The sequence below is a fragment of the Phlebotomus papatasi genome, chromosome 1 (genome assembly GCF_024763615.1).
Source record: "Phlebotomus papatasi isolate M1 chromosome 1, Ppap_2.1, whole genome shotgun sequence".
In the NCBI taxonomy this organism is placed as follows: Eukaryota; Metazoa; Arthropoda; class Insecta; order Diptera; family Psychodidae; genus Phlebotomus; species Phlebotomus papatasi.
Window position 1 is genome coordinate 36,787,772 of NC_077222.1, and position 144,179 is coordinate 36,931,950.

A 144,179-nucleotide genomic window follows, 5' to 3' on the forward strand; every position below is an offset into this window, starting at 1 on the left:
GGATAATGCATAATTATGCTGAATTCACATGTCTACCAGAAAAGTGCTGAAATGAGATAGTGGCGAGATTGAAGAAAGAAAAAAAAAGCCTAGCGATTTAATGTGGAGTCTGGGTAGTGTCGCGTGCCGGCTTACCATATAGCTAAAGAATACTTCTGCGAGACTTTAGTTATACGCAAGAAGTTGAGATGGAAAATAAATCTATTCTCACGTGTTATTTCTTTAAATGCAGGCGATTTTACTCAAAAATTCTCCCCACATGAATTATTCATAGCATTTAGACACGGTCTTTTTTGGGGGAGCTTTTATGGGTGCTTTTTATGTACTATTCAGTGATCTTTTCTTGTGCGTTCTCAGTAATATTAACGCGCGAGAGATCGCAAGATCATTCTCTGTAGAGTTTTCCTGAAATGCACAAAAACCAACCGAAAAACCTGTACTTGTTGATTGAGTTATTCAATAGAGTTCAAGACGTGAAAAATTAGTCTCCACTCATAAGGTGTCTGTTTAACAATTAATATTAATCTCTGTTTATCTTGAACGTTTTCATATCTTATCTCCTGCTGTTGGATAAAAAACCAACTCTTGCACGTCAATAAAAACTAGTGTTAAGCCTGATTCGGCTAATGGAAATTGTGATTCTTTTACTGAAACTCCAAATTAAGAATAAGTGACCTAATAAATAAAAACAACATTTTTAAAATATTATTTTTGTTAAGCAAAATCAGAGAGATCGAGGCTTATATTCACGAATACCTGAGGAACGACCCTCATACTCCACTAGAGTGCCTTGGCGCTTATCATGTACTGAGTGACTCGCCGTGCAATGAGCCAATGTCTCGCCTCGAGGTGCACGCTATGCTCATGTGGGACATACCGTTATAGTATAAACTCTATGGGTATGCCACAGCAGAGGGATTTTACGTTGCGTGGCTTATCGTCTAAAATTTTCTCTAAACCCGAAGCGATAGCATACTCAATCTAACTATTAAGGTTTTCAATTATAAAAAGAATCAATAACCAAAACAATAGAACTTTTCTATATCGTAAACTTCGCTTACGATTTTCAATATAGGTTCTATTTGAATAGATTCGGTTACGAAAGCTAAAATTGGAACATTAAATACGAAAACTACAATAATTTTATAAAATAGCGTAAAATATGAATAATTACAATTTACAACCATCATAAAATCTTTAAAATAATCGTTAACTCAATATAAACAATTAATTCGATTACAAAAATATACCACTATGAAAGTTCTAAACGGACATGCTTTACACATTTTTTGATTAATTTTTAATCATTGATTACTTGGTTTAGGCCAGCATACACTTAATACAATCAATCCCATCAGAAAACTAAGCAAAATAAGGACAGCATATTTCATACGTATGGTACGTTTAAAATATTTTCAATATATTATAAATCAAAGTTACATCTTTTTTGATTAATATTTGCCACATTTTTTCAATGTGGAAAAAAAAAATACTTCAAGAATATTTAATATTGTAGAGCTATAATTTAAAAAAATATCAAGACTTGCTTGATGGGTCCCGGTCAAAAGCCCGAATTCGTAAAACTTCCTCCCCTACTCCCACGATTGCATCCACACTTACTGTAGGCAAAGGGAAATTTTCTGTCTTTCGGGAAATTATTAAAAGTATTATCCTCCGTATAATTTCGTTGCTTTCAGGATTTTTACCTTTTGGAAATTCAGCTTTGGATAATTTCACTCTTTCACGATTTTAGTTACCGCCGATCAAGATATAATCTTAAAATTTAAGGATAGTTTTTAAACAGAAACTTAGGGATACGTAAGATGATAATACTGTGCCCTATTCCAACTAATTTGAAGTCCAGAAAGTAATCGGTCTCACTTTTGATGAAGTGCTATGTTTGATAATTCTATACGCCTTTCCCTCCCAAACTATACGTTTGTGTATTGATGCCTTCGAAACGAAGGAATTGAAACAACTTTGAAGGAATCACTTCATAGAACTGTTTATCTGGATCATTGAAGTGATATTAGACAAGAATAATTTGAATTGATCTCTGGACAAACTTTATTCTACTATTGATAATGACCAATCTCAAGATTTTACAGGTTCGTCCTGCTCCAATCAGGGGTGCTCAAAGCACGAATCCTGTGGATATGAGCTCGATCAAGATGACTTAAGAGCAGTATTTGTAATTTTTGAGAAATCACTGATAGTTATAAAAATAACTTGCACATTTATCTTCCTCAGATTGCTGGTCAAAAATTGCGTGCCTTCGTATCATTTGACACAGTGACTAAGAAACCTCTTCTTCCATTCTCCTTCATTGGAATATTCATCCAGTGTGTATTCCAGTGGAAACATTCACAGACTAACCAACGTCACTGATCGCCACTTTGTGAATAAATTCGCTTATTTTAGCCCAATACAAAAATGTGTATAATGGTGAAAAAAATCCACCACACTAACAGACGCATGTTAAAAATGGGGGAGACTCACTGAGACCCAAAATCTCTGGTTAGAGCTTCAGTAAGATCCTCACCACCAATCTCTCGTCCACTATATAAACGTGATCACTTTGTGATCTTCTCACATTGTTTGGTGATCGCTCGTCGTATTCGCATCTCTCATCAATTCTTCCCTCACTGGAAACATCTATTTTTTCGTGCTTTTTGAGTGGTGTTTAGTGACTCTTTTGATCAGTGCTACTTGTGAAGTGTCTCCAAATTGGGATATCACAATTTTCGGATTAATCCTGTGTCCCACGAACGGAATTGTTAAAGTAAGAATCATTCTGGGATTTATTCATCATCAAGCATTCTATCATGAAGGACTTTCGTCTGTGCTGTGAACAAATAAATCATTTAAGAAATATCCTTCTAAAGGAATAAAATTCAAATTCCAAGATTAAAAAAAAAATGAAGTTGCCTAAATTTGTGAATCTCTATAAAGTCACAAAGCTTTTGTTTATTCTTATCTCAATTGAAGACTCAATAAATGAAATTAAATAATGAAGTTGAGGTGTTATTGCAACAAAAACCAAGTTGAAGTGGCGCGAAATTGGTATTAGCAACAATGAGTATAAATGAGATTTTGAGTGCTTCACCGAATACTTTTGCAATTGGCTGAAGAGGTGGACAAAAAGGCGATCCTCCAGCAGAAATAAAAAAAAATAACAATAATATTTATTTTACTTTAAATATTGTTTCGAGTGTGTAATTTGCATCTGAAATAGCCACAATAATTGACACGCAGCGTGAGTTGCAGGAATGATTGAGAGAAACAATTTTTGGTGTCAAAATAGACACTAGGCGAGAAAAGATCTGGCACAAATCGTCTTCAATAGTTGATCATCAAAGAATAAATATTAAAATTAAATTACATTTGAGTCTCTCGTGAGTCTCGACACCTCAATTACTGTGAGTTATTTTATTAAACTTCTTTACTGAAGAGTCATAGAGAGGTATAAAAATAAAATGCAAATTTTTCGTGGTGTAGGAATAACATCAAAATATTCAGTGTCTGGTTTCTTTCCGCTGGACGAAAGATATTAAAATTTTCACTTTCATCGGTACACGGGGTCAAGTTATAGAAAATTACTCATATTCAAGTCATTAAGTAATAAGCCCAGTTTATGTTTTGTACTTGTTTTCTTGTACCTTATTTTGGAAGGGACATAAACAAATTATGATTCATGCAAAGGTACATTAAACTGAAAACTCGTTAATTGGAGCTTTATTTTTGGGAAAAAAATCAGATGCCCTGAGTTGGAAATTCGGAAGAAATTTGTTAAAACTAATTCAAAATCTCACCACGCCTTTTTCTTATCATTTTTTTTTTATTAACCGGAAAGCTATGCTTGGAAAAATACCTTATGATCCACTCGTGCAATCAATAAAATTATATTCTGATTTTCAAAATCACTAAAGGCAATCTAAAAAAGAAATCTCATTAAATCTTTTTAATATATCTTTTTTGTATATCTTAAATGTTCCATTCCGAAAGTTACTTAATTTGGAAAGAAAGATGATTCAATAAAATTTATAACATTTAATTTATATATCGAGACGTTTTTTTTATGATTTAAAGAAAAAACGTAATTATATAAGGTGATGTGAATAAATGTGCAAAGATCTTGTCCAGATGTTTGTTTAACAAATTGACAATTTAGAACTTTAATAATGCCCCAGAATCAAATAACAAAAATTCTGATCACAATTTGTAGAAATTTTATTAATTTACTAATTTTACTTTGTTTCTCTCAATAATTTTTTTTTAACTCAAAGAAACTGCAAATTTTCAGTTTCAGTGGTAGAATTTGAGTTTGTTAATTATATGATGCAATAAGAAATAATCTAATTTAGTAAATTTGCTTAAAATTTAACAATCCTAATTTTCTAAATAAAAATTTTCCATGTCGTTCGCATTGATAATGTCGTTAAACAGTATTATCTAGTAAATTTAAATATTTAATGACAATTTTAATTAAAGTTTCATTTTCTAATAATAATTATGAAATATTTTCCACTCATTCTTTTCTCTGATTTAATGGTGCTTTGAATGCACTAAATGTACTGAAGTATTTTACGGACTAAAAGGTTTATGAAGATGAAATGTATGTGTCAAATATTGCCATTGACGATATGCAAAGTTTTATTCACAAAAAATTAAAACATATTTCTAGAACTTTGAATGGATTTTTTATAGATATTTTTCTTAATGCTATAGGATTCATAAGTTAGAATCGTATATATAGGTAAAACTCCGTGAAATACCATTAAAGTCGAGATAATAAAAAATTAGTGTTATAACGAATTTTGATGAATAGGGGGAAGTGGGGCAGCTTTGAAAATGGGATTTTTCACCTATTTTGTGCACAAACACATTGAAAAGCTAAATTACATTATGGTATGCCTTAGTTGCATTTAAACATAGGAGAAAAATCCCAATTTCAAAACTGTTCCACTTTCAAAGGTTCCTCATTTCACCCTATACAAAAATTATGACCGAAAAAATAAGAAAATAAATGGACAAGACTTCCAAACAGATATATATTAGAATATAGTACGAATCGTCTTAGGTTCTTAATTAACAAAAGTTGTTTGAAAGTTTTACATTTACCCTGGAATTTACATACTTTTTTAATAATATTTTAAATTACCATGACTTGAAACATTAGAGTCGTACTGTATTTCGACGATTTCGACAGTACAAAATATAAAACTAATAAGTCGCGAATGGCCAACTTCACATGTTGAAACTCTTATAACTTTAGCAATAATTAACTTTCCGGTATAATATTCACAGGACCGGTGGTAGAGGGTGCCAAGGAGTACCCGAAATGCGAGAAAAAAGATTTTTGCAACAAATCGACTTATTCGACTTATATTCTGGACAAGTCGATTTATTATACTTTAACTTCTAATTTAGAATTTTCAGAAGCCCTGCGCTTAAATTAAGCAAACCCAATTTTCACTTAACTGAAATATTCTATTGGTTAAGAACTCAGCATAAATTCTATAAATTAATTTTATTTTTTCAATCCTTGTTATACCGGATTTCAAGATTTAAAAAACTTTTCGAAAATATTTCACAACAATGTTTTGTTAAATTATTAAGAAGGCAGAACATAGTACAATTTTTCTTTAAAATATTAGTAATTCCAAGAAATTCACCACACTTGTTTAAGAAATGGAAAAAATATAAATTAGGGATGCAACATTTTACAAGTTTCACATTTTCCACTAATTGTTAAACCTTGCATTGAAAACATCTTATAACCCCATTATTTATAATCTTTGTAAATAACTTTTGGTGCGAGATTCGCGGTTTTCTCGTAATCAAATGTGGTTAAATAAGATTAAATAAATATTTAATAAATTGGTGCTTTTTGGATCAAATTTAATCTACTTTTAATTACGTACAAAAAGTCAAAAAATCTCAATATTTCATATTGGTATTGTATTTACAAATGAGAAGTAAGAAATTAAAATATTAATCTGTAAATATCCTGAATGTCAATAATATATAATAGACCAGTAAAAGTATAGATTTTTCAGAGCTCGAAATTTCATATTTAATTTCTTATTCCTCATTTACTTTTTGCTAATTTCATTTGCTATAAATTAAATTTAAGCTTTAAACTGTATAACATCAACACGCAAAAATTAATGCGAATATTTTGTAAAATACTTACATTGAATCCGAAGATTTAACTTCAAAAACAGAAATCTTTAAATTTTTTGCAGGAAATAAGTCGCATTCAATACCAAGAGAAGTGAATCTATTTATTCTGTAATCTCAATTATTTTTTTTTTAATTTTACGAGATTCACAACAAAAAATTTAACCACACTAAACTTATCATTATCTTCGCAAATTAACGCAAATTTTCGATATTATTATTAGACAAATTCGTATATCTTAAACTTACCTATCACAGTTTTTAATGATATCATATGATTAATATAAGAAAAAAAGAAATACGTGTAAATTATAATAAAAGACTGAACAAATTTGTAGATAAGCTGCATGGGAAAGTACGGGAAAGTGGGGTACCTTAGAATTGAGGGACCTTTATAATAGGGTTCTTCTCTCCTATTCTGAAATTGAACTAAATTTTACCATGACATAATTTGTTTCCATAAACCAATTGTGGAGATTAAACTACATTATGATAAGGTTATCTTCAATTTAAAAATACGAAAAAAACCTTATTTTAAAAGATACCCCATTTACCCCTAAGAGTGTTACACGAAGATGATTTTTTTCAAGACTAATTTCCTAAACAAATATGGTCTATATTCAAACAAACTAAGTCAGTTATTTTCCCATGGGTATTGGGAATCTAAAAAGCGAAATTCTTAAAAAAAAAAATTATTGTCCCAAAAATGAGAATTTTTGAAAGCAAATCATACGTTAAACTAACCGACCCCTCCAGTTTATTACAATTTTCTGTGATTTTCGTCTCTTTATTATTAATTGTTTTCATCCAGTATCTCAGCATATGAAAATTGATAAAAGAATATAAATTTGCAAAATTTTAAAAAATTATAATTTTTTGTGATAATAAAAAATTGACAGTCACTGCAGGGTAGGATGGTATAGTTCAGGCAGCAGAAGATTATTTTAAGACGCAATTTTAACTAAGCTCAGCTAATTTGTCTGTTTGAGTTTTGAAACTAGTACGGCATAATTCCAATCTATAAATATATTATCCCAAAATTTTATAATTTTCGAAAGTCATGTATGTCCGAGACTAGCCCACCCTGGCTTAAGCGAGAAAATCAAATGTAGATTATAAATAAAAAATCTCAGCTAAAAGTGATTTATTTTTCAATCTCATAAAATTCATTGCAATTTCTCGTTCTTTTGAGGTATTGCAAATGTTTTTAAGGTTCAGATCCGAAGTCTGCATAATCCTCTCAGATCTGTAAAAGTTATTACATGAACGATATGAGTCACAAGCTTGAATTTTTCAATGAGGAGGGTTTGTGAGGACCTTAATGTCATTGATTGTAGAATACATTGTGAAATAAGCCATTCACAGTTTTTTTTTCCAACCACACTCAATCGATTGTGAGAGATCAATATTTATAGCTGCTGGGTAGAATATATGTGATTGCCCTTTTTTGATGCAACTCAACCGCATGATATTAAAATTCAGCTAATAAATTCATGTGGTTTGTGATGAAAGGATGTGACAAACTGTAGCACTCATTTGCATCCATAAAATGTTCACGCAACTCTCGGTTTTTTTTTACATAATTATACCTGTAGATGATCTCGCACAGGTGATCTTCTCAAATTCTCTGATGAAAAAGATCACACACTTTGGATTAAGAAGTTGTAGATAAAAAAAAACCTGATTGACTAATGTGATTTTGATTTCACAGATGCATCCGTCTTTTACGGCCTTGGTTGGCCTGCTAATATTAAGCTGTGTGGTGATTAGAGCCGATGACGTAATTACGCGGATAAATGGCCTACCCGAAGCTGGTGACCTTAGGCCTGATCTTCCCAATGATACACCCTTCTGGTGGATGAACAACCGATCACCCTTCAAGCGTGAGAGCGGAGGATGTACCAATGGTTGTGCTCCCACAACCAACGAACTCACATTCTCTTCCAATCCGTTCCTCGGTGGACGTGTTGGTGCTCCAGCTGGATTCTCAGTACAGAGTGTCAATCCTTCCTTCCCAGGAAGCCCTACTGGATCCCACAATGGATACCTTCCACCCAATCCTCAGCCTCCACGAACTGTTCCATGCCTGGGATCAGGACAGGTCTGTGTGGCCCGCCATGCCTGTGCCAGTGGATATATTCTTGCCCAAGATGTTGCCACACTCGGTCGTAGCCAGGTAATTCAATGTTGGCTGTTGTCATGAGACTTCCTAAAGGCAAATATTCGTCAGAAAAAAATCCCCATATCGCGAAATAGATGATTAGAGATGAGTTGGTGAATTTTTGTGGCATCAGGTCACAATTTCCATAATTTTATGTCACCTCACAATACTGAACATTTATCTTTGAATTTTGAATGTCAATGAGTATATAGATGAAGAGGCATTTGAATTGAAAATTTGTGTTTGGTAGATCATCACTGAGATTTTTTTTCTCTCACTTTTCGCGTCTTTTTTGGGCTGTGATGTCATGGTCATATCTCAAATTGTTGATCACTTTCATTATCACACAGCATAGTTTAATGTGTGTACATAAAGATGGTTTAAAAGAGAGAGAAAATATTTGAGATGGGTAATAAGGAAATGTAAGCAATTTTTCTAAACTACATTTTCATATGATTGCGATATTTCGTAAGATAGAAGGGGAAGGGTCTTAAATAGACCAGGATGAATATTATATTCATCATTTAACCTAGAACTTGAATGTTAAATACCCTAAAATTGATACAAAGAACAATTTTTTGTAAGTATATCTTCTGTCACTGGAATATTTTTTTGTAATATTACAAAATTTAGAATCTCAACCGTTTCACACCTGTTTGATGCTAATATAAAAGCATTTATAATTTAATTAAAGTAAGACCAGTTTTTTGGTTTTTGTTACAAACTTTGAAACCACCTGACAAGCCTTCTTTAAAGCACAAACCGGAGATCAAAATTACAATGAATATTTTTAAATATTTCGTTAAGTTCATTTATTCAGTATGGCGAAATATACAGGAAAATAAGCGTTTGAAAAATTCAAAGTTAGATAATGTTTTAATGATTAGAAATTTATAAGGTTAATTCTTAAAGTTTTCATACATTCCTGTTATTCGGTTGAAAGGGATGAGATGACTATTATCAGTAAAGTGACGTAATTAGGGTCCTTTTGCGACTTAATTCAATTCAAAATTTAATTTTAAACTTTAAACCTTCTATAAATATTTAGAAAAAGAAATAACCATTATCGTTCAATATAGATTAGCGATTCGATCAGTAAAAAACTAAATGGTGAGGAAAAAATCGACATTATCGATCAAGTACTCAATACTGATACAGAAAACATTTTGGATCAGTAAATCAAGATTGGTCAGTAAAAAAATCAAATTTTGTCAGTAAGGAACTCAAAAATGATCATATAAATCCCTCTAAATTAAACGGATTAAGCCAAAATTTATAATTCCCACTTTATACTAACTAAAAATCAGTTTTTCTGACTATTTATACTAAAATACTGCTTGCAGAAGTAATAATTATTTAAAAAAGAATCAGCTTAATCCTTATACCATAGACATACTTACGATTTAAACCGAGGGACGGCTTAAGGTAATTATTATCAAAATAATGATTTAACTAAATTCCAATCAGTTTCCCACTAATTCGTTTCTCTGTAATCTAATCTAATGTAATGTAATCAAATCAACATATTGATTTTAATTACGCTAAGTCTTATCTCGGCTTAAGTCCTAAACGTGTTAAGGGCATTACTTAGGTAGCCAAAATGGTTTATTACTTTTTAATTTTATCTCTGATGAGAATATAATTTTACGAATTTTCAATTTTTCCGACCTTATAATAAATTTTATTTTTACTTATCATTTCCACAAATAGAGTAGGGGAGACTGGGGCAAAAAGTCACAAAACGGATATTTTATTTTTTTACAAGCTACTCGAGCGCTTTAAAAATTTCTAATTAGCGCAGTTTTATAGCAAATATACCGCTTTACAACTTTGTGAAAGTAATTTTCCTCTATTTTGTAGGGAAATACGTTTATCAAGCCAATTTCTAAAAGGTAATTTTGTGACTATTCTCAAAAATTCTGGAGCAAATAGTACCAGACATTGGGTATTATCATATTTTGATTCGCTTCATTACAGGCTTTTGAAAAAATACCTAGAGGACATATTTTCATAGAAAATTTATTCATCTACACCTTCGTAAAACACCGTTTTCTCTGCGAGAAAAGTGAGAAAACGAGAAAAGCGCTTTTCAAGCCATTTTAGAAAAAAAAACACACGAAATACTGCTAAGCGTTTAACCAAAGCAAACAACAAGCGGCGAGACATGATAATGACGTTTCTTTTCGCCGTGACACATCAGAAATTGCTTCACTTTTTTGTTACTTTTTGCTCTATACCTTTTGTTACTTTTTACCCCAAGTGGTCATTTTTAATAAATAGATTTCTGGAGAAAAGAACCTTTGTGAAATTCTAAAATAGATAGCGGATTCGTAAAGAATCCAAATTATTTAGAAAATATTCACCAGTGCATCAATTTTGGAAAATAAGTAGGCAATAATTGTTATCTTCTGCAAGGAAAATATTTCAAAAATAGGACTAAAAATTTCGATTATTTTTATTATCTAAATTCCTTGTTCGAATTCTAAGAAACTTACGACATTGAAGAAGGTCTATGGAGGCTATCTATAGAAAAAAATTTGAGCCGCTATCTTTTTTACCTTGGAAGATATTTAATTTTGAATTTTTAGATTTGTGACTTTTTGCCCCAGTCTCCCCTATTCAATTTTCCTTTTGAGGTTTTATCATTTTTTAGGTAAAAAAATCCATTGTGTTTTTTTTCTAAAACTTACAAGAAAATTCTCACGGTCATTACCGAACGTCCTAATTCAATTTCTGAATCTCAATTAAAATTAATTTTTACGATCATATCAAAAAACAAAAAAAAAAAAATGGAATGATAAAATAAATAGAATACTTTCGTATTAACTTTCTAGCCTAATGTCTCAGAACGTATTACAAATCCTCCAGATCCGAAATTCGCAAAAATGTGTAAATTTGATAAAACCGTTAGAACTCTGACAACACCAATAATGGCTTAACTTTCATTGTAATTATATTCTAAATTTTGATCAATTATACCCCACAGTCCCCTATTCTGTCTTAAGTCATTTAACGTGCGATTGCTGATCGTAAATATGAATTTTTAATGAAGATGTTTTTGACGATTTTCAGTCATAATTCGCCCAATTAAATCTATTTGTGTCTTTTCTAATGTCACCCAAACAGTATGCGTAAACAATTAATTACAGATACACATGGTTAGACAAAGAACTATTATAAGGAATATTGGGGTAATTTGAATATTCCCACTGAACCATTTTCATGGCTCGTTTAAATTAGATAATTTGAATTCAAAGACCCAGAAAAACTAATCCGTCTCCTTGTATAACATTGTCTTGATGATCATAATCGTAGAATATCGTATAAAATACGGATTAACGGCAACAATTGCGAGGAAGTCTACCGACGCTTCTTCCTTCGGTGCCTCTTCTATTGAACTCCTTCGCAAAAATCTTCAATGTTTGTTCAAAAAATTTCTTTTGTGGAAAAGTAACAATAACAATATAAGTACCGATTGTTTCATCGATTGCAAATTCCAACGTGTTACCTAATTGAATAAGAAATCTCTCATGTGTTGGCCATAAATATCTTATGTATGGTTTTGTAATATTATAATTAGGATCTAGACCTTGGTGAGATTGTGTTTAGTAGTGAAAAATCATTGTTGTTTTGATGTATTTGTTGGAACAAAGAAGAAGAAAATTTCTACAGTTTTCCCGAGAGATATATAATTCTTTTAGCAGATCAATAAACTACCAAGTAGGGGGTGGTTTAATTTGAAGATTTTACTTAAAATTGGGCGGAGTGTAAAATTTTTCAGAGTACAGAAATGAAAATAAAGAGTTTAAACAAGTTCATTGAGCTCCATGGAGAAAAATACAATCATGATGAATTGACGAAAGGAGTTAAGAGAGAAGGCAAAAAAAAATATTAAGCCGTAAGATGCAAAAAAAAAATGATGATAAATTGTATGACTTGGATGCGATCGAAAACTCGCCAACGCGTCATAACACTGCCTATTTTATGCAACTCTTGCACTTTTTGTCCGTGATTATGTAATTTGAATCTCCCCGTTATAGCGAGAGCCTCTTTTTTTTTTCAACGTTTAATTATTTGGCTGTGAGGAAATTTCAATTAAGTTTCTTCCCCTGCGCTTTTTATTGCCTTGGTTTTTTCCTCAACTCCACATTGACCGTAAGCAATGTTAACCCATTGCAGAAAATTCCACTCTGATAAAAACCTCATTTTAATTGACATTCAACCAGATCACGATCTTACGCAATGTTCATGGGTGAAATTTGACGAGGAGATTTAATGTTTTGGGCGTTGATATAGGGGTTCGTCTCTTGATCTGGCATTGAAATCTTTCGTTTTTGCCTCGATTTCTCGCGATTTTCGAGCTAGTTTCAGCAATTTAATTATCTTTATGCATATCTTCTATTTCCCAATGTAGGAGTGCAACGTAGAAACTGAAGTTTGCTGTGCAGTCCGCGTGCCAACAACAACACCACGGCCTACAACAACACGACTTCCGCCACCACCTCCACCAACTCCAGTTCCCTGCCTCGAGAGGAATTACTTCTGTGTGGCTCCACAGGCCTGTCGCAATGGTGTCATCGTCTCCCAGATGAATACTCTTCAGCCGGTGAGTGATTCTCTTGCACTGATTCCTTTCGCAATCATCTTTTTTTCACAACATTTTCCCTTGGAGGACTTCTCGAGTGTATTTTTCTCACATTGGCATTTCGAGTGCACAAAATTCCATCTACAACACGATGTTTGCCTCTTTTTTTTGTCTCATCTATATTTTCAACTTGACTCAGTGGGCAAAAAGAGAGACACCACCAAGGCCTAGGTCAGAGGAACGCTGAAAAGCTCTCTGCATCGCACATTTTAAGCCCAGACACTTTTATTAATGCCACGGTGAGATTGAGCGATGATGGAGTGAATTATGCTCAAATGTTTGTGCACGGATTATTTTCATACGCTCGTGTGAAAATGCGCTTAAAAAGAAGGTGGAGAGTCGATGATGTCACGTTGAGACCATTACTATTGCCTAATGATCATCAATTTACGAGCTGACCATTGGGATTATCGAAAAAAAAATGTGATGTCACACAGTTGGAAATTTTCGACTGGTATTTACCTAAATAAAATGGACCATTCTTTTCTCTCACTCTTACATAATTTATTAAGGATTCCTTTCTCACCGGAGACTCAATAAAACAGCAGTCATACAGAGATTCAGTAATCTTTCGGATTATCGGTAATATAAAATCTTACACTGAGACAAACGAGTGTTTGAGAATCAGAAAATATTCGAATATTCCAATTTCCAGACGATACTAGTTTGAGCCAGCTCGGTTTTTTGCTCAAGCTCGACTAAATGATAATTAACATGATCAAGTGATTCCCAAATCTACCGGTTTAAGTTTCTGGATTTCTTGCTCGAGTGGGTCGTTTATATTGGATGATGATGGCACATGTTAGCATTATCCGACTTTTGCTTTGATGCTTTTTAATTGGTTTCAACAATTTTTCTTTCAAATCTGCTACAATTCATGTGCTTAAACCTGATTGTTTTCGATTAAATAAACAAGCTTATATTGTAATACTGGATAGAAAGGTTTGCTTTAATTCAATAATCTTAACTTAACAAATCATACCAAATATTGGTTGAATCCCTTCTTTTCAGAATGCAAACTAGCATATTTCTCTAATTACACAGAAAAAGTCTGACATCGTGTCGATTTTGATAATATTTTCCTTTATTTTATTTCCTGATTGAAATTGTGGATTACAAAATCTTTTCTTAGTCAGTTACACTATATAAATAAATAGGTTTTGTACTGGTATAATTTAAATAATTTGTATTCAATTATCGTTAAGACACAAGTTTGATAGCGTATATCCGCGCTTCCTTGATGGATTTTCTTCTTTTAATAATAATCAACAATTCATTTGAAAGAAACTATTTCAAAAAAAAAAAAATCAAAATTCTGTCTTCAATATTTTTAGTACATTATTTTAATGGATCAAATAGTTTGTTTTGATAATTTTTAACTTTTTTTTAAAAAGTATTCCATAAATCGATATAGACCAAAGAAAGTTATAACTTATAAATTTTTAATTCCATTGAGAGATAGTCTTGCTGATTTAAATTGTCTCTGATGATTTTATATTATGTTTATCTAAATTTTTGATCATTTCAATTAAACTTAATAAAATTTGTGTTAATAAAAAGTAAACAAATTCTTTCAAGAATCATAATTCAGAGTGTCGTTATTTGGCATCATAAATCCAAATAAAAAATTGTAGATAGGGGGAAGTGGGGCACCTTTGTATTAGAGCAGCTTTGAAATTGAATTTATTTTCCTATTTTTTAAATGCAACTGGACCTTATCTTGATATAACTTAGATCCACAAACGAATTGCAATACTACATTATATCATGATAAGGCTTAATTTCATTTAAAAATAAGAGAAAAATTTTAAGGCTGCCCCAATTAAAAGGTACCCCACTTCCCCCTAAAGGAATATTAATTTTTATTTTAACTATAAGCGTTATAGAATCAACGAACTCTAATTTTCTTTGTGCACAAATATCAATGCTGGGCAATATAGGTCTTTTTTTCAACACATAATAAAATTATACTGCTAAATTGATTTACAGATCGTTTCTTTGGTCATCAACACACTTTCTCTGACGATTGAATATTGAAATCCTATTAAATTTTGCAACGTAAGAAAAGGACAATGAGCAAAAAACAACACTCATAGATTTTTCAACAATCGCTTCTACAGACCATTTCGAATGAAATGATGTAAGAAAGTGATCATCATCTCTGTCTATGCTAGTACATAGTGCCCCTTTTGTCGAATGCTAAGCATAGATAAAGATGTGAGATACATTTAATGATCACTTCGTGGAATTGATTGAATAATTTGAAGAGAAAGAAAAGGTTTTGTGGATTTTTTTTAACAGACACTTGTGAAGAATGGAATGGCATTTATTCTTGTCTAACAGACATTCATTATTTTTGCGGAAAAAAAAACGACATGATCATATTGGGCCAGAAAATGGGGAAGAAGATCAAAGGAAACGCTAAGATCAATTGAAAGTGAAATGTGCGATCGTTTCTTGTGCAATCGCATACTTTGGCCTGTGACTAAAGGCAACAATAACTAATTGATGAATAAGGCTTCAATAAAAATCATCGACACAAACTAATAAAGCATAAATGTCAATGCTTTTAATTCTCCTATGTCTTTGAACATCAATGCAAGTTTTAGCTATTTTCAAAAGCATTCCTATTGATATTCTCCTGGCGCCGACAGCCAGCAAGATATCAGCAAGTTTTTGAGAAGAAATCCTGAGATGTTTGCAAGAGAGATAGTGAAAAAAACCATAGAGATAGAATTGATGGAGTGGCAGTTGCCATACTTTTCATTCCGCAAATTTCAAAAGAAAACTGACATTTTTTTTAAAAGTTTGTTTAGAGACGATTAGGAAATGTATCTTTCATATTTTCTACAAAAACACGTTGTTTGAAGTAATAACAGTCCCACTAGACTATTCAGTGTGGAAATTACCAATCCATGTCTCAAAACTCATTGAAACAGGGAAAAAAGCGATGGTAAAACAAGCTTTGCAGACGCGGGATCATTTTGATCATCAGACAGCGAAATTGTGAAAGAAGTGGTTGTATTGGAAATTTCATTATTTCACTCAAGTTATATATAAAATTCCTTTAAAATTTTATTATGCACAGTTTAGTATTTCAGGCGAATAACATGATGTCTACAATATTGAATTTTCACTGACCTCATCGATTGACAAGGAATTGAGATTTTGTTTAGTGATCTCTCAGAGAGAACATAAGAATTTTATTGCGTAGTTTTTGCTATTACATCAAACAAGGAAAATTAATTTCTGCTCATCAATCTTGTACAACGAATGGGAAAGAGATAGAGAGACATTCCATATGTTTCTGAATATAGTATTTTGCTTGTGCAATATCCATGCGGCCATAGCCTTAGTTATAAATGCACGTAAATGACAAATTTGTTTATTTTATAATCATTAAAGCACAATTATATGTTTTAAATGTCGCATAAATATTTCACCCGCACTGAGCGGCAAATCATTGAAAATTGCGCTCTTTTGGTAAATTAATGAAAATTGGCGTGAAGAAGAAGCTGAAAAAAGAATGATCTTTCTGTACACAACTGTCCATGGTTTATTGACAAACGCGATTGGTCTTCTGACAAGACAACAATCTCCCCACGCTGATTTTCGCACTCATCCAAAGCGCCCAAAAGCAACATTCAATTTCCATATAAAACCACATGCAGACGATAGCGGTTATTTATTGTCGCATAATTTATAGGAAAAAAAGTTCCAGCAGCTAGACACTTAAAGTTTCCATTGGACCGGGAGGGAAATTCTACACAAATTGCTGGCAGAAATTATATAAACAAACATAAATATGTTGGTACATAATGAAATAGTGATCAAGTTGAGTTTCTAAATTACCTGAAGTCAAGTCTATAAAATATCAATTAAGAAACTCTATGTCTAACCACATTGACATGTATCATCCCGATCATCAAGATAATTTCATTCATAAATTGCTGTCTCACAAGCTTCTACTTCTTTGCAAAATCCCATAAATAGGACATAATGTCAATAGATCAATGGAGATTTTCCGAAGGTCAGATATTTTAAATCCAATTTCACGGCATTTAACTGATTATTGCTGCATGCAGCACCGTTGAGTGAAAAAGACAAAAACCTTAACCGAAATTTTGATGTGTTTTTATCTCAACATGTTCATCAAACAATAGTGAACTTTAGAGAAAAATTTTGAAGATCATGATCACGTGTAAGATCACAATGTAAACCTTGTCGAATTGTTGATGTCTCTATTTGGGAATCCATTTGGAATTTTCTACCAGTTAACTTGATAAATTTTCACAAAACTTTCAGAATTGAAAAATCTTACATAATGTACGAAATTTATTTTGCAAATATTTGAAGATTGGCAGCCTTTTTTTTTAAATGAAATCTTCTTCCTCGTTGGAGAGTTGCAAAGCATCTCATTCAATTCATTCACAACAGGTGTTAAGTTCCGATCCGATAAGATTAAATATTTGGCAAAGATAAATATTTTGTCACATGCTTTGTAGCTTTGGTTACTTAAGTACAATGAGCCCATAATTAACTACAATTTCTTACATATTTTGTTAAATTATTTTTTTTTAAAATTGGTATGCGAATGAAGATTTTTCATGTAAAAATAGTTTGTTTCATTTGTACCAACTCAATGTTTATTTGACATATTCAACAAAAAATATTCAAAACAAATATTTCAAATTATAAAAATAATTTTATTATTTAGTTAATGCGATAATGATTTTTCGACAGGAAATTAGAAGATTAAGCAGTAGTAGCAAAATTCAATTTCGTTAGTAAATCAAATATAATTTGACGGTAGTACGGACGGGCTTCAGACCTAAGACTTAGCCATCTGGCTTAACTCCTCTAATTCCTAATCAGGCACGACTTTTTAGAAAATTGTTGTTTAGGATTGGATTATAAGGGCAAATGATTCATTAGATTTTGAAAAATCAATAAAATTGCTCGTTATTTAGATTTTTGAAACCTTCGGGAACTGGGCTAAACCTCAAGTCTGAAGCCGGCATAGGGGAGACCGGGGTAAAATTAGCCACCAAATAAAATTTTTCATTGCGTATAATTTTTACAAAAAATATTTGTATGAGGCTGATAAATATTTCAATGAATAGTAAGGGAAGTATATGTATATTTAGAATAAAAAGTGATTTCCTCAATATTCCTTCGAAGGCAAACAATAAAATACCACTATCTAATACTATACGTGACTAATTCTGCCCCGGTCTCCCCTGCTAAATTAAAATGTGATTTTAAATCCGTTTGAATTAAGTCGAAAAGTCAATGATATGTGGTTTATAACTTTACCATTTTGCTTTTTAACAGAATATTTCATGGGTTCATATTTAAATATTTTATTTCTTTTTGTCCAAATATGTTTCTCTATTTTGGCATAAAAATTTATTATTCCCATTATTGAAGTTTTCTTAATCTAAAGACCATTTTTGGCAAAACTTTGCTTCAAATTTTAAAGCTTTTTTTCTTGGTGTATACCTATAAATTTAAAAAAATATATTTAGCCTTTCTGAACGAATTTTTAAGATTGTAAATCCAGTAATAAGGACCCTCAGTCTATGCCAATAATATATTCAACAATATATTTTATTCATGATTGACATAATAAAATTGGGCAACCTATAAACTCAAAAAATAACGCATGAAAAAAATAATCCCAATGTATGTATGCTTTATGCTTAATTGTGAAGTTTTTCTAACAAATCAATCAATTATATTTCTCAATATCGTATTTTCTTCATCATCCATTGAACTTAAATGTCAGACAATTGCCCCTTACAATGAATAATCAATGTGATCACTTTAAAATGCTAACGATCCTAACGATCTTATTCTATCATTTATTGATCATCCAATGTACAAAGCACTGAAGACATTCTGATTTTATTACTACAAATGGTGTTTTTTTTGTAGTACCTAAGCTTATCTAAACTGTTTCCTAATAGGCGTTTTTTGCCTGTGAACCTAAAAATTTAATCATGAGAAATATTCCATCAAATAAGATTTATTGGATTTTAATTAAGTATTGTAGGAAGTTTTTAAAATGTTTTTCTGTCACTTGAATGGTCTTGGTTACTGAAAAAAAGTTTATGATGTCGACATAAAACTGAAAAATTTGCTCTTTTTTTTGTAGAGTCGAGAGCAAACCCGATATAAATACAAAAAAGTCTTTTGCCTTGAGTTTTTAAGATGAGTATTTATGATCGAACGAGATCCTCATTTTATTCAATAAAAATTGCCACAATATCCGCATATTCTTCTTCTATTTTATTATTTATTTACCTATACTCAGTATCAAATTAATTCAAATTAAAGTTAATTGGATTCAATGGTGGATGTATGTGTACTGTAAACAATCAAGGCGGTGAGCTTTCCGCGAAATGCTAAGCATTCCATTGATGAAACGGAACGATATTTTTAGTGTTTTACCTGTAGAAGACATCAATTAGATGTCAATTGCTAATTAATTTTCAAGATTGTCTCACACTACGTGTTAATTAAGTTGGTCAGTGCGGTGAATTTATCGTTATTGACTAAAAGAGAGTATTGAGTCAATGCCGCTGAGTTTTTCCACTGACGATCATCACGATGTAATTTCTTATTCACGATCAGTAGCCAAATGATCGTAATCAGGCATCTGGTCTATGGAATAATGCCCTTTTTATCATTGTGTCTCCTGACAAAGTCACAAAATCTACACACTCATCTTTGGCTATTTATGTCCATTATTTGGCGCCAAAGACCGTGTGTATAATGTAAAGGTTAGAAGGAATTTTGCAATGAATCAATGATCACCACATGATCTTGCTGAAATTGATATCCCACTGTCAAATGATGTGTAAGAAAATTTTTACGTGTGATACTGACCTACGAACCCGGATCTAAATTCATTTTCACTGGACTATTTGTTTGCCAATCCTCTCGGTCTTTCACAGAAACTCACATAACCATTTTTCGTTGCCATTCTAACACATTTGTGATTTATAAATAAAATTCATGTCTCTATTTGCATTAACTATTTGCAGTCTCTCCAGCTTCTTTTTCCATTCGTTTGACAAATAATTTTTCGTCTGAGCTGTCGCTTTTTTCTAACTGGTGATTAGTATGGAAGATATTTTTAATACTAAATGCTCTGTCATCAGGATTTTTTTTATGCCATGCAATCTCCTCTCTGTGTAAATTTCTTCATCGGATAAAGTGGTTTCTTTTATAGAAATAAGCAAAACAGCTTATGGGATATAAAATTAAATTGATATTTATCATCTCTGTCATTGACATTATCCCGCAGAATAAATGGCCAGGAAGATCAAAGAGAAAATAGCATTTGAAAAAAAAAGGTGATCGTGTGATCTTGTGAACCTATATCAAATTTCTATTGCGTATAAATTACAATCAAAAATGAATATCCTTGCGAAAAACAAATCAACTTTTCCTCCCATAAGATAAGATTTCATCGTGTTTAATGATTTAGAGAGAAAATATGCGAAGAAGCGACTTTTGCCAATTGCGTAAGAGATTCCATTTAATAATTGATTAGATCCACTTAAAAATCGCACATTCTTCACACATTCATAAACAGCCAGTAGTTTGTTGACATAAACAGTCGATGATGTATTTTTTTCGCCCTCCACTTTGTACCCATCTTGAGATAATATCAATATTTTCATATTTAACTACAAAATGATCATCACTTTTGCTAAGTTTTTTTTTCACAGACATTAATTTAAGTCCATCTTCTTTGTTTTTGCTTCTTCATATTAATGGGAAAATGATTCGTGGAAGTACTTGAGGGAGTTTTTTATTAGAAGTGAATTTGATCTTCTATCAGCATTTAAAGATATTAGACGATCTTGAGTATCCAATTTCATGGTAGTTTCAGTACTTCATTATAATGTTGCCATTTTTTTCAAATGGCTTTTTTATCCTTTGTTTAAAATAATAGTTATTGATGAAGGTATTATAAGAAAATTGCTCAATTTTCCTTTCATTGGCAAACAATTAGGGCTGTTGTTTGATTTTAATTTTCAATAGAGGGAAGTGGGGCAGCTTTGAAATTAGGCTTTTTTCTTCCATTTTTAAGTGGAACTGGACCTTACCATGATATAATTTAGCTCGACTAATCAATTGCAAAGGTTAGAAATTTTAGTTCATAAAAAAAGTATCAAAGAAAATAACAAATTTCGCAATAAGGTAAAGTGCCCTCGAGTCGACCGGTTCCTCGAGTCGACCGGTGGTCAATATTTTAATGTGTTAGTGATGAATTTCTATAAAATTGTCGCTGATTCGTATTTATTTATGGAATAATTGACCTATTAATGTTAGGTCATACGCCAAATATTAGTGCAAATATAAATAAATTGAATAAATAACCCTATCGGTGGAATTGAGGAACCGGTCAACTTCATGGCACTTTACCTTAATTCCAGTAATAAGAAGAAATTACAATATTTTAAGATTTTTTTAAGTCACTCAATGTATCAAGTGGTAGAGTAAGTACCCACTGTATGATGCAAGTTCATCGGATTCGAATCCCCTTTAGGTCATCAGGAATTTTTCTGGCGTTAAAGTTGTTCGAATTTCGAATCGCTTCCAGATAGCTTCACTGTATTAGGTGAGATTCTTAACAATCTCACCTACTATAATCCTAACAAAATTTCATGTCGTCCGATCGACCTCAAATTTGGCCAAAATGTGTTTCAGCACTTCCTGATCACGAATATATATGTGGCTAATTTACGTTCCCGGCCGGCCGGCCGGCCGGCCGGCCGCTCTTTGGAGCTTAATAGCTCCTAAACTAAAAAAGATATCGACTTGCGGTTTTCGGCAAAGGTTATATATCGGGTGAAAATTGCAACTTGGTGCATAGACCCCCCACCCCCCACCCCTCCTTCCGCCATTTTGAAGACCCCCCTTTTTTTGTTTTCTCAATAGCTCCGTGCCTATGGCATTCAGCGGACTCAAATTTTAGTATGTTATAGCTGGGCCTTAGAGCTTTCCATCAATACCAAACTTAAGGTCCCCCGACCCCCCTGACCCGAGCTATAAGGGTCCAAAAAAAATTTCTTAAAATGGCCATAACTCCGGTTCTAATTGTCAGAATTTAAAAAGTGAGGGCTTTTTGGAAAGCTCTCGTGAAATTCCACTTCCCCTTCTAACATCGCAAGTTCATAAAACCACCGCTAGGGGCGCTTTTTTTAAAAAGAAAATTTTTAAATCTTAAAAGTTAAATAACTCAAAAATTCCATTGTGCATCGGGCTGAAAATTTAGTATGTTGTAGCCGTTGATTATACCTATCAAACAAAAAAAACCTTAAGTCGATCCATAACCCCTGACCCGAGCTATAAGGGGTCAAAGTTCGAACATTGACCGGCCTCTATCTCCGGTTCTAATTAACATAGCGACCTAAATTTTACCTTTTTGGTTTCGTCTCGATGAGCACTTTCAGATGGAAGTTCAAAAAGTCACCACAGGTGGCGCTGTGATAGCGTCAAAATTCGTCGAAATTCAAAGTCACTTTTCTCAAAAACGGCATTGTGCAAGTTAATGAAATTTTAGTATGTTGTAGTCCAGTCTAGGACGTTTCCAAAATGGTGCGTATGCGCGCTGTGGTTTCAATAGAACCGGAGATATGAGGGGTCAAAGTTCACAAAATTCAAAAAATCATATCTCCGGTTCTATGTGACCGATTTTGATGAATGAGGGCTTAAACGAAAGATCTCACCAAATGCTACAACTTTCTAGAATATTTGAACTTCGTGGGACCAACACCAGGGGCGCCACAGTCGAAAAACCAATTTCAATATCACATAACCTCAATTATCTCGACTGTCGCTGAACCGATTTTGATGATTACTTCAACATAATTGTAGAGCACATTTGTCTCTACATTTCGTCCATACATCATTTTCCACTCAGACTACGCTATCACTCCGATTTTGCCGTTTAAGTGTGAAAAAATTGATTTTTCCCATAATAACGCTTTGAAATCACTCAGATGCCAATTTGACTGCCTCTACTCCACCAAGACACTTAAAATAGGGGTTTAAATGGAAAGTCCCGCAAAATACAACAATTCTTTGATTTAGTTGAAGTTCAACAAATGAACACTTGGGGCACTCTGGATGAAAAAACGAGTTAAGAAACAAAAAACCTCGCTTATCTTGGCTTCTGAGTAATCGATGAGTTCAAGTTCTACGGCAAAATTATAGAGAACATTCTGGTCTACATTTCACCCATATAACACTTTTCTGTCAGTTCATCCAAATCCTTGACATTTTGGTTCAAATACAAAACTTGTATAATTTCACGAATTTGGTTCAAGATAACTGAATGGCGTCTCCCTACTTCAGCATCAAATCGAATTTGCATGCACTCCGAGTTAGCTCACGTTAAGAATCTCACCTACATAAGCCGGTTAGGATTATCTGTCCCTTTGATTCTATGGAGCATGGGACTGATAATCTCATCCCGTATAAAGGAAAATAATAATTCATGTCTTGAAATCCCCTTGCGGGAAGGCTTAGTTCCTACATGGAATGTTGTGCTAGCATTATTATTATTATTTTTATTAAGGTCCAGTTTCATTTAAAAATAAGAGAAAAAAAATATAAAGCTGCCCCAATTCAAAGGTGCCCCACTTCCCCCTATGGGTCACTAGCAATATGGAAGACAGCCCGTGAAATTCATATCTGCTCACTTCATGAACTTCAAAAGAAAAATTAGTATACCTAAATTTCATGGGGTGTTATGGTGTTATCTTTCCCAAATATAAGATCCATTACAAATTACAAGACCTATTATTATTTTATATTTAAAAAAAAAATCCCATATTAAATACAAAAGAAGATGTTTCGTGCAGTTCAAAACTGAAGGTGTTGGTGGTGCATTTTGCACGCGATTAAAATATTCACACGCTATAGGCAAAAAAAATTGCTCAATACTTGTACAATTCCAAATTTGTTTCAAGAGTCACCGACTCGTTTTCCAGTGTCATTAGGCTTGCTGGTAATTTACTGGCCAAGAAGCCAGATGTGGGCCATTGGTTCATTAAAACTTCCAATGCTTCTGCCTTCCGTTCACGCTGTAAAGGTTATCAAATTGCAAATATTTGTTGTGGGTTTATGGGCTTTTTGGAAAATTGCTGCATTAGAGATGGATAATGATGCAGACAGATACACTCAAGCCACCTTTCATGAACATTCGAAAGTTGATCATTGATTGGTGGATTGCCTGAATTAACTGGTATTTTGTTCATATAGGTTCGTCAATGCTATGCTCCTGAAGTATGCTGCCAATTTGTCCAGGAACCAAGTGAGACGGTCACAAGGCCAAGTGTTACCTACCCTCAGGTGCCTACCAATGAAATCTCCGATTCAACTGTTCTCACAGATGAGGGTTATGTTATTAAGGTACCGGACAACCAGTACCTGCCCCAGAGGGAACCATCTCCGGATTCTCAGAACCCAATTGTAGTCCCATTCCCAACAACCACCTACCGTCCAGTCCCTAGCCCTACAACTCCCCAATACATCCCACCGTCACCATCAACCCTGAGGCCATACGTCCCTCCAGCTGTTTCCAGCACAACCCAGAGACCCGTTGTCATTCCATCAAGTACACCCCAGTACCTGCCTCCTTACAAGGGTGATCAGTATATTCCTCCAGTTGATAGGGAGGGTGAGCCTTCTAACCCACAGTCTAACAATATCCTGCCACCTCAGCCTAGTCGACCAACAAGACCACCCCCACAGCGTGGTGAGAACCAATTGGCCGAACCAATTGTTCCTGTTGGATGCCCTGCTGCCATGAACTGCACAGAATATCAGTACTGCGATGTCAAGGGTGTCATCTCCACCACTCCTGTAGTCTTGACCAAGGACCAGGAACTTTTCAGGGTTCCCTTGACCGATTGTGTTGACCGCAAGAGAGGCTTCCAGGGCAAGTGCTGCCGTGATCCAAACTACGTTGACCCTTGGCCAGTAGGTCAATTGGGACAGTACAATCCTCAGATCCTCAACGCCGCTTTCGACGATGGTGCCTACCGCCCTGAGAAATACCGCACAAATGAGAACACCGTTATCCGTGGCTCCTCACAGCTTAGCCGACCAATTGCATCCGGCGCCAGTGTCAATCGCCAAGTACTCACGAGTCAGCAAACGCAACAGATCAGCAACAATGTCTACGTTGACAGATTCCCAGTCGCATCGGGAGCATGTGGCACGAGAAACTTGGTGAGTACCACTTCTTCATCATTTTCACTTTCAATCTTTGCACAGTCGCGGATGGACTGCTGCATCAAAGTCACGATCTCACCTCTTGTAGTATCGTGAAATTTCAACTGTATCTTCACCTTCAATTTTTCATCACATTGAAAATATTTCCGATTTGCAGAACACTCAGCCACGTGGTGCTGGACCTCTGGACACCGGCTTCGGTGAATTCCCATGGCAAGCAATGGTCCTTCTGGAGACCAACCGATCCCTACTCTGTGGTGGTGCCATCATCGAGAGAGACGTTGTTGTGACTGCTGCTCATTGTGTTTCTGGGTGAGTTAACTTAAACCATTATGAATATTTAACAGCAATTCAGTTGATTGACCGATTTAAATTTATGCAATGTGTATGATAATTTCTTCTTGAAATTAAGTCATTTTTGTAAGTTTCCAAATTAAATGCGTTAATTTTAAAATTACCGCTAATTAACTGAATTTCATGAGTACTTTTGCTTTCATACGTGACTTTTTTCACTTCCACGGTATTTATGGTTAATTTTTTGTGAAAAGTTATCCAATTCATTTAAAAGCACTTTGAATTTTCAAAATTTCAATTGCTTATACGAGCACGAGTGAATTATAAAATATCGTATTATCAATAATGATGTAAAGAGTGTAAATCCTTTTCCTGGATAGTATAGATATATTAAGACATATATTTATTCGTCTTTTTCTTAAGTAAATAATTAAATAGATCAAATATATATAAGCAAATGAAGTAAGAAAAAAAGAATTTGGTTTCGACAAAATTATTATTAGAAAAGATGATTCTAAATGATTTCGAATGATTAGGGACTGAAAATTCTTTGTAATTCTGACTTAAGTTTAAAAAAATCATTTACATTTTCTCAATGCACAATTTTCTGAATACATTATTTAGAAATTATGAATAGAACACGTTTTCTTTAAACACGAAAAACTTTTTGAGAAATGAAATATCTATTGCTGTGTCTAAAGATATTTGCGAAATTTATCAGTATTTGAAGACTTTTTCCCAAATTACTAAATTGTTTAAATATTGGGATAAATTACGGGTACTAAACCGGAAATAGAATGCCTAGTAACGGCAATGGAATGTCTTAATATATAATATTAACAAATAAATAAAATATAAATATTTTATAACGTTGATATTGGAATGTACTAATGAATTCAACTTAAAATATTTAAAAATACTGAATTTTACCTGTAATACTTACATAGCTCCAGAAGATATGCACTATTTTAGTATTTGATCAGAATAGAAGTGGAAAAAACCGGATAATTCTAATTGGACAAAATAAGCGAAATATTATTAATAAATATCAGCACTTTTTAGCTTTTTACTTACCGAAATTAATTTATTAATTAATTTATTTCTCAAAAAAAATAAGTCAAAATCATTAAAGCAATAATAGAAAAAATGAGGTGTTCGAAGCTAGAGTGTATAGCCGGTTTCAGACTGGAGGCTTAGCCCAGTTCCCGAAGGCCTCAAAAATCTAAATAACAAGGAATTTTATTGATTTTTCAAAATCTAATGAACCATTTGCCATTAATATCCAATCCTTAACAACAATTTCCTAAAATATCGTGCCTGATAAAAAATAAAGGACTTTAGCCAGGTGGCTAAGCCTTAGGTCTGAAGCCCGTATATGCGAAGCCTAAAAGCCTTCCCCTATTTTGGTCAGTATCTTGCTAAAAAAAATAAATTTTTAATAAGTAGAATGAAATCTTAAATTTTGAATTATTAAAATCAATGAAATATTTTAATCATAGGAAAAATGAAATTTAAAAGTTATTAACCATAGTGGTGATTTATTTACGATTTACTTTAAAAATATTCTTAATTAATTTTGAGTGTTTTACTGACCAAAATGATCATTTACTTATCAAAACCAAAACCGTTTAGCAAAAAAAATATACTAATTCTTACAGTTCATTGGGAAAATAATGAAGACAATGAAAAATTGTAACTAAATAAGGGTAGGGGAGACCGGGGCAAAAAGTCACAAATCGAAAATTTTAAAATTCAATATCTTCCAAGATAAATAAAATAGCGGCTTCAAATTTTTTCCATAGATAGCCTCTATAGGTCTTCTTTAATGTCGTAAGTTTGTTAGAATTTGAACAAGGAATTTAGAAAATAAAAAAATATCGAAATTTTCAGCTCTATTTTTGAAATATTTTCCGTGCAGAAGATTGATATCAATTATTAGCTACTTATATTAAATTTGAAGTACTGATGAATATTTCCCAAATTATCTGGATATTCTTTGAATACGAATTCGCTATCGATTATAGAATTTTACAAAGATTCTTTTCTCCAGAAATCCTTTTATTAAAAACGACCACTTGGGGTAAAAAGTAACAAAAGCTATGGAGCAAAAAGTACCAAAAACCGAAACAATTTCTGATGTCCCGCGGTGAAAAAAAACGTCAATGCTATGTGTTCGCCGCTTGTTGTTTGCATTGGTCAAACGATTTGCAGTCTTTGGTGTGTTTTTTTGTAAAATAGCTTAAAATGCGCTTTTCGCGCTCAGATAGAGAAAACGGTGTTTTACAAAGGTGTGGAAGAATAAATTTCCTATGAAAATATGTAATCTATGTATTTTACTTATATTTACGGAATCCCGTATTAAAGCGAATCAAAATGTGATAATATCTTATGCCTGATACTATTTGCCCCAGCTTTTCTGAGGATGATCACAAAATTACCTTTTAGAAAACGGCTCGATAAATATATTTCCTTACTAAATAGAAGAAAATGGCTTTCACAAAGTTGTAGAGCGGTAAATTTCCTATAAAACTGTGCTAATTAGAAATTTTGGAGGTGCTCGGGTAGCTTGTAAAAAAAATAAAATATCCGTTTTGTGATTTTTGCCCCAGTCTCCCCTAATCTTTTCTATAAAAATTTGTAAATGCCTCTTTCTAATTTTATACCATTCAAGCCATTCAAAGCTTTCGAGCACAAAAGGATTGCGTATTGCAAATTTATAAATATTTACTTTAAATGGTATCAAGCAGCGGAATGACATTTCCTATGTTTTTCATATGTTTCTGTTTATTACCTGTTTTCTGTCATTGTAGAATGAATTAGCAAAAAATATTAATACAAAATAATAGCCAATTTAATAACGAAGAGGCAACCGAAAACCCCAAATTGGCAACCTACGTAGTTTTGAAGATATCTCGTGAAATGTGTACGAAAACAGGAAAACATTTACACTAAAACTGGTCGCATTTTTTAGAGCTAATGCCACCTCCCTGGTATCATGCTATTAAATGTAATTTTAAAAATTCTATATCCTAAAAACTCTTTATCCTTCCAAAGAATTAAGATGGTCTGAAGATTATAGATAACCATTAAAAAATTCAATTTGCTTCGGTAGCCCTGTTCAGTATTGTTTTTTAAAATTATCAAACAATGTTCTTTGTGGTTTTAGGCTCAATCCTCGTGATGTGATGATCAAGGCTGGTGAATGGCGTCTTGGTGTTGATGAGGAACCCAAAACCTTCCAGATTGTTCGAGTGAAAGCCGTCACTTTCCATCCTGCCTACAATCCAACGAATCTCAACTCGGACGTGGCTCTCCTGCATCTGGAAGAGAAGCTGCGCTACGACACCCATATCGGACCCATCTGCGTTGATGATGAATACGTGACAAGTGCATCCACAACTGACTGCCTGACCACCGGATGGGGCAAAGAAGTCCTGAGAAGTGAGTCTATTGGTACCTTTATCCCCTTTCTACGGGTTCTAAATCAAATTGATTTCTTTTGCAGTCAACATCCAAAATGCTCTGATGCACTCCGTTCCGGTTCAAGTTCTTCCCGATGGTGATTGCCAGGCAGCTCTCTCTGGATACGGATTCAACTCTCAGACAGGAGTGTGTGCTCGTCCACGAGCTGACTCATGTGAGACAGATGTTGGTAGTGCTCTGGCCTGTTCCAATGGCAAAGGAAGCTACGTTCTCCGTGGTATCTATTCCACTGAAACCGAATGTGCCAGTTCTAACCAGGTTGTCTCATTCGCCCGTGTGGATACTCAGTGGCTGAGACAGGCCCTGACCTCTCCACAACCCCAACCCACTCATCAGACTGTCCAAACTGTCCACTATGACTCACAACCAAATAATCCTCAACAAGTGATAACGCAGGGTCCAGCGTACTTGCCACCACATCGAAAATAATTTCAAATGAAAAATCAAACATTTATGTAATTAATTGAAATTTTCCATTCCAAAATCTCTCTATACTGTCCCCTCCTGCCCATTCTGTATAATTTTAAGGAGCTACCTTTAGAGAGTCTTAGGTAACTATCTCTTCAATTTTTAATTTTACCAACAGAGATTACACAAGTACACGAAAAAGAACTACATTTTTACACACACACAAATATTACATAGAAAAAAATACTCAAAAAAAGAAGAAATCATTACACTCTTAATACTCTCTTCTGTGGAGATTTGTATCAAGATATTTTTTTTTGTTACTTTATATACTCTTTTGCGAGGAAAAAAGCAAGAGAAAACTCCCTTTTTTGGATGACTCTCCTCAAGATTTTACATTCACAGCGAATAAGAAAATAATTAGATAAAATCCCTTTAATATTGCAATGTGAAAAAAAGTTTTTGAGGATTGATGGTGAAAATTGAAAAGTATTTCCTGAATTTCAAATGTTTATTAGAATTAAGACTTATTATTTAATTTCTTCTTAAATACTATTTAAAGTAATAAAGTAAATACAAATATTATAAGTTTTTTTTTATCTCTCTATGGTTTTTTTAGTGAAAAATCGTAAAAATGTCCTTAAGTCTTCAAATTCTTCTCTTTTTTCTCATAATTCCAAGTCTTAACATCTAAAAGCCGCCTCTGAACATTTTTCTGCTCTCACTTCATCATGCAGCATATGCTCCATGCTTTTTCGCGCCATTATCAATGAAACACAGAAGAAACATTCGCGAGTGAAACACGGTTTTTGAAGTGGAAAGTGTAATGAAATTTGGCGTGAAAACAGCGTTATCTTATTACAAATATTTATATATATTTGCTTTGCGCAGGCCTATTTCTGGTATGTGCCGATAAATGATCCACAATTGGGACAATAGTGATTGGCATTCTTGCACGAATCCATGCAGTATGGCAGGCAAACGCATGGCCAACATCTGAAATTAAAAGAAAAAAATTAGAATTACTGGCTGCACGCAAATATTATCAGTAGACGATTAAAAACAAAAGAACAATAATAATGTAAAACAAATTGCAGTTGGAAAAAACTTACAAGAAAACACAGAGCAAAATAGCAATCACGTGTGTTCTAGTGGTCGATTCAGTTCTCACGTTCGTCATAACGCTGAGGCGACAGGAAGGGCAGACGATTCCGGTGGAGCTGGGACCTACAGCTGGTGCTATAGAAAAAAAAAAACAGACGTACATGAGAACAATGAGTCACATCGCGAGTCATCTTTATATTCTTATTGAGCCTGGCAATGCATGGAAACCTTCAACCGTCACTCTATTTGAATATTAATAGTCAAATTGCAAATTTTAGCAATTGAACTCAATTGTGAATAGCTAACGAAAAAATCTTATGCAGACATTCCTGAATTGTATATCAATAATTCACTCATCTCTTTATTTTGTTTATTTAAACTTCTCTACTTTTCCGAACACATGCTGAGTAAGAAATCAACAAACATTATTGCTCAGAAATGGTTTTAGAATCATGAACGATAAATTGGAGGTATTAACATGAGGAACTAACACTTGCTGACTGAATTCCTATTGTAAAGAAAAAATAATGCGATACAGCAATCTCGTTTACAGGAATATAAAAGAGCAAAATTCCTCACTCCTCTAAATCTTATTTAAATATAGATAATTTTACTTGTTTTTGTTTGCCTTTTTTTATTCAAAAAAGATATGAAAGTTTTCTATCATCATATTATTAATAACTCTTTTAATTTCATTTTTAAACTAATTGAAACAACATTTATACAGTGTTAAAACCTTTTAAAAATTGCAATGAGTACGTTTACATGCGCTGCTCAGATTTAAAATAAACTTGTCGCAATATCTAAACAAATCTGACTCGTTCAGTCGGCTTAGAATGAGAGCCATCTGTGTAGGGGAAAGTGGGGCAGTTCATCTCTGAATTTCAAGTTAGATTTTAAGGAGATTTTTATGTAAAAAAAGGAGTTGGAAAGCATCCCAGGCTTTGCGAAATTCTCGAACACCTGACTTAAATGCTATATACGTCAAAAACGCTTTCGGATCATTCAGCATTTACCGGTCCTCAAACGATTTAAACCGATTCAAAAGTCACTCAAATGATCCCCAAAATAGTTTTAGGAGTAATAAAATTGATTTTTGCACAAAAATTACTTTGAACCGGGTTATAATTGATAATAGAATCGAATGATCGGTTTGGTTATTCGATTTGAACCTCTTTATAAATCACTCAAAGCATTTCCCAAAGTATCTTAAGATTAATATATTTGAATTTCGGATAAAAATTAGCTATCGGTTATGAACCGATTCATTATTAATTCAGAATCGATTGGAAACGCTTCAGTTTTATCTAAAAAGCCAAGATCTTTTCAATGAGCCTACACATGATAGCATTTCATTAAGAAATATGCTTAGAGCTTTTTTAGCATTTCACCTTGAAAACCCGTTATTAGGAATGATTCACTGGTATTTTTATATCAGGACGAAATGTCCACCTCGACGATCTCTAAAATATATCCTAAACTGAAAAAAAATCTTAAATGAAATTTCCCTTATCATTTGCAGGTACAAATGTCAATTTTTTCCTTAAAGGGGCAATTTTTGATAAAATTGCTTCTAGTGTGTAGATGCCATTAATTAAATAAGCCAAACATGCAAAAATTGTAACTCTCCAACTGCCCATTGTCAGCTGCCCTACTCTGCCCTCAATAAAAAAAAATCATCAAAAACATACAAATTCTAAGATTTATGTAACTATATTTTTGGATTCAGTTCAATATCTCTACCAGTGGCAATGCGATAGCTTATCTCGTTCTCACATTTCCTTTCTGTCATTCATTTTTCCAAAATTCTGTGTATTACAATAAAAAATTAAAGTTTTGTTACTGGTTGTCTTTCTCGCTTATGGCCAAGTTTGATTTAATCATATCTAAACTACCTGGATATAAATGGGTCAATGAATATGGAAAGCCAATTACTAAAACAATTGAAATTTTTTGTATTCGAATCTCTGAAACATTTTTTGAGTGAGTCATACAAGTATATAACGTACTTGTATGATGGTGATTTGATTGATATTGTTGATTAATAATCATCATCGTTAGCGGTTATGGCAATTTAATTTGAAACTAAAATATGCATTCAAATAATAATGCACAGCCCCTATAAGTCTTATCAATCATATGATTTTTGAGTAGATTATCTTCAGATTCCAAAACTTTCTCAATGATCTACATACATGGAGGAACTAGGCCTTCCCACAAAGGGATTTCTAGATATGCATTATTATTTTTTCTTGTACGGTTCGGTGAAGCTCACTGGATGCAATTCGAACACCTTTAACCCCAGAAAAATTCCTGGTGACCTAAAGGGGATTCGAACCCGGGACACTTGCATCATAGAGCGAGTGCTCTACCACTTGACCCAATGAGTGGCCAAAAGTGGCAGAATATAGAAGTTCTTTTTCATCCTACCTTACCTATAACGTATTATGACTTATAGCCCATTAATGACCGCAGACTAGAATATAGAAGTTCATTTACAGAAAAAAAGACTCAGTACATCTGCAAGTCAATGTTGAACTGAAAGGATGCTTTGAAGAAAATGGAATAGCAAAGAAATTTTGTTTTTTTACAAAATTTCTTTGCTTTTTTTTAAGGTAGCGCGCTTTCCCCTATATTGAAATAGTAAGAGTCTATTAGTTTAGTTGTACTAATTTTTATTAGTTTGGTTAAGGTAGATTAAAAAAAGTCAGGACAGTGTGGAAGAAAGATTAACAGCAGCAAGGTAGGTACAGCACTGTTACATGAGGTTTTTACGATGATCGACTCATTTGACGGTTCTTGGAAACCCGAGATTGTAAGATATTATTTGTAAAACTCAGTTTCTGCAGTAAAACTTGTAGAAATAGATTGTCGTAATCTTTCGCTGTATAGACAGCTGTATAGAACATTCACACAAAATTGTGAAACAAAGAATAATATTAAGGCATCAAAGGATTCTCGAAAGAACATCCATTGTAAATTGAAGTACATGAAGAAACCTTTATAAGGTCTCTACAACTTTAAATCTTAATGGAAATGGGATCTACTATGGAAGGCAAATTAAAACTTTGGAAAATTGATTTTAACTAAATTGGCATTAAGAATATTTTTGCAACGGTATGCATCCTAATGAAAAATAGGGTAATTCATAGGTCAACACTAGAAATACGACAACAAAAATGCTATCTTGGGGCAATCATCTTATTGATGAACCCCTAATTAAAAAAAAAAAAATGCTATCTAAATATTTGAAATATTTTCTTTAACTTAATATCACATTTGTTCATTAAAATTTTAATGTAATTCTTATTATTTATCGGTATTGAGCATTGAAATTTGAGATTTATGTGTTTAAAGTACAAAATATTTAGAATTTGATATATTTTTGATAAAAACTTCGTAAACTTGGCCCGCAAAAATAGACTTAAAAAGGCTTAGCATAAATGTTTTTAAACTAAAAAGTAACTAGAATCGCATTATTTTTAGAATATGATGTAATCATTCAACTTAAGTTTAGCTTTTTATAAAAGAAAAACATATAAAAATTCTAAATACTAAGAGAAATCACACATTTTAATGCTCAGAATGATCATTTAGGGCAGAATCATATTGACAATAAAATGCTCGTCGTAGCCTCACCGTATTTCGTTAATTTACGTATTTTCATTGCAATTCTTATGCAAATTTTCCATTACCGTATTACCTTATCTCATATTCGGTGACACTAGGTGAAAATAATATAAGAAAATTGAAGAAATAAAATGAAAACGCGATAAACGGTGAGTAAAAAAACTGTACGAATAATTTCTCTTACAGTTTTTTTCTGCTCACCGTTTATCGAATTTTCGTTTTATTTCTTCAATTTTGTTATATTATTTTTACCTAGTGCCACCGAGTATGAGATAAGGTAATACGGTAATGGAAAATTTGCGTAAGAATTGCAATCAAAATGCGTAAATTAACGAAATACGGTGAGAAATTTACTGTCAATGTGATTCTGCCCTTAGACGAAAATACATTTGAATTCTATTAGAATTTTATTGAGCAAATGTATGGCAATACCGATAGATGAGTCTTAAAAGAAGTGTGAGAATTTAGAATATATTTATAATCTTAACAGTTTGCATACTAAAAGACTTTAAAAAAAAAGTCATTGATTTATCGATTAGCAACTCAGATTCTGTCTCCCTTGACATAATTATTATTTCAAAAATCCAAGACAAGAAATTACTAAATTGCTTGACCCACAATGTTAGAAGTTATCAAACGTTATCTAACTTTTCTGTATATTCTCAATTCCTCTGCTTTTATTTTGATTTTTTTTAAGGCATATAAGCTATGCTGTTACATTAGTTAAATAAATAGAAGAATACAAAATACAATGCGCAATTCACGCTAAAATTATGATCGTCATAAATTCCTCACTGCAAAATATGCATAATGCAAATAGATAGCGACTTTTTAAGAAGCCTGATGGCATTCGTGCTATAGTTTAAACATAGGGGATAGATGAGAATTTTCGCACACTTTAATACATCTGTAAATAATGTACTGAAGCTATGTTTTAGTTTATTTTGCATATAGAAAGAATAGTTTTACAGCACAATATTCTTGTCTGAAATACCCCACTATCCCCTAAGATTACAATCAAGTGTGGGCAGATTGTTCACTATTTGTCTCGATCTTGTTCAATTAGTAGAACTGCTTTATTTAATTGTATTACTCATCTTCCTCAGTCTTATTTACACCTTTATAGATGAACGAACATGTTAAAGAAAAAAGTCCCCTCAAAGTCAAAAAAAACTCATGGAATTGTCGCATATCTAGTCATTTTAGGGATTTTTTTATATTCCCCGTGTAAATAATTAGCTAATTCTGTTCGAGGTGAAACAGATAAAATCAACTGATAAGATATTAAAACCAGGCGCCCGTTTGAAGTAACTTTTTTTTAGTGAATATTCGAAGAGAAATGTTCATTTCAATGCCACACCTTGCGTTTCAATTGTTCAAATTGACTGCTCATGAGTTGCTTTTAAATTGTATGCCACCTGATTAAAGATCTTTAATATTACTTACATGTAACAATAACAGTTTGAGTGTTCATCTCGATAGTGGAGTGGCAAAACAAGTTCACAAAAAATATGTCACAATCACTAAAAATAGCTCAGAAACTCCAATAAACTCCAATTAAATTTTATAGTTGATCACTGTGAAGAATTTTTGGTTTCACTTGTTAACTCTAGCACGGTCTGTTGCGGAATGAAGCAGTTGTTCGCTCGTGAATCAATTTTTGTCCACAGAGTATCGTGCTTTCTTATCAGCTGGGGGTTCTAAGAATACAAAAAGTATGACGTCACCTACCGCGATCTCGCAAAAAATTATTTTATCTAAAGAGTACTTCAGTATTTCTTGTATATGCTCGACTGAAGAGAGATTGCAAATGACTCACTGGCGTCTCTTGGAATTGGGGATTTTCTTTCACAAATACAACATTGTGCATGTATTGTATTTTCTAAGCATTGAATGGAATAGAAAAGTATTTAATTGTATAGGATTAGTTGAGAATGAATTATAGAGAGCAATTTTTCGAGTGAATTAAAAAAAACGCCACCATTTATACAATGTCACACAAGAAGCATATGCTCTATGCCTCAACTGCAATCTAACACGCGACATTAGAATTTTCCTAGAGTTTTTCCCTGATTCGTGTTATATACAAAGCTTTTTCGAAAAGAGAAGACGTTTGTTTAAAGAATTATAAACAAGGAAAAAATTTTCCCAAGTTTAACAATTACTAAAAAAGCGTAGGGGAGACTGGGGCAAAATTTGTCAAAACGAAAATTTCAATAATCACTATTTTCTAAAATAAAAGAGACTGAGGCTTGAAATTTTTTATTATAGATAGCCGTCATGAACCTTCTTAAACTAACAAAGTTTCAAGGAATTCAAAGAAGGATTATGTAAAATAAGATAAGATTTTGCCAGGGGTCAGTTCTCCATTTCGGATATTCCGATGCATCCAGGCCACCAATTGGGCCCCTTATGCTTCCCCACTCCTATTCTATCTTATCCCCCGATACGGGTAGCCGCTCTATATCGCAGCTCTGTGTGGACAATCAGTGCCGTTACTATATCACAGCATCCCTTCTCGGTGTGTGTTTGGGATCAGTGACAGTGAATACTTGTATCGACTGAAGTACCACTTTCATGTCGAAACTCGTTCTCGTACCAGCCTCTATTGTTTTTAGGCGGTTCACTTTTTTGCCAATATGCACCATTGACATTACTATTCATTCATTCGCTGGACGAATTCAAAGCCGATATGGCATGAGAAATCTTTTTCTGCTGCTGCTCAGCTTTGAACCCCAGACCTCGCAGTCATAGAGCTACTACTCTATCCACTGACCCACTCGAGGCCCATTATTTATTTATTTTTTATTATGTAAAATAAAAAATCATGAAATTTTGAGCCCTATTTTTTAAATATTTGGCTTACAGAAAATATCAATACTGAGCTTTTTAATGACTGCCTCGAGCAGGGTGTCTATCCCGACTGTCTTAAAATTGCCGTTGTTGTGCCAATATTCAAGAAAGGCGTTAAATCTGAAGCTGGAAACTACCGCCCAATATCACTTCTTCCTATTTTCTCGAAGATTTTTGAGAAGTTAATTCAGGACCGTTTAGTCGGCTTCTTGACTGGTCAATGTTTTTTTAGCGACTCTCAGTTTGGGTTCCGGCAGGGATGCTGCACTGAGGATGCTATTGACAGGGTTGTGGGGGTAATTCATGCGGGAATAAACGAGGGCTTGCGTGTGGCGGCTGTGTTTCTCGATCTGACGAAAGCCTTCGACACAGTCAACCACGCGGTTCTTATCCAAAAACTTGAGACGGCTGGTATCAGGGGGGTTCCGCTTCAGCTTACTAAATTCGATGACATTGAGTATCAAATCACGGGCAATCCGTTTTCTTCATGGAAGTAACGATGACAATCCTAATCCTGGAATTATGAGTCATTCGCCCCTGTGTGGTGGTGTCAACTGTAGCGCTTCTTGTGTCAATATTCCCTATGTTAATGAATATAAGTATCTGGGGGTTGTTGTTGATTATAGGTTGGATTGGAAATCACATGTTCGGTGTCTGTCAGACACTCTTAGGCCTCTAGTGAGCTGTGCCTACAGAATTGGGCATCTTTGCCCACTTATTGTCATGCGCAGCATGTATTTCGCTTGTGTTGAATCTCGTCTGAGATATGGGCTATCTGCTTGGGGATCTTCCGGTCGGCTTGCACTGGCACCTGCTGTGAGGGCGCAGAGGTTTATGCTGCGAGCGATCCTTCATAAAAAAAAGCATGACTCCCTTTGGAGGGATTTTTATCTGCTTAGCATGTTTCCTTTGGCCTATCTATATAAATATAAGACACTGCGGACTTTTTTCATGAGGGGTGGGTATTTGTCTTCACAAAGAAGTCATGGTGATAGAAATGGCCTACAGGTATCTGTGCCTCGTCCTAGATGCGAACTCTTTAGAAGAAGTCTGTCCTACATGGCTCCCACTCTCTTTAACGCCCTTCCAATTTCCCTTAGACTGCCACACCTGACGTTGGGTACATTTTCGGAGGAATTATGTGCTCATCTTTGGAGCAATTATTTCTCCGAAAGACGCGACTGATGTCCAATTTTGATTGCTTTTATTTGTTGTCGATGGGGTTCGGGACACCTTGTATTATTGCGAGTGTGCCTGAGTGCGGTGTAGTATATCACATTCTTTTGGGTTTTTCTTGGAGACATCTGCTAAAGTAATTACTTGCTAGAGTGCCTTTCTGGCTCTCTTCTGTCCGGGGTCTCTTTTGGGCCTTCAGCCTTTTCTCTCCCCAAACTTGTAAAGAGCGGGCTTGAACGGTGTATCTGGATTATAAAAATTGATATTGGTCTCCGACTCCACCGTAGCTTTGGATCGTCCGATGTGCTTTGGTGTCTTGATCTCCTTCTTGCCACCTAACTTTTGTTATTTTTAAAAATTTCTTTTTTCTCTCAACTTTTAACTTATTGTTCTTCGAACCAACACGGCAACATCACGTGCTAGCTCCCTAGCCACGTTGTCGAATTTCCCATGTGTCATATCTGGCAGCTTCCCCCCTTCCCACACATCCTGGTGAGTACTGCTTGTCAGTCTGCAGAGAAAAGATCGTTTAACACGACAAAAGACTACACAGCCTGAGAAAAAGCATTTCCGCCGTTTGGCTTTGGAGGCTGGTCATCAACGCTAAGACGGCGGCGGACGCTTGGTATGGGGGGCTAATGTAAAGGCACATGTTGGTAATAAAAATACAATACAATACAATGATTAGCTCAATTTAAGCACATTTCTCGTTAAGATAGAGAAAATTTATCTTCGACAAAGTTGTAGAGGAATAAATTTCCTATAAAAATATGTCTATTTGATATTTTTAACGTTTGCGAAAGTAAAACGTCACAGTCACAAATTATCCGAAGACTGACAAAATTTGCCCCAGCAATTTTGAGAATCTCCACAAAATCGACTTTTAGAAAATGATTCGAAAATAACATTTCTTTCGAGATTGAGGAAAATAGTCTTCTGTAATGTTGTAGAGCAGTAAATTTCCTATAAGAATATGCTCATTATAAAACGTTTAAGTTTTCTCAGAGCTCGTGAAAGAATTATATATGCGTTTTGACAAGTTTTGTCCCAGTCTCCCCTATTTAAAGGAGACTCTGTCAAGGCCCTTATACTTTTTATTCATGTGTATCACATGCTCCCTCCACTCTCCATTCCGGTAGTCCTCATACAAAATGAAAGCATTTTACGTTATAACTCATTAATGAAATGAAGTAGAAAGCTGAATTTTGGTGTGAAAACAAGGCTTAAGCAAGTCTCTCTAAGTATATATATAAACCCCACCTTCCCACCTCTCCTTCTAGTAGTTTCCATACAAAATGAGGATTGTGTAGAAAAAACTCTTCAATATAGACATAAATTTCTCCAGTGTGTAGAGACCATCAAGGCCGAAGTAGACTCAAACTGATCCTCGAAAATCTTTATCTTATAAAATTTTTAAGTAAAAATTAAGCCGAAACTGTCATTCACTGAGAACTTAGGATAATTTATTAAAGGTCCTTAGCATCATTTTTTTTTTACTTAATCTTTTACTACCAAATTGGGGAATCAGTGGCGCAATAGACAAGACCGTCGGCTCCAGGGCGGATGAGATCTCTGATTAAACTCTCACAGTTGTGAGTTCGAGTCTCGCTCTGTGCAAAGATCTGAATGTATGATTTAGACAATTTTCACATGTAAAAATAACGTAATATAATGCACCGCTTGCGCCCAACAATCCGGGAGCATGAAAGAAGCATTCACATCACGGTATGGAGCTCCGGGGCAGTCTACAATGGACTTCTCAGATTCTTACAACACAGGATCGACAACAGTATAACATAATATGATTACATTGTAACAAAAAAAAATATGCCGATACGATTAACCCATTCAGTCAATGTACCAGAAATACTTGAGATAGAATGTTCGTATTTTGGGATTAGTTTCCTAAAGATTAATAGATGAATTTTTTGAAAAGAAAAAATTTTTATCCATTATGGGGGCGCGGGGAGCCGCCCTCAAGCATCTTAACTCTCTTAACGCTCTCAAGCGTCTTAACGGTCACTGAATTTAAATTCTGTACATTAATTCTTTACAAACTCTATTGATTTTGATAGAGTAACTATCCAAGAAAACGCATTGGCAACCAGAATTCAAATCAGGAAAGAGGATGAAGGCCAATTTTAACAAATTCGACGGGATGTCGAATTTTCCGTCCGCCATTTTGAGCAAAATTTTTGCATGACTTCACACGAAGCGAGAAAAGAACAACAAAATGTATTCCCATCTCTGTCGGGCTATTTTTTCTAAGTAATTGAAGGACTAAAGTAACTAAAAATCTATTCCCGACATAAATTCGAATATTAATTTCCCTGGAATAAATCATCTAAAATCACTAAATTTGCGTATGATGTATAATACCATGGTAAGGAATGGGTTAATAATAATAACTACCAAATTTTACAGGCTAAATAATTTCGATTATCAGCCTGAGACTATTTGGGCTCTAACCGGAAACGAATCGATAAATCACCTTTAATTAATATATGCCTTTCAAAAATGGGTGCACTCAATGGGCCATGTGGTAGAGCACTCGCTCTATGATGCAAATGAGCTTCACTGCACTTGATTCCATAGGGCAAAGGACTGACAACCCCATATCTGTATAAGAAAAAATAATAAATGATGTTCCAAGAGGGAAAGTCTAAGCTCCTCTCTGGAACGTTGCCCCGTCATTATTAATTTTATTATTATTATTAAACTGCGTGAATTCTAAAATCAATAAGGCAGTCCTTATGACGACTTTATTTCAGTAGTTTTTTAAAACAAATATCTGACCATCCTAGAAATCCCAAGAACTGTCTAATTGATGGTCTACTGAAAAACTTTCGAAAGTTAGGACAGAGTTACATTGACAGTAAAATGCTCACCGTCACCCCCAAAGCCTTACCTTTCATTGCAATTCTTATGTAAATTCTCAGTTATTGTATTATCTCATCATATACTCTAAACCACTATATATAAAAGTATATAAGAAAATTAAAGAAATAAAGCGAAAATTCGATAAACGGTGAGTAAAGAAAATGTATGATTAATTTCTCGTAGGGAAGACCGGGGTAGAATTAGCTAGCAAATGAAGCCTTTTCCTTGAGCATAATTTGTGAAAAAAATGATAAGATTAGTCTAATGTTTTTATGTTTCATAAGTAGCATTAGTATATCGGCTGTATAAAACCGCATAGTTCAAGGCTCTAAAATCCTTGACTTTTTCTAGAGAGAATAATGAAAAAAGTATGACACATTGGCTACAAGTACCCCGGCCTGGGAAGTTATAGCCACTTTTGGGGTACTGATTGCCACAAGTTTTCCTGACGAAATTTTTAATTGGAGATACCAAATCTTGTTTCACTTGATACACTGAAGCCTACTAATGCTAAATATGTCACTTAAACCTAAATGAAAGGGCTTTAGACGACTTTTATATAAATATCACATCCAAATGGCAATATTGCTAGGAATATTAATAGTACTTTTTCATCTAACAATGTATTACTGAAAAATCATTTATAGTTTTAGACCGGAAATGAAAGAGCGGCTACATCTGCCCCGTGGGCTGTTCCAGTGTTTATTATCTTATATAAAAAAAAAATTAGATAATTATTGTCCAAGTTAAAAATATCTCTCAATTAACTTTATTAAACCAGAAATAAAGTAAAACTATGATATCATGACTAACAACTGAGAAAACCAAATGCTGGGCCTAAAACTGTAACATCAAAATTACAATTTTATACCCATTTTATAAAAATGCTTCTAAAGTGTAGGATGACAAGATCAGACTTATAAATATTTCAGAGAGAGATGTGTTCCCACTTTTATAATAAAAATACTTTGCTTAATGTACATTTTATGGGAAACGAGAAAAATCCATTGTCTAATTCTACCCCGGTGTCCCCTACAGCTTTTTTTTGCTCATCGTTTGTCGTATTCTCGTTTTATTTCCTCAATTTTCTTATATTATTTTTATCTAGTGCCTCTGAATATAAGATAAGATAATACGGAAATTGAAAATTTGCGAAACAATTGCAATGAAAATGCTTAAATTAATGAAATACTATGAGCACTGAGCACTTTACTTTCAATGTGATTCTGCCCTTATTTTTTCCTTTTTTCTCTAATATTTTTTACTGTTTAAAAAACTCTCACGAGAGAGCAGTATAGGAGATTAAGGCAAAACTCCTCACAATAGATATTTTGATTCACTTTCTAATAGTAGATTTAGCGGCAATTCTCAAAACTTCTGGTGTATATTTTGTCACATGGGTCAAATGTGAGATAATTTGTAACGTTTTTTGCTCTTGAAAATGCAAAAAAATGTCAAACTTACATATTATTTTTAAAAGAAATTGATTTTTTCTACAACTTAATCGAAAATTAATTTTTCTCTATCTTGACGAGACAGTCAACTTATTTATTTTATTTATTAGGTGAGATTCTTAACAATCTCACCTACTATAATCCTAACAAAATTTCATGTCCTCCGATCGCGCTCAAACTTGGCCAAAATGTGTTTCGCCACTTCCTGATCACGAATATATGGGGGGCTAAGTTACGTTCCCGGCCGGCCGGCCGGCCGTCCGGCCGCTCTTTGGAGCTTAATAGCTCCTAAACTAAAAAAGATATCGACTTACGGTTTTCGGCAAAGGTTAAATATCGTATGAAAATTGCAACATGGTGCATTGACCCCCCACCCCTCCTTCCGCCATTTTGAAGACCACCCTTTTTTTGTTTTCTCAATAGCTCCGGCCCTATGGCATCGAGCGGGCTCAAATTTTAGTATGTTATAGCTGGGCCTTAGAGCTTTCCATCAGTACCAAACTTAAGGTCCCCCGACCCCCCTGACCCGAGCTATAAGGGTCCAAAAAAATTGTCTTAAAGTTGCCATAACTCCGGTTCTAATTGTCAGAATTTAAAAAATGAGGGCTTTTTGGAAAGCTCTCGTGAAATGCCACTTCCTCTTCTAACATCGCAAGTTCATAAAACCACCGCTAGGCGCGCTATTATTAAAAAGAAAATTTTTAAATCTTAAAAGTTAAATAACTCAAAAATTCCTTATGCAATCGGGCTGAAATTTTAGTATGTTGTAGCCGTTGATTATACCTATCAAACAAAAAAAGCCTTAAGTCGATCCATAACCCCTGACCCGAGCTATAAGGGGTCAAAGTTCGAACATTGACCGGCCTCTATCTCCGGTTCTAATTAACATATCGATATAAATTTTACCTTTTTGGTTTCGTCTCGATGAGCACTTTCAGAAGGAAGTTCAAAAAGTCACTACAGGTGGCGCTGTGATAGCGTCAAAATTCATCGAAATTCAAACTCACTTTTCTCAAAAACGGCATTGTGCAAGTTAATGAAATTTTAGTATGTTGTAGTCCAGTCTAGGACGTTTCCAAAATGGTGCGTATGTGCGCTGTGGTTTCAATAGAACCGGAGATATGAGGGGTCAAAGTTCACAAAATTCAAAAAATCATATCTCCGGTTCTATGTGACCGATTTTGATGAATGAGGGTTTAAACGAAAGATCTCACCAAATACTACAACTTTCTAGAACATTTGAACTTCGTGGGACCAACACCAGGGGCGCCACAGTCAAAAAACGAATTTCAATATCACATAACCTCAATTATCTCGACTGTCGTTGAACCGATTTTGATGATTACTTCGACATAATTGTAGAGGACATTTGTCTCTACATTTCGTCCATACATCATTTTCCGATCAGACTACGCTATCACTCCGATTTTGCCGTTTAAGTGTGAAAAAATTGATTTTTCCCATAATAACGCTTTGAAATCACTCAGATGCCAATTTGACTGCCTCTACTCCACAAAGACACTTAAAATAGGGTTTTAAATGGAAAGTCCCACAGAATACAACAATTCTTTGATATAGTTGAAGTTCAACAAATGAACACTTGGGGCACTCTGATGGATGAAAAAACGAGTTAAGAAACAAAAAACCTCGATTATCTTGGCTTCTGAGTAATCGATGAGATCATGTTCTATGGAAAAATTATAGAGAACATTCTGGTCTACATTTCACCCATATAACACTTTTCTGTCAGTTCATCCAAATCCTTGATATTTTGGTTTAAATACAAAATTTGTATAATTTCACGAATTTTATTCAAGATAACTGAATGGCGTTCCCCAACTTCAGCTCTAAATCGAATTTGCATGCACTCCGAGTTAGCTCACGTTAAGAATCTCACCTACATAAGCCGGTTAGGATTATCTGTCCCTTTTTAATATATATATTTTTTAATTTCACATAGTTCTTGCTAGAATTCCTTGAAACTTTGAAAGTTTAAGAAATGAGTTGATTTGAATTTTGTAATTTTAGCGATTTAGCAAATTTTTCCCCAGTCTCCCCTATATTATAATCCCTCAATTTTTAGTTATGCTTTTCACGTAATTTCGAAATATAAGATATATTTTAAGTTCTCCATGTTTTCTGATAAAAAATTCTGCTGAACAATCAGAAAAGCCCCGAAAAGTATGTGAATATCAAAAAGCATATATGCTTCATATTCTATGTAGTAGTGAAACATTAAAGTTTATCTTTAATTGTTTAATTTAAAAATAAGTGAAAAACATAAAGGTTTTTACTCAGGAGAAAGTAATAAGTTATCACACATGACTTAAAAAATAAAAAAGCTTAATATCCTCAATACTTTTCAATTTAAAATTGAATAAAACACTTGGAACAAAACAGCTCCGAAGCAGCATGAAACACGTAATGTATACGCTTCGAACTCTAGGCTAGATAAGAAATGAAGCATCTGCAACTAGGACAGCTAGACATAAGCTTGATAGTCTAGCTTAGAGTAAAAAGCAACCATAAACAATTTAAATAAAATTTGTGTTTCTATCTTTCATTTCTACTGAAATTTAAACAAGTGTTTCAGTACTTTAAAAAGTGTTAATTTCTAAACGTTGTCTAATATTTGATGGATAATTTAAAAACTTCAGGGAACATTCAGCAAAAGTGTAAGGGCGTATGCTTCATGCTCTAGCTATAATAGCTCTAAGGCCATCTTCAGACTAGAGGTTTAGCCCAGTTCCAGAAGTTTTCAAAATCTTAAAAACAACCAATTAATTTGGTTCTCTAGAATTCAATAGATTATTTGGGTTTTGTATTACAATTCTAAATCGATATTTTATGAAAAATCTTTATTGATAAGAAGTTAGAGAAGTTAAACCATATGGCTAAGCCTTAGGTCTGAAACCCGTATAAGCCGTTGTTAGAGTGTGCTTAGTCTTCAGAGATTTTGTGACTAGAAATATAAAATTGGTTTAGGGTAAATGTCTTAATTCAAAACCATTTCCAGACGCTTTAACTTTGACAGAAGATTCAACACATTAAATTTATATTTTTTCTGAAGAGAATTACATAAATTTGCCCCTTGACTCTTCTAGAATGTTACTGTTTAGTGAAAATTCTTTAGATATAATTTGAAAACTTTATAAATACAAGAAAAATACACAAGTGTATAATACTTCTATTGAAAACATATTAATCCAAATGGAGACAAGGAAAAGTTTCCAATTGGAGACAAACAGTGTAACTGAAACCGCGACGAAAGGCTTCCAAATCCTTGTTGAGTTGCTCTTGAGTGCAGGATTTGTTCTTATTCCTGGTCTTTTATCCTTTCCCATCTAAAACAATAAAATCTCTCAAAAAAATCATATTTCCGGGGTTTTTTATTGAAGCATTTGCAGATACTTCAGAAAAACCCTTTTTGTTCACGAAATAGGTAATTATTTCATTTGTAAACTCCACTTACCGTTAACAATAAAGATTAGCACTTAATTTAACTAAAATTAGCCAGAAATATGACATAAATGTTAAACAAAACGAATAAACTACAGTCACTTTATTGTGTTTTTCATTGGAAAGCGTGGTCGATCTATGAAAAATTCGATGGTGAAAATCAACACTTTTAATTTTTCTGAGAAATTGACAAATTAAAATTTGTGAATATGAATGGATTTTTGCTTTATTTAGAGCAAAATTAACTAAATAATGAAACTGTGGTATAGAAAATATATAAATATAGTGATTTAGTACTGTATTTATCATGAAAACAGTGACGTTTCCATTTGGAGTAGTGAAAAATTTCCATTTGGAGTAGGTTTAGAATTAGCTTAATTTACCCTATTTACAAAAAATTTTGATATTCACATAAAATTTTCTTGAAAGTAGCACAAATTTCAAAATGAGAGGGCATAAGCATTTCTTGAATTTCCTCAACGCTTTCTCTGCTGAAATTCACCCAAACAGTAATCACATTTGCTGCAGTAAAGAAACTGCTGCTGGATGTTCTTGGTGAGACAGGGCAGGAAGCACAGTGGCCAACAAGTTAGCAAACAAGCTGCTCCAGTTTTCGAAGTAGCCAACTGAAAACCACAAATAGAACCATTGATAAAAATTCTTGAAGTTTCTTTTATAAAGATTTCATCTCACTCTTCTTGTATAAGTTCGCAGGACGGGACGACTCTTTTTCCCACATTTGCTGCAGATGACTCTAACACTGGCTGGCTGCCAGGTTTCAACTAAAAAAATACGTTAAGAGATATTCTGCAAGTAAATTTAAAGTTTTTCTCAGACATTATGTACCTGATGTTATGTAGGATTTTTTCATTGGTTCTGGAGTTTTCTGTGGAACTTTGCTTTTCTTGGCCTCTGAGATTCTGCGCTTAATTCCGGTGTTTTGATCCCCAAGGAGGGGTAGTTTCTCCTCAGAAACCTTATCATTCTTTGTGGATTTTTCAGAATCAATTTTCTTTTCGGGATCTTTTTCTTTGGGAATTTGGTCAGAAGATTTAAAAGAAGCTGCATCTCCTTTTACAGGGGTGATTTCCTCATGTTTCACATCGAAGGGAAAGGGTGGATGGTTTGTCTCCTCTGGGAAGGGAGGTGTTGGGATTGCAGGATCACTTTCTTGAGAATCATCCTCCTGCACATCAGCTGGTTCAATTTTATCAAAATCCTCCCTTTCTGAAGATCTATTTCTGGATTTCTTTGGTGATTTCCTTGGACAGAATCTAGACATTTTCTTCTCAGTTTTCTGTTCACTTTCTTTATCATACTCCTTGTCATCGGCTGTATGAACATGTGCCACAATTGTCATGTTGGGTTTCCGGGAAAAGAGTCTTCTGCAGAAATTTGTAGGTGGATTGTCCGAAAGGGTGAATTTTCCATTCATTCTTATTCACTGGAAAAGGTAGAAACGCAAAATATTCGCGGAATTTTGTAAATGAGCTTTTGTTTAAATGCTCACATCCTTCAATTTCTCCGTGATTCCCTGAACTGCACCACAAACTGGACAAGTGTGTATGCCCACCTGGAATCTTGGGCAGTCACAGCAGAAACAGCATTCTAAGTGGAAAAACTTGAGGATTTTGGAATATTTTTTCTTGCATGGAGCATTCTAAATGGAAAATTCGCCTGATAAATCCCAATCAGAAGTATTTGGAAAGTAAAAGGAATTACCTTAGAATCGATTGTTGTTCTGATGCCAGAGATGCAATTGTAGCATGTAATAAAAGCCGGATTTTCTCCAAGAACCCACAAAGTATATGGTTTCTTTTTCCGTCGAGCATTGAAGGACTTTTTGCTCCTCCAGAATCGTCTTTTTCTTCCCCAGAAACGCTTTTTTCTTTTGCGTCTCGAGCTTCTCCATATTTTCTTGTTCCCAGTTTCACTTGCTTGGACATTTCCCATTGCTACTTTAAGACACTACCCTTAAACAGAATCCGCAGTTGTGGAAAAATTTTAGGAATGCAATCAGAGAAAAAGAAAACACTGAGAATTTAAAAAAAAAGAAAACAACTCCCCAAAAGTTTTGCCAAAATAATAACAAAGGTAGACTTGCAATTTGTTCTCTTCCGCTACTTTAATATAAACTCCAATGTGATATTCTCTCCTGTTTTCTTTATTAAAAAATATAACGCTATAATATCTCTTTTGACCATGAAACTCTTTGCCATCCAGCGAACCTTTCTTAACAATCTTTTTTTTTCTCTCTTATCTTTCCAACTGTACATTTTTCAGGATTTCTTCACAAATTTTCTTTTTGCACATCATGAGAAATATTTAACATCAAATTGGAGAAAATTCTATTACCAATTTTTCATCCAATCTCAACTCACACGATCATTTCTCTTCATCCACCATAAAGGGTTTCTCTATACTGGATATGCGTCAAATAAATACATAAATAAATTATAAATAAATTAAAAAACCATTTCAATCCAAGTCAGACAATTAAATACCATTAAGCAATCAATTGCAATTAAATACAAATTGTTGAAACAATGGAAAAATTAAATACTTGGCAAGGAAGCAGAATATTTCTTCATATAGCAGAGGAATATTAATTGAAGTATATGTTATATTTGAATGGTTTAAATTTTTGTCAAATATTAATTATGTGCCTAGAAATAGCAATTGAGTAATGATTTGAATGCAGCGTTTATAACTTGAGATTCATATCTGTTTAATGTTATTCATATTGTAATTTGAATTGATTTGTCTCTGAAATAGAAAGCCATTGAAATTAATGGGCATGGGAAAATGTTGAATGGATATTTTAAGAAAATACCCATTCCATTTTATTTTTTTTCTTTATTTACCGTTTTAGAAAATTTTTAATGATGTCTTTAATTTTTGATTAGGCTGAGAGGTTATTTTTGAAATATGAGGCATCGTGTTGAGTCTGACATCTTCTGAATACAAATTTCTCGCAGTCAATTTTACCTTTTGAGTGCTAAATAATTGATATTTAGCCTTTTATTTATCATTTTTCCTTGCGACTGCTTTAACTGAATTAAAATTTATGTTTAATTAGTTTTATGCTAAAATTATAGAATTAATAAGCCACACGTAATTATTTTATGCTCAAAAATTAAGAGAAAGAGAGCGAAAAGGTTGGGATTAAAAGGGATTTGGGGAAAGGAAAAACAGACTCTTCTAGCTTAGTCTTCATTTAGGGGGAAGAAGTGTCATCAAATCTCTTGATATTGATATCTATTAACATTTCAACTCTATAGCCTAACAGCAAGTTAGAGCAATACAAGACAGAATAAGCCAAAATTTGAATCATTCTACTCAAAGTATAAAAGAAGCTTAAAGTTAGTCTTCTATAATTTCAAACGAATGACCTAATACCATGATCTCTTACCCCTTCCAAATGTCCACCATCCATTCCCAGAAGCCTAACATCTTCCTGAAATTGCAAGGGATTGTCAGGCGTAGGTTGCTAAACTGGATCTTATGGGCCCGCAACCCCAATAGAGATAAGCGGTTGAAAATAATTATAATGATAGGGAAAGATAAACAATCAAAGATAACCACTTGTGGTTTCAGATTTCCCATTAATGGACTTTCGCATTAGGGGAAAGTACTCTCCCTTTAAACGTTCATGCCTTCAAATAATGTGAATTTTCTTTTATTTTTTATTAGACCGTCTTCAGACAAGAGGTTTAGCCCAGTTCCTGAGGGTCTCAAAACCTTAAACAGCAACCGATTTTATTGATTTTTCAAAATGTAATAGGTCATTTGCCCTTAATAAGACAATCTTATGTCAAAATTTTCCAGAAAATCTTGACTGATAAGATATTAGAGAAGTTAAGCCATATGGCTAAGCCTTAGGTCTGAAGCCCGTATAAGAGACTTATGTCCTGTACACATTAGACAAATTTATATTCATATTGAAGAGTTTTTCCTACACTAAGAAAAAAAACTATAGAGTTAAAACAACTCTATCGTCGAGTTGAATTAACTCGAAGAATATCGATGTAATTGTTACTCTTTTTCGTTGTAAATTTTAGTAAAAAAGAGTTGAAACTACTCTTCGTGCGAGTTGAATTATTTCGTCGGATATCGATGTAATTATTACTTTTTTCTATGTAAAATTTCATCTCGATTGAAGTATATGCTTAACTGTTTTAAGTTTTAAGAATATACTTCAGTCAAGAAGATTTTCGTGTGACAAAGTTCATATGGAACATCAACTAGAAATATGCCTAACAGTGTTTCATGAAGACATTTCGCTCGGAACATAAGGAACTTGATGTCAAGAAAATAATCATAAAGAAAATGATAAAATAAAAAAAACTTAAAATTGCAGAATCTAGGGTCAGAGGAACGTCTGTTCGACAGGGAACCCCTATTGACACTTTTGCCAAAATGTTGAAAATTATTTAATGTATCTAGTAAAATATAAGTAATATAACGTTTTTTCTATAATACACCTTTTACTATAAACAGAGATGTTCATATTTCATATCCCAAATAGCACAGAGTAGGGTGTCAATAGGTGCTGACACGAGTTCTTAAAGTGTCAATAGACGTTCCTTTCACCTTATCCATTTTGGGATTTGAAAGAGTTATATTAACTGTAAAAAAAGATTTTTTTAACTCTTGAAACGAGTTATTTTAACTCTTAAAATGAGTTATTTTCAGTTTTATAATGAGTTATTCACACTCTTTTGTCATGTAAATTTTAGGACAAAAAAGTTCAAACAACTCTTCCGAATATTACACCTGAATAAATGTAAAATCAACTCTAAAACATAGTTAATCGAAAATCACAACGAAAAAGAGTTAATTTAACATCGATTCTAGTAAGTTTTACTCAATTATTTTTCTGAGTGTACAAAAGCGTAGGGCAATTACTTCAATATGGACATAAGTTTCTTTAGTGTGTAGAGCTTAGACATTTCTATTAAGTGTTTGCTTATTTTATCAATTACTGATAATTATAATGGCCTCTACATACTAGAAAAAATTATGTACATATTGAAAGAAATTCCCAACGCTTGCGTAGGAAAAAATGTGAAATATAGACATATTTTTCTCTAGAGTGTAGAGGCCATAAGTTTCTTAGAAAAAAAAACCACATTAATCGAAGCCATGAATGTTGGAAGGGAGAGTAATTGTCCCTACTAATATAATTTTCACTTATTCGGTTCAAAAACATAATAGTTTGGAAATACATTAAAATTATCTTTGTATTTTTTTTTTCAAATTATTCAATTTCAAAGAGAGAGAGAGAGCAGTTTTATAATCCGCGTTTTTCTCATTTTTTTACTGGTCTGAAAAAGAAAAGATAGGAGATTATCCACTTTCAGTCTTCGATGACCCTACATCCCTATAAGTGAACATTATCTCCAGATGATTTTTCCTTTTTACCCTCACCATCCGCTGCCCTTCCAAAACCATGTGTGGCACGGCTACAGGCCAAACGGTAAAAAATATCCTCTCCTTAATTCTTTCGATGTTCGTCAGAAAAGTATTTCTCTTTCAAATTAAAAGAATTAGGTTTTTTCTCCATGGAGAATTTGATTTTAATTTGAAAGAGGAATACTTTTCTGACGAACACCGGAAGAATTGAGGAGAGCATACAGTTTCCTTCAAACACCAGAAGATGGAGGTAATGGAGGTAAAAGATATCGACTTCTGGTCTTCAATGACCCCCCCCCGCCAATAAGTCAACATTATTTAGAAAAAAACTTTTCCTTTTGCCCCTTAATTAACTCTAATTAACTCTCTTAGCCGGATACTATTTCAATATCTATTTTTTGAAGGTGAAAGTTACACCACTTTGTTGGGACTATTTTTCAACAAATTTGCTTTAATTAGAATTTTATGACAGGCTTTCCGTAAATGATTTATTCTTCTTGATCTTTTTAATTTATCTGTGTGCTTGTTACTCATGCCAAAAAAATCCAAAATGCGCTCTTTTTAAGCAATTAAGTATGATTCTTAAATAATCACACATTTTTTCTATTTAGGAACGGTTTTCTTTATTTATGAATCAATGTAATCAGTAGTAAATGATGCGCTCAAGAGCCATGTGAAAAGATAATATAAGGAGAGCTCTATATCGTGAATTCGTGAAATCACTCGGCAAAGCCATAACGGTTTTAAATCTCCTTTTTAGAAATATTTGGAGGAGAATTTTATAAGCTATTCAGAAGAGCAATTGTGATCGCCATCACGCTTTTTATCATAGTATGATAAAAATGCCGCTCAGTTTCGCTCAAATGGTTTCCGAATATTAGCGAAACTTCACGAGCTTAAATAAATATTGTTTTATATAAGAAGAAAAAAACGTACTTATTTTTTAATCATGATGATGAATAATTTTATTTCTCCCTCTGCAAACTAGTGCTTAGGGAATTTTTTAATCATGATTCACCTAAATTTATTCGAAATTATATATTTTGTCAGATAGCAAGGTATGCGCATAGAGAGGATTCGGATGCCACTGAAGAATTCAAAAACTAACGAAAAAGAACTTTTAATAAAAAAAAAACAGTCTTGAAATTATATTTTGATTATTTCATATTCAATCTACAAACTTTTTATGCAGCCTGCAATTCAATTTTCGTTCATTTACATAGTCTCTAAAGCTTATCTTTTAGCTTTTTTATTTAAATTAGAATTATTATTCACTTGTTGCATGAGAAGGTGAAAGTTCTTTGCGAGCTTAACGACTGCTGTAACGGTCCTTTCGTTTTGACTAATAGATCGAATAGATCTTTGAAAATTCTCATTAAATTCACCACTAAGTTAGAAATCCCTTTCCACACTAGAAAAACTTAGGTCCTGATTCCATCGATGTCTTTAGTTAGGTCATCCTACACCTTTATTTAGATTACTAAATGTCCTCCACCTTCTCTCGTAAAAGATCCTTGTTCTGAGCGGCGACGCAGTGTGTGGATTTTCTTTAAAAGTCAAGGTTGCGATCATCAGCAGGGTCATTTTCTTGCAGAGAAAATGCTTGTGCTGATGGAGAAGCGTCCTGATTTAAAACGGCATCTTCGGCTGTGCTATAAACAGCAGCATCTTCTTCCTCTCGCTGTCCTGCTGGGAGAATCATCTCCATTAAAAACGGTATCTCCAACAGTGTGATAAACAGCAATTCTTATCCCTCTTCTCCTCCTTGTACTGATTAAGAATCCTGATTGGCAACTGAGAATTCAAAAATGTGGTGAAATTCTACGCCTCTCTCGTTCTCTTCTTCTTGTACTGATGGGCCAGCGTCCTGACTTGTAAGTGAAGCCTCAAATGGACAAAGATAACCTCTTCCATGACCGGGACTCCTGTCTATCCGGCAACTGCACTTCCGAGAATTAAAAGAACTGGGAGATCATCCTCGGTGTACTCCTCATCGCCTACACCTCCACCGATTCGAATCTTGTCACCGTTCAGACGCTTTTGCTTTCACTTTCTTGCCACTGCCTTGTCTCAGATGAGCCCCACTGTCTCTTGTTTTGACAAGTTTTCTGGAACTTGATCATCAGTCCCTACAAATAAATGCGAAAACAAATAATCTTTTAGAGAAAAAGCAAACAAAAACACTGCCACAAAATATGTATTATAAAATAAAACAAACATTATGAAAAAGAATTAATTAATTAAATTAACGTTTTTTTGGACCTCAATTAAATAAAATAAGTTACTTACTCTCATTTGTTTTAAGAAAAATCCTTTTTCACTTGAAAAACACTTTTATCACCCGTGACGGGAGGATATGCTAGTATATCGTATTGATAAAATGACAGAGCGACTCATGGTTGCCAACTTCGATTTTTGTCGCTCAGCGCCAAAACCGAAGATTGACATTTCCACTATGGCGGGAAGTTTTCTATGATAAAAAGCACTGTTAAACCATATGATAAAGCCCGTGACGGCGATCACAATTGCTCTTCAGACAAGAATAATTCTTTAAATATAGTTTTCTTATCAAAATTAAAAGTTAAACATGTATTTCTGAAATTTTTGGAATCGTTGGAATGATTGGAATAGTCTTTGATTTTTAGATTAACCATAATCGGTTCCAAGGTATTATGAATCGATATCAGGAGATTTTAAAGCTATATTTAATTTTAGTCTTAATTTCACTATTTCTATGATACTTTGGACATATTTTTAGGAAGACAAACGAGTCCAAAAGTCCATATCGCTCACTTTTTGACCTCTAATACGGTAATAAATGATCGAATTTGTAAAAGAAAATGTTTTTGAAAAACACACATTAGTTAAAAATGCTTTACCGATTCCTTACCGGTTAGGACCACTGAAACGGAGTTATGCCCTAAAGATCCACTTACGATTTAAGCCGCCGAGAGTCGGCTTAACGAAATTATAATCAAAATAATGACCAGGCTGCATTTCCATCAGTTTCTGACTAATCCATCTCTCGGCTTAAGCCGAAAAACGGCTTAGTTAGTGGGAAACTAATGGGAATTTCGTCAAATCAATATTTTAATTATAATTTGTTGAACCGTCTCTCGAATTAAGTCTTAAGTCTGTCTATGGCATTAGAGCTGGAAATTTTTAAACCTTTCAAAAAATTTAAATTTAATCAAATCGGTTTAAAAGTAAGCATTCCAGAGTGGTTGAACACTGACCTTTATAAAATCAAAATTTCGCATTTTCCAATCATTATGTATGTATAGCTGAAATGTTCGCTTGAACTTTTCTCAACAATACCCAAAAATAAAAGAAATCGTTAAAGCTGCTTCTAAAATGAACCATAAAACATGGCTTTGGTGGAGTAGGTGGTAGGAGAAGAGGGAATGAACAAGGAGATTTTTTTTAGATATATAAGAGGGCCTTAAAAAACCAAAATCTAACTCAATCTTTTTGAGTTCGAACAATAAAAAAAATTAATAAGATTTTTACCATGTTGCCAAAATCCGATTAAAAACCCTCTTAGATTAAAATCCAAATCCAAATTGACTCAGACTAATTCTCGTGAATATTTAGTCGGTAAAATTTTGCATTTATGGTTTCACGCTGAAAATAACCTTTCCGTATAACTATAAAAAGATATGAAGAAAAAAAATTGTATTTGTTTGTTTGTATTAATAAATTTTTCAAGAGGAAAAATTTATAACTTTTCACAATTCTAATAATTACCTTGATGTTATGTCATTATCAACAATACCACAAATTTCAATTAACCTCTTTGCTTAGAAAATTTTCTTCACAGACTTTTTGAGGTTAGACTCAACATAACCTCACACTCTTGCTAAAATAAGAGAATGAAGCAATAACCACCATTTTATTTTTGTATTATGATTTTCCACAAAATGGAAAAGTATTCACATTAATTGACTTTGCAAGGTGGTACTTTTGCCTATCAAAAAAAAAATTGAGAGACAATCTTCTCAAACCCCTTTCCCCCAGGCACTTAGACAAAATGCTGCACGAAAAGAACATTGAAGGTGATCGTGTGAAATGAGCTTAGACGCCATCTGATAAGAATTTTCCTAATAAAATCTCAAATAATCACCCAAAAATGACTTTTTCTTCTCTTCTCGAGGCACAAAACATCATTCTCCAATGGATTTCAAAAGAGATTAACTTTAAAATCTATTTTACGAGAGAAGGACAAGAAACTTATATGTTTATACAAACTGCAAAAGAAATAGCAGAGAAACGGAGGGAAAACGTGGAAAAATTTTCACAGTGTATTCTGTTTGTTGGTCGATGAAGCCGACGTAGCACGTGATTTCCGTCGTCTTGGTTGCAGGGATGAATGTATTCTCGATCTTTGGATCCTACCTTGTTCATCTCCACATGGCAATGTGCTGCTGCATATTGAATATAATTAAGTAGCTTATGTAATGCATAGTTTTATTCTAATACCAAATTAAATTGGTTTCTCAATCTCACCTCAATTCCAATTTAGCAATTCTCTGCTTTAATTTGGCCTGACTTGCTGAATATTCTGCTAGAAGACGAGCAAGACGCAAATTCAGATTCTCAACAGCACTCTCCAATTTTACAACACCACTCTCTAGTGAATCTTGAACTCTCTGAGAACCTAGAAATATCCCAAATTGGGGATAAATTAATGATGAACGTGATTTATATTGATACAAAAACGAGAGATTTGCTGAAACAGCTTTATTGGATTTTACTTTATCGAGAGAGTGAGAGAAGAAAAAGCACCTCTTGGAAAGCCCATCAGCAAATTGGGCCAAATACGAAAATTCATGTAAGCAAAAAAATCAGATTTTAGTATAATTACTTCCATCATTATCTAATAAAGCAATAATCTAATATTGATAGGATAAACTTTTCTTTCGCTTAATCAATCTTTTAAGTGGATTTCGTGCTAAATAGTGTTTTTTTTTTGCAAGAAAATGAATATCCGTAGTTTATAAGATTTACAAAGTTCAATGGAACAAGAATCAGGAGAAGAGAGAAAATTTTACTCACTGGCAAAAACTTCTTCATCCAGTAATCCGTCTTTTCTAAGAAGTTGACAACCTCGTTCAGTTAAGGAAGCTCTTGCCTCAGGATAATCTGCCAGTGTCTCCCACAAGTCACGTTTCGCCAGGCAGAACAAATCCGAATAGCCTATGATAGGGAAGATGGTCCAATGGCGCATAAGATGGTATATGACCAATTAAGCGTATATACCAAGTTGTCTCATTGCATTTCAATTTAAATCATTTTATTGGGAAGCTTACCTATTGATCGAACATTTGCTGTACGACGATTTCCTGTTCGATTGCCAGCAATTTCAAGAACGGACACCTCCCCAAATACCGATCCAGCACCAAGAGTCGCCAACACCATCACCCCATCGTCTCCCACCACCGATAGGCGACCTCTCTTCACGATGTACATCTCCTTGCCAACGTCACCTTTGCGACAAATGTAATCGCCCGGACTGAATACCTGTTGAAGACAAACCATTCAAGCAACCCCTTTAATTGTCTTCCGCAATTTTCAGCATACTCCAAAGCACAAAGTGTTCGATAAGAAACATGTACACCCACATTTAAAATATAGTAGCTCTGCCACACCTTTTAGATCAGGAAAATTTCATAAAGTAAAAATTCACTTATCTTTCTTTATCAAAAGAATCGGTCTTAAAATTGGACGGAACTAGATTAAATTTCGTTTGATGTTCAAAAGAAGAAGAAGAGTGCGAAAGAATAGCATAGACATATGCACAGCTTTTAAGAAAGAAAGAGATGCGAATTTTGACTATATGAAATTTTCCTAATCTAAAAGGTGTGCCGAAGACATAAGAAAAATTATTGGAAAATACAAACTTCTTAGCATAATTTTTACTCTTATACGGCAAAAACTCTCGGCCATATGAGCAAAATATTGAAATAAATTTTCTTTGGAACAAAATTCTGCCAAGAGACGATATTATTTTTTTTTCAATTATTTTTCTTTATGGTTTTGATACGAAATATACTAACAATTCTGTTAGAGTTTCCTTTTGGATCCGTTTTGATAAAACGAAATGTATACAAATTAGAATTAATTTATCGTTTTACACAAATAGACAAACGAGTTTCGCTAAACAGTTTTTTGTGCTTCTTAAATTTGGCAAAACATTTCTCAGGCAATTGAAAAAGGTTTCTCTTAACGATTCACGCCTTGATCCAACAATTCGCGAACGAATGAGTTCTATAACATCAAAAGATCTTAACAAAAATTAAAATGTTCAGGGACCTTCTAAACAGCATGTAAAAGGAAAAAGAACTAGGGAAACTGGGGCACTACTAAACACGGGGTAGAACCAAACACTAATTTTTATTTCTAAACTACTTAGACTATCTCGACCATTTTTCACTGGACAAGCATCCCTATAGTGCCCATAAATTCCTATAAGTCTTGTCTTCTGAAGTTGAATATCTGATTAAAAAATCGTAGTGTTTGATGCTACCCCGTGTTTGGTGGTGCCCCAGTTTCCAATAGAGCTAGTATGATTTTCAACAAGAAAATTATTTCTCGCAGTAGAGTAAGTGGAATATGGCTGTCGTATACTCTACCGTAAATGGGACCTAGAAGCCCCACAAGGGTCAGTAATACTTCTAAAATATTGAAGATGATAAAAATATTTCACTTAACAAATTGAAACAGACCTTAAAGATTCACTTCGTGCGGTAGACAGAATTATCTCTCATTTTGGGATTATGGAAATTCGCCGTGGTTTGTCCAATAGCAATCTTTAAGGGAAACACTCCTTTCATTGGTTTATATGATGGCTAATAAGGCTAATAATATCTATCCGGTTATTATTAGCCTTATTAGCCATCATATAAACCAATGAAAGGAGTGTTTCCCTTAAAGATTGCTATTGGACAAACCACGGCGAATTTCCATAATCCCAAAATGAGAGATAATTCTGTCTACCGCACGAAGTGAATCTTTAAGGTCTGTTTCAATTTGTTAAGTGAAATATTTTTATTTCTAAACTACTTAGACTATCTCGACCATTTTTCACTGGACAAGCATCCCTATAGTGCCCATAAATTCCTATAAGTCTTGTCTTCTGAAGTTGAATATCTGATTAAAAAATCGTAGTGTTTGATGCTACCCCGTGTTTGGTGGTGCCCCAGTTTCCAATAGAGCTAGTATGATTTTCAACAAGAAAATTATTTCTCGCAGTAGAGTAAGTGGAATATGGCTGTCGTATACTCTACCGTAAATGGGACCTAGAAGCCCCACAAGGGTCAGTAATACTTCTAAAATATTGAAGATGATAAAAATATTTCACTTAACAAATTGAAACAGACCTTAAAGATTCACTTCGTGCGGTAGACAGAATTATCTCTCATTTTGGGATTATGGAAATTCGCCGTGGTTTGTCCAATAGCAATCTTTAAGGGAAACACTCCTTTCATTGGTTTATATGATGGCTAATAAGGCTAATAATAACCGGATAGATAATAAGAAGTCTCACAGATAATAGATAATAAGAAGTAACCCATTTAGCTGACGGGAAAAGGAAAGGAAAAGCGCCCTGGAACAAAGGAATGTTCTCATTCTCACTCAACTCTGAACCCACAAAGAGGAAGACGAACTGAGACCCCTTGTGGGGAGACTGAAAATGTGGGGTAAAAGCAGCAGTCCCCAGGAGATACTGAGGAACGAGAGTTTAGCATGGTGGTGACATTGCTAAAGACCCCAAAACACAACCAATAATGGTTTAACTCATGGTAGGGGACTGCTTATTTACGAAAATCGCTTATTCGCAGCTAACCCTGGCAGGTCTTACATGACTTACATGAGTCCTGCCTGGGCCCGGCGAACAAGGCCCCGGGCAGGACCACTAATATTACGCCCAATAAAGAAACCGGTACCCAAATAACGATATTTTTTTAAAATTAGTTCGTTTTCTAAATAATATTTTTTCATAGAAACTTATGTTGTCATACATAATCTCTTCATGTGATTAAAAACATTCAAAGGCGTAATGGCATGTACACACTAGAAGAAATTTTATCCAGTAATTTTTAAAGGTTTTCAGAAACGACTCCGAAAATACTGATCCCTTTACCTATTCCCGCTAATGGTTGCGTTATCAATTTTGTCAACTGACTTGAACACGAAATTCTAGCGCTCAAAATAACTATTAGTTTTTATAAAAGGTGCCAAATGGAGCATGAGCAGATGAAACTTAAATATATTACTTTAAAGTCTAGATCGTACATTAAATTTAAACCAAAAATTATATGGATAGTTTAGGTTGAGACCATCTTCGAGAAAGAAAATACAAAAATGGTGTCTCTTTAAAAGGATCATTACCATTAATTTCCGATTAAATGTTTCAGAAATGTTTAAATCATACCGCAATATCTATAAAATGGGCCTAGCTGTAGGGTGGAATCACCAGTTCTCGCCAGTGCCCCACTTCTCGCCACTTACATTGAAATCGCTATTTTTCGCAATTTATGAAATAAATGAGTCGCAATTTTTTTTGTATTGTTTCTGCTTCTACGCATAGAATCGAAAAATAATAATTATTCGTTTTGGATTCATGATTTTGATCACTTTTTAGAGCAATATTTTAAGCAAGTGCATCAAATCCAACATCTCTTACCAAATGTACTAAGTGTCGTCAAATTTTCATCAGGCCAAAAATACCTATTTGGGTAAATAATTTGTCTATTGAATATTTAATTGCACTTGTGGAATACATAAAATTTGTATTTAGTCAATTAATATTTCATTTTATATTATTTTTGTATAAAAATGAGGCATGGCGAGAAGTGGTAATATTCTGGAATTGATTTTACCACCTGTCGCCATATCTTTTCAATAGGCGACGCTAACTTCTCTTCGTACATTCTCAGTTGTCAAATCTGCATTGTTTACTTTCTGCAAAAGCCCTATAATTTGATTTCTCAAATAAAAGTGAAGAAAAATCATTTAAAGAGAGTAATAATAAAGTGATCACAAGGAAAGAGAAATGGTGAATGTATTCTTTTCATAGCATTGCCTAAAATAACCGAGTGTGGTTCTTTTCAAGTGGGTGGCGAGAAGTGGTTACAAATTTTACAAAACTGGCGAAAAGTGGTAAAAAGTGGCGACGAAATGGTTATTTTTGCATTATTAATAAAAATCAGTTTTTTAAGTAGTCCAGCGTTATGTTCTAGGATTATTGTTTTCACGTATCTAGAGCCAATACATCTAAGTAACTTTGTGTCAAATTTGACTTATCTTGTAACAAGGATTCAAAAGTTATGATTAAATGAATTTAATTTTTTCCTAAACATGGCGATAGCCAGTTATTCCACCCTATATCTAATAAATGTCGGTACCAGTGGCCATATATTTTGCCCAGTCTTCTTTTCAATGGAATTATATTGTAATGATTTTATAGAGGATAATCAAAATTATTTATTTATTTTTTAAGGTGTCCAATTAGCCGACAAAATAGATTCAAATAAATACTTTTAAAGAGAAGCCATAAAAACCTGCATACAATGGTGTAGTTTATATCTTATTGTTTAGTAATATTATGGGAAAATGTCCCACTAAGATATTTATATAGATACCTAATAAAAATTAACAAGGTGTTTATTGACATTTCAATCGAAAGAAAACTTTACACGAAACTTGTACACCTCATATTGTTAAACAAATCCCTATGTTTCACACACTCGAAAAGAAGTATGTGCAACACTTGAGTTACAAAGGTATTATATAAATGAAGCTCAGAGCAAAATATATCACTTAAGAACATCATCAATTTGAAGTATTCCCGTTCCGTGAGATTCAATTAAAATCGACAAAATTATTCTGAAAGACTTACGTCAATATGCGTGAAATTGTGAAAAAAAACGAATTAGGTTTTTCTCAAGAAATTTACTTAAAACAAATTATATTACCATTAGTTATTCATGGAAGACGTTGCAAAAGAGATATTTATTTATATTTTTAAGTCATGCAAGATATCAAACTTATATAGAACATAGCATAATTCCTATGAGAAATTTATTTACAATATTTCTAACAAATTGAACTTTTTCTTCTTCATTTTTTTACGAGTAATATTTCTGAGTAAATTGATTTTCTATTAAAATAAAATTAAATGAAAAAAAAAAGAATCAAGTTCACAGGCTGCCTTTGCTTGAGAAATTCCATCAAATTTCTCCAACAATATGAACCAATGTTCTCAATTTCAGTTGGAAAAAAAGGGATAATCATAGAAATTTGAGTCAATTTCCTGAGGATTACATTCATTCTCTACGCCATGAAAAGAATGGAGGGGAATTTATCTTGAAAGTGTCTCACTCAATACTTCCAAAAGGAGCCCTTTAAACACGTAGAATATTGAATTTTACTGAAATATCGAACTTCAATATTTAAATGAGACATATACAATTTTCCATGCAACATTTAATCCCACATTGCGTTTACTCTTGCGGATTTTAGTATACCTAGAGAAAATCAATAATTAAAATAATGATGCTGAAAAAATCTAAACTTGATTATAATCATCATTTGTCAACAGATGTGTTTGTTTTTTTCTCTTTACAGTAAATTTGCTATTAAATAAATATAAAAATTCCAATTAGTATCAAAATTTAATGGTTCTGCATGGGAAAACAATCGATTGTACTGCATGAAACTGTATACAATTTGCAATTTGCAATTAAATTTTTGTTTATTGTTTATTGTAAAAAATAGTGGCAAACCACCTCGAATTAGTGGAGTGCTCGAAGTCACAAGATCTATCACATCGGAAATTATCCTTCGGCTTATTATAAAGTTGAGACCTTCTCAACTGGTGTATAAAGAATTTATAAACATAGAATTATTAGAAAAAATAAGAATTTAGAGTGAATTAAATTTCAAATTATATTTTTGAGCAATTTTCACAATTTTCATTGTTTCATTAGAAGACTAAACCCATTTAAACTTTTCTAATTGAATTTATTTCATTTAAAATCAAGTCTAGGAAGAAAATATTGGAAATTTTTTGGAAGTATAAACTCTTTTGGATTGTAAGACATCTAAAAAGTCAATTTCATTCAACCTTAAGTTTTTCCAAAGTTTTAAGTACTCAATAAGAAATTTATGATGAGAAAGAATTTCTCCTATCAAAAGATCCGAGAAATTAGTCTTCAGAAATGTTGCATTGTTCCAGGAGAATCACAAAAATATAACTTCAAAAATCTAGTGAAAAAAAGAGATTAAAAGCACAATAAAATTTTGATAAAGAAGACAAGCTCATTGAAAAAATCTGTTTCTCCAGAAGACACGTTTTCAGAGAAATGTTTTAAGTAAGTTTTAAGTAATTATTTTACTAAAAAAAATGTATTTTTCTTGCAAATCCATACTTCCAAAAGAAGCGAAACAGGTATTGAAGATTTATTGAATTTTAGAACAAAAAAAATCTTTTATCGAAATACTCGTACTCGCAACTTGGATTCTATTCACAAAAGATTTTTTCTATCATGTACTATTAACCGGTTTACAACCGATTTTAACTCAAACTATTTAAAATATAACTAATGGTTTAGAAGTAACAATTTGGGAAAATAATTGGGAATTTGGGAAAAAAATAATTATCGATTATGAACCGGTTCCTTGCCGGTTCATAACTGATTAGAACCGGATCAGAATTATCAGAAGTTTTAAGACCTGTCCAATGAGCCCAAACATAGTCCTATTCGGTTGAGAAATACGCTCTCTAAAGCCTTTTAAACCTTTCACCTTTAAAACTGTTCAAGAAGTGATACAGATCAACACCAGAATATGCTGAAGCACCCTGTATTGCTATAATCTTCTGGGAGTGAGTTACATTGCTCCATTCGAAGATAGCCGCAAATGACCGACGTCCTCCTCGCTTCAATGGTGAAAACCGACTAAGAAGCCGATTCGAGTTTGGCTTAGAAGTCGTTGAGCACTCACAACCCGATCTAGCCGAACTATAGCGAAATAGTAACCTGAGGTTAATCGCCGTTATTAGCACGCCTCAGAATCACCACCTCAGCTGAACATTTGTAATTGGCACCTTTGGCTTACAAGAGTGTTCGTCAGAACGGGCTTTGTCCCTTCAACTCTTCTCGGCTCAACAGTCCTACTACAATATATGGACGAAATTGTCCGCCTAGGTAGAGGAAAGGCTCATAATTATGGACAGTTTCTAAATTTGGACACTATGAGGGTAAAATTGGACACTAAAACTGAATTGATTAAAAATTATGAATTTTTATTCCAATATTTGATGAACAATGAATTCTATCTAAATATTTGTTCTTTTCGAAAGATTTTATCACTAAATAAGTTAAATTTTGAATAAAATTTAAGTTAAAGTTGCTTGTTGAAAATTCAGTGTGAGCAATTGCTTACGATAAATATGACAGAAATTTGCGTTTACTTCAGTCTTATTTAGCTATGGTGAAGTACTAACAATTTTTCCTCACTGCTTTTTAGTGATATTATTAAATATTCATTTAATATTGTGTTGATTCACATTAATGGTGATTTGTACATTTGACCTGAACCACACATTTGACCTTGTGAATTACGTTTTTCGTGTGAAAAATGGTCAATTTTCTAAGAGATTCGCCAGTGAGGTGATAGTCCTTATTTTGGACAGGTGTTTTTTCCTCGAAATTTCGTGAAGTTTTAGCTTTTGTGAGATGTAGTGAGAAAAGCCTTAAAAAAAACTTCCGGAACAGTCAGGGAATGAGCGAATCCGCGAATACTTGGATTACCGAAGTTAACTCACTTTAATGAATGATATGGAAAGTTTCCGGGCTTCTCGTGACATTCTACGGTTCCTTTACATAAACAGGAAGAGGACTTGGTAAGATAGATTTTTGAAATGGAGAACAATGGGCATCTTATTGAGGCAGATTATCTGTCCAAATATTCAGCCATGGTGTCCAAAATTTGAGTCAAATTTACCTCTACATATCAATTCATTTTTAAACGTATTAAGACTAATTTTAGTAAAAACAAAAACGATAAATAGCTTGCCAAGTTTCTAAACAACCCTTCTGAAAAGAGAGTTACAAAGAAAATCAAGTAGTATTGAAAATATCGCACTTCTAACTTGGAACCTCTGAAACAACATCCAAAAACGAAAATAATCGCACGACGCGTTTTCTAGCAATCCCAAAGAAAAAGGTTTTGGAATGGAAAGGGAGGGGGAAATGAGGGGCGTATTAATGGTCTCAGGGTCGACTTATGGGAAGGTCTCCCGAAGGTTCCAAGTCTCTCTCTGCAACCGTTTGGCCTCTAGGCGTGGTAACGGCCGGTTGGCCAGTAGACCACTCCGCCAATAAATAAAGTGCCATTATTTCCCTGATTCTAGTTTATTATTTCAAGTTATTTTGCAAAAAAAAAACTTATACTTCTAATTGTGAAAATAATGACAGAATGTACCACGTTGTATAAGAAATAAAGTATTTTGAAAAATTGAACTATTGCGTCATATTATATGTATACTCGTATATATCTTTCAATGCTCTCAGTTATTTTACAAAAATGTCTATTGCATTCTCATAAAACATAGACTAAGACTAAAGTCCCATTATCTCGCTGGTAAATTGGCAAGAAAATAGTGTCTTTTTTTATTTGGACATAAAACTTCAGATATTTCATCCTAATTTCTTGCTAAATTGCTAAACTTGTAGAAGAAAGTCCCACAAAATATGAATGCAGAATTTCTGCAAACTCTATAATTTTAAAGACAGCATTATGAGGGTGAGTATTTTCCATCTCGCGGAAAATTAATCGCAGCAGGAGAAAGTTTTCCAAGAATACAACACAAAATCACTGAGCGGTTTTTGTGGAAGGGGTAAATTAAAAGAGGTCTTCTCACCTGGAGCTTTAATTTGAGAACAAGCGCTTCGAGCAATCCGGGTTCGCAGTCTTGAAAGATTCTCACTTGCTTCAACGTGTCCATATGCACTCGAATGGCAATTTCCGCCTTCAGTTTATCCGGCAGTGCTGCCAGTACCCTCTCCTCGTCTAGTGCCCCACTTTGGGCCCATGTGTAGGCAAACCACCGTATCACCTGAAAATTGCACGATTCTTTATCTCAAACCATGCTCTCGCCATTCATGTCAACATAACGCACTCCAGAGCCATTTATGGAATTAGCTGGGGGTGTAAAAGAGCCCCCAATAGAATACTTACCCGAGCCTCTAGTTCACCGCCAACCTTCCTGAAGGCCATATATTGTTTTACGCCATCCATTCGATTTTGGAATTCGACCCTCGCTACATTCATATTGGATATCATAGAACCAATATTTCCTGTGTTGAGAAAAAAAAGAAAATGGTAGAGAGAAAAAAAATCCAATCAATCATTGAACCCTCGCCCAAAAATATTTGCCTTTCAAAGTGCAAAAAATAACCCCGTGGTTCGTGGGAGGCAATTTTTGGTACAATATGATTTACAGCTTATGGAATTTGAATTTACAGCTGAAGATATACTGGTAATTTCCTCGGTAGATGACAAAATTAATAACCTGAACAATAAAATGCTAATTTGATAATGAGATGAGAATTAAATTACGCAAACTGACAGGGAAAACTTTGATAAGCAAATTAATTAGTCAAGGAACAAGGAAAGTTTGAGGAGGCACAGGGATACGACAACAATATATCCCGTAAAATAGTAATTTTGAGTGAAATAAGAAATTAATTATAAAGTCGAATATCCGTTCAATCACCCTGTTTTCTGGCTTGTTGACTAAAATTGCTGAATTTTAATAAACTTTATAATTTTAGTACAGTATTAAAAATTCGTTCGTTTCCCCATTGTGTGCAATTTCGACATTTAACTGCATGTTTTCAAGTTATTTATTTCATAAAATTCAATAAAAATTCGCTTTTTAAAAAGTTTTAATTGAATTCACCGAAGATGATTGACGTCTTATACTGGTGATATTATGTTCAATATTTAAAGAATTTTCAAAGCTATATAGTTTCAAAATAAAACAAACAACAAAAAAGGAAATAGATGCAGAAGAATGTCACATTTGAAGAAAAAGCACTTTTTAAATTTTAACACTTCATAAAGACATTCAATTGTCTTTTAAAATCACCAAACCAAATCGATTAGATAATAAGAGAGATAGGGTAAGTGTGCCAAATTTCGGCATAGTTGCTTGTAAGCGCCAAAGTCAAGTTTGAAATGTAATATCTTTAATAGAAATTGATTTTTTTCATTCCTTCTACTTAAGGAGTGTTGCTTAGTACCTTGTAGACAGTTTATCGTCTTTATTTACTTTAAAATCATTCATAATACATTTTAAAATAAATAAAAATGTAGACAAAGCTTTGGTGCCCTATTTCGGCCACCTTCATTCTCATAGTTCCTTGCCCTTCAGGAATTCTTCCAATGCCTTTTTCACGTCATATCGTTTGTCGAATCTACATTTCTTGTTATTATTTTGCATTGTATAATCTCTAAAGTATGTAAAAACTAAAAATTCATGGAAATTCGAGGAACAAAAAAGGTGGCCGGAATTGCAAGCTGGCCGGAATTTGACACACTTACCCTATGGCAATTCTTTGCTGTGAACGTGACCTATTTTGCATGAAATTGTCCCATTAGTAAGAATTATCGAGTATTCATGCAACCCTTTTAACCCTTATAACCAATGAAATTCAAAAATTATTGTTAGGGGGAGGTAGGGCTATTTTGAGCAGTGGGGCTACATTGATATACGATTTTTGGTATGCTTCCAAAGAAAGCATGGCCTTACAATTATTTTATTTACTTAATAATTTTGTTCATTTAACTTACATTACTTTAAAGCGTAGTTTCCATTAGAAGTATGCGAAAAAATCACATATCAATGTAACCCCACAGCTCAAAATAGCCCAACTTCTCAGTACTATTTTTTTTACCATTTTATTACTCAATACGATTTTTTGTAAAATTACGTCTCTAACGAAGATCAAGCAGGCAAAAAAAAATTTTTGTAAAAAAAAAATTATTTATAGATAATGATCTAAAATATCTTTTAGGTCTATGTAGTGGCAGATACACAAAGTAAGGCCCAGTCAAGAAATGGTTAAGGAGGACCCCAGGATACCAAGAACAAAATTGTGAACGGGAGGCCTACATCTTGTCTATTGTTCAATATTGTATAAACATAGCTTGAAGTGCTCATAATTCAGAATTAATAAGGGCTCTATTTAGTGTCAAAGGTGTAGCAAAGGCAAAGGAAGGGGGAAAATTGAAGAATTATCTGAAAAAAAAAGTGTTCCGAACGCAAATAACGAGAGATTCCTCGAAAATTTTTCCTTCGAAAATTTGAACATGTCTTATTTTTGAGTTATCTTGTTAGTTAAGTTTTTGAAGTTTTTTTTACCTTTTAAGTGAAACATATAATATTAATCTAAAATCATAATTTTCACTTATATTTAAGAACTTTTGAGATTTTTTGTCCTATAGTTGAGTAATTCACCATATAGTTGAAAATTAAAAATCTTAGTTTATACATAAGGGTCAAAGAAAGTAACAAATTTCGCCATAATTCCATAACAAAAAAAATTACAATATTTTAAGATGTTTTAAGAAAAATAATGCACGTAAATATAATAGAAATTGTGAAAGTTCGGAATTAGGGATTTCTTTACCATGTCATCCTATACATTTTTCTAAGAATTTATAAGATGTCCCAAAAATGAAGGACTGTTCTTTAAAAAGTTTCAAGTAACATAAGAAACTGGATAATACTAAATTTTAAAGTTCGCATAAAGTAATTTTAAATCAAGTTAATACCACTAAATTGCAACAATTACGATTTTTTTGTCAAATACATAAATACTTGAACATTTTAGCTTCGTCTGTAAAGTTTTTATAAATTCTTAATGTTTTCAAACTCTCAAGTTTTGTTGAAATAATTCAACTCCAAGTGAGTAAGTTACGGAAGCATTTGAAAGTATTGCAAGTGCAAACTTTTTCTTAAAAAGGATATAGTCAATAGCATTTTAAAGTATATACATCACATTCGTCCACTAACCCTAGTCCCCGATGAAACTTTAGATGATTTCTTGCAAAATATTACAATACATTGAAAACTATAAAAAAGCACTTAAAAATTGTTGATAACAAATGTGTGAATAAAATCTCCCAATCTTGAAATGAAGAAAAATTTAGTTTTAAAAGCATTTTGATTAGGATTTCTTTAAGATAAGTGTGTGATATCACTGCTTTGTATGAAAATTTATAATCACAATCACACATGTAGCAAAGTTCACTACAATGACTATTGAAATTGCGATGAATAAGTAATAACACCTATAAAAAAGCCTCAAAAGATATTCCGAGACTTGCATTTAACAAATATAGCGTTGAAAAGTTTATATCAAAAGTTATCAGTTCTTCATGAAATATTCATAGAAAACTAACTGATACTAACGAATTTCAAACTAGTTTTTATCTAGTAGAATTAAAACAAGATAAATGTGAATGAGGCACATGAAAGGAAATTGTAATCATGCATAGGGGTAAGTGGGACACCTTTGAAATTAGGATTTTTCACGTATTTTTAAATAAAATTGAGCCTTATCGTGATATAATTTAGCTGTACAGATTGGGAAGCCAAATTACATTATGATATGGCTCAGTTCCACTTAAACATACGAAAAAATCCCAATTAAAAAGGTGCCCCACTTCCCCCTATTATTTTTTTTACCCAAATAAAGACATATTCTATCTTTCTTTATTTTAACTATTTAAGAATACCAAAATAGCACAGTATTTTATTGAAATTTATTATTCTAAAAAATATTTTCTAAAATCTAGATGTTTCGACTATCGCAAGTTCCCCTACTCAAAGAAAACTATCAATACTCATTAAAATTTTCAAATTACTTGATTGGATTGAATAATAAGAATTTTAATTGCACTTAATTTGAATTAACACGAAACATGTACAATCTATCGATTTCTTCAATAAAAAAATTGAAGTAAAAATTTTAATATAAATTTATTCAAGAACATCTGTTTTCGTTTCATGAGAACCAATATGAAAATTAATGAACTTAAAATTCTCTGTGATACAGCTTGACCTACATTTCGTCTTGAACCTTCACATCCAAGAAAATAGGTACTGGCAGCGATTGTAACTGCTTGAATGTCCCCCACCCCCCGGGCAAATTCAATTTAAATTTTCGATTTGAAGCATTATTCGTAATTTTGTGCGCAACCAACTATCCCAAATCCATTTTGTACTCATGAATATATTTACCGACAATGGTGGCGAAGATAAGGACACCGGCCAGAAAGTCTGCCACGACAAAGAGGTACTCAGCATCATTCTCCGGCGTCGGAGTCTCCCCGATGGTGGTTAGGGTGAGCGTGGACCAGTAGAAACTGTAGATGTACTGACGTGACAGCGTTGAGTTCTTTGGTCCATTTAAGTTGTACACCCAATTGTCTGTGCCAAAACCCAGAGCGTAGCTAATTGCAAAGTAGAGGCACGCATTCCAGTGGATAAGCACAAGAATGGCCAGAACAACCTGCACAGGGGCGAGAAAAACACCCAAAGAAATTGATTTGAGTCCCGAAGTAGATAAAAGCTTACGGGGTGTTTGGAAAAAAAATGGGAAAGAGTCTAATTCAATAGAAATTTCATTTGGGCTTCCTCCACAATCATGTGGGAATCCCTTCTGAACACTTTAGGTATCTCCTTCTCAATCGTCCGGCTTCTTGACTACAGTCACTACAGTACAACCTCGATGTGGCAATGAAAAGCTATTTTATCCATACCATTACTTTTTTTTATATAAAGGTAACTTTTTCTTTAAAATGCTTTGTAACTTATTGTGAAATCTTATTTTGTCAGTCATGGTCTAATTCTGTTATACTTTACTAAATTGGGATTAACTTATGATTAATATCGTTAAATCGTTAAAATATCATCTTGATATCGCCAATCTTGAATCATCTTGAATCTTTTTACTAACGGAATTTAGTAGAATTATAGTCAAATTTTCTTGGCAATTTGTCGTCAGATAAGGATTTTAAATCCAGATATGAATGACTTAGATTTTAAAATTCTGAGATAAATCTGGTTAGAGATATGTCTGTAAATCGGTCTTTAAAGGTTGATTCTTATTCTCCAAAAATATCTTTAATTTCAAATTTTCTTAGAATACTTTAATTTTAAGGCAGTTCGAAAGGACTTTTTAAACCCTTAAATGCAGGAAATTTAAAGAGAAGATTGGAGTATATTAAACGTCTTTAGCCTTTAAAGCGTCAGAATTTTAGGTGGGATAGGTAACTCCATGAAAGACAAAAAGGAATATTTTTAAAATAAAGTTTTTGAAAGTGATTGAACAGAATTCTGTTCGCTTGGTACGTAATCCCAAGAATTGTGTTTATGCACAGAGAGCGACAATCAGAACAAGTGATTCCCAACCCCAATTTTAACCCAAGTAGAGACCGGAAAAAATCCTGTCTCCACCCGGGATCGAACTGGGGTCTTTTCGCTGTCTAGGCGAATGCTCTACCAACTGAGCTATGGGGACACACTGGCTCTGACTGTCTTTTTGCCACTGATCTTGATTAATTGCCAACGTGCACTTCAACTCGTTTTCGACTCGTACCACAAGTCTTGCCAACGGTATCATGCGTACAATTAAACCAGCAGCCCATGTTTTCCATGGATAATTAATTTATTTTGAAAGTGATTGAACAGAATTCTGTTCGCTTGGTACGTAATCCCAAGAATTGTGTTTATGCACAGAGAGCGACAATCAGAACAAGTGATTCCCAACCCCAATTTTAACCCAAGTAGAGACCGGAAAAAATCCTGTCTCCACCCGGGATCGAACTGGGGTCTTTTCGCTGTCTAGGCGAATGCTCTACCAACTGAGCTATGGGGACACACTGGCTCTGACTGTCTTTTTGCCACTGATCTTGATTAATTGCCAACGTGCTTTAATGCTGCCAACTAATTAATTCCGGTCTCTACTTGGGTTAAAATTGGGGTTGGGAATCACTTGTTCTGATTGTCGCTCTCTGTGTTTAAAATAAAGGTAACACCGGTACTTTATCAATCCATCACCGATTGAGACCGATGCAGTCTAGTTCAGAATTTCAAGACCTTTGAAAAAAGTCCAAATTTAACCAAATCCGTTGAAAATTAGGCCATCCAGGGTGTGTGGAATTTAACCTTGAACAATCCAAGATGGAGATTTTTCTGGCGATAGGTTCAGCTTGACTATTCAAAACATATTCAAAAATTAACGATATCGCCTCTGCTAATTTTGCGATAAGTAAAAAATCATGTTTTAGAAGGGGTGACATGAATGAACGGTACTTTGGATAAGTTAGTTCGCTAGAGAATGTTGACTTGTGGGGTTCACCGAAGAGCGGAAGTCTATATTTCTTACCATTTGGAAGCCAGAATAGTGAAAGTTGAAAAAACAATTGAATTGTGAAAACTGCTCTCTCGTGGGCTTTGAGCAGTTAAAATAACTAAAGAAGGTTAGAATTTTTATTTCGATCTAGTTCTTGTAAAATTTAACATCTTCAACATAATTTTGGGATAAAACTTTGAGAATTAAATCCTTAAATCGGTCTTTGCATGGTAATTCATACATTCCCATAAAAATCTTTAACTCTAAGGCATTAAATTTCATTAAATCTTTAAGACAAACCTTTAATTGATCTGTTAAAATTCAATCAGAATAATTTAGATAAAAATGTAAGCTTGGTTTTTAGAGGCTAATTCGTATCCTCGGGCAATGAGTCAAGTGGTAGAGCACTCGCTCTATGATGCAATTGTCTCGGGTTCGAATCCCCTTTAGGTCATCAGGAATTTTTCTGGAGTTAACGGTGTTCGGATTACATCCAGTGAGCTTCACTGCACTTGATTCCACGGGCATGGGACTGACAACCTCATCCCGTACAAGAAAAAATAATAATGCATGTCTAGAAATCCCTTAGCGGGAAGGCCTTGTTCCTTCATGGAATGTTGTGCCAGCATTATTAATATTATTAATAAATTCGTATCCTTAAAGAAAATTTTTAATTTTGTACTGTCACATTTCTTTAATGATTCATGCTATAACGCAGAAAACTCCACAATAATGAAATAGAAATTGTGACTTCTTTGATTTTAAAGATTGTCTTGAAAATATTTTAAACTATTAATTTCAGAAAATTTTAAGGACAGAATGGATTATACAAAGCATCATTAGCTTTTAACACAGAATAAGAAATCTTTAATTTTGCGACTAATAAACTTGTTTTTTAACCCTTTAAGGACGAGTGGGACATCGGTGTCCCAAAAACAAAAACTTTTTTTTTGACTATAGAAAGTTATTTTGTCCTCTAGCAGTCCGAAAAATTAGTTTTTAATTTTGGGACACCGGTGTCCCAAAGGGTTAAGCTTGTTTTATCAAAGAATTTGAGGTGCTCAATTTAATTTAATTAAAATGTTTAGGCTTTATGAATCTCCAAATTGATAAATCTTCTCAAGGTTTTAAAGAAAAATCTAATTTTAAAATTTTAAGAACCTATCCCCAGAATACGAAGAAGACTATAAGATCGCGTATAAAAGTTGGATTACTAAGAATTGCCTCATAATCAAGGACTTTGTTTAATTTACAATCTTTTAAAAAAATCTGTAAAAAAGACAGATATAAAATTATGTCATTTCGAGGTTTCACTGTATCGGAATGGAGAGTTTATCGCATAATATGTTGGGAAGGACTTTAGAGGGGTGAAAGTTTGTGAAAAAAGGCCCTTTTTCAAGGGTGGGAAAGAAAAACAGATCGTATATAGAGGGTTATAAGAAGAATAAAATACTCACTTTGCATATTCGAAATACATTTGGATAGCCGGTGGCTGTTTCTGTCCTATCGAACCATTCCCACATTCTTGGCATACGCAGGAGTCTATTGATTCGGACGATAACAGGACACGGAACACGAGCATTGCAGGAGCTCGGTGGCCACCACAAGTAGGCAATATCGGTAGGAAGAATTGAGAGTAAATCCAGACGCCAGCCTTTCGTTGAGAAATAGTGCCGACGCAATTTTGCGGCGTTTCGCACCAAGAGCCCCTGCTCCAGGTAACCTACAAGGAAAAAGATGTGTCTTGATAAGAGGAAGTTATATAGCATGCAGGCAGAATATTCTATTTTTTCTCCCTTTTATTCTCAATTTTATTCATCACATTGGCTTCATATATTGTGGTGAAAAAGTCCACCTGGTAGATATTATTGTCACCATTGGAATATTTTTGGTATCCAATGTGGGTTGAAAGAGAAATCAATATTGCAATTTTCTAAGATTTCCCATTTTCCCTCATCCTCAGGAATTGTGTTTGATTATATTTCTCTAACTCGTCATTTCTTCAACATACAATAGATACAAGATATTGAGCCTCTGGGAATTTTTTAAATTGCTTTTAGGTTAAAGATCTTCCTCCTGGTAAATTGAACTGAATAGTGAGATAAAGTTTAGTATAAGAAATAACATTTGTCAAAAAAGTAAGAGAAAAAAATGTCACGTTGTGGAAGAGAAAGTTCCTCGCATGATTCAAGTTTTAATTTAAAACAAATAGATAGCAATAACTGAAACTTTCTTAAGTTTTCCCGCTATGAGTATTATTCTTTATTTACAATTCGAATTGTCGGAGTAATTTTGTACAGGCTTTAGATCAGGAAATTGAGAGAATTTTATGAAATCTAAATATTTATCCGTTTCTTTTGCAAATGAACATGTATCATAAATGTTTAAATTAAATTTGTTGTGATGTTCATAAGTAGAGTGCGAAAAAATAAGATGAACATTTACAATACGTTTGTGAACGAATGAGATAGAAATTTTGTTTTCGTGATATTTTCGTGATAATGAAAGAGTTGCAAGGTCATTAAAATTTATATAAAAAAACGTAAAACCCTCTTTAAATTACGGTCCTACTAATTTTCAAATATAAAGTTACTTTGTGCTATATTTAGATGTTAACTCATATTTAGAAATCGTAAAATTGGTAATTGGTCAGTATTAGATTTTTTTAAAAGTTGCATTGATCCCAATCGGTAATTGAATGGTAAGATATCGACTAGCTAGTTTCCGGTGCTACTACTTTCCGGTAACTTCCCATAACTGGATATTATCTTTTATCTCTCACCCCTATTCCACTCTAAAATTATGTTTTTTCGGATTATTTACACATTGGTTCTAGATTCTAGAGAATTTTCTGTTTTTTTAGTATGATTTAAATTAAAGTGCCAAGTCAAATTTTTTTTTCAATGTATCTTATTAACCGGTGGCAGCCAAAATCCTGAAAACCAAAATCCCGAACGTCAAAATCCCGAAAGCCAAAATCCCGAATGTTCAAAATCCTAAAAGGGATGAAATTATATGGGGGAAAATGTTTAGAAGAAGGTTTTCCTTTGCCTCCAGAAAGCGCGGGTGCAATAGTGGGAGTATCTATGACACTTTTAAGAATTCGGGATTTTAGTTTTCGGGATGTTGGCTTTCGGGATTTTGGAGTTCGGGATTTTGGAGTTCGGTATTTTGGCTTTCGGGATTTTGGCGTTCGGGATTTTGGCTTTCGAGATTTTGACCGGGACCCGACACATTCTTCTCCCTGGATAGAGGCCATAATGCTGGGTACTCCGTACAGCTGCTCCAATTCAGGGTTCATTCCCTTCATCCTAATCCAGAAATCTCCCGTTGTTGCATATTTCACGACGCTAAATACTTTTATAAATCGGATAAAATTAACTATTAACCATCGACGCATAAATTTAGATTAATAAGGGTTCCCAATGGTTAAAAGTTAATTGTATCCGATTTATAAAAGTACTTGGCCTAGTGAAATATGCAACAACGGGAGATTTCTGGATTAGAATGAAGGGAATGAACCCTGAATTGGAGCAGCTGTACGGAGTACCCTACCCAACATTATGGCCTCTATCCAGGGAGAAGAATGTGCCTACTAGAATGCCCACGAAGCTATGGAATCTGGAACCGGAGGGAATAAGGCCAAAAGGTTATCTCAGAAGGAGACGGAAAGACGTAGTGGATGATACCCTTTAATGAACTGGGTGTGCTTTAATACTGGTTTATGATGGCTGTGGTGAGTAATGACGGCAGAAACCTCAAAGGGACGGAGTGCCAAATGCAGAGTCTGCATTGGACCGTCATGATGAAAATTTCTACAATATTTTGTGAAAAGGTAGTGCTTGCAATAAACCCTAACCCGATTTGCCCAATTGATCTCAATACCTGAGAAAGGGGACAAAAAATCACCGTAAAGATTGAAGAGGAATGAATCCTAACCAAGTTAAAACTCGTATTTTTATTCTCACAATCAATTTAGATTTACTAGTGCGCACTCTTAGCCAAATTTTATATTCGGAATAGTTTTTCTGAAAATTTAATGAACCAATTTAAGTGATCTCAAATAAACTGTGCGAAAATATTTAAAAAAATACAATTTTTTTATGACTTTTGACAATTATGAGCAAACATTTGTCGGCTATCTAGAAACCATTTAACTTCTTCTTGGTGAACATGAAATAAATCGGTTCAGAAGAAGCGAACCTAAGGTTATCTAAAAGATATCTAAAAATAGTAAACACGGTTCTACTTAAATTATAAACGCAAAAGTAAATTGCAGTCAAAGTTAGAAGCATTTTCGTTCTATAGGGAAAGTGCTGATAAGTTGGGATAGGGTGCATAGCATATGAGACCCAATGTCCTAAGGTAGAAATCCAATATATTCGATACAAATTAAGTATTTTTATTTGCTCTCTTTTCAGAAGTATTGTTTTAAACCTTGACAAGCGGTTTATTTTATCATCTTTGCCTTTCTAAAAATAATTATAATACGCTTAAAAATGAACAAAAATGTAGAAATGAATTTGACTGTAATTTTGGACAGGTTGCTTGCAATTTTAAAAACTGCTTGTAATTTTGTACGGCTTAGCCGCCTCAATATGATGCCCATTGTTGCTCATTTCAAGAACTTAACTTACCAAGTGCGCTTCGTGTTTATAAAAAGGAACCGTAGATTGTCCTAGGGAAACCGGAAATTTAAAAAAAAGGATTGCATGCAAAGTGTCTAAAATTAGAAGCTGTACTAAATTACAAGAAGTTCCCTATCAATTAACCCTAAGCAATAGAAACAGATATACCACTCACGGTTCACCTTGACTGCAGATAAGTCAATCACGGTTACTGATCATCACTGATACACTGATGAATGAGCTAATCACGGAGACTGATCGGTATTTTCTTATTCGATTGGATACATTTGCATTAATATTGTTAGTAGTATTATACTTTAAATAGTTTGTTATATTGAGTAGTTAAATTCGTCAGTCTTCCAGTCATATGAGCTATATATTAAGGCCTAAATAAGTCGATATAAATATTTAAAAGTTATAAAGCACTAACTTAAAATTACAAGGACCAGAAAGGTTGTCTTTTCTGCGATTTTGAGTATTCTCAAAAAAAAAAATTCAATAAATTTTCAAATAATCTAAATGTTTTTTTTTAGAAATATTATATATTCAAAAAGGCTTCTCTTTTATGCTTTTATTTACGGAATTATTTTGAAGAAAATAGGTACAAAAATGAAATAACTAATCCTATTTTTCTACAACAGGGAACGAACCACTGATGACAGTTGTTCCCTGTCACTTTTATTCCAGAAATATCTGCCCATTATCTAAAACTATAAAGGATAATTCGACTTTTTTGCGAAATAAAATTCTTCCATTTTTGAGGTGCTTAATTTTGCTTAATTAAATTGAAGAGAAAAAAGATTTTATCCTTTATCCAGTTCTTATGTGGTTACTGACTTATGTAAAGTTCCCTCAAAATCCCACGCTCTGTGAATCCATAGACCATATGACAAAGCAAGGAATTGTTAGATTTGAGTAAGTGGAAGAATTATTTCAAAGAAAAAGAAAATAAAGAAATGCTCTTTCCCGCCCATGCCACTGAGGAAGGCTTGGAGTCTGAGCCGAAAGCTTTGGAAAGAATCGTTGTTTTTCTGAGCTGCCCCTTTATCCAGTTCATTCCGAGAAATTGTTCAAGTCCCATGAATTTTAAAAAGAATAATGCTATATGTAGTGGCTGATTGAAATGACTGATTTAATGTTTAGAAGCATTTCTCAGAAACTGTCGAAATTGGTCGAAATCTATCCATATTGATACTTTAAGTCCAGGGGCATGACAATTCCAAAGTTTTACAATGTTTCTCACCATTTAAAGAACATCTTTTGCAAGCATGTGACAAGTTAATTTTTTTTATATGGAGCTATTTGAAGCCAATTCCTAAATTGATCTCGAACTCAGCGCACAGTGCTCCGAGCAAAAAATGTATTTAAACAAAAATTTAGTATATTTATCCCTTCATACGGAAAGGTATCTTATAATACGGAAAAACTTCTCACTTTTTTGTTATTTAGTGTAACGGTCGCGAGTGCAAAAAAAATCCCATATAAATTTAAAGCGAAGTATGAGAAAGTGGCTTCAAATTTCAGGCAACTTGCCAGGGGCCTGATCTTTTGTTATCTTTGTACAACTTCTCATTGTAAATTAAATTCGCAAAAAATACCAATTGAAAATAAAATCCAAGTTAATATTGAGTATTAGACCAAAAACTGTCAATTTATACCGACGTAGTTTAGAAAATCAGAGCTCTTCTTTAAACTTTATTAAAAGTGTATTTGTGTTAATTAATATTCTGTGAAAATTTAGCTCCTTCTTTGCTTTTTCATCTTATTATTCCTGTTTTAAGTTACTACACAGATTTCCCAGGATACATTTTTTTTTTAATTTCAAGACAACATCAAAGCTTACAAAGTTCATTCTTGAGCTATTTAATCTGGGTAAATTTAAATAATTAAATGAAGATTAGAAGACTCTATCCACGTGAATATAGAGTTAAGAAACTATTTTATGGATTATAAAAAATTTTATTAATTTACTTGACTCGCCAAGTTATATCTCCAAGTTAATCTACAAACATATAATTTTATATGAATATTTATAAGTTAATGAAACTTTAGAAGAAACAAAATAAATACATCGATGCTATTTTCTTCAAAGTGCAACAGACTTTAAATATGATATCATAAAGAGAATAAACCACAAATCTAACAATAATGCAATAATAGTCAATAAATTTCCTGCATTTTAATTGAAAAAAAAATCTTTATAGAATTACTTTCTCCCAAACGATTGGTTGTAATACACATAACTTTATCTGATAAAATCCAGGCGAATGTGTTGATTAAGGGCAATTGTCTCTCGATAGTCATTTGAAGAGCTATATAAAATTCCTCAAGATTGGAGCTTAATTCACTGTATAAATTTTCCAAACAATTTCAATTAAGTTCCAATGGAGAAAATCCCCAAGTGTTGCGGGGGGTCTATTGTGAGGTTGTTGAGAAAACCGAAAAGCTTCAATCATTTAATGGTTGGTTTGTGTGCATTAAAAAGAGACTGGGTGAATTATTTACACAAGCCCCAGAGCACATGTTTCCAACTATTATTTTCTAACACATAGTGGCTGTGTGGAAAATAATCCCAAGAGTAAGAGGGAAAGCTATAAAGTTAATTGCTCAATGTGGGCGCAGTTTCAGCAATTTGTACATGAAGCTCTGCGGTTTTAGCTGAGGGTGGTTGGTATCAGCAGGAGTGAGAAACTTGACAAATTCAACGTTAAACAAACCACATATAGAATGCTCTATGGAAAATTATTTTCTTCACTTTTTCCCACCACAAGCCTCCATTCCCAGTTGGAAATTATATAAAAAAGAATTTATGTTGTGGTTGTCTTCAGAGTTATTTTTCCACATACAATGTTAGCAACTTTTCGAGACATTGTAGTTAATGTTAAGTGTATTGCTGACTTTATTCACTGTTGTGGTTTAACTTACACCCCCCCCCCCCCTGCCACTATTTTCTATGGGTTGACATTTCAAGCTGAAATAACAAGGGATATCCTTACATCTTCATTTCCTTACCTTCATGACAGTGAACAAGTGTATCGATGATGTAGATAAAGTCACATGTATAATCCAGAATCCACCACAGAGCAGGAGATTTCTTATTCAACTCCCAGAAGACAGCACGTCCTATCACAAAAATGACATTGTAAAGAACGGCAACTGACACAACAGCTAACCACTGGAATTTTGAAGAAAAAAATAACATTACTGTCTTATATAGTTTAAATTGAAATTCAATATCGACCCATGAACATATTCTGTATAAAAACTCTTCAAAAGCTCTAATTAAATATGACACATATACAGCAAAAATGAAGAGTTCACCATAATCCTTTTTTCAAAAGCGCCAATTATAAAAAAAAAAAACAAATTAAAAAATAATAATAAAAAAATGTTTAAAATCAACCTCTCCCTTTCTACGAGTATATTACTGCTGAAAAGGCTTGATTATTTTATAAAAGTTGCTGGTAATTAAATTATCCTTCCCTTTTGACCGAAATGAACAAATTTATTTAATAAAAACCACAAAAATGGAGCTCTCAATTTCTGTTTCATGCAGTTTGAGCATAACGTTGATGCATGGGATTTGCTTATTTTACAAGACGAGTTTTGACTGTTTGAAGTTTATACACTGAAAGTTCAAATTGATGTCTCAAAGGCTTTTCATGCTCCTTTGTGTGACCATATTAAACCTCTTCTCGACCACAATATACAGCAGTCAGATCATCTAACACAGAAGTTCCTGAAAATTCACAAATGGTTTATTGTGCAAAAACAAAGCGTCCAAATTTAGCTATATGCTCGTACCAGTGAATTAATATAGTAATTTGTTTGGCCGTATGAAGAGGAAATGAATCGGGTGCTCTAGTTGGAATTTTTGAAAAAATCTCATTCATTTCGTCTTTTTTATATTTGTTTGTAAGTAATTTAAACTGGTTCATAGTTAATCTTAATATTCTCATAACATGGAATACGAGTAATAAAGTTTAAAATCAGATAATAAATTGTAATCGATAAATTATCGGTTCTGAACCGATTGGTAATGATTCCAACTCCTCAGAGATACAAAGACATATTATTTTAGGGGATCTCAGTGGCGCAATAGGCATGATCGTTGGTCTTGGACGGATGAGATCTCTGACTCGACTTTCACAGTTGTAAGTTTGAGCCTCGCCCGGTGCAAAAACTGAATGTTTAGAAAAAGACATTTTCACATGGCATCCACAATACGGAGAAGGCGCTCCTTGGGCTCTTTTTTTTTCAAGACGAAGAAGAAAGGTGGAATAAGCAAGGTCATTTTAATTTAATGTAGCACTAAGTATGGGTACATTATAATCCGCTTTTTTCAAATTTTTATCGGTCTGAAGCTCAAACGGTAAGAGATATCGGGTTCTGGATTTCAATACCCCCCCCCCTCCATAATTAAATATTATACCCAGACCTTTTGTTCTTTTTTCTAACCATCTCCCACGCTTCCATTAAAAATTATATTTTCGGTTTAAGTTGAAAACATCTCCAAGTTTTTTTACCGATATGACTTAAGAAATAGTCAAAGCAAATAATTCGTCCTAAAAGCTTTTCCGAAAACTATAAAACTATAAAAAAATATATAAAACTTATAAAAAAAAGCCTGGGTGGAGGCAGGAATTTTTTCCTGTCTCTATTTGGGTTGAATTGTGGGTTGGGAGTCACTTGTTCTGATTGTCGCTCTCTGTGCATAAACACAAAACTTCTTAGGCTTACGTACCAAGCGAACAGAAGTCTGTTCAATCACTTTTATAAAACTTATCAACATAGCATCTTTTGAAGTTAAACCATTCTGGAGGGCCTATTTTTCAACAATTTAGCTAAAATTTAGATTTTTTGAAAAGTCTTGGAATTTTCAATTTGGCTTCAACGATCCCAATCGATAATGGATCGGAAAAGTACCCGTGATTAATTCATCTTTCCGGAATATTTCATTTTAGGACGAATGCTTGTCACTAAAACTCATTATTACTTGTAAATATCTCGTAAAGGGTATTTAGCTTTTTTTTAACTCTTTCGCATATTTTGGAACTCTGAGTATGGGACTCCCAAAGCAAACAAAGCAAAATGTGCAAGTTCTCAGAAAAAAGGACATTTTTTTTTAATTTTTTAGAACAAAAAAAGTGTTCTTTTTTTTTGTGGATGATTGTATAAAACACAAAGATATCCGAATCTAAGGTATTTTAATCCAAAAAAATGTGAACTAGCCCGTAGTACCAAGAAATTAAAGAATTAAGATAAAATAGCCTAATTTTGAACCTGCTCAAAGTGGGATTTTTTCACAACTACTACAACATTTTTCCTTTGGAAGTGCAGTACTGAATTTTTGTTTATATAATATCTATTTCATAATATTTTTATTTGATCTTTTGGGCTCTAGATAAATCGCAAATCAAAGAATTAATATTGATAAATTTTATTTAAAAAAAATCCATTTAGAACAGATCCTGAAGTAAACTGTTTTACTGTTCAACTCAAAATCTATTTTTTTTTTTTCAAATCCCATAATTTTTTTTAACTTTAGACGACTCTTGTATAACTTTCAGAGTTTCTAAAGAACGGTGAATCTATTTATTTTGACTTGACTTTTTTATAACAAATCAAATATTTTTCAATGGTAATAAAATAACCAGACGGGTGAAGTGAATGAAAATATCTAAATTAAATTAACAATGATATTGTAGTAAAGAGAGCTTACAAAAAGAGATTACATCCATTTGAGGTTAATATTAAGTGGTGTAGATTTTAATTTTCTTTGAAAGGTAAAAGCGGTTAAGAAAACCAATCTAAATTTCGTACATTTCACCCACTTTTATTATTTTAATTGGCGAAGAGTTTAATTAATAAACCGAATGAGATTTCCTCAGTTCTCTGTTGGAATTTCAATGTAATTTTCTTCAGCCAAAACTCATCAATATATCTATTTCCTGCCAATCGTCAGGATTTGAGTAAGAAAGGCAACATGACCTTGCTCCATTAAGCAGATTAATTGTTCAAAATGTTTCAGAGTAAGTTTGACAAAATTACGGTTACAAGGCAAATGTCCAAAGGAATGACTCTAAAATGCTCGATTGAGCATTGAATGGGTGAAAATCGTGAAAATTGACCTCTTTATCAATAAATTGAGGCAGAAAGTTGAACTGGAAACTTTGTAATATGTGTCTAAATTCCCTAAGGAATATATTTCTATAGAAAAGATGATAAAGTTTCTTCCCATATGAGATATGATCAAAATTTTCTACATTTTCACTTTTAGGAGTAGATAGATATTTTTCAATAGCTTTATCGTTCTTTTATAGACATTTCATTGAATTTTCAATGTGCGGCTAAATTCAGTTTACACATCTTATATCGGCAATGACTTGCAGATCTTGAAGCATACAAAATTTGATATTTCATCACCAAGAAAATCATAAAGTGTCCCCAGAATGGTGCTATTTAAATACACAGATCTGTGTGTTCATTTATTTACATGTAATTTAAAAGAAGTAAAAAAAAGATAGATAATTAAACACTATTTAAAACCTGCAAATTATTACGCAGACTTTCCATCGATTTGAAAATGGAAAAATTAATTATTAATTAATTATTAATTCACGGAAAAACTAATTAATAAAGTGATAATAAGAACTATAAAAAAGAACCGGAAATACAATTTTTCCAAATTTGGAAAACATAAAAACGCCAGAAAAAAAGATTTGTAAAAATATTTAAGGAATTTGGGGATATGGGTATAAATTTCTAATTTAACAGATTATAGAGGTAAATGGTTTATAATTTTACATCCGAATTTGCAACTAAACCTATTTTAAACTAGGTTTGTAAAACTACAAATATTGTAGTAAAAGGGTTTTAATACAAATGTTTTTTTCTTTAATAAATTAATGTTCACTATTAGAAAACCAATTTATTATCTTTATTTGGAGTCTGATTCATACAAATATTTCGAATGAAAAGGATTTAATTACTTCAATTACCTCAATTATTTTTTAATCCTTAATAAATTAAAGATTACAGAAAAAATATTAACACAATTTCCATTACAGTTACCGATCTTTACAAATAAGTTTGTTTAGGAGCAAAAAATTTATAAAAGAGAGGCGACTTACAGCAAACTGGAGCAATTTAGCTACTTTAGTTTTTTGACAAAAGGTATTTTCGAGAGATCAAACGGAAAAAGGTTTTGAAAAAATTACTTTTTAATTTTTTTTCTTTTTGCAAATGAGTTGCTTGTAATCCGTATATGTTTTTTATGTATTTAAAAAATAATAATTTTACTTCATATAAAAAATAGTTCTTTTCTAAAAGTTGATCATTTTTCATAGGTCAAAAGTTTCTTGATAAATTTGAAAAAGTGGCTCAGAATGGTCAAAATATGTGCAATTAACATCCTGTTACCTGTTATATTATAAAGTAATGTTATTTGAGAGCCAACTGATCGGTTTGCTTATTTCCAAAGTTTTCAATGATCAATATGCATATAAAATCAATGAAAAAATGTAGTTTTTGTAACTTTATAATTTAAGTTAAAATGAGAAATTACAAAAAAAAAATTGAAAAAAGGGAGAATCGTATAGAGATACTGCTGGGATGAATGTGTATCATTAATTTCTAAATTTCCTCAAATCCCTACATCATATACATAAAATTGCCAAATTTACAGTGTAAAGGCATGAGTACATCTAAAAACGCTAGTGGAAGCCACAGGGTTTCGACTTAGAGGGTTGGTAACCACTTTATAAGTATCTCTGATAGTGAGCCTAATGAGATCTTATTCCAGAATTTCAGAATTCGTCAGTTTCTGAAAGAAAACCGGCCCCAAATATTACAAAAATCAAGAGTAAGGGCAGAATCACATTGACAGTAAAATGCTCACCGTCACCGTCAAAGCCCTCACCGTATTTCGTTAATTTACGCATTTTCATTGCAATTCTTACGCAAATTTTCCATTACGTTATTACCTTGTCTCATACTCGGTGGCACTAGGTGAAAATAGTATAAGAAAATTGAATAAATAAAGCGAAAATGCGATAAACGGTAAGCAAAACAAAAAACTGTAGGATTTTTTTGCTACAGTTTTTCGTACAGTTTTATTGCTCACCGTTTATCGCATTTTCGCTTTATTTCTTCAATTTTCTTATATTATTTACGCCTAGTGCTACCGAGTATGAGATAAGGTAATATGGTAATGGAAAATTTACGTAAGAATTGCAATGAAAATGCGTAAATCAACGAAATACGGTGAGGACTTTGACGGTGACGGTGAGCATTTTACTGTCAATGTGATTCTGCCCTAAATTGTGAAAATTGGTAAAAACGGTTGGATGTCTCCTAGGACTTCATAAAAAAGTCTGATCTGAAAAAAAGGTTGCAGATTATCTTTTCTAACGTACTTTGAGTAATTCAAATTTATCAAAAAACTTCTGCCTGATGAAAAATGATCAAATCTTAGAAAAGGATTTTTATATGAGAAAAAAATTAATTAGTTTTTTTTTCTTTTGAAATACATAAATAACATCTACGGGTTACAAGCAACACATTCACAAAAAAAAATTAAAGTCATTTTTTCTATCATGTTTTCCACTTGATTTTTCGAACATACCTTTGTCAAGAAACTTATGGCCGATACTGTATATTAGTTTATAAAATGAATGAGCTAGAGACTCAGAGTAATAAAACTATCTTTCTAGGTTACAGACCTTTAAATCCAAAATTTGTATTTGTAGAAATCTGATTTGTAATCATGCTAAATTACAAATTAGCCTGCACAACTAGAAACTTTGGTATTAGAACCACATTCTGTCTCATTTTGTAACTTTTTACATAGAAATTACAAAACTTGACCTCCTTTTGTGCAAATTTTTCCTCTAGTTATAGAAAGGAATATAAATGCGACCGTATTTCAAATTTGAGGTCATTAATGGCCTCTACAAATGAGAAATTTTCGTCAAAATAGAGTATTTTAACGTTATTTATTTGAATTTCTGCAATCTATTACTTACTATAAAATTTCGCACAATATTTTGCAGAAGTCTTAAAGTACTCTCTAAAAACTTTTATTTTGATATTTAAATTATTGAATTTCGTGAGTTGAATTAAAAATGTTAATTCTCTTAGTGTTTTTTTACATGGACTTTTTTACGTGAATAATGTCAAAGGACAAGCAATAGAACAACACTGCTCCAGAGGACATTTATGCACCGTTGTGAATCCATTATGTATCCAAGTTTATAAATCCATAAATCATGAAGAAAACAAAATATTCCGTATTTGGTAAAATTTTTAGAGCATAGAAGAGCTTTCAAACTGAAATTATTCGTACTTGTGCAAAATACTGCACACTTCATCAAAATATTTTGCGATACTAAATCCGTTAACTGTTCTTATTTCAAAAGTCCTTTCCACTTCAATTTTATTAAATATTCACCTATATTTAGTGAATAATAAAAAAAAATGCCATAGAGCGAAAATTCCGCAGTTTTCCTTATAAGCAAGGGCTTTTTCATTTAGTACAAATTTCACCGGAAGACACTTTCTTGTGAAAATTTCATAGGGTTTTATTCATAAGGTTGCTTATTGACTTATTTAGTTTAGACTTTGGAAATCATGTTACAAACACTGTCGCGACTGAGAGAATAATTAAATTTTCCATGGAGTGGGAATAAAATTAATTTGTGTTTGTTGTAATTTTCCACTAAACACACGCTTTTGGGAAAATTCACCCTCAAGGAAGGAAGTGATTCACTGATTCGCTTTCCCATCCCATGAAGTCAGGCATAGGGAAAAATTAAACACGTGAACAAGAGAGATTTTGAGTTGAAAATTATTCAAATAACAAGAAATAATATATCAAAGAAAACGTCTGAATTCTGCTTGTTTTAGTAACTCTTAACGCTTTGCTTGATTTATTAAAAAATTATCCTGGAAATGTCAATGGGTCGAATATTTCGTGTAAAAATAAATATTGAATAAGAGAAAATATTTTTCTTTTCCATTTAGCAAACTCAGAAAAGGACACTTACCCTGTAGTGTGAAGGCAAGGACGGATCAACTGACAACCGATTGCAGAAGCTCTCACTGTGATTTGGTTCAGATGGTTCACCATTGTTCTTCTTGGAGGTACTTGGGATGTTTGAGAATTTATCCAGAAACCAATCTTGTGTATTAGATCGACCTCTTTTTGATAATCTAAATCTCAGTGCATTTAGGGAGCGACGGAATGATGTTAACATTGACTGTCCTGATGTTTCCTGCAAGAGGCATATGAAACATTTTATGTAATTAGTGTTACGCTAATGACCTCTTCTTCTATGGAATGACCATTTGGCTCTCCACAAAAATGTCCTAAAATGTTAATGAGAAAAGTTGCATTTTACGATCTGTAGTTGCTTTTGTGATTTTCTCCATAGCATAGTAATGAGTGTTTGTGTAAATATATCCGGCAATTTGTATTCATAGCTAAACAACTAATTAAGAGATGTTTTTGGCGAGAGTTCCAACAAAATATAGACTCGAGGGCAATTGCTAAGATCATAAAGGAAAACATTTAAGCTCAAGAAATAATGTCCCAAAACGTTTCCCCATCTCTTGGCCATTTAAATGCTCAATACCCAAAGCTCTCGCACTGTCTACGAATTCAACAAATTCCGTTTATTTTGTCAACAATTCAATATGCAAAGTTTATGGTTTCTTTTAGCCATTTGCCAAATTGATGGGAAACAAAATCCTCAATGGAAAATTTCCCAGTTTGTTGAACTTTAAAGCTTCCTATATTGTGACTGACAAGAAAAGCTTCTTACTAAACAATTTGATTTGAGAATGACAACAGATTTTTATGAGCTCTCACCCACAGATAGAGATTTTGTAGTTAGAAAATGAAAAAAATTGAACTTTAAAAAGAAACTTTAAAATTACAAAAAAAAAACTAAGATGATAGACGCAATTCTTAGTCTGAGCTAAATTTAAATGTAGGGGAAAGTGGTCTACCTTTGAATGCGGGAGCCTTTGAACACTTATTTTTTCTGTTATTTCCCAAAGCAAAAATTCTATTTTGTTAATCAAGGTTAATAGAAAATAGTGAGTTGTGTTGACTATAGTTTTTTAGAGAATAGGGTTTTTACTTTGAAAAATAAGAGAAAAATTGAAATATTTAAAGTTCAAAAAGTTTTTAAATTACCGACAGACAATCCTGTACAACTGATGGAGATTGTGAAATTATTGTCAGAGGTTCTGTACTCTCATAAGTAAGGCTAGAGCAGCTTTACTCATGCACGTATTTCGAAAATGATATATAGACATTAATGATAGGCATTATTAATTAATTATCTAATAACTAAACTTAACTTGAGTACATTTTCTTTATTAGTTTTGAAATTTTGACTAGAAGAAGTATCTAGCTCATCCATCCCTATAGATTTTACATTTTTTGCAATTTTAAAAGAACAGTAGGGTAAAGTGATATAATTTGGAATTAGTGTTACAAGTTGGACAATTCGCCGGTACAAGTTGGACATGGCTTTTTTCTTGATAAATACAGTACAAAATTTGTTTTTAAGCACAAGGAACCAAATTATAAAACTAAAGCACTAAAAATATACAAATAAAAATGAAGTACTAAATTTACGAAGACAAAAAGCCCTGTCCAAATTGTACCATTGTCCAACTTGTACCACTTTACCCTAAGTCCTGCACGTGAAATAGGAAATATACACGTTTTGTTCATAATATTTTATAAATTGATTAAAGTGTTAACAAAGCATTCAAATTCAAATTAAAATTATTACCTCAAGCTTCCCAACAAAAAACTTAAGATTTACTTATATTTAAGCAATTTAAAACGTTTTCTCTCAAAGTTGCAAAATTCTAATAACTGTAACTGTTTCCTAAAATGTTTGAAAAATCAGATAAGAGAATAACTCATAAAACTTTGGTCGCTACAGGGTGGCATAAATAAACTGTAATTTTTAAAATTTTGTATTTTTCATTTCAAAATGAACATTCATGATGAACGACAAAAAAATTAGAAATTGTTCAACACTTGAAAATGTATTTGAAATTTTCGACATATTACTAGTTTCAGACCTAAGGCTTAGCCATATGGATCAACTCCTCTAATTCTCATCAATCAAGATTTTTTGGAAAACCATGATTTAGCATGGGTTATCAAGGGTAAATTATCCATTAGATTTTGAATGACTAATAAATTTGCATGTTATTTAGAATTTTGAGATCTCCGAGTTGGACTAAGCTTCTAGTCTGAAGACCGCTTAACTGCTTTTAGTTGGGAGTACGGGCCAGAATTTTCTGATACACGCATCGTACGTTGCCGGAACGTGAACTTCCGGAATACAAGCTTATTCATGACGGAAGGCTGGCTTTAGTTTATCCACACTTTAGTATGTTTTATTCCTGAACTTGATCAATAAAATGCTATTTTGAAGATGTCGAGAGAATTTACATCCGGTTACCACGGAGGCCATTTTTAGCTCAAAATTAATAACAAAACGTTGTCTTTCTGCTAATTATATTTGGCGCGCGATTTTTGAGACGGTGCTGAATCTTGTAAGAACTTCAAGTATCTTTCACTAAAGTTTTCATGCCTCCAAGGCAATAAAACCCCTTCCAGAACAGATTTACCGATAAATATTGCCGTTTCTTCACTGAGAAAAATCCGAAAAATTTAAAATAACATTCCGGAAATGTTCATTTTACTCTTCAGTATTGATCCGAAATCGGTGTAAGTATTATGCTTCTTAGGTGTATTATGGGTTAAAGTTACCCTTTTTCATGTTAATTTTATCCTTAAAAAAGTGTAAAATTAACATTAAAAAATGTTGATATATTTTTTACACCTAAAAAGTGTTAAAATTATGAGGAAAAAAATTTAATCGCACCCCATTTTTTTTCTGAGTGTTTTAACGCAACAGTCTAAAAACTCTAGAGGAAACTGATAATAAACCTTTCCGGAAGTTTAAACCTTAAAAACTAGTCCTTGACTTTCGGTAATCATTCGGATGTCCAAATTATCGTATGGTCTTTCCTCTAAGTAGGCACGATCGTTTAGTTTGTTCAGTAATTGATCAATTTGATAATTTTGTCCAATAAAGAAAAAGATGTTTCGCAAGCCAAACGATCCAACTCCTTCACCTTTGGTAGGATCTTATCCTTTTTGAAATTTATAAAGCTTCACAAAGAGGTTCTTTTTCAATCTTAGCCCCATGAATGTCCGTAATATATGTATCTTATGAGCCCGATCACAAGTAGATTTTGATTCCCCAATAGTGTCTTGGATGAAAGGTAAATGGAACTCTATTTGCACAAAAAGTCGTTGAAGTTCGAAGAATTCAAATTCAATTTCGAATTTTCATACTAAATTTTCGAACAAGTTGGGGAAAATTTATCAAATATCACACTAAAAAGCTCACAAAAGAGTTACTCAGTGATTATGAAGTGATTAAATACTGGGGCAAGAACAGTAAGCGTCTTTGTTCTGTTTTTTTCCTCACAACAATGTGAAGACCATCACATTTTGACACTTGAGCACTTCGAAATTCGAACAGGATGTACCTCATCCACCTTGCGGAATTATCAAGAAGTAAGAAAGTCTCTTTTTTGAATCTTCAAATAGATTTTCGAATTTTTCAAGATCTACTTCTGTACGGAAAGTATAGGTCAATTGTCTCCAGCTATGATGCTGATTTTGTTCAACACGCTTCTTTACTTTAGGAACAATCACTGGTGATCATGCAATTTTTTGTTTCATATACATCATAGGGTTTCTAAACGCTGTCAGTATCCATTCACCGAGTTATGTTTCAAAACTTCAAAGATTTGATCACATTCAGGGTAGGGATTCTTTAACTACTGTGAATTTTAAAATAGCTCTGAAAATCCATTAGAGATAAATGGGTCTCGGTCAAAATCCCGAAAGCCGAAATCCCGAAAGCCAAAATCCCCAAACCCGAATTCTTAAAAGTATCATAGCTACTTCCGCGATTGCACCCGTGCATGCTGGAGGCAAAGGGAAATCTTCTGTGTCTTGGGAAATTATTCTAAACATTTTCCTCCATCCCTTTCAAAATTTTGAACTTTCGAGATTTTGGCTTTTGGGATTTTAGCCTTTTCGGGATTTTGGCGTTCGGAATTTTGGCTTTCGGGATTTTGGCTGACACCGAGATCAATATTTTTTATTTGTTTTTAACAAAATCTTATGAATTTATCTTCTGAGTCCCTACCCAAGTGGTGCAGGACTTCTACTGGCGTCTTCCCAGCTAAATATATATAAGGCAGCCGGGGCATCCCGTATGGGTTCCATTACAGATTTAAGAAAAAAAGCAAAAAAACGCAAATGCTTCCACGGGTTTAGAGCCAATAAAATGTACTACCTCATTATACAAAATATGAAGACGATGCGAGTAACAGTATAAAATTTACACTTTATTCGGTTCACTCTGTATAACTTACAGTCTTATAAGGATAATTTTCATTCTTACAAACATTACAATTTAAAAAATAAAAAATGCTATCAAGAAGGTTTTTGCGTTTGATCCTTAACTTAAAAACTGAGGAATGCACTCTGTTTCTAATGAAAAATTCTTGTTAAATTGTGGATAAACCCCCATATACTTAAATTCGGATACTCGCACGTGAACGATTGTCTACAATTCAAGGGGAAATTGAGCCTAAAAATAAATCATTTCTCATTTTTATCTACACGCAATTTTTAGTCCCAGCTCAAATTGATACAAAGTTCTTTATTGCATTAGTGGATAGGGGCAAAAAACAGCCAAAGACAATTAAATTCATGAAACAAAATAGCTCAAGTGAGAAGAAAAAAGATGTTCCCGTCAATTAATACATATATTTTCTTGCGTCTTCCCTCTCACTCCCACTGAATGGATATTTTGTGTAAGTGTTTGAGGCAATTATTGAAAAAAAAAACTGCAGAAAAAATTGATCTCACAGTACATTTCTAAGAAACTATGAATATTTTTTTTTTGCCGTAAGAAAAACATTAAATAGGCATTTATTGTATTGTATTTAAGGAGATGAGTGTGGAGAGCATTACAAAATGATACAGGAAATTGAATTGTTATTTTTTTTCTATTATTTCTCAGTCTGAAATAATTACCCGAATATTTTCACCTCCAATAGCGGATATGTCAATCTTCTGAACCATTCTTGGGGGGGATTCGCAAAAGGAAGAATTATGGTTATAAGGCTATAGGATCAATCGATGTAAGTCCACTCAAGGCACGTTCAGCGTCACTCACTTCATCAATTTCACAACAAATTAACAATAACATTATTTATTGCACTACTTAGGGGTGTCTTCAACTCATTTAAATCCTATAAAAAATTGGCTTCTATCACAGACTTTTCATGGTACACCCACACTTTCTGTCCTGCAAGATACAGTAACATACACACCATTTCTCTATAAGTTTTCACTAAAATATTTAAAACATTTTCTTTTTAAATTGTAAAATAAATATTGGAGTTTTAATAAATCCTCAAGCACTAAAGCAGCGTTCTAATGCACTGCACCCAAAAAGAAGATTCCTCGACTGCTCCAACACTGCAATCGAGATCTCGGCTGCAGCACGAATTAGACTAGAATAATAGATATTTTCCCACAATTACACCGTTCTCTCTATAGAGATTTAGGAAAATAAGTGAGGGGGAAAAATAAGAATAGAATCAATTCACTTTTTTCTCTCTTTCACTAAAGAATTTTTCACTTTGTTCAATTCCAGAACACGCAAGACGAGGAAACGGCTCTTTCGATATCACGATATTCAATTTCATCAATTCTTCTTCTCTACATCTCTCACTTTAAGTAAAGCAATATTTAAAGAGGATTTAGGAAAATAAATGCAAAAAGAGAAAAGTTTTTTATTTGAACGCATGAAATTGAAAAAATTGAAAAGGAGTATTGTTATAAAAGAAAAAATTAAAAGATATTAAATCTGAAAATTAACGGCCAAGTTGGAAAGAGGTGGCAGTGTCTCATATTCACGTGGTGTTCGATCTTGTAACTTCAACAACTTCAATATTCCTGTGACAGGGAGTAGAGAAGTTTCAGAAAGTTGAAATTTTCTGAAAGGATTATTTGCCAAAAGTTTATAAACTATCTTCAAAGTAACTAAATCCACTAGCATGAGTATTAGCCATTTGAAAATAAATAGCACAACACATTTCTCTCATATCAGTTTATTATTCCATAGATTTATAGTATTCGAAAATTATGCGCAATTTTAAAACTGACCTACCCTGTCGTATGTCTAAAAATTGCTTTCTCATCAGGGAAGTCTTTCTAGTTTCGCACTTACTCTGGATTTAAACACTTTATATTTTTCAGATTCCTTTAATGTATCCGACACAGTACCAATATGTTTTATTGACGTCTAGTCTCAAATGAGAAATTGCAAAAAAAATAGGTGAAATTCTTTTAAAGGAATATGGGAAAAATTATGAAATGTTCGAAGTCATGATGTGTGCGAGGCCTGATAGACTTCCTCTATTTGTTATGACATAATAAAATTATTTGAAAGTAGGGTGGAGTACAGTGCTGTCTCTCTACATGCACTGCACAGTTTGGGTACTTTTTTTGACAATTCTCTCTCTGAATATGCACAACTTTTTTTGAAATTCCCAACGGTTTTATTCTTACTTTTAATAAATTATCATTTTTTTTATTGTTCTAGAATTTTCCGTGTTATTTTAAATATAATATGAGACAGAAAAAATAAAATTAAGAAAATTAAAAACAAGAAAAATTAGTTACCAAGAAAATAATTTTCTTTATTACTTTGTCAAAATGTAAACAAATTGATTTTGAATGCAACCGACACAAAAGCAGTGCATATAGAGAGACAGCACTGTAAGTACTTTCGGCCCCTTTAAGGTTTCATGTGCTTGTAATTTTTATAATCTTTATTTAAATAAAATGAAATTTTGTACAAAGATACTTTAAAGCCGTTTCTTCCTAATAATCCAAGAGAATTCCCAATTTTTTTTGAATATTTTAGTAAAAAAATCATTTTATGCAACTATGCATGCTTCAGTACTTTTGGTCACTTTGTAAGCACTTTTGGCCACTTGTTTCCACACACAGAAAAATTTGTACACAAAATTTTCTGTACATAAAAACAATAACTTTTTGTGCACATTATTTGCTACACCAAGAGATCACGAAAAAGTGTACGCAATGATTTGTTCACCGAAAGGAGCTAAAATCGTGTACATTTAGTACTCTAGCAGTTTTTCTCTCTCAGCGAGAGAGAGATTGAGACAAATCATAGCACAAAGAGAGAGAGAAAGTAAGTCACATGGTACTAGTACGGAGAATTTAGCACAATATTCTCATTTTTTGACAGTTTCTCGCGAATCATGGCGGATGTTATAAATGCGGTGATCAAATATGATGGTGAAAACGCGTGGTTTAGTGTCGATTTCCGTGAGAAAAAAGTGTTTTTAGACCTGGAAAAAGCAGGTAAGTTTTCCATCCATCTGTGAAATTCTTCAGAGAAGCGGTTTATTATGTTTTTTTTTGTCCACAGCTCGAGAATAACTCCGGAAAGCTGGAGATGTTTGATGAAACTGACGCCGTCAACTTTCTCAGCATTTGGCAGGAAATATATTTATTTCAAATGCTGCTCCCTTGCCAGATTGAGATTAACCAAGGCCATCCCTTGCTCCACAAAGTGGCAGTAAATTGGAAGTCACTGTGGAGGTGGCTCCACCAGCTCTTATGAAATCGCCAGATCTTTTCTACAAGTTCATCGTAAAGGTAATCCGCCACATTTTCTAAATCTAAAATTTACTCTATTCGAGGTTTCCAATTCAGATTAGATTAGAAAGGGGGCTGTACCTTACAAGACAGCAGCACCCAAGCCTCCATTTGGGCCCCATTGTGTCCAAGTTTTCAGTTAGTGCATTAGGCATATGATAATTTCAAGAAAAATTTGAAACTTTCGAAATATTAAATTAAATAATTATTTAATTTGAAGAAAAAAACAAATATAATTTTTCTTCAAATTTTATTGTATAATATGTTTAAGATTTTAAAATTAATAAATTTAGTCATAATTCAAACAACTTTCTATCCTAATTCTTTTCAAAAATTTTAAAGAAGGACATGTTGAAATTTTCAGATCGTTCTTGAAATTTTGTGAAATTTTATACTACTGCTATAAAAATAATTTTTATAAACATAAAAATAATTTTATGCCATTTATTTCCAAATTTTTAATTATCTGATGTGATATGTTTCGATAGTTAATTAAATTTTTAGAAAAACATTTGCTTGTACCAATTAAATGAACTTATTAATTATCCAAACAACTTTCTATACCAATTTTTGTCGAACCACTCTTAATAATGGGTTTTCCATGCAAAAAGTTAGTAATATGGTAGAAAACGTATTTCTTCACTGATTTGGATCATATTTACCTCCTCTTTTCCATTTAATGTTACTAATAGACTGACTGAGAATTAACTTATTCTAAATAATTGTTTCAGAATGGTCTCCAGAAATATACGAGTTGTTGAATAACGCTCCTACGTTCAACTGGAAGTAGCCGTGAAACTAAGCGACCATCTTTGAAGCAAGTATTCAAAGATTTTATAGTATTCCAGTCGGGAAATTAATAAATAATTCCAAAATCGTCTCCAACCATATTTATTTAAGGTGGAACACGATTAGATATAAGGCTGTTTTATGTGTCAGTTGATGAATCACTAATTGTGATGAATTGTAAGTAAAATTGCTGAAAAAATCTAAATATATATATATATTTAAATGGATACTATAGTATCCAAGTAAAATGATATAATTTTGATAAAAAAAACATAATATTTTTCTGGATTTTTTTTCAACATAATAAAAATATTATTTAATTCAAGCTCTTAGGCATATAAAAGTACATTTGAACTATATTTTCAAACATTTTCAATCAAAAATTTTAAAAATTCAGCTTTTGGGGCTTTCTGGGGATTTTTGGAGACCTTTTTTGCAAAAATATGCTTTTCGGTGGACAAGATTTCTCGGAATTGGTTCATCTGAAATCCAATAACTAAATATTTTTTGTTATCTGATGAGTCAAATTAGTCCACGAACAAAGGATTTTAGAAAAAAAAAAATTTTTGATTTTAGGGAAAATTTAGAATAAGTTCTGATCAAACAAACATAAAATTCTTCGTTCAAGGACTGGTTTAACTCATCGATTAACAGGGAATATATGATTTTTAGATTTCAGATCAACCAATTATGAGAAATTTTTTCCACTGAAAAGTATATTTTTTCCAAAAAAATCTCTAAAAATCAGGTATTACCATGGCTAAATTTTTAAATTCTTTAAATAACAATTTTAGAAAATATAATTCAAATATTGTACTTTTTATGCTTGAGAGCTTCAATTACATTTTTTTTATAATTCTGAAAAAATTAGATATATAAAAAATATAGAAAATATAGATATTTCATTTTTAAGTCTTCTTGACCCACGTAACTTTTTAAGGTAAAAACAAAGAAAGAAATATGTATGTAAAATATGTATGTTGATAAAATTAAACACAAGAAATATTTCTCACTTTGCATAATTAACTCTTATTATTATATAGTTTCCAAAAAATATATATAATGTGTATAGAGAAATTGTTATATTTTAGCTATATTTAAATAAAATATTTTTAGTAATGACTGAATAATGTTTCTTTTAGCGATAAGTCACACAATGGAAGCTATAATTTAAAAATCTGAGTTATCGTTGAAAAATGCTATTTGTCTACATACAGAAAGAATATTTTGTAAAATTGTTCGTAAATGTTTGTGAATTACTATTGGGGATTTACGAAATGCTCGTAAATCATATAACCCACTAAAATGTTTCTAAAGTATTATATTTTTTCGCAAATACTGTCTGTAACATGATCAACCAATAAGCATTTTTTGTTCTTTTACAAACAAAAATGTACGAACAAATGTTTGTAAAAGAACAAAAAATGCTCATTGGTTGATCATGTTACGGACAGTATATGCGAAAAAATATAATAACTTTAGAAACATTTTAGTGAGTTATATGATTTACGAGCATTTCGTAAATCCTCAATAGGAATTCACAAACATTTACGAACAATTTTACAAAATATTTTTTTCTAAAACTTGCTCAAAACATTAACCTTGGTTAAAAGAAAATAAAACAAAAAATACGCAAAATGTTAACAAATGTTAAAAATTTCTCCACCAAATGTTAAAAAATTGTGTACCCAATGGTAAAAATTTGTGTACCAAAAGTTAACAAATTGTGTACCAAACACTTGCTTAAAATTTTACCAAACACTTTTTCAAATCTGGACAGCCCTCGGTGTAACAATTTTGTGTACAAATTTTTCTGTGTGCAATAGAATTTTAATAATAACAGAAGAAATACCTCTCGAAAACTTTCACAAATACACAGCGCAAGTCCTATTCTTATTTAACAACAATTTTATGTGATTATTAGAGTATTTTAAAGGATTTTTTGCACATTTTCTATTTGATGTAAAAATCAGTCAAAAGTCACGATTGTTTTTACTAAAATCCGCAAGGTGCGCCACGTGTAAAATGTATGGGAAAATAAATGGCCAAAAGTACTTACACAGCCGAAAAAAGTAAGGTCTTTTAGCCACATCCGATTTTCATTTAATTTGTTAGAAAATCTTATTAAGGATGATATCAAAATGAAATTTAGTTAAGTAAGAAATGGACTTTCATTGACTAACATCAAATATTTTCATCAAAAATATAAAATAGTGCAAAACAATTTCTCTTAACATTAAGTTTTTTAAGAATTCCATGTTTTTTAGTGATTCTTTACCTTGTCGAGAATTTCTTTCAATAACTTAGAATTAATCAAGTCGAAACAAAATCAAATATGGTTTTCTGATTCGTTAGATTAGAGATTACGAAATAAGACCCATTTTCCTGTTCTAAATAAACTCATAATTGCCCTACAATGTGATTTTACTTTAGGTGGCCAAAAATGCTTACATGGCCAAAAAGGCTGACTCTACGTTACCAAAGAAGTATCATAGAAATTCAATATTCTCATAATATCTCATCCAATTTTTTCACGTCCAGAAATCTGAGTTTTCGTATAGATCTTGTGGACCGGTTCAAATTGTTTCATACATCATTTCAAACAAATCCAAAATTGGGCTTAAAAATTAAATAAATAGTTTTCTGACAAGACAACGGTTTTAACTACCAACTTATTACCGATTATTACTTTTATTTCCTGTAGCCATCTAAAGTTTTGCTCTCAAAAGGCAAAAAAGCTTTTTTCTAGCTATTTTAGATATATTTCTAGATATTTTTTCTAGCTCCCAATTTTTAACTCCATCGTTTTCAAGGGGCTAAACTTACGGAAGGGATGCGCGGAGACCCCAACTGAGATTTGTAAATTTATATTAAAATAAATATGTCCTCCTAAATATGTCCTATGTAAAATCAAAGAAACGTCATAAATTAGCTAAATAATTTCTTTTTAATAAATCATACTAAAAACGGAAATTTTAAAGAACTCGGTAGTTTAAGTGAATTTCTAGAGCGGTTCCATGTGTTTTTAATTTAAAGCATTATTAAGACACATTGTTAGACATTTTCACAGACTTAAGATTTATGTATTTTTTTTATTTATTTTATTTATTTATTTAATTCATGTCCCTGTATACTAATAATACATTATGGGGCTGTACATAATATAAGTTATTTGTGGATTTGTTTACAATAGTTTGGCGTGCATGTATTAAGATGTATTAGAATGTATTAGGATAAACTTCTCTTTCTTCTTAAAAAGCGAAATTATTTTAAAAAAATCAATAATATTTGCATAATTAAAGCAATTGATATTATCAAAATTTTCAAAATCATTGGAATTTCTTGTAATTCTGGAATTCAAAATATATTAGGGATCTCGGATAATTTTGTGATCTGAAGATCACGTTTATAAATAGCGTAAAAAATTTAACTCAAATTTTGTTTAAAAAAAAAATGGACAAAAAAAGAAAGCCTAAAGCATTTTGTTATTATTCTTTCATTAAAAAAAATAATATAATTAGAAAAGCACTTTTAAATATTTTTGTTTGTCAATGAAAATAAAACTGAACATAAATAAATTCAATTTTTCATCATCGAAAACTCATCAATTTGATAAAACAGATATATTGTATTATACTTTCAGCTGACATATCATTCAAAATTGATTACTAATACTAATATAAATAACATTAATCAATGGCATATAATCTGTGAAAATCCTTTCCAAAAATTCATTTATTTTTTTCATTGTTTTTTCTGAGTTTGGCAATAGTGCATTTTCCTCACAAAATATGCGCGTTTTGCTGAAATCAATTTGTTTTCACTATGCAAAAGTGATTTTATATTACCACAAAAAAACAAATACAATCATTTATTGAATTTTAATGCTACTAGCCAATAAAATAATTACAGTATTTTGCTAATATGTCAAACCCCTCAGGTATTAATTTTTAAAAGAAGGAAATCCGCCTTTCGAAGCCTTCATTTTAGTTTATGTCCGAAGCCCGCATATACAATGATTTTGCAATAAAACAGTGAGTATTTACAGATTGATTTATTTAAAAATAACGTAGGGGAAATGCTCATAATTTTGTCCAGTTTCTTATTTTGGACACTTTGAGGATAACATTGGACACTAAAAATAAATTGATTAAAATGATGGATTTTTATTCCAATATTTGATGAATAATGAATTCTATCTAAATATTTGTTCTTTTTGGAAGATTTTAACACTAAATACGTTAAAATTTGAATATGATTTGAGTTGAAATTGCTTTGTTGAAAATTCAGTGTGAGCAATTGCTTACGAGAAATATGACAGAACTTCGTGGCTTACTTCAGTCTTATTTAGTTTTGGTGAAGTACTAACAAAGTTTGTCCGCTGTTTTTGAGTGATATTATTGAATATTCATTGAATATTGTGTTGATTCACGTTACTGATGATTTGTACATTTGACCTGAAGTGAGATTTGCCTTGTGAATTATATTTTTCGTGTGAAAAATGGGAAATTTTTTAAGACATTCACCAGTGAGGTGATGATTCTTATTTTGGACAGGTGTTTTTCTCACGAAATTTCGTGAAGTTTTAGCTTTTGTGATGACTAGGTTGGACAAATGCCTGGAGAAACAAAGGAGCATCATCTCTACGAAAGAGATGTAGCGAGAAATGCCTTGAAAGGCTCCCGGAAAGGTCAGGGAATGAGCGAATCCGCACGTACTTGGAGCACCGAAGTCAACTCACTTTAATGAATGATATGGAAAGTTTCCTGGCTTCTTGTGACATTCTACGTTTCCCTTACATGAACAGGAAGAGGACTTGGTAAGATTGGTTCATCAAATGAAGAACAATGGGCGTCCTATTGAGGCGGATTAGCTGTCCAAATTTACAGCCAAGTTGGACAAATTAATAAACAAGTTGTCCAAAATAAGAGCCAAGGTCACTTCTACTTATCAATTCATTTTTAAACGTATTAAAACTAATTTTAATAAAAATAAGACGATAAATAGCTTGCTAAGTTTCTAAACAACCCTTCTGAAAAGAGAGTAACAAGAAATGTCAATTAGTATAGAAAATATCGCACTTCAAACTTGGAACTTCGATGCTTATAAGCAGACTGTCCAAAATTATAAGCACTTCCCCTATGTGTGAAATATTCCTGATAGAACAGAATAATTGGGATAATTATATTTAATATGCTTGCTCGAGATCCACAGAGAGAAGCTATTTAATAATTCCACTCGTTCCTCTCCAAGAAACCATATTTTGGTTCAATTTTGCAATTTTGCACTGATATTCTGCACTTTCTTTCAGTATTTTAATAATAGTTCTAGAAATTAAGCGATTTAACATAACCATTTGGGGTTTTCGGGGGCATCTCGTCAAGTTCGACGTCAAGCTTTAGAAGTAAAGCGTAATCTTTTATTATTCATCGGTCACATACCAAATACAACTATGTTAAAGATCACATATTTTTATTAGATTCAACAATCTAATGAAAATTAGAGACTAAAAGTATTTGAAAATTTTGATGAAAAATACAAACTCTGTTAAAATTGAAAAAAAAAATCTTCTCCAGGAGAAACGTTTTCAAAAGTGGTGCAAGTTTTAGCTAATAGATACTTGCATAAATTGTCATAGATTTGAATGTGGTCCTAATTTACAATTATCCACAATAATATTTTTTTATAATTTTAGATATTTCAAAAAATACTTTTCTTCTTGGGTGCCTAGAGAGTCCTAAAATGGACAAAAGGGATAATAACCATAATTTATTATTTCTATTGGAGCTTCAAAATGTAAAATTCAGGATCCCTTACAAGATTATTTCTTTAACCTATGGGAATAAGTATAAACTCTTTTGAATGGTCATAGTACAATAAGTATAATTCCATTTATTAAATTATTTAATTCGTTTAAAACACTAAAATTGATTTAAACCGGTTCCATCTGATAAAATGAATAGGTCGTCGTTTTAAATTCAAATTTAATTATATCACTTCAATATTATTTTTTTTAAAAGCTTTGGGATGATTTTTGGATTGATTTAAATGTGTTCAAAAAGGGTAACGTATTACTTCAAGAGAAAAATAAATTTATTCGTCTGAACAAATAATACAAAAACAATCTGCGAACTGTTTTGTACTTGGGCATCCCACAAAATTCTATCCTAAATTTGATAATTATTGCAAAAGCCGAGAGCTTTTAGCTACTTCAAAAAGCAAAGCTTTATAGTAATTTGGTTGAAAAGCTCTCACATGCAAAAACAATCTTTCAAATTGCATTTTCATGTTGTTGGAAAATAAAAAAATACAACTCGTATTTCCACCTGCAAAAGTGCAATACTTCAGAAAAATCTATAGTTGAAGTAGTGCAATTTGTATGTGATTTAATTCTAGCAGTGATACTTTAATTGAAAAGCAAATAATTGTTGCATATTTTCGCTAATAATCACTAAATATGGCCTCTAACAGATGTATCGATTGGACGAATATTCCAACAAGTTGGAATCTCTAAAAAGCAAATTATGGCGGAACTAAACGCATAATCTATTTTTTACGATCCCCATTCAATGTAATTTCCTCGGAAGAAATAACACAGAATATGAGTAAAGAATCACTAATTGAATACCAATTTGCAGCAGAAGTAAAAATATTGAAAATTAAAATACCAATTGAGATGGAATGTGTATGGAGTTTCGACAAAATATAAAAAGAAAATCAGGAAGATTATGAAAATTCTCTCGTCTATATTTGCATTAATTTCACGTATTTATATTGTTCGATTATTTTGCTATTGAGGGTGACGCACTTTGAAGTTCATTTGCTTGCGAAATTTCAATTAATTAAGCATTTAATGCAACAATGTTAAATTCAAACAAATAAAAGTATTTATCGTACGTGACACTTTTGCCAAATGCATTTGTGACAAATAATTGGGTTTACCATGAATGTCCCATGGATTTACTTTAAACCTTTGATTCTCATCTTGTTATTTTAAGGTCATTTTCCATCGCTATTATAGGGTGGATAGTTTTCTGTACAACATTAGAATTTTGAGTTCAGATGACATGAGAATATGTGGAAAATTATGATGAGACTTTGTTATTGAACATACTATCGACTTTCAGACTTTGATTAGAACATCTTGCAATCGTGTCAAGTCTGAAATTACGTGATCCTATTGATGTGCTTAATTAAGTAGATATCAAAAGCATCCTAGCGTTAATGAAGTTTCTTAACAGCTAAAATTGTTCTTGATAGCAATCCTGGAGCAATATTGCAAATTTAGTATTTAAACGTTTTATATAGAACTGTTTCCGGATTTATATTTAATTTTCACTCAACAGAAAAACTTCAATCGACCTAATACAACTTTGTGCCTTTAGTAATATTTTCAATCAAAAGTTATTGAAAACTGAACTCCATTAAAGTTTAGCTTCAAAAGACTTGAATACTAATTTATAAACTGATAACAGTTTAATACATACTTCCAACCGGACTTACATCACAAACTTATTTAATCAAAGATCGTCATAGAAAATTGTCTTAATAGCTCTTTAATAGTTTTCCCCTGGCAAATAACAGAGAAAATATCCAACAGTCGGCTTGAAAAGTTAACAATAATTAGCCCCTTGTACTCAAAGTATCCTCTCTCGTGAGAAAATAACTTTACTTAGATATGCAACATTTTCGATCCATCTAATATTGTATATGAAGTTGATGTAAACTTTGTAAATATCACTTTGAAATGTGTCACATGCAAACCACAAGAAATTTAGGCCAATTTCTATATGCAGAAACTCTTGGATATTTTATCAAGTAAGCTCCTCAAGGGATGGCTTTTTGATGAAATCCTATAAACTTTAAAATAGATGTATTTTGATTATATCCTTTTTGGGTTCAGGCTTTTTAGATACACTTGCGGATGTCACACTTTATCCCAGAACACTTGTAAAGATATATAGCTTTGAGGAAGCATTAAAGAAGCAAACACCACACAATATTCGGAAAAGAAAAGAGAACTGTTTACATTCAATTCATAGAGCACAAATTGGCGGAGATACTGCCTTCGAGGATTTACACGGTGGAGGAAATTTTCGAATAATTTACCGGGGGAAAACACGGTACGGCGATAAGGATGAAAAAAACGCAAAATGTAGCAGCGAGTTAAATTGATGTTAAGCGGATAACTAAACGAAGACGACTGAAATGTTCAAGACACTCCAATTGATATCTAATCCCATTCCCGCGTTTCTACCTTTTGTGTTTAACATCGAAATGCTATACAGTCGAAGGAAAAATAATAGCGTCAGTCATGGAAAGTCATTATAATTAAAACATCAATTCCGTATATATTTCAATTTAAATTCAACCAATCAGTCTTAATACGTGGTCTAAGATTAGACAAAAATTATACTACACAGAAAAAAAATATGTCGTCAAATTGTTTGTAAATGTTTGTGTATTCCTATTAGGAACTTACAAAATGCTCATAAATCGTTATAACCGTTATAATACGTTATAAAGATTTCTTCGTAAATGTTCCTAAACGCTCAGAAAAATATTCGTAAAATTTTGTCATTTGTTCGTAAGTTTTTAGTAACAAACAAAAATGTACGAACAAATGCATAATAGAACAAAAAAATTCGTCAAGTGATCATGTTACAAACAAAATTTGTGAAAAAATACAAACTATTTAGTAGGTTGTACTATTTACGAGCATTTTGTAAGACCCCAATAAGAATTCCCAAACATTTACGAACAATTTGACGAGATATTTTATACTGTATCTAAATTGTTATTTGAATCATCCGTTATCATATCTGCATATCTGTCTATTTTAGGATTCTAATGATTTGGAAAAGAGCCTTTTCTAATTTTAAAAATTATCAACCGATTTAATCCGCTTCATAAATCACTCAAAAGATCGCTCAAAATAGCTTAGGAGTAATATAATTTAATATCGAATAAAAATTAATTATCAGTCGATAACCAATTGAAAACAATTCAGATTTGCAAAAAAAAAATCCAAGACCTTTCTAAGAAACCCTTAAATTAGTCGAATTGATAGAGAAATATCTTGAGTAGAGCATTTTTAGTCTTTGACTTTAAAAAACTGATATATGGAGACAGAGTGCTGTAAGTTTTATTCCATTGGATTTTAAACTTTGTGATAATACTCTTCGTAAGTCGGTTTAAAATAAAATAATTTATCTCAACTCCTCTTTACTATGAATTAAACAGCATTTTATTAAATTTGGACAGGAACGTTAAACTGATAGACACTACTTATGATACTTATTAGAGTACAATTAAATTATTTAAAATAAAGTCTAATTTCGAATTTTGAGGTGTCCTCACTGTAAAATCGTCACAGGTGTTTTACCAAAAAAATATAATTTTTCTTAGAAGCATCTTAGATACTAAAAGATCAAATTAAAACAAACAATGGGTGAGTAAGTGGCTCTCAGAGTGAACCGTGAGCGGCGATCGGCTAAATTGTGCCGATCTGGAGGTAAAAATCGACCGATTGTCACTCTTTTGTCAAGAAATCAGCACAATTTAGCAAGAAATCTACAGATTAGCATGTCGGACTGCCCATATTCAATCACAAAAATCGGCAGATCGGCACGATTTTTGCGAAGAATCGGCGGATTTAAATGTCAGTTAGCTCTTATGAAGTATAGCGTTCGTTTAAGCTCGTGTAACATTATAAATTGCCTACAGACAATTTCATGTAGTGGTAAATTTTAAGGGTAAGGAATCGACGTAACAATTTATTAACAATAATCCGGTGATCTTCGGATGGGAAATTTCAGCCTAGAATAAAAGAACTTTTCTTCCCAGAACTTTCGGTGCCCTATGCACCTTCTTCAGTGGCTATAGGAGCAATTTTATTACACGAAATTAATTTACAAATTTACTTTTCATCTTCAGTGAGTGAAAAAATGAAGATGAAAAGTAAATTTGTAAATAATTTTAGGGGAAACTGGGGCACCACCAAACACGGGGTACCACCAAACACTGCGATTTTTTAATCGAACATTGGATATCAGAGGATAAGACCGATATTAATTTATAGGCACTATAGGGATGCTTGTCCACTGAAGGAATGGTCTAGATAGCCCAAGTAGTTTAGAAATAAAAATTAGTGTTTGGTGGTACCCCGTGTTTGGTGATGCCCCAGTTTCCCCTATGTAATAAAATTGCTTCTATAGCCACTGAAGAAGGCGCGTAGGGCACCGAAAGCTCTAGGAAGAAAAGTTTTTTATTCTGGGCTGAAATTTCCCATCCGATTATCACCGGATTATTGGTAAATTTTGATGTACTTTACTGGAAACACTAATCTTGTAAACTTACTGTCTGTATCGGTAGGCCGGCACGAAATTAACAGATCGGCTCTCGAATTGAACTGTGAGCGGCACAGTTATCTACCCCTTGAAAACAAATTTCTTTTACGTGTTTAAACGTTCCTTTTACGTACTCTGAATAAAAATATTTTTCCAACACCACTTACATAAGCACTGGCACTGGATATAGCTAGGAAATAAGGAAGAGAAGCCCCTTTCGGATTCTTTGTATCTTTTTCGAAAGCTTTTTTTTACATTCATATTCTTCCCTTCAATTTTTTCATTTCTATTTATTTGCGATTTATTATTTTCTCTCTTTATTTAAATTTGATAAAAATTCATTACTCTGATCATTTTTATGAAAATTTTTACCGCCCAATTTGCTACAACCGATTAATTATAGCTTGATGGTATTTCTCAAATAAAAAGGGTGACTCTATTATTCTTTCAGTGACTGTATATATTGAATTGAGGTATATATTCTCTCTCTCTGTGGGCAATCCCTCTTAGCGTTTCACCTCGCGGCCAATCCACCCACAATCGAACAGAAAGCCTCAATAGGCATCAATACTCAAACAGCTTTTCCACTCTCACACTCAAAGTCAATTCAACCCATTTTTCCCACCCACAAAAGCACCACTTGAGCTTTTTTCTTGTTGAAACACTTTTCCACTGCACGACTACTCGTCCAATTGTATGTGCTTTCTTTCACAACACCCCAATAATTAACATCTTCTCGCAAAGACAATGACTTGAATATATCTCAGTTATTAGTGTAATGCTGTTGAAAAAAAAGCTTGAGCTTTTCTGTCTTCTCCACTCAAGTGTTTTTTCTATGACTTTCACCCCAGAATAGTTTTATTTTTTGCACTTGGACAAAAAAGAGTCTTGCTAACATTTGGCAAAACATCAAATTCACCCACGACTCTCCATGTTTGAACATAAAGCTCAACTTGTTAAGATTCGTGCCAAGAGGGACTATCTCGAAGAACATTGAGATTGCAAGATCCCACAGCAATGCAATCAATAAAGCTCATTCTTTTTTTCTCACTGTTAGAGTCTGCATGCAATCTTCTGTGAGACGTCTTATTTAAAATTCAAGACAATTTATTGCTTAAGAAAAACAAAATTCACCAAACAATAGATTAAGTTTTCAATATCAACGCTCAATTCGATTTTATAATTAAATTGCACAAAAATACAATGTTTTTTAATTAAAATTTTCCTCTAGTCTATCACAATTAATGGTAATTGCAAATTCATGAATAAAATAAAAAAAAAAAATAAATTGTTAAACAATTTAATACAAATTTGCAGTAGAAGTTATCGGCCAGTAAAGGAAATATTAAAATGTCAGATAAATTGATCGGTTTTTTTTAACTTGTTAACAGGTTAGGGGTCGAACTGTTACAGATATCAACTTCTTATTTTCAGTGACCCCACTCCCCATAAAAACGTAAAAATATATGTTCTTAGTATGACGCTACCATGCAAAAAATTGCTCCCCGATATCTCTATACCATTTTAAGAGTAGATAGAGATTGTTAAATGAAGAAATCGGTCACTATTAAATTATGGTAAAATTAAAACACGGATTGACATTTGAGCTTTTCTCTCCTTTACTCTCCTTACGACGTTTCGGAGGCTTGTTTCTTCCTTCCTCCGGTATGGAAATTATTGGGGAGAAATTGTTAGGCAGGAATCTCCTTACAATGGGCACTTGGACTTCAACTCTGGACAACAACATGCGAACGGTCCAATACGAACTAAAAACACGAACTCAGTTCGTATTGGACAGTTCAAACAAAGGTTAAAATTAATTGTTTTAATATCAATCTAATTTGATTTTTAAGCACTACACTCAAATGTTATTAAATTATCTCAACAATGAACCGGCGCAATTGGCTTTAGAGGGATGTCTCCGGTGATTGCCAGTGAAAATGTTAGTCACCCTAAAGATGAAAACACTTTTTTTTCGTTTTCCCCAGAGCTTTCGATTCTGATGGAGGTCTTCTTAAGTGGTCAACTAAATTGTGTTTCCAGGGTCTTTCTTAAGGATCGTGTGGTTCATGGGGTTCCAGATCATCATCAGTAGAATGTCAGTGTGGTGCGGCTTTCCTTCTAGAGAACTTTTCTCAACTATTTTTGAACTTTTTTGGTGGTTTTCTCTGAGAAAAGCTAACTTTAAGAAGGACTCTGGAAACTCAATTTACCCGGCTAACACACGGTAAGCAGTTACTAACTCAATGCTATAATTAAAGGCATTGAACATGCTCTTAAATAATAACTTAGTACAAGTTCATAAATTAAGACCTTAATAAGTACTTATTAAGTACTTATTAAGGATTTTTTTGAGCGAAAGTAGTGACATCTGGTGGCAAAAAGTGGAAACTGGAACAGAGAATGCGACAGACAGATGTTAACTATTGGATAGAAAGAGATGAAACAAATTGACGTTTCAGAAAAACATAACCTCAAAATGTTATTAAACATGTGGTGCCGGGCAGCATAAGACAACTGCAGTAGCTACGTGATTATTTCGACAATTAGACAGAAGTGAATTTTAGAGTGTTTCTGCGAGAAATAAAAAATACATGATGAATTAAAAATTTTTGTTTTATATGCATTAGAGTAAGTGTTTAAAAAGCGCTTAGTTGAAAGTCCTTCATTAAGTGCTTAGTGAAAATGCTTTTCATGTCCTTAATACAAACTACTTAATTAAATACTTTACCAAAGACCTTAATTAAGTACTTAGTGTTAAGGCTACCTCGTGCTATATTAGTTTCACAAAGCCACAAAGCGCTGACGTTTGTCTCATTTTCATATATTTTTCAAGTAGTTGGATGTTCTATAACTCCTTAAAATTAAGTAATTGATCTAAGAACTTATTAAGTACTTAATAAGTGCATCATATGTTAGCCGGGTAGTTGACCACTGAAGAAAATCCCCATCGGGATCGAAAGCTCTGGGCAAAACTAAAAAAGTGTTTTCATCTTAGGGTGACTAACATTTTCACTGGCAATCACCGGAGACATCCCTCTAAAGTTATTAAATTATTAATCTCATAAAAGATTTTACTACAATCGCATTATCTCACTGGTTAGACAGTAAAAGCTTTGAATGCTTTCTAGTTCTAACCAATCAGAGAACACGATAGTACTGAAATATTTTCTGCTTGAAATTAAACATTTAATTACATATGGATAACACTTCACTGAACAAATTGAAAAAGAAATATCGACCATTTTTTCGCAAATATTTAGTCAATAGTCACAGTTCAGCCATAAGACTGTCATTGGGCAGATTGAAATTAATTATTCTCAGGAGAATCATAGCTGAGCTTGACAAGAAAAGTGTAACACCCACAGTTCAGAAGAAATGAAATAAGGACTTTAAAGCAGAAGAAAATTTTACGATATGAAACTTTTTAATAGTTGAACTTGAAATACTTTTCCTTATTAAAAGTTTATGGGGAAGATTATAACCGTAAATTTGACGAATGACAGAGTATACTATTTTAAATTTTTCAGATAAAATCAAGATATATTTTGGGGTAGAAGGAAATTTTTGTCTTATTTGTAGGATGATGGAACAACAATCACTGATAATAAAGTCAATTATTACGTGATAAAATGTCTTATATAAGTTATAAAATTTTAATTGTACTTCAAAAAAGCGAATTAAAAAAAGACAACTTATAGATGTTTAACATTAACTTTTCAATTAAGTAAATTTGTTACACTTTATTTTGAAAACTTAAAGAAATTTGACACTTTAAAATGAAAGGATGTTTATCGGAGAGTGCGGAGAATACAAATCAGCTATGAAAAAGCAATCATGATGCTAATTTATAAATGTTTTGAAAACAATTTGTTTTGTATCTTAAGAAAAAGGTCTCATCCTTCTAAAAAATTATTTAATTAGAATCAAACACAAATTTTTGATGATGAAGAGTAAAACGCTTTTCGTATTAAACACTGCAATTATAAAATATAGTCAATTTTGAATAATACATTGTCGGATCATGAATACTGAATCCATATAATTCATTGATCTGTCAGCTTTTGAACCATGTGTAATTAGTGCAAATTGAACATACATTTGATATTGTTCGCTGTCGCTAGGAGCAAATTTATTAAAGTCCGATAATGCAATTTCATTTCATTTATTATATAATATTTTTCTATTGATATAATTGCTTAACATCTGATCAATCATATTTTATATAGATTTTGATTGTTGAATCCATAATTTATCAAAGAGAAAAAGTGTTTCAAAAATTTTGCATAACTTCAAGGGAAAATCACATTGACCTATATAAAGCTATCATCACTATCGTATCCATTGTCAATTGTGTTATCACACTATATAATAAAATTTTAATTCGACTAAGAGTATGATTTTTGACATTTTTGATTTTTATTAGGTTAATTTGTTAAACTTCGATTAATTTAATAATATATAATCGAACTTGGTCTAAATATAGAATGAAATTTCTATATTTTTATTAAAAAGCCTTAGTCTATTTCGCTTAAATCTGTTTGCACAAATTTTCGTAAGGTAAGTAAGTATAATTAATCAGACTCTAACAAATTAATTTAATAAAATTCAAAAATTAGAGTTTTAATAAATCCACATTAATAAAGAATTTTTTTTTTAGAAATTTAACGCGTATAATGTATGATATGAAGATAATGTTAAGCTCGAATTTATAAATCACTTCCATATATTCCAAGACATTGGGTTTAAAAGAGGAAAAGGAAGAAATTACCTAAAAAATCCTGAAACGAATTATTACAAAGCCTATAATAATTAATCGTAAAGTTTAGCTCATACACACAATCTCGTCTTTCTTTTAAAATATTACTGGTCAAACTACACATAGAAAGCAATATAAATTAATTATTAAACCCTCGAAATTTTAATTTTCTATGTAACTAGGGAACTATTTTTTGGTAAATCTTTACAATTTAGACATTATAGAGTAAAGTACCAACATGACGATTTACCAAAAAATGATAATCCGGTTAGCGTCAGATGGTAGAGTTAGGTTCTAGACAGTCGTTACGGCTTAAGCTGAGATACCGCTTAGTGAAAAATTGATAGGAATGTAGTACTAATCATTATTTTGATAATAATTACATTAACCGTCTCTCGGCTTAAGCCGTAAATATGTCTGGCACATTAGGCTTCTAGGTGGTCAAAGATGTCAAGTTTGTGAGGCTTTGCCTTTCTTGGAGGCCAAATAACTAAGTCACCAAATAAATAAGTCACAGCACTTCACGAACAATTTTACAGCAATATCGGCAATATCCTATCTTTGCTAATTAAAATTGCAAAAAAAATAATTTTTAAAACGGTTTTTGTTTTTGGTGATTTTTATGTGGGAAAAATGCATCAACAGCTCTGTAAAACAAAGTCTCTAAAATAACTGTCCCATCCGTCCGACAGAGACGATCATCGGATTATAGTTTTTGGGAGAAATTATGTCACGCTGATGGATCGTTTGGTCCCTTTTATCCATTCATTCGGCTGTTCGACTAACTCGTTTGTTTGTCCGTCCGGTTTTGAACAAACCTAAAAGCCAAAGGGTTAAGAATAATGACTTTAAATTTTCGGGGAATTCACTTCTAAATTGGCATTCGTGCCATTAGCGTTATCTTGATAATTTTAGAAACCTAAATTTTTGTGATATCTCGACCACACGTTGCGTGTCGTGCAATTTTTTCGTTTTTGGATTAAATTATTTAGACCTGCAAGGCGCACTTATATGAAATTAACCGTAATTCATTCGTAATAATGAGGGTCTAATAGGGGGTGGGAGGTAATGCGACACATAGCCTCTTCCCTTCAATTCCTATGTTCACCTCCAAGCTGGCTAGATGTCTGGTAGGCCGTAGGCCCCGGTACACTCAGGTGAGTGATAAAACATTGGGTAACCAACCGCAGTGGGAAGTCACGAACCTGAAGCTAACGAACAAGGGATCTGGTCCGCCTAAAGAGGGTTAGACGATGGACTAACAACCCCTCCCCGTAAAAGCAAGATTGTTACGGAAACTCGCAAGGAGCCTTCTGTAAGACGGACTTTTCGACAGCGACCTTAGCTACGTTTTTGAGCGAGCCAACGACCAGCCGCCAGGACTAGAGGAAGTCAGTGTGGTCAAAGGTTCAACAAATGAAAGTATAAAAAGTATATTTATTAATCGATTTCGAGAACTTTAAAGAGTCCCTGAGAAGTCAAAACCTGATTCTAACGGCTTTGAATCCATAAACGATTTTTTCTCAGAAATTCAATTTAATAAACATTATATAAATTACAGAGCCAAGGAATACTCTTTAAAATGATCGATCTCATGGACATGATGCTTTCTCATGAGGTGGATCTTTAAAGTAGACGTGTACCATCTAAGTCTCGTGTATAAACTTTCCACAAAGATAGAACGCTTTACCACCTGTCTTCTTACATAATTACCATATAAGATCACAAAAAATATATAATTCTCCAACTTTCAAAAGCCAATTGAGGAAAAGATATATGAATTTGATAGAAAACGATGAGGATTTGAAGGTCAATGTGACTCTGTCCTTAGCCATAGAGAGAATTCAAAATAAGATATGTTAATGTTTTGTTTATATTAATTAAATAGGTATTTGACAGAAGCTTGAAAAGGTATTTATAACCCAATTGATTGAATTTCGTGCGTTATTCCAAACCATGGGAATTTATTGGATAATTAATACGTAGTAATTTTTGAATTATTACAATTTATTGTTTCACCACAAATTGCATTTTCATCAACCACAAAAATACAAAAAGCATAAATTTTATTATGTGATCACAGGGAATACAGGCATATGTGGGTGAGGAAGTTAATTTATAATACAATCACAGAGAGTAGCAAAAGAGAGGATTAATTAATTAATCCAATATACCATTGAAAAGTCACGTGCACAATAATTTTCATCAATAATTGAAAAATGTTTCCACTACAATTTCACGCCTTAACTCTAATTTGCTGTGATTGACAGAACAAAGTTTATATTGGTTTTTCTGATGAATGGGGATGAATGGGTATCAATCACAAATTTTAATTAGGACCAAACAATAATAAATTTATAATAAGTTTCACTTACTTAAAGTACAGGTGTAATGAATTTACAGAGACGAACAGTTTAATTTATGGTTTTAGTGAATATTGTGGGCCCTTCAGCACGCCCTCGACTTTTTCTGGAAAACTATCTATGTGGCACTTTTGAGGGGCGGATGAATTTCCAACATATCTCTGGCAATTTGATAAAGGGTTAGGTTCCCAGAGAGAAATACGGGCGATTTCCGCCCTGCACAAGTCAACCGTCGAGATACTTGAATTAATGCGGAAGGGAAGTTTATTCGTGCGTGCCACAAAATGCGAAGGCGGTTTTGGAGGGATGGCACAGGGATGATTTCACATGCGACTCAAACAGGTGTCTGACAAACCACCCACTGTTGAGAGCCACAACCAGCGGAAACAAATACAAAGCAACAATCAATCGCCCAATATGTTTTCAACTCAAACCCCAATTGATATTAAACCCCATTCACCCACATTTTCTCACTATGTAACCCAGTGGTAATGTTACAGGTATTCCTGGGTCAACGCGTCACTCAAGTGTACACATAAAGTATTCAGGAAATGAATTTTAAAAATTTAAAGTTCTTTTTTTTATATAGATTTTGATAAAAAAAATGTGGCAAAGCAGCTTAACTTTGCAAAAAAACAGTAATTCCTAATTTTCTCTACCGGAAAATTAAAAAATATATGTGCTTTGTTTTTTTTTCATATAAATATATTTAAGAATTCATAACCGTCTGGAACCGATTTTCAGTTTAAAAGTTAAAAAGTTTAAAAGTTTTAAAGCTTAAAAGTTTGACACAACGTCGCAGGAGTATTGAATTTGAATGAATGAGGATGACCCAGCCTGAAAGTTTTATAGCCATTTTGAACTGGTTCAGACTTATCGAAGATTCCAAAATCTCTCAAATCAAGCCTTACAAGCCTCAATCTGTTGAGAAATAAGCTCTCTACGATTCATTAGCCTTTGAAATTAGGTTACAAACAAAAAGAAAATGCCCTCAAATAATTTAAAAAAAAAAAAACTTAAAAATACATCAGAAAATGAAGAAACTCTTACAACATATTTCGATAAAACAGGTTTTGAAAGAAACATCTTGTGTTGAAAATATTTAATAAGTTCTCCTTTCTGAAGCATCGCTCATTAAAGATTACATATGAGTATGATACCATATTTTAAAAGCACTTAATTTGGAAATTTTTTATCAACTTGTTTTAGTAAAAACTAAATAGCACAAGTTTAACTTAAAAAGAAAGCAGTTTTTGAAAAAAACACTAAATTTTCGAATTATTCAAATTTTAGTTCAAAAGTATTGCAAAAATTACAATTACACTAACACAAACACAAGAAAATTTGAAAAAACAATATTCCTGAAGTCTGGTTCCTTCTTAAAAATGTGTTAAAAATGTGAGGAAAATTTAATTTTCTTTTCTTTTCCCTTTTGAGGAACAGGTTAGAGTGACGGATAAAAAAGATTGAGGCTTCATATTTCTCTTTGTCCACCAGGACGAGTCTTAATGAACGTGCTTCAATGTCCAAAATTTTTAAAGTCCGCTGAAGAACTTTTGCAAATTTTGTACTTTGAAGTATTTGTCGTTTGATAGCTATAATTTATTTTACAAAATTCAATGAAAACCAAACTCTTATAATTTTGGTTTTTCAAAATTTTCTCAATAAACATAAAAAGACATGGCAAAGCATCCCTGTTATGCGGAATGTTCGAATTCACGAGATAGAGCCCTGTGAATAGAAAGGGATATTCGAGAAAAAAATCAATTACGATTTCTTGACTAATTCATTACCGAAGAACTTACATTACGTAAGAACTTTATTTCCTGAAATATATGTTATTCAAGGTTGTATATTTCAATTGATAAATGTGGAAAAATTAAAAGTATCAGTTTTAGAAAGAAAAAACGAAGACCGCCTGTGGGCGGTGTTATCGGTTCAGACGTAAAATTTTCAAAAATTACCGAACCTTTTATTTAATTGTTTTGGTTGTTATGGTAAAATATATCAGTTTTTTGCAACATATTAATCATGGACAACAATTGAGATTACACGAAGACTGCCCAGAATAAGTAAAATGGTCGATTTCTGCGAAATAAGCGAAATTGATAAAGAAGCAGACTTTAACAGTGAAGATGTGTTTCCTAATTCGACTTTAATGCCCCAGATCGTGAAATAAACAGGAAGATGACCAATGTATTTCGAAGTACCTTCAAATTATTATACAAGAAAGACTTTTTCATACCTGGCCCGTGACCTATTCGTTAAAAATCCGTCTTATTGCCATACCTTGAGCTTCATTAACGTCTTATTTTCAAAATTCTAAACGTTTTTTTCCTAAAATTTATCATTTTTTAGATCATCATAGAACATTCATCCATAAAAAACGTCCAAAATTTATTTATTTTACTATTTGTTCACTATTTTTCAATAAAAATATTTCAGTCTTTTGATGCCTTAAACAGAAATGACCGTCTCCAGGCGGTCTTTACCTTTTCTCACCTGGCGCCCAAACGAAAAGAGATAATGAAGAACAGATGGTTGCTTTGAGTTTATTAGACCATTAATTACCTTAGACAAAATGATTTAACTACTCTTTTTGGACATTAAAGAAAACACTGTTAGAGGGTTAAGGCTCATTTGTTAAATGTTTAGGAATGGTTTTCAACCTAATTCTAGTTAATTTCTTAATGATATTGGGTGTTTGAAAATATATATAGCAAATTTTGCTCCACATTAATTCATTATTTTAAAATTTTGAATTTTCGAGAGCCATAAGAGAAAGCTTTCTAGATTCGGACGGCTCAAACTTCGGACAACTCAGTTTTTTTCTATGCTCGTAATGGATTTGACCCATGACTCTACAGAAAATTTAAGGAATTGGACTAGCTATTACAATATTACAAAGGCCATATTCATCAATAAGATATTGAAAAAATTTCTTTTTCGAAGCCTGAGTCGTCCGAAGATAAGGTGGTTTCCTTATATGCCTAAAATTACCTCATCGTCTCTTACTTTCGATTCTAACACAATCCATAAGTTATCAAAGAGAAGAATTGAAAAACAATTTAATTACAAAAAATTATATACTTGGTAAAAGTCTCTTGTCTTTCATTTCCGAGATAATTGGGATAGCTTTAACAAGGAATGAGTAATAATGAGATCTACGTATTTCCCTCTGTAGTAAAAGAAACCATTCATAAAAATTTACCCTTATTTCTTTGACGTAAAGTCCAGTTTCGTGTATTAACATTTTCGTAAGGGTTTGCGTGAATGTTTATTGATTCCGCCTCTTGCCTTTAATTGCCACTCACTCATTGAAGTGGCTTGAACATAAATTTGATCTTGCACACGAAATTGAAATGAACTTAACCTTCAACTTGTATTACCCTTGAAAGGTAAATATTTGACTCATCAATATGATATGGAGGTGCGGGTATTTTGCCATTCGCGTGGCTTCTAGAAATGGCCCTGAATATATCTAGTGATTTACCTTATTTTGCGTCGTCTCCTCACTGGGCACCTCCAATCCGGCCCGAATATCCTGCATGGACAGTGTGGCGTCTGGACCCATGACATCTGCCAGTTCAAAGCTTCGAATGCAATTTGCGGGAGTGGCATTGGTGAATTGGGACGAGGGTACTGTGGATGAAATGTTTGTGGCACCGTGAAAATTACTCTGGACGTCTGCAAATGACGTCGTGTTGTAAAGTGGTCCATTTAGGGCTCGTGGTATTCGATGGGGATTCTGATACAGCGTACTCGGGTATCTGCAACAAGGATAAAATACCTCTAAAATTACCCCGAAACAAAAACTCCTGACAGTTAATTTCAATTCTTCGAAAAGATTGGAATTTTTCTAATTTCCACTATACCACCAAACCGAAAAAAATACTACATTCTATAAATGTAAAGAACGAAAATATCTTTACAGAATATTTAATACTTCACTACATATTTCAGTAAAGTGAAAAAAAATCTCATTTATGAAAACTCAATTTAAAGTTAAGAAAAATATCTTGGGCTTGTCTACAAGCTTCTGATTTTATCCAGAATAATTGGATTTCTTGCAATTTTCCTTCAATGTTTTGCATTTTGAGCTTGAACTCCCACCGAGAATTCCCCTTCATATGATATTCCCGTCAATGTAAAACTCCGTAAATTAATTTCTAATTAGTTGTGTGAATATGCTATTTTAGTGATTAATGCTCTATCAAAACTCCAATATATATTTCATTTATTTTTACTACTCGAGCTCAAAGAGATACAATTCTAAAACGGTTTGCAGATGACAAAGTTTAAAAGAAAATAGAGCTTTCAGATATCCATAACAATTTAATTTTCAATTAATCTAATTTTCAACCTCAGCTGTGATAAAATAAAATTTTTTATGACATTTTTTTTAATTTAATTTATTTTTTTAAACGGTTATGTGGTAGGTATAATAGAGAGTAACACAGAGGTAAAATGTTTATATAATATTAAAATAAAAAAACATTCGTTTGATGCTGCCATCAATATCCATATCCATAGTACTTAAAGTTATGGTAGAAAAATCACTTTATTCATCCAATAAAACAATGTAAAGCTATCATTTATGCATTTGCGTGAAATGTTGGAATATATAGTAAATATTTTTTCTACTTGACTGCTCTAATTTACTTTTTTTACTAAGGGAAAATTGAATAACATAAGCCATTGAATAACATAATAATTTTTAACGATATGCCTAAACTCACGACTCTAATGGTGTACCCCAAAATTATTTTTAGGTCGTTTGCGGAGATTGACAATGTTGTTTAGCATTCTAATTTATGTTAAAAATGGGTTCCGGTCAAAATCTCGAAACCCAAAATCCCGAAAGCCAAAATTCCGAAATTCAAAATACCGAACACCAAAATCCCGAAAGCCAAAATACCGAAAGCAAAACCTCGAATTCTTAAAAGTGTCATAGTTACTCCCACGATTGCATACGCACTTGCTGGAGGTAAAGGGAAATTTTCTGTGTCTTGGGAAATTATTCTACACATTATCCTCCATCCTTTTCAGTATTTTGGCTTTTGGGATTTTGGCTTACGGATTTTTGGCGTTCGTGATTTTGGCTGCCTCCGGTTAAAAACAATTACAGCTATAAGTTCGGGATTTACACCAAGTTAGAATTTAGAGTTGATTTAGGTCAAATAAAAATCATCGAAAACACATAAGAATCGCAGAGTTGTAGGCTAATACTACATCATCACGCAAGGGCCGAGCTACTTTTACGGTATTTAAGAATCACAAAATATAAATCAACCACTTTTCAATTCACAAATTTTTCAAATCCCGCGATAATTAAAAAATATATTCAGGTTAATTCAGTAAAATAACATAAAAAAAACATTAATAAAAATTACTTTACAGGTCGATCAAAAAGTGCGCAAACTGACATTCTTTCGAAGTAAGATTTTGGCATACTTATGGCATTGAGTTTTTTGCCATTGCTCTTGAACCTCCTATACTTCAAAATTTCTCTCTGTCTTCCGATTCAACCATACGCAAAAATTCGCAAAGAAAGAATAGGTTTGTAGCATTAATGGATCGTTCTTAAAAACATTTCAAAAGCAAACTCATATCGAAATTCAAGCATTCGAATTCGAAGTACGGATTGCTTAATTATTTGCAATATTCACTAAATACGATCTACTTCTATCTCTTTTCCTTAAATAGACAAAATTTCTGTGGAAAGCATTTTCACGCTGGCCGTAAAACAGGGCTACAATAAATAAACATTACATTAAATTTCTAATTTACTTTTTATATTTACACTAAAATTGTGGAACTGTGCCTAATATTGGACAGATTCCGTGTAAGCACTGTTTCAAGTTGAATAATACTACAAATTTAATACAAATTTGATACTTCTTTTTAGGAAAGATGTATGAACCTTAAAAAAATAATTTAACGTCTTTGTCCTGTTTAAAATTTCTCTCAATACATTTATTTATGAATAAAAATATAGATAGGGTAAATGTACCAAATTTCGGCCAGCTTGTAATTCCGATCACTTTTTTTGTTCCTCGAATTTCCATAAATTTTTAGTTTTTGCATACTCTAGATATTATAAATACAATGCAAAAAACAACAAAAAATGTCGCTTCGGCAAATGAGATGATGTGAAAAAAACATTGGAAGAATTCTCAAAGGGCAAAGAATTACGAGAATGAAGGTGGCCGAAATAGGTCACCAAAGCTATGTCTGCATTTTTATTCATTTTAAAATGCATTAAGAATGATTTTAAACAAAATAAAGACGTTAAACTTTTTACAAGGTTCTAAGCAACACTCTTTCAGAAGAAAGAATAAAAAAAATCAATTTGTAGACTTAGAGACTACACTTATCTATTCGTTAGGCATTGTATTTACAACTTATTGAGAATGAAAAAAAATTTAAAATTTATAAAAAAAAAAATTTACAAGTAGTGCCCAAGATTACAAGATATGTAAATTAATAATAATTAACAATAAATTATTGGTTCTATATTTTTAAATTTTGTCATTGAAAAGCCCGTAACTCTCATCACCAATTTTTATTAGTTTCAGTATCGGTTTTTTTTTAAGTATTCTAATGATTGGAAAATAGTAACTTCAACGACTTTAAGAATATCCTTCAAAAACAATATCTTCAGTATTTTTTCATAATTTGGCAAATTAATAAAATGAATTAAATTACACACTGTTTGAGCTCAAAGAGTATGAAAGCAAAGTATGAGTAATGGGCCAACGAAATTTATAATATATTTATTGTAGTATATAAAAAGCGCTATTATTACGTTAACATCGTAATAGTAGAAGAGAGTAAATAGAACTCATTATTACAAGCCGAAAAAAAATCACGGTTCTTGAATAAGGTTGAAAATAAAATTTTCGATGAGTGAATTACTAGTGAAAGTTTATAAAAATTAAAGAGGATAATTTCCCATCAGATTTATAATTTGGTAAATATACTAACTAAAATGCTCAAAAATTCTGAAAGTTATAGTCTAATTGAAAAGGAAACAGACATGTCAAAATAATCAAAAAAGTTTTGATATTCTCCCAGAGGAGCTTTGATGAGTTTCTGTAAACCTCTAAATTGATTAGTTGCATCCTCATGAGCGTATAACAATATTTCATTTTGACCCTACACAGAAAAAAATATTTAGTAAAATTGTTCGTAAATGTTTGTGAATTCCTATGAGGGACTTACGAAATGCTCGTAAATCGTATAACCCATAAACAAGTTCGTAAAATGTTGTACTTATTTCAACAACATTGTTCGTAACACGATCACTTGACGAGCATTTTTTTGTATTTTTGCAAACATTTGTTCGTAAATCTTCGTAAACACACAAAAAATGTTCGTAAAATTTTGTCATTTGTTCGCAAATTTTTGTTTACCTGACGAATACTTTACGAACATTTACGAACAAATGACAAAATTTTACGAATATTTTTTGTGTGTTTACGAACATTTACGAGTAAATGTTTGCAAAAATACAAAAAATGCTCGTCAAATGATCATGTTACGAACAATGTTTGTGAAAAAAGTACAAAATTTTACGAACTTATTTGTGGGTTATACGATTTACGAGCATTTCGTAAGTCCCTCATAGGAATTCACAAACATTTACGAACAATTTTTAAAAAGTATTTTTTCTGTGTACTCTTACAGGTGCTCTACTTCCCACACGCAATTTCCATTGTGGGAAGTTTTAGTTGTAAGATTTTCCTCACAAATTCCAACATCCTGTGCACATTCTGATAAATTGAATTTAACCGCGGCTTCATATAGAAAATTTAGTTAGAGTTGCAAGTACTTACCTGTAGCTGTATCTCGAATTAAAATCATAGTCGTTGCTTTCATTAGTTCGGCGGGTGTTGATCATGGAAATTGCTCGGTCTCCACGAGCCGCTGCCATCATATACGTCCACATTGCGTTTCATGGCACTTCAACAGACGCCACGGGAAGAAAACTTTAAGAACCACCTCCCAAGAGGATTTTCCTCAATCTGCACTTTCCACTTCTTTGCTTCAACTGCAAGTTTTCCGCGTGATTGTTTGTAATGAATTAAACTGGTGTGAATTTTCAGTTAAAAGTCATGTCTGAGTGTAGGTTGGAAAAGTCATTAACATATCCTCAGGGTTCTTCCCTTATGATTTCCTCACTGGAAATCCTATCCCATCAAACATGCTCAATTAAATACGGGCGGATGGCTGTTTGTATGCCAAAGAGCAAGAGGTCATATAACAAAATTGTGCCATTGATTGTGATTCAATTTGGGTAAATTATCACTATAGGCTGTCCCATCAATTAGTGGATAGGTCTCTGTCCTCAAATTACATCAATAAAAATTCAGCAGGGTGCCCAATTTACTTAATTAATTTGCAACTTGCAAGCTTCTGGGTGTCTTGCAAAAAAAACATCACAATTTAAGACATGAGGGAGTGATGCCTCTGTGAGTAAAATTACATAAAAATACCATAAATCACCAATGCCCTCAAGTGCTTTTATCTTCGAAAATTCCTACGTGCTCTGAAAGGTAGACGAGATTTTTTCTTACTCTCCCTCCTTTTTGAATCCCATTTCGAAAGAAAATAAACGTGAGAAAAATTTTTTTCTCTCACTTCCAGAGAGTGAGAGAATATTTAAATTCTAGCCTCTTGACTCCTCCATCTCCCAATTTTTCGTGACAGTTCTTCTGTGTTATCTTTCCCCCATGAAATTACTGTACAATGTCCCAATACTTTCCCTCTTTCTAATACAACATTGGGATTTTTATTAAAAAATGAAGTGGGAAAGCATCTCAGCTTTGCAGAATGCCCGAAACTGCCGCTCTGCCTCATATATTCTACATGTTCTTAAAATTGGATTTAAACGATTTAATTATATACTTTTGATGAACAAATTTAAGATTTAAGTTAAAACTGAATGAAATCTGACCTTAATATCACTCAATCTAAACAGATTAGAAAATATATTTAAAGAGAACCATTTACCGGTTCACAACCGATTTATTGAACAGATTGAATCACTTCTTATAGGATCACCCAAAATAGCTTAGGAGTATATTATTGAATTTCAGATATAAAGAATAGGTTATGAACCGGTTCAGAACCTATACGAACCGGTTCAGTTTTATCGGAAATTCAAAGACCGTTCCAACGAGTCCAAAAAATTTGCTTGAGAAATATGCTCTCTAGAGTCTCTTTAACTTTTGACCATGAAAAACCGTTATTAGGAATGATTCAAGGGGATTTTCAACCGGACTATAATTCCGGTAATTTTCTTTTCTATTCTATTTTCTGCCAAGTCATGATCAGAGAAGTACAACGTATGATTAAATCTAGCTCGGCCTTCTTTACGACCGACGTTCTGAAACTTTGAAAAGTATTTTTCTTTTTCAGTTTTACTGTATCTAGATGTGGTCGTTAAAAAACGTTATTCACCCATTACGATGAAGCTGTGGCTAGGACCATAGGGGCACCTATTCTACATGGAACACGTATTGGGAGTTTCATCAAAATTAAAAAATGGAATTTATTTAATGTATTTAACAAAACAGCTTACTCTATCAGATAATTTCCTGATCGAAAAATCTGAAGCTTGCTCAAAACAAAGATTTGAACTAGACTTATTCCATAGGATCATATGCTAATAAAATTTTGCTCCGTTTATCCGATTTTTGATATATCTTTTCGTTTCCTCTATAGAATCGTTTGAAGTACAGAAAAAGGATAATTTAACGAAAAATGAATACTTAAAGAATGACGTATTTGTAATCTAATGCAAAAAAAAATCCTTTGAAGCTTAAACCTAATTGGTCGGAGCCGAATAATCCGGAAAACACTTTTAAAAAAATTTAAACTGATGAATTTTACTTACGATACTGAGATCGACTTCGAGGTCTGCTAAGACTTCAAGTCTCTATCTCTTACAGTTTGGCTTTTGAGTAAATGTCAGTAGAGCGACCAAGCGACAAAGAACAATCTTCTAGAAGTCATTTTTAGGGAATCGACAGATTCGTAAAACTGTAAGAATAGAAAAAAAAATCGAGGGATTACACATTATATTGCACCCTCTAGAGTCCTCGATCAATAAAAATTTGTCACTTCAATCGATTTCAATTACTTTAATGACTCGGTAAGATTGCCAAAGAAATTCTCACTGCAATTTATCACAAGACACTTCAATGTAAATAAGAAGATTAATTAGGAAGAAAACGCAATTTAATCCTCCAAGGAAACTTTACTCAATTGCTCCTTGGTGAAAAAATGGGTCAGACATCATGACAAGTGCAATTGGCCGTTCACACAATGTCTTGAAAATTTTTCATGATGATGACATTATATCCATTTCTCATCATCAATAATGCAAAAGGCAGCTTATTGGTTGTTCACACAATTTCTCATCAATAAAGTGTTTTTTTTTATTAGCAAAAATAAACGTATTTTTTATTTTATAACTCCAATTCTAAAGGAATAGCAATGTTTTTTCATACTTTGTAGAGTTTAAACTATGATCTACAACTACATAATCCAAATGATCTGGCATATAAACTTCAGATTTTAGATGACCCTCCATAAAAGTCGAAAAACGATTATGAGACATATTTATTGTTTATCAAAAATCCAGCAATAACTTTTTAGTTTTTTATTTTAACGCAGTTGAGATAGGATACTTTAATAAATATTAACAAATAGTAAAAATTTATATAAGAACTAACAGTAAATATAATTTAAAATCACAGTCCCCATAAGATAAAACAAACTAATCAGTAACCTTTCTCTAGTTATGACAAATTATAAATTTTTCATGTAAGAATTTTATCATGTGAAAGTGAGAGACGATTTCTGAACCCTTCCATCATGTCTCGCCTTTCAACAGCATGTAATTTAAACTGATATCTTGCAAACACACATAAGAGATATAAGACAAGAAATGTGCAGAGCAACTAAATAGAATCTAATTTGTAAATAATTTTATACCACATTTGAAATATTCCTTGCAAATGGTAATATATAGTGTATTAAATATGTTCTGCTGTCACTATTACAAATTATAACTATTTCTTTTCTCGAAAATCTACAATTTGTAATATTTCAGATCAATATCGTGGGTTGAGTGAGCAGTTGTCGTAACTTTACCCGTTACTTTAATATTTCTTATAAATCATAACAAAATATTTGTTACAACATAACCAACCATGTTACAATGTCATATGTTATAAATAAATGTTATATGGTAAATCCATCGTAGACCGCCCATGAACGCTTCCCCGCAATAATGTAGATGTTTCTGCCATAGAGAAAAACGCTCTACCTTCGGACGATTTATGCTTCGCACAAATCACTTTTTTTTTTCAATGTGTTATAAATGAATTTGGCCCATTACAATATTATATTTTAATAGCTAGTCCAATTCCTCAAATTTTCACAAAAGATCTATGTGTGAAATCCATGGAACATAGAGAAAAAATTGAATTGTCCGAAGCTTAAGTCGTCCGGAAATAACGTGCTTTCCCCTACCCCAAAAGTTTTAGGAGAACAGCGATGTAAAATATTGCAAGGTGAAAGATACACCCATTGACACTTTAAGACAGAGGTGTGCAAGAACCGTTGAAACCGAATTAACGTCAAAAAAAGTTTGTTTTGGTAGCGTTTTGACCATTGACGTACGTGTTTCATTTGACGTTAATTCGGTTTCAACGGTTCTTGCACGCCTCTGCTTTAAGAACTCGTGTCAGGACTTATTGACACCCTACTCTGTACCATTTTGAATACGAAATTTGAACACTTATCCTTATCAAAAAACGCAGATTAATGAATAAGCGTAATTTTACTTAAATTTTGTCGATGCATTAAATAAATTTCAACATTTTGACAAAAGTGTCAATAAGGCTTCCCTGTCGAAGAGGTGTTTCTTCGACCTTATCTGACGAAGTTGTGTGTTATCTTCAGTTTATCCAGTCTTCGTCAGAGGATTGTCTGCTTTTCGAAACCAGGAAGACTTAATTTTCTTCAAAACAGAGGGTCAAAAGCTTTGGAAAAAATTAGCTCATTTTGGTTTTGAGAGAAAGGCAATCCTCTGACGAAAATCGGAAGAACTTAAGATAACATTTTATTACGTTTTGTACAGCATGTGAAAATGTCCTCTTTTTATTCAGTTGTTTGCATCGAACGGGATTCGAACTCACAACTGTGAGAGTTGGGCCACAGATCTCTCAAGAGATCAGAGATCAAAAGAGCTTACTGGCGCTCTGATCCACTCTTTCACGAAATCCTTCTAATTTATGTCAGCAACTTATAAAACTGTATATTTTTCCTATTTTGTTTGCTCATTTAAAAACCGTAGTCAGTTTAGACAATTGCTGAGCCAAGCGACGATATGCATCCAAATTTTACTTTCCATAGCAGCTGCTTAAGTATCTCTTACATGAAACTTTTCATAAAGGATTAAATAAAACAAAACGAATACAGCTTGACTAGATTTTGTGTTTGCCAATAATGTTTTAAAGCAGTCTAAAGTAGGTCTTTGAGAAAATTAAAACAGTGATAAGTGCAAATAAACTTATGGTAGCTAAAATTCTTTATAAAAGACCTCGGAGTGCTTGCAACACGGAATGTGTCCAAATTTGATTGTGAGTTTAATATTTAGAACAAAAAATAACACTTCAAATGAGTGTTTAACTTTCGTATTAGATAAAATTGTCTCGATGTGATTGGATTTAACATCATCACTTTATGTCATCTACTCAGGATTGTACGATTTCTTTACCATCCGTTTTTCTACTTAACCTTATCTTAAATCGATTTGGCACCTTTCCAATAAAGAGATTTAAAAAGATGCATAAAAAGCGTACCATTCTTGAATTTCTTAGCAGTTCTTTGAATTTACTTAGGATTCTCAAAAAATCTCAGTTCTTAATAAAACGCTCTTTGATGGAAGGTTTTTTTTGTATAAAGAACCTAAATCAAATAACTTTAGCCGTTCACTTACTAAACTATCTTAGACTTATGTTTTACTTGAATTAGTACATAGGAAAGTATAAGAATTTTCCATAGAGCGACGTCGCGAGTTCGATATGCAAAATAGAAAATCAATTTTTCACAGAAGAAATCCCATTTAAACAAACTTCCCACATTGAGGAATTTTATAGAGCTCGTGATTGTTGACCAGTCAGTGTTAAGTTATAAAAAAAAAGTAACACCTACCGAAGACAATGGCTACAAAAACTCAAATTATCACTAGAGAAATTAAAAGTTTCATTGAAAATTTTATCGAGTTTAGCCTCTTGAACAATATCCCGTACTTGAATATAAAACCAACATTTCCAGGACGAAACTATTTTTTCATAATTACCATTCTTGTAAGTGCACTAAGTGCAGTAAATCACATATTTACGAAGGATATTGATGATCCAGTTGCATTTTGTTGGTTGGTTGTGTTTCTTTTCGCGCAATATCAAGCCATTACCATTTATTTCATTATTATGTTCATGTATAAGAATAATTTACTGGATATGATGAAATATTTCGAATATTTGGTGACATCACAAGATGAACTTTTGAAACCATTACGGGAAGAATTTATGCACCCCATTATAAGGATTGCAAAATTACTTGCTGAGTAAGTAAAAATTTGCCGATCAAGAGGGAAATTTAAATACAAAATCAAATGCATATCCTATATTTTCAGTTTCTTCGTAAACTTTGGAAGATGCCTTTGGCTACCTATCGGAATACTAAATTACTATAGATCACACTATGTTGGAGTCCTCCTCTACGAATTACCCTTTATACCTAGAGATAGTTCATTCTTTAGACCTGTTAATACCATTGTGCAATTTGTAGCATATATCGTGGCATGTGAAACAGTAATTAATCTCACAAAAATTTTATTTTTATGCTGTGCTTACTTTTACTGTGAATTTAATGTCCTTACGAAGATTCTCCTTAAACTTGCAGATTCTGAAAATATTGCCAGTATGACCAATATCATTTTAAGGACCGTTCTCTACAATCATTTAAAACTTGTTAAAAATTTCGAAACTGTGAAAACAATTTTCTGGCATATATACTTTCACATCTTTCTCTCAGCTACAATGTACCTTTGTTTCTTAATATTCTCAATGAAGTTTAGCGGTGTGCATATTGCAATAATTGGTTCGATTGGATGTACAATCTTGCAAATATTTCTTCTCTCCTATATTGGTCAAGTAATTCAAGACAGTAACAGTAATTTTGTGAATGCTCTTAACACGATACTATGGTATGAAATGGATTCTGTAAATCAACGAAGACTCCTGATAATCCTGACAGTAACTCAATTGCCACAGCAACTAGAGGCTTTCGTTTTTGGCAATATATCGATCTTTACATTTGTCCAAGTATAATTTTTAAAAATATCTGGATAAATTACATTTTAATATGCTTTTTTTATTTTATTTCAGATTATGAAAACTTCTATGTCTTATACTACAATTTTGTATACAGTCCTAAATTGAATTTCTGAAATTATAAAGATATCCCCCCTATAACTTTACTACGTATAACCACACTGAGAGAAAACCGAAAAAGTTAAAATAACATTCCAGAAATGTTAATTTTACCTTGCATTATTGATCCGAAAGCGGTGTAAATATTATGCTTTTTAGGTATATTATGAGTTAAAGTTACCCTTTCTCATGTTAATTTTACACTTAAAAAGGTGTAAAATTAACATTAAAAAATGTTAATATATTTTTACACCTAAATTGTGTTAAAGTTACGAGGAAAAAAGTTAATCGCACCCTCTTTTTTCTCAGTGCAGGTTATCTTACAAAAAGTTAAGGAACTATCATATATAGGGGACAATGGAGTAATTTATAACCGGATTTACATTGGAAGTTTGAGATTTTATAACCCTTTTAGATGGACAAAAAAGTGTACGAGTAAAAAGTAAAAGCCTTACATTTAACACTAGGGGAAAGTACCCATATTTCGTATGATTCCAAGCTCCTAATGACTAAAGTTTTCTTATGTTTATCCACAAATGTGACTTATCCCATCAATATTTTAAAAACTAGGGGAAAGTGTCCAGTTTTTAAAATATATTGCGGAGCCACATTTATTCAGAAACATTACGAAGCTTGGGATGGTACGAAACATGCACGCTTTCCCCTACTTCTTTATGATACTTTATTTGTTTATTTGAAACAATGAAAAGAAATCACAATTTTCAATTTAGGCCTGCTTTCAAATTACCCTATTGCACATTATTTCACTCAAATTAGTTCTAATTCACTTTTAAAATAATATTCACAGTCCTTTTTTAGATTATACGCATTCGGCAATATAATTTATCATTAATTGTTACGCTAGCAAATGTAGTTATAGGGGATGGTATAATGAGTAAGGCTTCTGAAAAGATATATATGTACGACCATTTTAAAAGACCAATTTGTTTTTTTTTTTTTCAAAAGTATTAAGTGTTTCCTATCGATCCTATCAATGTTATTATATTAAAAATCTAAGTTACGTTAATTCACTAGAAAAGACAACTTTTTCGTATCGAACGTAGTTCGAAGCCAAATTTTGGTAGTAGGGTAAAATGGGGTAATTTTGAACCATTTACAATTTGGGACATTTGAAATTTTCTCACCGTTCTAGAAATTCAAAAGGAAAAAAAGCTGTTTCTGTTCCTCTTAATCGCCTTTTTCTTCTATTTCCCCAATCTGCAAAAAATTACTCTGACTCAAAAATTACTGATTTTTGGTGTACAAGAAATGGTCAAAAAAAATTACTCCTAATTGGAATCTTAAAAATTAGTCGTATTCGCGTCGAATTTTAGTCACAGCATTACTCAAGATTGAATTAGTAATACAATAGTTATTTTACGGTTCTAAAATTTACTCTACCATGCAGTAACAAAAGCGACTCCAAATGACGGTATTTTTCCGTACAAAAAATGACGCGCCAATAACAATGCATTTGGCGTCCTACTCTACCGCATAGGTACGACATCGACGTATGCACTTTGAATGAAGACATCCAGTGCACTTCACAACTTTGTATTGTACTACCATCGGAGACACTATTTTCTCAACAATTCTTCACATTTTCGATCGTTTTCTACTACGTTCTATGTAAATTTTTCTAATTTCTCCCTAATTCACTACAAACATTTGCGAAGATTTTTGCCGTTCGACTATTGCTGAATGAGCCATCCGACATGTCGAAAATTTTCCCACTGGATGGCAACAACACAAAAAAATCTTTTAAAATTTTCACTAAATAGATCTTTTCGACACAAAATTTTTATCACAAAACACTCCAAAAACTGGAGCAAACTCCTGAACCACAAAATTTCATTTTCCAAAAAAATTGTCCATGTACTTATAATGCAAAACTCTGTCTGATTTTCGTTTAATTTTTGTAGGTACTCTCTTTTTATAAATCACAATACACTTTTCTACCGAAGGAGCTCTTGCTCCCAATGAACAATAAAATATTATTGAGAAAACACGCGAAAATATCAACTACTTTGCGAATTCACACCATTGAGTAATTCTATTTGCCATTTGATAAGTAAAATTTCCCCTCAGATATACCCAGTGAGGGGAAGATTTTTTATAGGGACACTGGAAGTCGGCGTCATATTTTAGTCGTGAGCGAGTAATTTCAGAGTTAATATGACGCCAAATGACCTCCGTAATTACTGTCATATTATTCCCCAGTTTCCGTCATTCGACTCTCTGACGACCGTCATAGGACCCGTTTTTGGAATCCAGAATACATACATCCGACGGTAATCTTACTCCAAATTGCTATTTGGGTCGCGGCCTTTGTTTTCTCTTTGATCATGTGAAACAATGAGAAAGTGTCAAATGTCCCAAATTATAAATGGTTCCAAATTACCTCATTTTACCCTATTGCTTTTTCATATTAGAAATTTTAATGTCAGCAGTTTGTTCTAAGTTTTCACTGATTTAGATTTATGATAGAACACATACCTACGTATTAATGGTTTTAAAGGATTTTTTATTCAAAACCAAAAAAAACTGCGAAAAGACAATATAAAGGGCGGCTGGAAAAACTTGCAATAAGTTTCAGAGTGTTTATCTTTCAAAATCACTTATGACAGCGGATTTATAGTTCGCATAATGATAGCTCATTATATTGGTGAAAAGCTGACAAAATCATTTTCGAAAATATTTTGTAATGGAACTCAAACGTGACAATTTGATGTCGCTATATATTCTGCTGGAAATGTGGAAACAGCTATCGTTAGGGCTCTTTAAAACCTGAATGTAATTGGGGGAGAGCAGGCATGTTCGAGACATTCTTTTTTTATGTTTTGACTTTAAGCCTTATTTCTATAACTCAAAAAATGATTTTGAAATTTTGTATACCGCTTAGTATTTAGATTAGATTACAGTGGGGGCGGTTCCCCGCGGAACCGCTGCACCCAGGCCTCCTTTTGGGCCCATTATACATCCCCGGTATACCGCTTAGTATACTTTTTACTTAGTATACCTAGTATACATAGTATACTCACTAGTTATAGGCTTTATTAAAATAACTCGATTAATGTTTTTGCCACATTCGTTAAAATCAAGCGCCTGGCAAGTTGGCCTTTTTATATGGAGCTATTTGAAGCCAATTCCTAAATTGATCTCGGACTCAACTCACAGTGCTCCAAGAAAAAATTTATTTAAACAAAAATTTAGTATATTTATCCCTTCATACGGAAAGGTATCTTATAATTCGGAAAAACTTCTCACTTTTTAAATATTTAGCATAACGATCACGAGCGCAGAAAAATTCCCATACGCATGTGTATGTGAAAGTAAGAAATTGGCTTCAACTTTGAAGGCCACTCGCCGGGAACTAGGTTAAAATAATAAAAGAAACATGCACCGTGTCTCAAACTTGCTGGCTCTTCCCTAAACTTTTTATTTTTCGAAACATAACATATTGCTGAGATACTAATAGCATTTTAAAATTAATATGACAAAAATATTTATGATCTACAAAATATTCAATATTTTTAAATGTTCAAATTCCTCAATTTTTAATTTTCTCTTTTTGGCAATAATATTTCACTATATTTTATGCACTGAAAATGCATTAATTAGCATTTGAAAGTTGATATTTATTGACTATTTTTATCAATTTTTGCTAATTTTACTGTCCAGTAGCCATATAATTATCAATTACATAACGCAGATGTTGTAACTACAATCTATGTATTAAAGTCTCAAATAAAAACGAACATTCATTTTAATGTTCAAAACTTTTACTGTAATTACTTGTTTTACTTTTTTCGATTCTGAAATTAATTTTTCTTACGGTACTTAAATAGACTTCAAATAATATTTTTTATAAGATGAAATCGTTGGTTCGTTCAAGAAATATTTTGCATGATTCATTTCAACATTTGGAGTCAATGTTCTATTTCATAAAGTCAACAAAAAGACAACAAGGTCAAACAGACCATCTAACCGCTGCCAACGGTGAAAACCAAACGGTAAGAGATAGCAACTTGGGCCTTCGGAAAAAGCATAAAGTATTTAGATGGGCAGTCAAAAAAAATCTTATGAGCTAATATAAACTTAAAACTAATTTTCTTTCATCTTAGAAAACCATCTTAGAAAACAAATTACAAATTTTGCCAAAATAGCATGAAGCATGACAATAAATCTTTTATCTTAATTCTCCTCGAAAAAGTAATACAGCAAGATTGTGTGATAATTTAAATTGGAAACATCTCAGTTTAAATCCCTAGACTACAGATTACAAGTTGTCTTATTGGTGAGAGGTAACCCTTTTATTATACAAACTTTTCCAACATCTTGTGAAATGTGCTAATTTCGTCTGATTTATTGCTCAAAAGTACTGCAGAAAATACCACAAATAATAAGGCAAAGAGGTTCTCAAAATGACGATGTAAATTATGAGTTAGTTTGCTGAAAAACTGTTATCATAGTAGTTTGCCCCCTATCTTATTGGCTCTTGGCGCGAAAATGTAGACATTAAAGTCGGGAAATTGCACAAAAGAGGAAATTTAATGTCGACAATGAAAAATTTTCACTAGCGAAGGTGCCAAGTGATTCAATCTAAGGCAAAATTTTGCATCCAATTTCTCATTCTCTTTCACTTTTGCCATCCAATGTAACATGAGACAGTATTTTGAAGAGTTGGAAGGCGGAAATTGGAATGTTTCGTCCAAGTAAGTAAATAAATACTTAGATGACTATAGCCTATGGATCATAATTTATGAGGATGTTGTATAGTATGAGGATATATTCTTATTAAGAGAAGGTCAAGAGAAAAATAATAACTTGTACAGCGAGCTTAACAAGTGGGAAAGAAGATGGAAAAGTCATTTGAGCTCATCTACATGATGACGACAGTAAAAGAGAAAAATCAATAAGAGTTTATGTATCTCTTTCCCTATTGCATATCACAATACAAAACTTCCAATAGGGCATAGAACAGCTTGCATTGTCGCAGAAAATATTTAATCACTAGATTATGATTTCAAATCTAAATTTACATATTTTAGAAGTAAGACAGTGAATGATAAAATCCACCATGAATATATAAATCCTACTAACATCTAATATGATGATTCACACTATTTATCTTTTAGAAAATATACAATATATGCAGAATGAAATGCAAATACTAAAGTACTAATCTTGTGATTCAAGTTTTGTGGTATTATTGACAGATTCCTTTCAACGAAAATCAATTGACACTATATTGGAATGTTGCTCGAATGTTGTGATTGTTAGTGACAAAAATATAGGAGAGGTGGGGTAGTTTTAGGTACACATGAATTTCAAATATATAAAATTTTGGAATAAAGCATTAATACGTAAAAAATGTGTAAGATGGGGTAACTGGATCGTTTTTCAAAGAGTGCTACTTAAACACTTGTTTTTGGACTGATGAAATTCTATTTTACTTCTTCTAAATCCATAAAATTATTCACTGTTTCATTCAGAAACATAATATTGAAAAAAATTATCAAAAATATTAATGAAAATTTATAAAATAATGATAATACTGAAATAAGTCAGCATACACTAACTGGGTCGCCTCTTGCCTCTTTGCTAATTTACTTTTAATTAAACCTTTGGATTTAAAATACTTTTTCACAAGGAAACAACAATAAATGTTTTCAATCAACCAGCTGTCATTAGCGAAAATATCACTGCTAGAAAATTTTTAGTGAAGAACCCAGCTGACACAAGATTGAAATAAGTTGATTACACTAACTTATTTAATGGATAAAAATATTATTTTTGTTTTTTCTCAAACTTGAATAGTTATATTATGTTACTGTGGTGACTATATTGGTCATAAACGATCCAAATAGCGAAGCGCCCGGATTAACACACTTGACTATAGTATATTTCGAAATTTATTTTGTTTTATTTTGTTGGACTCGTTGGAGTATTTCATTAACGATCTTGGTTTCTTTATCTCTGTTATTATATCTTGCTGCACTCTGATGGATAAACAGCTAGTATAGCTAGGACTTCAGTCTTATCATTGACTTAGGCACTCATGGACAAACTCAAGAATTAATATTAAAAATGTTTAAAGTGTAAACCTGACAATATACAATCTGTGAAGGGGTTTTCCGTCGTTTTTACCAGGTTGGTGACACTAGCTCTAAAAAATGCGACCAGTTTTAGTGTATATTTTTTCCTATTTTCGTACACATTTCAAGAGATATCTCCAAAACTACCTAGGTTACCAATTTGTGGTCTTCGGTTGCCTATTCCATATTAAGTTGGCTTTTATTTTGTATTTGTATTTTTTGCTAATTTATTCCACAATGACAGAAAACACCGTATAAACTCCAAAGTTTTTTCGGCACGCTTGAAACACAGGGAAACATAGGAAACGTCATGCCCCTGGTTTTCACTCTGGAGGTTGGACACCAACGCTAAGACGGCGATGGCCGCAAAGTATGATGGGTTGAACATGAGCAAAATATTGTCAATGGTAATAAAAAATAAATACAAATACAAAAAAAATAATACTCAAAAAAAATTAACACGACTTAGTTTTCATATCCTTAGTATTTGGCAAATGAGTACTAAAAAATTAGGATTTCTGAAACTTCCCGGCCCAGTACTCCAAAGGAATTATGGTCGACGATGTCCGCAACATTCTTTAATGACCTCCTAAACCTAAATAATCAATACAGGTATTCAAAACTCTGTTGTTTTATTTCCAAACTATTTTTTAGGTCTTCTCTTTGGGTTCTGAACGTTTTAGATATGTGACACTTTTAATTTAAAATAAAGAAACTGGCAGGATAACGGTTATATGGTCAAGCTTTGGGTTCGGTACAGTATTAATAGGTTAGATTTTATTGACTTTAAACAGCTGTGAACGAAGTTCTTCTAAGAAGTTGTTATTAGTTGCGATAGTTGACCCAAAATAAGCGAAGAGAAATCTACAACTTCAAAGACGAGACCCCTCAACAAAAAAAAGTATTTGACCGATGCACTTCCTAGATTAGTTAGAGTTGTTGCTGACTAGGTCACATGTTCTTTGTCTGAAACGAGGCCGATATTAACATCTCAGTAAATATCTTCACATGGTTGCTTGAGTCCAACAAATCCTACTTCAATCTTCCAGTTCAGAAACTTAAACATTCACAGATTAATTTTCAACCACTCGTCCCAATATAGAGGCATAGGTATAGAACGGGTCCCGGTGAAAATCCTGAAAGCTAAAATCCCGAAAGCCAAAATCCCGAAAACCAAAATCCCGAAAGCAAAAATCCCGAAAGCCAAAATCCCGAATTCTTAAAAGTGTCATAGCTTCTCACGATTGTACCCGCGCTTGCTGGAGGCAAAGGGAAAGGTGTCTTGAGAAATTATTCTAAACATTTTCCTCAATATAATTTCATCTCTATCAGGATTTTGAACATTCGGGATTTTGGTTTTCGGGATTTTGGCTTTCTGGATTTTGGCCTTTTCGCAATTTTGGCGTTCGGGATTTTGGCTGCCACCGGTATAGAACATCTGTTAGCAATCCAATCCTTGTCGGTCGTCCGCCACTTCAGGAAGATGTAGAAACTTGAGTATAAAGACAAAAACCCTACTGTACACATAGAACACATGAACCTTCCAGGGGGTGAGGACCGTCAGTTATGACGTAATTCGTTTGAAAATGGATCCTTTATTGTATATATAATCCCTCAATTTTAATGATGATGAATAATTTTTTTTCTCCCTCTGCAAACTAGTGCTTAGGGACCCTAAGGGACCCTATATATATATATATATATATATATATATATATATATATATATATATATATATATATATATATATCGAATCCTATCCTCTAAGGGGTCATATTTTGGTAAAATTTTGTAAGTCTGAATTTTCGAGTTTTTTGACGTCAAGATATTTGTCCGTCCATCCGGCCCTCCGGCCGTTACCACGCCTACAGCCCAAATGGTTAGAGATAGAGATTTAGGGACCTTCGGACAACCCCCCCCCCCTTCCATCCCCTCCTTAGTCGACCTAGGGACTATTAACGTTCCCCTATAGAAATGTAGAAAAGTTTATGAAATAGATAATTTCCCACAATGAATAACGCCAGTATTTTTAAGTATTAGTACTTTTTCGAAAATTTCAATTAAAATTAATAACGGAAATATTCCGTGTGAAGCTTTGATTTCTCATTTTTATGTAAGGAACTTCGAAAACAGAGCTTTAGCGTACATTAAAGAGCTTTTTAATTAAAACTAAATTTATTGCACAAAAAAAAAAAATTCATGTTGCTATAGTGTTACAAATTCTCCAAAAAAATTTCTTGATAGACAATATCTGTGACTTTGTGTATTAGATCCCGTCATAAAAACCTCACAACTCACCCATCTACATTGAGACATTCGATATATTCTCTTGGCAATATCTCCTCCCAATTCTCCATCTTCAAAGCTACAACTTTATTGTGAAAGGTTTTGGATGCTGCCTTGAGCTTTTATTGCAAACAAAATTCTCTTGCAACTATAAAACGATTTATTTCCCATCTCACATTTCTTTTTCTTTTGCGCACACAAGCACCCCTTGTCCAAGAAAACCCTCATTTCTCCATGACAAAATCTTTGCATTATCTGTCAATGGTTGGTTATTCAATGAAGACATGGAAGAATGATGTGGAAAATTCTACCGAGAGCATGGACCGTAATTGATAAATATTAAATATGCGGAGAAAATTTCAGAGCATAGAAATATTTCAACGAATATCTTCACACAAAATAAGATGAATGAATACTGGTGAGACAGAAAAAAAATATATACACAACAAGTCTACAAAAAAATATATGGAGCCATGAAAAGAGCCAATGTCTTTTAAAAAACCATCACACTTTATTCATGAATTATGAAAAGAAAGCATTTTTGACGAAACATAAAGTCTTTTATAGGATGAAAAAGAGAGAGAATGAGAGCATTTTAGAGATTATTGAATTTATTCATTTGCATCATAGAATTGGGAAAATTATTGATAAAAGAAATAATTACAAAAGAATAAATAATGACCATAAAATCTACGAAAATAACCATTTTAGTTTAAGGTTGAAAAGATAAGTTAAATTTTAGAATTAATAATACAATAGTCAGTTCATAGAGTGCAAACCCAAGTCATTTTATTGACATCTAAATGTTTAGGCAACTGAAAAAATAGCGAATAATAAAATAAATTAATTAGGTAATTGACTGTTATGTTAACTTGAGGAGACCCAGCTCAGAGGCAGAGTGACCTCCCATCACAAATCCTACCCCGAGACTGACTCTGAAACCTCACAAGTACATTTCCAATCCCGATCAAAATCTCGGAGACTAGATCCCGAAAGCCAAAATCCCGAAAACCAAAATTCTGAAAATCCAAAATTCTGAATTTTTGCTTGGTGAAGCTACAACACTTGATAGAAACAAAGGGACATTTTTTTGTTTTGAAAATTTTATTCTGCACATTAACCTCCATATAATTTTATCCCTTTCTGGATTTCGACCATTCGAGATTCTGGCTTTTGGGATTTTGACTTTTCGGGATTTTGGATTTCTGGGGTTTTGGTTTTCAAAATTTTGAATTTTCGGAATTTTAACTTTTTGGGATATTGGCTTTCGGGATTTTGGCTTTTATGGTGTCTACACAATAGAAGCAATTTTCATCAAAAATTGCCTTTTTAAAAAAAAATCTGAAGTTCCTGCCTAGAAGGATCAGGGAAATTTTCTTTAAAAAGACATTTTTTGAAGAAATTTCTACTAGTGTGTAGAGGCCTATATTAGGGATTTTGGATATTTAAAATTTTGCCCAACCGGGATTTCAATTTATTTGGGATTTTGCCTCTATGGGATTTTGCCTTTTCAGAATTTTGGCTTTTGGAATTTTAGTTTTTGGGATTTTGACCGGCAGCGCTATTCAACATATAATATAAATATTTATCTTGAGAGTAACGGAATGTTACACAGCTGGATTACAGTTAGAACGTTGGTTGATTAACACTTTTTAGGAGCATTTTTTCATAAAAATAATTGCGACCCCTAATATACCTAAAAATGTACTATTACAGTCATTACAGTGTTTCGTTCGAATCATTACAATTAGAGCAAAATTAACATTACAGGAATGTTATCTTAACATTTTCGGATTTCTCGCAATGTATGAACATTGTATCCTATGCAGTTTATCCTATATAAGGAGAAACATAAATTTATACATGTTGTAAGTGTTGTAAATTAAACTCACATACAAAAGAGTATTTTGTTGTCAAGCAAAAATAGTTCACATTCACAGACATACTAAATCATTTGTTCTATTTTAGTATCACTAACGTGTGAAAAGACATCTTAAAACAAATTTTGTGTTAGTTGTACGTGCTTGGTACTTTCAGTTACGAGAATTTATGTAACGCTTACAGATCAGTAGTAAAGCACAAGGATTATCCTAGTTATTCGTACGTGAAGTTAGATTTATTACAAAAAAAAAATTCTTGATTTGCGAGACAGAATTACTAAATCTGGCTAAGAAAGAGCTATCATAATCAGAGGGATTCAATTTGATTTCAAATAAATACAGTGCGATGTTCAATTAAATTAACTCAATTAAATTAAAAGGGACCTGAAAATCAATTGCAAAAGCTTTTGTAAAAGATTGAAAACGTGCCTGGTAGAAAAATCCTTAAGGAAAAGTTATTGATTAGAGAATGCTTTTATGACTAAAGGGTGAGATAAGTCAAGAAGCATCAATGACAAAAAATGTTCAACACATAACCATCCATATTTCCTGGGGGAATTAATTTCATCTCTGTGCACAATAAAAGCTATGAAGATTTTCTCGTTAAGTGATAAATTTATCTGCGTTGAGGGACAATGAAAAATTCACCACAGATGCCACAACGCGCTTTTGGAAGCATATTTCTTTCACAGCTCGGCTCAAGTTTCTGGGAAAATTCAATTTGGGTAAAAAAAAGAGGCAAATTCAGGAATGTGTTGAAATGATGTTGTTAAATTATTTCATCAGGAAAAGTACTGTACAAATGCTGTAAAAGATTCCCAAGTCAATTGTTAAATCATCAGCTTTTACGATATTTCGAGGTGGAGAAATTGTCTCGGATGGGCTTTTTTATTGCTCGAACTAATGGTTCTAAGTCTCAACCAATATAGTCTCTCTATTTTTTGATACCTACTAATTTCCGCCACCTCCCCAAGAGATGTATATATTCTATCTTATTTTTTGCGGAAAATTACGTTAAGGTATATGAGATGTTTGTTTCTTCCATTCGTTACGAAACTTAGAGGTTAAACAGTAAGTAATAGTAACTTAGTATCTTCGTGTTCTTTCCGTATTGTCCAACTGAACTTTTTCAACATTTCGAGACATTCAACATCGAATTTTCGAAAATCAATTTAGCCTGGTAATGGTCGTACGGAAGTTTTTATTTTTTGATAAGTGAAGCTTTTCTTGAGAGCATTTTCATTAATCGGACTTCAAATTCCGGCATTTGGAAGAATTTGAAGATTTATTTTTAGTCGGATCAGGATCAAAAGGGCCGGAAGAGATAAAGATTTTCTCAATACAAAGCACTTACGTCTTTTCTAACCGAAAGTCGCATTTAATTTCGAACAACCGAAGTTGAGAATAGGAATATCTATTTTCTTCTTTTAATAATATCGTTTTATTTAATAGAGTTTAGAGTATGCAATAAACTAGCTGAATAATTATGAAATTATTTGAAAATTGCGTGAAATGCAATAAAAAATTACAGGTAAAGTAGTGAATTTATAACAATGGCAAAAATTTTAGTGTTATGTGACTTTTCCATTATTGTTCAATTTATATCAATTATTCTAAATACATTTTTATGTTCATCTTTGTTAGCTGAGATTCTTTACAATCTCAGCTTTTTTATGGTTTGACCTTTATTTTCTCTTCATTTTTTTCTCTTTCTTTTCTTTTTTAAAAAACGTTGATTTCTCTTCAAATGATTCTAAATTATGAATTCTAAAACCCAGTGATTGACTTTTATTATACGAACTAACATTGAATAATATACCCAGTCAACTATATTTTATCATTTTTGGATAATGTTGAAGAGGTGTTTTAGTCGAAGATATCGTCCATCGATATATGAAATATCGTTAAATTATTCTAATGTCAGTTTTTCAAAGTTGAGAGATAAAAAGGATCTAGAGAACGTATTCCTCGACCGAAAGTGGCCATGTTTTGGTTTGTTGGAAAGGTCTTGAAATCCCGGATATGTTTTTATTGGTTTCAATTGGATAAGAACCGATAGAGAACCAATTACGGTCTAATAATTAATTTTTATAGGAAATGCAATTGTAATAATTTCAAGAGATTTTGTTTAGATTTTACGGTTATTTATCAATTAGTCACTCAATGGGTCTAGTGGTAGAGCACTCGCTACATGATGCAAGTGCCCCGGGTTCAAATCCCCTTTAGGTCATCAGGAATTTCTCTAGTACAGCACTTGATTTCACGTGGCATAGGACTGACAATCTCATCCCGAAAAAATAATAATGGATGTTCCGAACTCCTCTTGCGGGAAGGCCTAAGTTCCTCTATGGAAAGTTGTGCCACCATTAGTATTATTAGTTGAGATCTTGAGTCTCACCGATTGAGATAACAAAATAGATGAGTCTTCGCTCAGTGCTTAAACACAGAAGTACGATATTTTTCCCCGTTGGTGTTCTAAGTATAATTAATTTAAAGTTGTTTCACGAGATCGACCATTCAGCGAAACGTTTTCGCGCAGTCATCCTTTTTGATCCATAGCCACATTCCAGGAAATAAGAGGACGATAAATATACATTGTTTGATTCAGTGCAATTAAATGATAGAAAAGTCATTCAATTTATGTCCTTCGTGGGTTTGATTAAATCTCCCTGGGTGGCAGTTGGATATGAAACTGAGAAGGTCAATTTGAGTTGTGAGTGCAAATATAGGACATTGTCGTCCTCTATGTCCATTTTATTTCTCTGAGATGTAAAGTTGGTGGGGAGTGAATGGAGGAGCAACTGGGACAAATAATATAAATTGCGTTGAAAATTCATGACGCTCCACAAAACCCTTCGAAGAATCTCTCTTTCTCAGCCATTCTATTTTGAAAACAAGCATTGAGAATTGTAATAACTTATGACTTTGTGAGTTTGTGAATAGGTTCTATATCTCAGGGATTGGGGTTTACGGTTTGTGAAAGCGAAGGTATAACACAAAAGAATCATCAATTTATGTGATTCTTCCCCATTCAACTTCCATCGTCCCAGTCACAGGAACGTTATTTCTGAATTTAATATATTTTTTATTGACCATCGTCATGGTGAAAAACTGCCCCACAAAAGTGTTCATCCTGTTGATTTTTCCACACGTGACATATTCCAGATATTTTCAACCTCTGCTATGAAGAAAAGCTCATCCAAATTACGCAAATTCAAGGTGATAAAATATATCTATAGAATTAATAACACTAAAAGCTCTTACTCATCCCTCCCCAAGTATTAATATTAATTAACATTTCCTCCACATTTGCACAACTTGAATAAATTTCTCATATGTCCTATATGCGTAAATATGTATAGTTGTTGCAAAAGAGTTTCAGGTTTAATACAACTCATTAGAAATTTTCCCTGATGGCAAATGCGGTGAATATGAAACTAATTTTTGCTCCTGACGTGACTGATATCATCACACTTAATTAAATTTACTTGTCAAAAAGACTCTCCTCTTGCTCCGTATTAAATTTCCTCATCTTTTTGACAATTGCAATCAACAAAATGCACCGTTAATGCTGAAACAACGAGATACAATGGATAATTCTTGCTTAGACTGCCTGCCCATGCTATTAATCTCCGTCTGGAACTTTTCCTCATTGATTTTTACATTTTTACAACACCTTTGGTATCATGGATAATCGCGTGGAACATACAACGATTCAGGGTTTAGTGGCAAAATCTCTCTACAGCGCAACTTTGCGGAAAGATGTGAAAAATTCTTTCACGGCAATGCTTAGGAAAATAAAGCAACGATAGTTTTTTTGTAACAAAGTAGGAACTAAAATAAAGTATAATAAATAATAATAATAATGTTGGCACAATATTCCATAAAGGAACAAGGCCTTCCCGCAAAGGGATTTCAAGACATGGATTTTTTTTCTTGTACGGGATGAGGCTGTCAGTCCCATGTTCGTGGAATCAAGTGCAGTGAAGCTCACTGGATGCAATCCCACCACTTTTAACGCCAGAAAAATTCCTGGTGACCTAAACGGGATTCTAAACCGGGACACTTGCATCAAAGAGCATCTACCACTTGACCCATTGAGTGCCCAAAATAAAGTATAGGGAAACAATAAAGATTTAGGAATTCGAAAAATATTAAATGGCCTAATTAAAATTTTTACTTTTAATTATATATATTCTACTGATAAATAGGTAAATTTTTATTGAAAGAGAAAGTCTCCCATATAAGTATAATATACATATGAAGACTGTATTTTCGGATAAAACCTGTTAATAGACTATGGCATGTATTTAAAAGTTTTCTCGATTGTATATTAAATAAGTTGTGATTTTTTTGAGAAAAAAACGTACTACGTTACCTACGTTACATTCAAAGACGTGTACATTAGTACTTTCAGAAAAATATCAAAGTCAATGTGGGATTGACGATTTGATAAGTTGTCTTACCATTTGACACCTAGAACTCAAAGAAAGAGCAGTTAGAGTCGCACGTTGCAAAAAAAAAAAGGATTATGGGAGGATGGAGCAGAATCATGCAGCTTTAGACACTTATTTGCTAAACGAATATGAACCATATTCAAACAAACTATGTTCCGTTAGGTTCTCTTAGATATTGACTATTTGAATATTGAACATTTTTTTCTATGTAGTTTTCAAAATGAATTATTCATTTTAAAGTTTAAGACACGGCTTTAAGAAATACAATGATTTTTCAAGCTCACTTGAAATACTTTTTTTTAAACAAATTGTTCATTTATGCTTGAAATATTAAAAACACATTGGAATCCTACGATAGTTCTTATTATTATCTGCATAGGTTTTTTTTGCAACTCTGGTGAACGTTTGGTGATGTAGCAAAAATTTTTACGCTTGACGAAACAATAAAAAGACGTTTTTTTACAATCGCGTAAAATGAGTTAATAAAGGAAGCACGAAAGATCCTGTAAAATCGGTAAGTCCTCATTACGATAGAATTTGAAGCCCCTGCCCAGTTTCATTGCGTAAGGTACCCCTCCATTAATGATTTCGCACACGACAAAATTCATTATTCTGTGGAATATTTTACAGATTTATGCAAATTAAATTACGTCGTATCATTTATGTTGAATAAACCTACAACAAAAATTATACTACACAAAAGTTGATTGATGAGATGCAAATATTCACAACGGTCTGCTTAGGATGATTTTTTTCTGTGAAAATTGTCGCACAACAGGATCATGTTTAATGAATTCTTATAAAACTTTAATGATGATAATACGAATACGGATTTTTTCGAACCGTACAAGCTGATGACCGATAATCGAGTATAGTCTGGTAGGAATAATAATTGTGTTGATGATTTATCTATTTTGCTTTATATCACTTTCCGCTTAGTTGGGCTAATTGTCTAACTTGTCGTCATCATTTGTCAGGGACAGGAAAATATTTAACTGTTCATTTATTTGGTCCAATAGTTTAGCGTAGTATAATTATCTCAAAATCTCAGCTTTTCATCTCAAATGATTTTTCTTTTTGTCTTGGAATATGTCCAGCTTGTCTCAATCTTTTGTTTTGTAACTATGTTTTATGACACTTGCAATAAATAGAATACTTCTTGCGACAAAGATAGGAAAATTTGCAGTCTTTACTAATGATGCAGACTTTAACTTTTTTCCAGTCTCTTTTTTAATCTTCATAGACATATTTCAATTTCATAGAATATTTAGGAAGATATTATTTCATCAAATATTATGGCTACATATGAAAGACTTCCCAGAAATATTTTCCTTGTATCAATTGAATGTTGTTCTAAGAATTAACTAAAAGGTGCGAATTTAAATTCTGTGAAAAAAATGAAATATGATAGGAAAGAAGATGTTGAATAAAAGCATCTGATTTTATCTGAACTTTTCATTTAATCATAATAAGAAATTTGCTTAGTCAATATTTACCCTATCAATAGCACAATTTTCCTGTCGAATACTCTTCGTGACATTTGATGGCATACCAAATGAAACTTTCAATTTTCTCTATTTCAAAAATTGTAAAATTCACTGTTTGTAAAAGTAAACTTCCAAGATGTCACAATGTCAAGAAGATACAAAAACTTTCAAGCACAATTGATGTCGATTTCCCTCTCCTCAAAAACGCAATTTGCAAATAGTTCAAATAGCACCAAAAAATGTTGAATAAGGCAAAAAAGGAGTGGAATTTCATCATTAATTAAAGCGGAAAAGTAGCTTCATCACTGCGTACCAAAGAAAATCTCAAGTGCTGACTTCAAAATTATTTAAGCAGTGTCTGCCACTGATACGGACTGTCACCATCAGTCTCACTTCAATTTTTTACACCCCCTACAACCCCTCTGCAATTTTCCTCCACGACTTTTTCCACCGTCAGTGATGTATGATTTTTTCCAAGCGGATGATTAATTACATGAGAAATAGCAAAGTGGCCGTTTGAATGACAAGACCCAATTGAAATAAAAATTCCACCGTTGCAGGAAACATAATCCAACAATCATTTCTAGTTTTCGGAACCCTTGTGCAAATACGTACGTGTGTTTCTTTTGCAAGGTTAGTTTGCTGAAAATATTATTATATAAATATATCGTCATTCGAGGAGAGATGGAACACCGTTTTTATATTCCATATTGCGGATACGTTTTTAACGCGAGACAAAGACGAATCTCACTGGTTTGTCATTTGAAGATGCTAGATTTAAGATATCAATATTAGAAAAGTCTAGATGAAAATAGTTACTTCGAAAAATTAGATTTAAAAAAAGTTGCATTTTAAAGCATTCAAAAAAAGTGCGGATGAGATGGAACATCCCTATAGCAAAATACTTTTAATTTCATTTT

At 32.7% G+C, this 144,179-nt stretch overlaps 3 protein-coding genes and 1 long non-coding RNA gene across 6 annotated transcripts; 1 reads left to right on the forward strand and 3 right to left on the reverse strand.

The window, feature by feature from the left end:
- Positions 1 to 2,528: 2,528 nt before the first annotated feature.
- LOC129799002 (inactive serine protease scarface) lies at positions 2,529 to 30,017 on the forward strand. Of its 2 annotated transcripts, XM_055842568.1 has the most exons (8): positions 2,590 to 2,782; positions 7,895 to 8,359; positions 12,759 to 12,950; positions 24,273 to 24,362; positions 24,423 to 25,244; positions 25,405 to 25,559; positions 28,708 to 28,982; positions 29,047 to 30,017. In XM_055842568.1, exons 2-8 carry the CDS (start codon positions 7,895 to 7,897, stop codon positions 29,451 to 29,453), a joined length of 2,406 nt encoding a protein of 801 aa, XP_055698543.1. In that variant the 5' UTR covers positions 2,590 to 2,782; the 3' UTR covers positions 29,454 to 30,017. The 2 variants fall into 2 exon arrangements, with proteins under 2 accessions (XP_055698542.1, XP_055698543.1); XM_055842567.1 differs by having other exon boundaries at positions 2,529 to 2,782; positions 24,273 to 25,244.
- On the reverse strand, positions 29,461 to 35,978 carry LOC129799003 (lipopolysaccharide-induced tumor necrosis factor-alpha factor homolog). Its single transcript, XM_055842569.1, has 3 exons — positions 35,613 to 35,978; positions 30,545 to 30,671; positions 29,461 to 30,428 (listed from the first exon to the last, which is right to left on the reverse strand). The coding sequence occupies exons 1-3, from the start codon at positions 35,638 to 35,640 to the stop codon at positions 30,326 to 30,328; spliced, it is 258 nt and encodes an 85-aa protein (XP_055698544.1). The 5' UTR covers positions 35,641 to 35,978; the 3' UTR covers positions 29,461 to 30,325.
- A 9,394-nt stretch (positions 35,979 to 45,372) lies between these two features.
- On the reverse strand, positions 45,373 to 46,755 carry LOC129799004 (uncharacterized). Its single transcript, XR_008751483.1, has 2 exons — positions 46,682 to 46,755; positions 45,373 to 46,614 (listed from the first exon to the last, which is right to left on the reverse strand). It is a non-coding gene; the product is annotated as an uncharacterized LOC129799004 (long non-coding RNA).
- Positions 46,756 to 55,276: 8,521 nt separating this feature from the next.
- LOC129799005 (cyclic nucleotide-gated cation channel subunit A) lies at positions 55,277 to 120,549 on the reverse strand. Of its 2 annotated transcripts, XM_055842570.1 has the most exons (12): positions 120,377 to 120,549; positions 116,032 to 116,308; positions 86,510 to 86,737; positions 79,476 to 79,638; positions 73,293 to 73,558; positions 69,720 to 69,990; positions 65,648 to 65,766; positions 65,331 to 65,525; positions 56,713 to 56,923; positions 56,459 to 56,599; positions 55,910 to 56,060; positions 55,277 to 55,827 (listed from the first exon to the last, which is right to left on the reverse strand). In XM_055842570.1, the coding sequence occupies exons 1-12, from the start codon at positions 120,487 to 120,489 to the stop codon at positions 55,698 to 55,700; spliced, it is 2,265 nt and encodes a 754-aa protein (XP_055698545.1). In that variant the 5' UTR covers positions 120,490 to 120,549; the 3' UTR covers positions 55,277 to 55,697. The 2 variants fall into 2 exon arrangements, with proteins under 2 accessions (XP_055698545.1, XP_055698546.1); XM_055842571.1 differs by lacking the exons at positions 116,032 to 116,308; positions 120,377 to 120,549 and adding an exon at positions 91,618 to 92,075.
- Between the last annotated feature and the right edge of the window lie 23,630 nt (positions 120,550 to 144,179).

Bases quoted from the DNA above. Each gene is read 5' to 3' on its own strand.
- LOC129799003 (XM_055842569.1), bottom strand. From the start codon at position 35,640: ATGAACACTCAAACTGTTATTGTTACAT. The intron at 30,672-35,612 runs GTAAGTAATATT...TTTTTTCTATAG, and splicing joins TCAAACTGTTATTGTTACAT to CACCAGCTGTAGGTCCCAGC. The intron at 30,429-30,544 runs GTAAGTTTTTTC...TTTTAATTTCAG, and splicing joins ATTTTGCTCTGTGTTTTCTT to ATGTTGGCCATGCGTTTGCC.
- LOC129799005 (XM_055842570.1), bottom strand. From the start codon at position 120,489: ATGTGGACGTATATGATGGCAGCGGCTCGTGGAGACCGAGCAATTTCC. The intron at 65,526-65,647 runs GTAAGTATTCTA...TGCAATTTTCAG, and splicing joins GCGGTGAACTAGAGGCTCGG to GTGATACGGTGGTTTGCCTA. The intron at 55,828-55,909 runs GTGAGATTGAGA...TTCAATATGCAG, and splicing joins ATTGCTAAATTGGAATTGAG to CAGCACATTGCCATGTGGAG.
- LOC129799002 (XM_055842567.1), top strand. From the start codon at position 7,895: ATGCATCCGTCTTTTACGGCCTTGGTTGGCCTGCTAATATTAAGCTGT. The intron at 25,560-28,707 runs GTGAGTTAACTT...TTGTGGTTTTAG, and splicing joins GCTGCTCATTGTGTTTCTGG to GCTCAATCCTCGTGATGTGA. The intron at 28,983-29,046 runs GTGAGTCTATTG...TTTCTTTTGCAG, and splicing joins GGGCAAAGAAGTCCTGAGAA to TCAACATCCAAAATGCTCTG.